Source organism: Lutra lutra, chromosome 1, assembly GCF_902655055.1.
Source record: "Lutra lutra chromosome 1, mLutLut1.2, whole genome shotgun sequence".
Taxonomy (NCBI): domain Eukaryota; kingdom Metazoa; phylum Chordata; class Mammalia; order Carnivora; family Mustelidae; genus Lutra; species Lutra lutra.
Window position 1 is genome coordinate 206,929,725 of NC_062278.1, and position 120,119 is coordinate 207,049,843.

Consider the following 120,119-nt stretch of genomic DNA (forward strand, 5'->3'; position numbering starts at 1 on the left):
GAGTAGATAGGGTTTTTTTTCTCTGGACTTTTTCCTCCCTTCCCCTCCCTTTCCCTCCCCCCTTTTCTCTCTCCCTCTTTCTCACTGTTTCCTCCTAGAGGAAATGCGCTTGTAGGGAGAATCATTTCCTTGGTTTTCTGCCATGGATCTCTAGACATAGTTTGTTTTGCCTGTTTTTGAATTTCACACAGTATGTACCTTTCCGTGTCCGGCTTCTTTCACTCCGTGGCACGTTATGACATTGGCCACGTCGCTGCGTGGAGCAGGCCACTCCCCCCTGCCTTGGTTAGCTTTCAGTTAGGGCTCTAACCAGCAGTACTGGTGTGAACCGTCCTTAGAATCTTCCTGTGCATCTGTGCATGACCGTGTCCAGGGCACGCAAGTGGGAGGGTGCGTACAGGTTGTGGGGCAGGCACACACTCTGCCTTACTAAATGATCCCATAGTTCCCCACCATGCTGGCTCGGTCCGTACCCCAGCAGCGTGCCAGCAACCTGGTTACCCTGCATCCTCGGCAACCTTGGCGAGGAGGGGCAGGAGGGAGCTGTCCTAATGGATAGTGTGAAGAACATGGGGTCCCTGGGGGGAACGTGACTTTCGGAGAGGAAGAAGCTTACAGGCCTGGGTCTTCATGAGCCAGCAGAAGAAATGCCTTCTTGGGGACCTCAGTGAGGTGCTGGGGAGGGCTCCCCAAGAAGGCATTTCTTCTGCTGGCTCATGAAGACCCAGGCCTGCAAGCTTCCTTTCAAAAGTCATGTTCCCAGGCCCAGAACACCTGGCCTTCCTCTACCCAGGAGCCAAGGTTGTGGGGAAAAAGGGAACCTCCAGTTCCGGCTCAGGCACCCCCAGTAGGAACTAGCCATCATCCCCTTCCAGTGCCTCAGTTCCCACACCTGCAGGGTGCCCTCAGAAGGATTTCATGGAGACTGGACTGGGCACCGGGGTCTACAGGTGCTGTAGTGGGCTCAGGACTAGGCACACAGGAGCACCATCAAGGTCAAGGCTGAGCCCAGGAGGCACCGTCATGAGCCAGATACCAGCTGCTGTCACAGGCTCAGGGCTAGGCACTAGGCACATCATTCCAGGGAGTGGCCTGGCGGCAGCATCCCATTATCATGCAGGCCAGCCCTCACCATGACCACACTCTCTCCTTCTCAGGATCCTGCTTCTGTCCCAGCTGAGTGAGCCTCCAACCCTGCGGCAGAGGCCCACTCCCCGCTACCGTGAATAAACAAACCATGAGTTCTAGAATTCTCACATAGTGGAGATGCCCTGCCCCACCCCCACCCCCCACGTCCCATTGGGGACCACTGCAGGCTGGGCACCTACTAGCCATGGAGTGTGGGCCAGGACATCTTCAGAACCTCACATCTCCACTTGCCTCTGCCAGAGTTGGGAACACCCTGTATTTTGAAGGTAAGGCTTTAAGGACATGGGAGAGAGGCAGGGGAGGGGGGTGCTGTCCTCATGCCTCAATTTCTCCATATCCTGATGGGCACATCATCACCAGCCTGCATGGTATGCCAGCCCAGGGACCCAGAGGGTGTCGCAGAAGTTCTGGTTCACAGAGTGGCCACGACCAGAGGGAAGTGCCTTGTTAGAACCTGGGGAACAGGGGTGCGTGGGTGGCACCTCAGTTGAGCATCAGCCTACGGCTCAGGTCATGATCTCAGGGTCTTGGGACTGAATCCCGCATCAGGGTCCCTGTTTAGTGGGGAGCCTGCTTCTCCCTCTGCCTGCTGCTCCCCCTGCTTGTGTGCTCACTTGCTTCTCACTCTCTCTCTCTCTCTCACACACAAATAAGTAAATAAATAAAATCTTTTAAAAAAATTGGGGAACAAGCTAACAGCCATGGACCAGATGAGCTTGTTTGAGGGGTGTGATCTCGGAGAACCAGGACAGTGTGAGGTGTGAGTGACGGCTTCATGCTACCGACCCATGGTCTCAACCATGTGAGCTGGGCTTTACAGTGCCTCCATTTCACAAGAGGAAACTGAGGCCCAGGGGACTTACTTGCGGAGTCGGAGTCAACACCAGTTTTCAGGAGACTCTTCTGGGTGAAACATTTGGGGTGCTGTGTGGCCGAAGTCCTCTCAGCTGCCATGTGTGATCTGGCTGTGGCAGCCCTGGCTCAGGTCACCCACCGGCTGACCGTTCAGCCCCTTGTCAGGAAACATGCTGGTGTGGCGTCTATGGGTAGGGACATGTCCCCCAGCTCAGGGACCTTACCTTTTTTTCCCCTCACTGCACGCCTCCCCTTCTCATACCAGTGCCTTATACAGTGAGTGAGTGAGTGAGTGTCCTGCTCGGGGCTGCCCCTGGACATCACGGATGTTTTAGGGCAGTGAGGGTGGGCTCTGCCCCCCCAGAGCTGACTGCGGTGCCTATGATGATGTGGGAGTTGGGGTGGGGCGGTGAGACAGAGGTCAACGAGCCAAGATACGTTTTCCTGTTGCCACAGTTGAGCGTGGGCCGTGACGTCAAGGTGCGGCTTGTAAGTGGGCATGCTGTGACTCCCGGGCTCTAAGAAGGGGTAGAGGTCGTCTGCTGTGGAGTCCGTTTGAGCCCCCGAGGGTCCCCTGTGTGTGGGTTAATGATGCTGGGCCTCTGGGGAGAGTGATCTGCCAATCCATCATGGCTCCCCCCGGATCTGGGGGAGTCTGGCATCTCCAGGCAGAATCCTGCAATTCCTGTGTGAGGTTTTGAGGCAGAAGGTTGGAGTAGGTGTTGTTATGGATGTGAGCCTGGGGAACGCATGCGAAGCCCACGCCTGCCCCTAGGTCAGTCACTTTTTAGGTGCTGAAGGTCATTGTACAGAACCCTGGCTCCGCAGGGCCCACAGCTTTGTGAGGAAGGAAAAGGCAGGCTTCTGGAACTCTTCTTTCCTCCCGGAGTGGGACAGTGTCCGTTGGGCAGGCTGTCCTCTGAAACAAGGTAGCCAGAACCCTACCATAGCACATGAGAGGAGCTGGAAATGTGGCTCCCTGCTGGGGGGAGATGGAACATAGGACAGCAAGCCACTGGACAGAGACACGAGCAAGAACGGAACAGCGAGAGAACAAGGCAAGACAAAAGTCCATGGAGATGTGGGGCCTCGTGAGGGTGCCTGTGGACCCCTGTGGAAGGCCCTATTGTGGGCAAAGGTGTCCAGCCATCGAAGTCTGTGGCAAGGGAAGCAGCCATCTACATGTCATTGTGCCAGGAACCCTGGGACATGGTCGAATGGTTGGGGGGACTTCTATGAGGCAGGGCTCACTAGATGTTTCTGCTAAAGTATATGGACCACCATAGATTATTAGGCTTGTCTGATTATTAATGGACCCCTCCACCAGCATCATGGACCCTCAAGGCAAAGACAAGTCTTGGTTACTGCTTCTGAGTCCCTGATGATCTGCTTGGCATGCACACTGAGGGAAACAGACTTTCTGGAACCACACCAGCTTCTGACGGCTGTAAACACATGTCTAGCTTTGCCTCTGATCCGTGATTGTGTGTTAACAGCTTGTTGGCCAGCCCAAACGTGACAGCAGGCTATATGCATAAAAAACCTTATTTGTCTTTCTTCTTGGTCTCCAACCTTTGCGGTAGCATTTCTCCCTTTCCTGTCCTCAACGATGTTCAGTTATTAAATCCCAGTGCAAGACGGTCCAATTCAAGATCTCAGTCTCCAAACTAGTTCCATGCAGCTCCTTCTCCTCCCACTCCTCCCTGTTGGGGACAGGAAGGGTCAACGGGGGGACTGACAAGCATCACTACTCACTTCCACCTATGGTCACACAGAGCACACCTCCTGGGGCAGGGCTGTGAAGGTGGGCCCTGGAGTTGTACAATGTGGCATCACTGTCCAGTCCTTTCTGGCTGGGCATTTGCTGCCTCTGGGCCTTTGGGTGTCATTTTTAGGGCTGTATGAGATTCCCTTGGCCACCTGTGTGCTGGCTAGAATGTGGTGCTCTCTGCCTCGATGGTCTGCTGTGCACAGCAGTGGGAGGGCCACTTGAGAATCTGCTTTGGGCTGTTATAGTCCCCTTTTACCATTTTCCCTAGATCCCTGGTTCCAGACCTGTGGTCATACCAGCACTGCCTGCAAGATGGTGAAGGGGAAGCTGGTGGAGGTAGGCAAGTGGCCTTGGCACGTGAGCATCCTGTTTCTGGGAGCATACATCTGCAGCGGCTCCCTCATTCACCACCAGTGGGTCCTCACGGCTGCACACTGCCTGCAGAGGTCAGTCAGAGTGGCGAGCGGGTCCCAGGGGCTTTGCTTTCTGGCCCCAGGGGGAGCCCCGTGGTAAATCTGGGGATCTGGGACTAGGGGGCTGGTGATGCTATGCTGTACTCAGTCTGTGTCTCTCCAAACACTTTTGGCCTCACTGCTGGCTACCTGCCTCCTACCCCTGGCCCTGCAGATCCAAGGACCCCAAAATGTACTCTGTGAGTATGGGAGTCCAGCACCTCCCAGGCAACGGCACTCAGCTCCTGCTCACCCGCATTGTGATTCATGAGGATTTCCGCAACCTCATATCCCAGGACATTGCTCTCCTGAAGCTCAGGGACCACATCTCCTGGTCCCCCCTCATCCAGCCCGTCTGCCTTCCCAACAACAGATTCAAGCCATCTGTCGGAACCTTGTGCTGGGTGATCGGGTGGGGACGTAAAGGCACTCGAGGTGAGTGAAGGCAGGCAGAGGGGCCAAGACCCTGGACTCTTCAGAACACAACTCCAGCATGGGCTCATTTTATCAGTCTATCTATCTATCTATCTACTTGAGACAGAGAAACAGAGAGTGAGTGGGGGCTGGGGTTGGGGTGGGTGAGGCAGAGGGAGAGAGAAAATCCCAAGCAAGCTCCATGCCCATCCTGGAGCCTAATCTGGGGCTCGATCCCACAATCCCCGAGATTATGACCTGAGCCAAAATCAGGAGTTGGATGCCCAACTGAATGAGCCACCCAGGCGTCTCTTTTTGTTCATTCCTTTATTCACTTGTTCCCTCCATCAGCAGACATTCCTGAGAACTCACACTCACTGTACATTACCCTGACCTCTGTTGCTAGGAAGATACATACAGGGCTCTTGTGTAAAAGACATACATAACCTTCATGAACCTCTGTTGCCAAAGTGGGGTTAAATCCAGTGCCAAGCCCACAACTTGCAACATGGCAGGGAATTGATCTTTAGCTATTAATGGGGTTCTCTGTCTGCAAGTGGTATATGGACCATGGTCTCAGGAAGCATTAAGGCTTTGGGCAGCATTCATGCATACTCATTACCGCCAGGCACCAATAATTCCTGGAGATCTGGCCTTTGTGGGTGCCACCCTTGAGTCCTAGAATCGAGGAGTGTTTGTGGGATCCTCCCTTCCAGGGGGTGGCGCACTTTGGGCTCTGGGGTCTTGACATCTTACCAGGTAGCCATGGAGCTGTCAGAGTTTAGCCTCCACCCTCATGAAACCTGAATTATTGCAGGAATCTCTCCTCGTCCTCATTCAGTGCCTGGGTGTTGCTCTGAGCCCCTGGGGATAAATTTGCTTCAGTCTTTTTAATGAGTTTAGTGTTTTTTTCCCCCCTAAAAGTCAGGCATGGGGATGGGGCCTTCACAGATTACCATCCCAGGAAACAGCCCTGCCTCCCACCCTAGTGAATCTGGGCAACTTCAACTTGTAGGTGTGCCCGACAGTTGCAGGGATGACAAGGAAGGATCTCTCTCTCTCTCTCTTCAGTAACTCCAAAGAACCCCTACAGTCTTCATGAGATGGCTGTCAAGATCATAAGCAGTGAAACCTGCCATCAGCAGTATCAGTTCCTCTTCTTGAAGGACAAGAAGGATTTCATTGGGAAGGACATGCTGTGTGTCAGCTCAGAATGGGGCATGGACTCTTGTCAGGTGCGGGGTGTGTGGCCCAGGGCAGGGAGAGGGCTTTCAGGGGCCATGTCTTCCTTTTCACAGGGCACTATATGACCTTATAAAAATCTCCTTTCCTTGGTCTTCGTTTTCCAAGTCTGTAAAATAGGGCAGAAAATAATCTTTGCATTTGTCCCCAATAATGGTAATAATTGGCAATGCATCTCAGGTCTTTAAAAAAATTTTTTTAAAGATTGTATTTATTTATTTTTGAGAGAGAGGGAGAAAGCAAGCACGTGCATGCACAGGGAACAGGGGAGGGGCAGAGGGAGAGAATCTCAAGCAGATTCCCTGCTGAGCATGGAGCCCAACACAGGGTTCCGTCGCATGACCCTGAGATCATGACTTGAGCCGGAATTAAGTCAGATGCTCAACCGACCTAGCCACCTAGGCACCCCAGGTTTCAGTTCTTTTCATATCACACACTGCTAGGTAGGCTCACACATCTCCCCATTTACACATTCCAAAATTTCTCAATGGGATGTATCCTGCAGGGAACTTGTGGGTCATACATAGGCTGTGCATACCTTCATCTTCAATAGTTATTGCCGAATTGTTTTCCAAAGTGATTGTATGAATCTATATTCTTAGAGCAGCATTTGAGAATTCTGCTGTTCCTTATTGTTGCCAACATTTTTGGTACTGGCAGACTATAACACGTGTTCCATTCTGTTAAGTGAGAAACAGAGCGATAGTACACCATTGTGGTTGCCGTGGGCATGTCCCCAGTTACTAGTACAGTTATACATCTTTTCCCGTGCTCGTTCTCCATTCGTGATTCTTCTTCTATGAATCACTATTTCAGCTACTTTGCACATTTTCTATTGTTTGCCTTTTTCTTTTTATTATATTTTTAAATTTTGGATACTGGTTCTGTCTTCATTGTATATATTTCAGGTATCTTGTCCCAGTTTTTCATTATGCTTCCACCGTCTGTTGCTGAAGAGCAGTTTAGGTTTTGTTTTGTTTTTTTTTTAAAGATTTTATTTATTCATTTGACAGAGAGAGAGATCACAAGTAGGCAGAGAGGCAGGCAGACAGGGGAGGGGAGGAAGCAGGCTCCCCACTGAGCAGAGAGCCCGATGCAGGGCTCAATTCCAGGACCCTGAGATCATGACCCAAGCCGAAGGCAGAGGCTGAACCCCCTGAGCCACCCAGGTGCCCCAAGTTTAGGTTTTATGGTATCAAATGTAGATCCATGTTTTCCATTCTGGTTTATGCTTTCTGCATCTTATTTAAGAAATCTTTCCTTTTCCTGAGGTCATAAAGACATTTTCCCGTATTATTTTTTTCTTAAAAGTTTGGAAATTTTGGTGTTCACATTGACATCTTAAATCCATAGGCATTCATTTTGTGAATGGTGTAAGATTGAGAGAGAACTATTTTTATTTATTTCCTCATGTGGACTTGCATTTGTCCCAATGGCATCCATTACAAAAAAAAAAAAAAAAAAAAAAAAAAAAAAAAAAAAGGACATCATATACATAAAATGTGGAGGTGATGGGGACATAAAAATGTAGTGTTGAGAATATGTTCAAACTTAAGTGATGTTAACTTAAAATAGATTGCTATATAGATAGGATGTTATGAACCTCAATGGTAAACACAAGTCAAAAACCTATAATAAATACCCCCCCAAACACACAAAGAGAAAGGAATCCAAGCATGACACCAAAGAAAGTCATCAAATCTCAAGAGAAGAGAACAAGAGAGGAAGAAAGGAACAGAGAAGAACTATAAAAACAACCAGATAACAATTAACAAAATGGCAGTAAGAAGTATATAACTATCAGTAATTACTTTAAATGTAAATGGGCTAAATGTGCTCCACTTAACTGAATGGATTAAAAAAAAAAAAGGCAAGACCCATTTATATGCTGCCTATAAGAGACGCACTTCAGAACTAAAGATACATACAACCTGAAAGTGAAGGGATGGAAAAAGATATTCCATGCAAATTGAAGCAAAAAGGAAAAAAACCTGGGGTAGCAATGCTTATATTAGACAAAAGAAATTAAAAAAAAAACCCTAATGTAATAAAGAAGGAGACTACATAATGATAAAGGAATGAACCTAACAAGAGGATATAACAATTGTAAATATCTATGCACCCAATATAAGAACATCTAAATACATAAAGCAAGTATTAACAGATGTAAAAGAAGAAATTAACATTAGTACAACAATTTTGGGGTAATTTAGCAAGGAAACAACCCATTAGGTCAGATGGACTTTAATATAATATATATGCTGCTGAATGTTTTATATATATAATATATATGTGTGTGTATATATATATGTGGTGTATATATAATATATATATCATACACAGATATATATATATAAAACATCCCATCCAAAAACTGCAGAATACACATTCTTTTCAAGTGCACAAGTGCACGTTCTCCAGGATAGATCATTCTCCAGGATAGATCACATGTTAGGCTTCCAAAACAAGTTTCAGTGAATTTAAGAAGATTAAAATCCTATCAAGCATCTTTCTGACCACAACAGTATGAAACTAGAAATCAATTACAAAAAAAAAATAAAATAAAAAACCAAAACCCTGGAAAAAAATGGAAATGTGGAAGCTAAACTACACACTCCCAAATAAGCAATGGGTCAATGAAGAAATCAAAGAGGAAATTAAAAAAATATCTTGAGACAAATGAGAATGGAAATGCAATGGACCAAAATCTTTGAGATGAGGCAAAATCAGTTCCTCTTTAAAAATATTTGTTGTTTTTGGGGCGCTTGGGTGGCTCAGTGGGTTAAGCCGCTGCCTTCGGCTCAGGTCATGATCCCAGGGTCCTGGGGTCGAGCCCCGCATCGGGCTCTCTGCTCAGCAGGGAGCCTGCTTCCCTTCCTCTCTCTCTGCCTGCCTCTCTGTCTACTTGTGATCTCTCTCTGTCAAATAAATAAATAAAATCTTTAAAAAAATATTTGTTGTTTTTAATTTTAATTCCACTATAGTTAACATACAGTGTTACATTAGTTTTAGGTGTACAATATAGTCATTCAGCAAATCTATGCATCATTATGCAGTGCCCATCATGGTAAGTGGACTCTTACTCCCCATCACCTATTTCACCCATCCCCCCACCTCCCCACTGATATGCTTTATTTTTTTTTAAGATTTTATTTTTTTATTTGATAGAGAGAGATCAAAGGTAGGCAGAGAGGCAGGCGGGGGGTGGGGGGTGGGGAAGCAGGCTCCCTGCTGAGCAGAAAGCCCCATGCAGGGCTCAATCCCAGGACCCCAAGATCATGACCTGAGCCCAAAGGCAGAGGTTTAACCCACTGAGCCACCAAGGTGCCCCTGATATGCTTTATTTTAAATGAGTACCCTCAGTTAAAGTTACTATTTTTTTTTCAACAAGAACGTTTTTTACTTGAAGCATATTTCAGAATACATGGTTCTAAGAGATGTATAGAATATATTCCATCCAAGAAAAATACATATTTTCCTCAAGTATACATAAAAGAATACTCTGATCAAAATATAAGAAAGAGACATGATAAATATTACAGATTTAAGACTGAAATCATACCAAAGATATTTTCCAACCACAATGGTACAAAACTAAGTATCAACAATAAAACAAAACTGGAAAGTTTACAATGTAAATATTAAAGATTTAATACATAAATATTATACAACACACTACTGCACAAGCAATGGGTCAAATAAGACATAAAATGGCAAGTCAAAATATGTCTCAAAAGAAAAGATAAAGAAAACACTATTCTAAAACCTATGAGATGCAGCAAAGCAGATGTTAGAGTGAAATTTATGTTATAAGTGCTTATATTAAGAAAAATTTCAAATAAACAACATTCACCACAAGGAGCTAGAAAAAGAAGAGTTGTAGCTGAAATTTAGTAGAGGAAGGAAATAACAAAGAAAAATCATAAATAAATAAAAATAGAGACCAAAATAAACAATAAAGTAACATTGAAAGTAATGACCAGTTTTTTCAAAACAAAACAAAGCAAAGCAAAAAACAAAATTGGCAATGCTTCGACTAAAAAGAAGTTTATAATATATAGACTTACCTTGAGAAACAAAATGTCAGACAATCTAAACTTACATCTGAAGGAACAAGAAAAAGAACAAATCCCGAAGTTAGTAGAAGGAAATAATAAATATTGGAGTGATATAAATAAAATAGAGACTAAAAAAGCAATAGAAAAGATCACTGAAATTAGGAGCTGGTTCTTTGAAAAGATAAAATTGATAAACCTTTAGCAGGCTCATCAAGGAAATGAGAGAGGGCTCAAATAAACAAAATTAGAAATGAAAGAGAAGTTCAACTAACATCACAGAAATACAAAGAATTACAAGAGACGACTGTGAAAAATAATACACTAAAAAATTGGACAACCTAGAAGAAACAGATAAATTCCTAGAAACATATAATTTTCCAAGAATTAATGAGGAAGAAATCAAAATTTGGAATGGGCTGATTGCTAGTAATGAAAAATGAATCAATAACAGTAATAAAAAAAACTCCCCCCCCAAAAAAAAGTCCAGGACCAGATGACTTCACAGGTGAATTCTACCAAACATTTATTTTTTATTTTTTTAAAAAAGAGGTTGGATTCTTTTATTTTATTTATTTGACACAGAGAGATCACAAGTAGGCAGAGAGGCAGGCAGAGAGAGAGGGGGAAGCAGGTTCCCCGCTGAGCAGAGAGCCTGATGTGGGGCTCAATCCCAGGACCCTGAGATCACGACCTGAGCTGAAGGCAGAGGCTTAACCCACTGAGCTACCCAGACGTCCCTCTACCAAACATTTAAAGAAGAGTTAATACCTGTTCTTCTCAAACTATTCCAAAAAATTGAAGAGGAAAGAATGGCTCCAAATTTATTCCATGAGGCCAGCACTTCCCTGATACTAAAACCAGACAAAGATAGTACACAAAAAGAAAATTAAAGACCAATGTCCCTAATGAACATCGAAGCAAAAATCCTCAACAGAATATTAATAAACTGAATTCAACAATACATTAAAAGAATCATTCACCATGATCAAGTGGGATTTTTTCCAGGATGTAAAGATGGTTCAATATTTGCAAATCAATCAACATGATACAACACATTAACCAAAGGATAAAAATCATATGATCATTTCATTAGATGTAGAAAAAGCATTTGGCAAAATTCAACATCGATTCATAGTAAAAACTCTCAGCACAGTGTGTATTGAGGCAAGATACCTCAACATGATAGAGGCCATATATGACAATCCGCCAGCACAAAATACTCATGATGAAAAACTGAAAGCTTTTTCTCTAAGGTCAGGAACTAGAAAAGGATGTTCACTCTTACCACTTTTACTCAACATAGTACTGAAGTTTTAGTCACTGCAATCAGACAAACAAAAGGAATAAAAGGCATCCAAATTAGTAAAGAAGAAGTAAAACTGTTTCTATTTGCAGATGATATACTATATATAGAAAACCCTACAGACTCCATCAAAAAACTAACAGAATAAAGGAATTCAGTAAAGTTGCAGGATACAAAATGAATATATAGAAATCTGTTACATTTCTATACACTAATAATGAAGTAACAGAAAGATATTAAGAAAACAACTCCATTGCATCAAAAAGAATAAAATACAAATACTTAGGAATAGATTTAACCGACGAGGTGAAAGGCTTGTACTCTGAAAATTATAAGACATTGATGAAAGAAATTGGAGACAACCCAAATAAATGGAAAGATATACCATGCTCATGGTTTGGAAGAATTAATCATTAAAATGTCCATACTACCCAACTCAATCTACAGACTCAGTTCAATCCCTATCTTAATACCAACGGAATTTTGACAGAACTAGAAAAAAAATCCTAAAATTTGTATAAAGCCACTAAAGACCCAGAATAGACAAAACAAACTTGAGAAAGAAGAACAAAGCTGGAGGTATCACAGTCCCAGATTGCAAGCTATACTACAAAACTAGAGTAATCAAAACGGTATGGTACTGGCACAAAAATGGGCACAGATCAGTGGAACAGAATAGAGAGCCCCCAAACAAACCCATGCTTACATGGTTAATTAATCTATGGCAAAGGAGGCAAGAATATACAATGAGGAAAAGACTGTCTCATCAATAAGTAGTGTTGGGAAAACCAAACAGCTACACGTAAATGAGTGAAATTTGACCCTTTTCTTACACCATACACAAAAATAAACTCAAGATGGATTAAAGACCTAAATGTAAGAGCCCCAAACCATAAAACTCCTAAAAGAAAACAGGCAATAAACTCTTGCATATCAGTCTTAGCATTATGTTTTTGAATCTGTCTCCTCAGGCAAGGCCAACAAGAGCAAAACAAAAACAATACAATTGGGACTACACCAAACTAAAAACTTTTGCACAGGAAAGGAAAGCATTAACAGAATGAAAAGGCAACCTATGGAATGGGAGAAGGTATTTGCAAATGATATTTCCTATAGTGGGTTAATTATCCAAGATATGTAAAGAAGCCATCAACATAAAAAAATACCCCAAACCAACAAAAAGCCCAAAAATCTGATTAAAATGAGCAGAGGGCTTGAAAAGCCATTTCTTCCAAAGAAGACCTACAGATGGCTAACAGACCCATGAAAAGATGCTCATCGCTCATCATCAGAGTAATACAAATCAAAACCGCAATGAGATATCACCTCATGCCTGTCAGAATGGCTAAAATTAACAACACAAGAAACAGCAAGCATCCGTGAGGATATGGAGAAAGGGGGAACCTGCACTGTTGGTGGGAATGCAAACCGGTGCTGCCACTGTGGAAAACAGTGTGGAATTTCCTCAAAAAGTTAAAAAGTAGAACCACTCTATGATCCAATAATTCCACTGCTGGGTATCTAGCTGAAGAAAATGAAAACACTAATTTGGAAAGATAAATGCATCCCTACACAGATTGCATTATTTACAACAGCCAAAATATGGAAGCAGCCCAAGGGCCCATCAATAAATGAGTGGATAAAGAAGACCTCCAATGTTATTTTTGAGCTTTTTTCTTTTCTAATAAAGGTGTTTAAGGCAGGGCGCCTGGGTGGCTCAGTGGGTTAAAGCCCCTGCCTTCCGCTCAGGTCATAATCCCAGGGTCATGGGATGAGTCTCTCTGCTCAGCACTCCCCACTCCTTCCCCACTCCTCCCGCCTGCTGCTCTGCCTACTTGTGATCTCTGTCAAATAAATACATAAAATCTTTAAAAAAAAGTGTTTAAGGCTACAAATTTCCCTCTAAATACTGCTTTAGCCTAATGCCACATATTTTAATATGTAGCATTTTTACTGTTATCCAGTTTCAAGTATTTTCTATAATTCCCATTCTTATTTTATTTTGACCCATGACTTTAGAAGTGTTTTTTTTCCATCCCCAAATACATGTATGCTTGTTTGTTTCATTAATGATTTCTGACCAAGTCGTCACGTGGTTATACATGTGGTAATGTATACAGCAATACCAATTACATGGAATATGTTGCAACTTGCCTAGTTGCCTGGTATGTAGTTAAGTTTTTAATATTTATCTCATTGTTTTCTATTTCTCTTAATTTTTCTCCTTCTTCCCTTGGGCTAGATTTTTTTTTTTCTGTCTTCTTGAGCAAAAAGATTTAGTTTTGTGTTTGAAGTATTTAAAACCATGAAATCATCTTTTAATTAAATGTGGTTTCATCTCTTAAATTTTGTACTATTGTGATTCCTTTATGGCTACCTTATTTTAAAAATATATATAGTGTGATTTGAAAGGAAATGCATGCATTTCCTTCAAAAGGTAGTACATAAATGAAAAAATTGGGAAATGAAACTCTCCTATGATCAAACTACCTAGAAATTTCCCCTTTAAGTTGTTTAGTTTCTATCCTTAACACTTTCTTTCTATTCATATATGAACCTCTAAAAAAGTTTTAGGGTCTCTTCCTAGTTTTTAATCTTTAATGAAAAACTGTATTATAATTTTATTCTCCAAATTTTTTCTTTTACTTGAAATAGATCTTGAGCTATCTCAGACTGTCTATATAAATACAGTCCTTTCTTCCTAAATACTGAACAACAATTCTCTCATATTGTTATGGCAGAATCTATATAATCATTCTCCTATTGATAGACTTATTAACTCATTTCAGTATTTTTCTACCATGCCAGAGTAAAAATCTTTATTCATAGATCTTTGCACATTTGTTCAAATATTTCTCTAAATAAGTTTTTAAAAGTGTAATTACAAGATCAGTTGTATGCACATTTAAAATTTTTAAAAATATTGACAAATTAGCTTCCTCAAATATTTGATCGATTTATATCAACACCAACAGTATTTTCTCTATGTCATCACCAGAATTAGGCATTATTTTTATTTTAACTTTTGTTCCTCTGGTAGACTAAAACTTTTATTTCTGTTTTAATTTCATGAAATCAGGTAATTTTGTAAATTGCTTGTGCAACAGGCTATTAAGTGGGAAGTTTCAATGAAGTCATCAAAATACACTGTGTATCAGGATCCAAAGGTAGTTGTGTGACTGACGTTCCACAGTGTTTGTGTATCAAAGGATCAAGATGGTAAAGTGGGAGGTGATTTTATGAGGAGAATTTCCCAGGAAAGAGCTGCTCCTGCGCACTCACTCCTCCCCATCTAAGGGATGGGGGTGAGGGTGGGTGCCTGTCCCACAGTCAGATCTCCTGGGAGGGGTTTCAACAAGACCACTCAGAGTATGGTGCTGGCCTACTCAGTGGTAGTCAGGTATCAATTTCCCCAAGATCCAGAGAGCAGGAAGTGCCTGGGGGATGAGCGGGTTCCCTTGCCTCCTCACTCTCCTGCTTTAACCTTGGAAAGTTTAGAAAACTGGTTAGCAAGATGGGTTGGAAGGGTTGCTGAAGGGAAGGAATGGGGAAAGCAGACCTGGCTTCCTCCTTCCCAGGCCTCCTGCTTGCCAAAAGCCCTAGATAGCAGTGGGGAGAAGTTTTACTTTCAGTTAAGTGTGGCATTGTGACTGTTGTGTGGGAATGGATATTCTGATTTCTGAATTGAGGTATGTTTATGTGACTGTGTCATCATAGTGACTATGATTACATTAATCACATGAGCAAAGCCTTCTGGTTCTGCCCAAGCACTTACTCAGGGTCAGGGAAAGAACTCAACTTCTAAATAAATTGTAAAAGAACAGAAGGAGTCCAGACTAAGATGCTTGAGTTGTTCAGTGGACCATTAACACTTTTCTTGGTCCTTTGCTCCTGATTTTCTATTAAACTACTTTTGTTTTTATTGATTTGTAAAAACTCTGAATGTTATATGCTGTACTTATTATTGGTGAAGGAACATCATGTCTTTTTCAACGTAACTTAAAATGTTTTATAAATATGTATACTTTTTATATAAACACACATACATACACGGAGAGAGAGTATATAAAACAAATATGGTAAAATATTAACAATTAGTAAAACTGGATAAAAATATACTTGTAACTTCTTTGTGAGTCTCAAACTACTTCAAAATAAAAAGTTATTTAAAGCTTTGGGAGCTGGAAGTTTTAACCCTTTATAAAATGCTTTACAATATTTTACCCTATTTGTCCATCATTTGCCTTTTTTTGGTGTGGACTTTTTTCCAAAGAGTTATTTAAAAATTTGATTTATCATTATTTCCCTTGATTATAGTGGTTTTTGTGCTGTGCCTAGAAGTACCTTTCCTACTCTAAGATTATAAAATTATTCACTCATACATGTTCTTAATTCTTTTCTTTAAATATTTTAATTTCGATTCATCAGGAAGTTTGAGAGAAGGAATGTATTATTTTCCTCCAAATATAGCCTTTCCTCCAAATATAATCTTTTATTGAATACTTAATTTTTTTTGGCAATGAATTAGAAATGGCCCCTTTAGGGGCTGCCTGGCTGGCTCAGTCAGTGGAGCATGTGCCTCTTGATCTTGGGGTTGTGAGTTCGAGCCCCATGTTGGGCGTAGAGCCTACTTAAAAATAAAATCTTAAAAAAAAAAAAAAAAGAAATGCCCCCTTTATTATAGTCTGCATTCCCATCTTATTTTGGTCTGTCTCTGACTCTTCCAGTCTCACTCCTCTGCCAACTCCACTCTTCTTAAATTATTGTAGGTTTTTAATTCCTTTTTTTTTTTTTTGGTATGTGGTCAGACAAGTCCTCCTTCATCATTTTCCTTTTAAAGAATTTGCCTGGCAGTTCTCCCATGTTCATTCCAACTGAACAACCTCAGTAGAATGTCAAAAAGAAAATAACTTTGGCGATTTTGGTGGAAATTAATAGATTAACTTAAGGAAGATAGACTAGTTTGTTTGATTTCTTTCTGTCTAGAGCAAGGAATTTACGGTTTCCTCCGCATAGTTACTGCATGCTCCTGCTTAAGAATATGCCTACGTGATTTATATCTCTTGTGAGCAGTATGTTTTCTTTCATTGTATTTTCTGCTTGAATTATATATTTGGTTTGTGCGCGTGTGCGTGTGTGTGTGTGTGTGTGTGTGTGTGTGTGTATGTAACAAGCATTCTTTCTGGACCTAGTTGATTCTCTTTAATTTCGCAGGTCCAGAGACAAATCATCTACAGTGATGACTTTAACTCCTTTCCAATGGGTAGACTTCTGATTTTTCTTGTCTACTGCAGTGCAAGAACTATATTCCATGGCTCTGTCTTCCAGGAGATATGGTGCCATTTTGTTTTGAGCGTGTTTCTCTCTTTCTTTTTTTGAAAGATTTTATCTATTTGAGATAGAGCGAGAGCAAGTGAGCAAGAGGGCACAAGGAGAGGCATAGGCAGAGGGAGAAGCAGGCTATCCATCGAGCAGGGAGTCCGACATGGGGCTCGATCCCACAACCCTGGGATCATGACCTGAGCCGAAGGCAGATGCTTAATGACTGAGCGACCCAGGCGCCCCGAGTGTGTCTCTTGTTAAATGGCATAGAGCTGGATGCTGCTTTTGTCAGCGTATCTGGGAGCATATCCTTTAATTCATTTACCAAGAAGAATGTTTCTTTTTGTTCCCCCTCCTTATGTTTTTGGTTGATTTTTTTTTCCACTCTACTTTTCTGCTGTAATAGTTTAGAAGTTGTCACGTCTCAATTTCATGCTGCTACTGGTCACTTTATATTTCCCACACACATATTTAGCCTTGAATTAACAAAATAGAGTCCACCGGCATCTACAGCTTCTTCCTCAGCAGGACAAGACCTTCCTTCATTTTTACTTTCTTTATTTCCTTCCCCCAGACTCATCCTCTTGTTGAAAATACCTTGTTGAAAAGGGTGAGCTGAACTCTTTTGTTATATCCAAGAATTTTTAGTTGACTCTCTTGGGCTGTGCAGGCCTACAATCCCAGGAGCTGTAATTAGTAATGATTTTACCTCTTTGGTTTTCACGATGTTTGTTTTTTTCATTCCCTTGGGCATGTCTCCCCCAAACAACCTGGAATTTGTAGCTGGGTCTTATCTTGTTGCTGGCATTCACGGATGTTCTCCCCACACTTCATCACGAAGCACGATGTTAATGTGGCATATCATCTATCAGGGAAAGAGACGTTCCTTCCTGATCTGCTCTAGCATTTTATTGCAGGACTGAATGCCTTGCTTCATAAGACATATTTTCTGCAGCTCTCAAGATGACTCCTCACTCTGATCAAATTGCCAAGTCAGTCCAGAGAGCAGACTCCTCATGTCCGCCTAGCCTGCTCGCCAGGATGTCTTTCCCTGCTCACCGTGTCCTTCTGCTTCACTCATCTGTCAGATTCAGATTTATAATATCCTTTTTTAAGAACATGTTTAATTTGTTTATTTATCCAACAGCCTGTGCTGGGCCCTGGGCCAGACACAGGGCCATGTGGGTGCAGGGCCCAGGAAAGGTACTGGCCTGGGAAGAAATGTCCTGGGACAGCCATCCATGCATCATGACCCACCTGGCCTTTGCATTTTGTTTTCTTCCTCCAATGAGGCTGGGCTCCTTTTTAAGGCATGCTGAGGAGGTCACCCCCTGTATCAAGATAAAGAATCGAGACTAGGCTTCACTTGAAAAATGTTAGCCCATGTTCTGGAACATTTGAAACAACATAAAAGATTTGCCCCTTGAATGCTGGATAGAAGTTGCCTGTGAAACCACGTGGGCCTGTTTTCCTTTGAGGGGTAGGTTGTGGGCACAATTTTAAGTTGTTTTGCCCGTGGTTATTGGACTTATGTGATTTGCATTTTCTTAGAAATTACTCATTTCGTCCAGAACTTTAATCCACAAAGAGGAGGTTACAAACATTCTTCAGATTCTGAAGAAATGTATTTTCCCAGGATGTGGCTCTTGCCTCTTTTCTACTCACACCATGAAGTATTTGCATTTTCCTTCCCTTTCTGTTTTTCTTGGCAAGATTTACAAGGTGCTTATCTATTCTGTTGTTTTTTTAAGAACAAACTATTGATTTCATTTCTCAAGGTGATGATTTTCTGCTTTCTACTGCACAGATTATCCTTTTTTTGTCTTTATTAATTCCTTTTCAAGTGTCTTGAGCTGAATGTGAGCTAATACATAACTGAGAACAATAATGAATAAATTATTTTCATTCTCTCTTGTTTGAGTAAAACATTTAGACCAAGACTCCTCAATGTGAAATTCAGGCCCATATGCCATGGGCTTGGCCACATGTGGTTTTCTTATCGCGCTACATAATAATCATAGATTTTAATTCTGTTTTTACTTTAACATTTTTGAAAGCTAATTTATTTTCCTTTGTTAGGGTAGTTCACATTTTGTTATGGACTCTGGTTTTATTTCACTGTGGTAAGAAAATGTCCACATTTGAGATCTTTCTCTCTCCACACTATTGTCTCTGAGTTCTCTTTGTCTCTGGGTCCTTGGAGTCCAGTTAATCTTCTCTCTCAGGTAAAGCTCCTCACGTTATCATCATTAGCTGGATTATCACTGTCTTGATTTCCCCCTTCATCATCCATATTCTCTCCTGCAAAGGCACCTACTTAAATCTGTTTATTACATATCTTTAAAGATGCCTGTATCTTTGAAAAATGCATAGTGTTGCTGTATGTGTATTTTCACATGCATAAGTGACATCGTGCTACTCATTCCCTCCTGTATTTGTTTGTGGAGCAGTCTCAGTTTGTTAGAGAATCCACACTAAATGGCTTTATTCTTTCAAATCTCTGTCCACCCCCTCAATCCAACGTGCCTTATGTCAAAGCTTCTTCCCTCCCTCAAACATCACTTTGGGCAGTCACTTTTAGTTATTACATGCACTGTCTGATTAGAAGTCTAGATTTAAATTGATTTGATTTAAATCTTGCCAAGCCCTACCACTTTGCCCTCCTTTGGTCTCCTGGGAACGGGGTCCCCACTTCACCAAACTGTCAGGGATCTGGAGACTGGGGTGGACACTCTGGAGTCTCCCTTAACCCTCTTTCTATCCCAGCTTCCTTTTCAATTCCATTTGCATGATCAGTGCTTCTCCATCCCCTCACTTTCAATCTGCATGTGTCTTTAAATCTGAAAGTAGTCTTCCGTAGGCAGCATATAGATGATTCTTGCTTTTTTTTTTAATTCAAAGATTTTATTTATTTATTTGACAGAGATCACAAGTAGGCAGAGAGGCAAGCAGAGAGAGAGGGGAGGAAGCAGGCTCCCTGCTGAGCAGAGAGCCCAACGCAGGGCTCAATCCCAGGACCCTGGGATCATGACCTGAGCTGAAGGCAGAGGCTTAACCCACTGAGCTACCCAGGTGCCCCTGATTCTTGCTTTTTTGTCTGTTTCTTCACTGTATGTCTTTTGATTGGAGCATTTACTTCATTTACATTCAAAGTCATTATTGAGAGTTATGTACTTATTGCCATTTTGTTACTTGTTTTATGGTTGTTTCTGTAGTTCTTTTCTGTTCCTTTCTTTTCTTGCTGTCTCACAAGTTGCTGGCTTTCTTTAGTGGTACACTTGGATTCCTTTCTCTTTATTTTTTGCATATTTACCATCAGTTTTTTATTTGTGGTTACCTTCAGATTTGTATGTAACATCTTCTGCATATAGCAGTATCTATTAAGTTGGTGGTCACTTAAGTTTGGACCCATTCTTTACTCCTCTCTCCCCTACCTAATGTTTTAGATACATGGTGTCAAACTTTACATCTTTTTATTTTGTGAGTCCTTGGATTAATTTTAAAGATATAGTTATTTTACTGCTTTTGTGCTTCCTACTATTCTTACTCCTGCTTATGGTCTTCCCTTTCCACCAAAATGTCACCTTTAATATTTCTTGTAGAGCAGGTTTAGTGGTCATGAATTCCTTAACTTTTGTTTGTTTGGGAAGCTCTTTATCTTTCCTTTTATTCTGAGTGGTAGACTTACTGGAGAGAATATTATTGGTTATAGATTTTTTTTTTCTTTCAGCACTTTGAATATATCAATATATAGGTCTTCAAGGTTTCTGCTGAAAAGTCAGCTAATAGCTTTATGGGGTTTCCTTTGTGTATAACTGTTTTCTTTTCTGTTGCTGCTTTTAACATTTTCTTTTTTTCACTACTTTTTGCCATTTTAATTACTATGTGTCTTGGTGTGGACCTCCTTGAGTTGATCTTATTAGGAGCTCTTCATGCCTCCTAGATGTGGATCTTTGTTTCCTTCCCCAGATTAGGGAGGTTTTCAGCTATTATTTTTTCAAATATATTTTCTGTCCCTCCTTTTTTCTCTTCTCCTTCTTGGATCCCTATAATGTGAATGTTATTACACTTAATGGTGTCACTGAGTTCCCTTAAACTATTTTATTATTACTATTTTTCTTTCTCCTGTTCAGCTTAGTTGCTTTCCATTTTTCTGTCCTCCAGACCACTGACCCATTTTTCTGCTTCCTCTAATATACTATTAATTCCATCTAGTGTATTTTTCATTTCAGTTATTGACTTCTTTATCTCTGGTTATTTTTTATGTTTTCTATCTCTTCTATCTCTTTGCTGAGGGACTCACTGGGATCCTCCACTCTTTTCTCAAATCCAGTGAGTATCTTTATGACCATTCCTTTATTATTATTTTTTTAAGATTTATTTATTTATTGAGAGAGCGAGAGCGAGCACATGAATGGGTGGGGTGGGGGGCGGGAAGAGTGAGGCAGAGGGAAAGAATCTCCAATGGACTCCCTACTGCCCTGTTGAGCACAGAGACTGACACGGTCTCAAACCCATGACCTTGAGATCATGACTGGAGCTGAAATTGAGAGTTGGTGCTCAACGAACTGAGTCACCCAGGTGCTTTATTATGACCATTACTTTAAATATATTATCTCCATTTTGTTTAGCTCTCTTGCTGTGATTTTTGTCCTGTTCTTTTGCTTGGGACATATTCCTCTGTCTCATTTTGTCTAACTCTCTGTCTGTTTCTATGTGTTAGGAAAGTCAGCTACACCTCCTGCTATTGCAAATAGGAGATTTCTGAAGAAGAGGTTTTGTAGTGCCCTCAGTACAATGTTCCCGGTTCACCAGAACTTGGCATTTCAGGGGTGTCTCCTATGTGTGTTGTGTGCACCCTACTATTGTGGTTGAGCCATGTTTGCCTCCAGTCCAGTCATCTGCAATGGCTCTCTTCACCTGCTATGGGCAAGATTTGGTACCTATATTGTTACTGGGTCAGTCTGGGGCTGCCATGGGCTTGAGTTGAGTCAGAGCAGGTATTTGCAAGAACTGTAGTAGCATTGAACTGTAGGATGCTCTTTTTAGGTATTGTCCCCTGAAAACTTTCACTGGTAGGTGGGGCCTGTAGTCAGTCCTGATGTCTGCCCCCAGGCCACTGCTGGGGGCTACAGCTAGACTGGTATGTGTGGTTATCTTCCCCTCTCCCCAGAGCTAGAGTCACTTTGGAGTGGTGCTGGCCCCTGTTGGGCCTGGTTGCACCCTGCCAAGCTTGTGGCACTGCTTTGGATGGTCTCCTGCCAAGAGTGTGTTGGAAGGGGTGAGTCTGCAGGAGAATGTGGTGCAGGTTGCACAGTGCCACCAAGGTCTGTGCTGGCCCACTGCAGGAAGATGATCTGCAGCTGCCTGGGAAAACTCCACTGAGGCCAGCTTGGATGGAGGAGTGGGATGAGGATGCACTCTTAGCAAACTAGATGGAGAGGGTTCTCAAGGGGCTGATTCCTGCCAGTGTCCATGTATCTAGGCTGGAAGGGTGGGGGTGAGAAATGCACCTACTGGGTCTTTTCTTCTTGGAGAAGTCTCCCCAAAATCCCTACCCCTCCAGCACACACTCTGAGATTAGTAAATGAATCTCCTTCTCATATATGCTAGGTGTTTTTTAAACTGCTGCTTCTATGTTGTATTTCCATGGCTGTTTGTTATGCTATCTCTTTAAGAGCAGGGGCTCAACTTCCTATGACCCTCTGGCTCTCTCAGAGCTGAGCCATTGATTTTTTAAAGTTCCAGGTGTTAAGCTCCATGGATTGTAAGAACTCACAAAGTTAGGTCCCTCTGGTTTTCAAAGCCAAATGATACGGACATTTGTCATCGCAGAGGGGATCCCCTGTGCCTGAGGGACTCCTCTCTCCTCCCTCCACCTGTGGCATCCCACCTTCCCACAAATAGTCTTACAGGTCAGTTTGGCTCCTGACTGGGTCTGACTCTTCCTACCCTATTCAATGTGGCTTCTTCTCTATATTTAGCTGTGATGAGTTTGCTCTGCCAGTCTTTGGGTCATTTTCTGGTTTATTTACTCTGATGTGGGTGATATCTAGGTTTATCCATGGGATGAGGTGAGCCCAGGATTCTCCTACTCTGCCAGCTTCCCCAGTCTCTCAATTCTCTTTCTCTGCTTGTTAACATTCAGGGTGTCCTTACAATATATTAAATATTGACCTCTCCCTGGTTTTAAACAGAGTAAATGCCCTATCTTAAATCATCATCTATCTTCAATGAGATTCAGTGTCCTTCACTGAATAGTCATAATTTTGATGTAATTAAGCCCAACACATCTCCCCTCTGCAACTTGTGGGCTTTGAATCTTATTTTAAAACATGGGCTTTATCTCAAGGTAAAGTCATGGCCTACATGTTTTTAATGAGCCTTTAACTTTTCACGTTGAGAGTTTTAATTCCTCCAGAGTTTTGTTAGGTAGGATCCAACTTCATTTTTCTTCATCAGTTTCCCACCATTACCACAGAGATCTCCTTTCCCAGAGCTTTCTGGAGCACGTGCTACATCTTCTCACGTGCTGGCATTGGGTTGGCTCTCCAATGCATGACTTGTCTGTTTTCCTATTTCTATGCCAGTACCACAGTTTCTGTAATTATAGATTTGAAATACATTTAACTCTGGTGGGTCAAATCTGCCCCCAGCTTGACTCTCCCATTTGCTCTTCTTTCTCAGACCTGTCATAGAATCCATGGACTCATACCCTTCAATATCAATTTTAGAATCAGATCATCAAGGTCTTGAAAAAAAAAATCCATCTGACATTTTATTTGGAATTGTTTGAACTTTAGAGATTGACGTAAGGGGGACTGACACTGTTATCTTTTAAAATAGTTTTTGCTTTCTATTGAAGAGACAAAAGCATATTTATAGAACATATATAGAGAATAGAGGATAACACAGCCAACACCCATAGCCTCCCTCCCAAGCCTATGAAATAGTGCTGCATTTCCAGAAACACTGAACCTTCCCTGGGTGATAATCCCTGAGTCTCAAGCCAAGAAGTCTCTAATTATGTTCTTTTTTTTTTTTTTTTTTTTTCTGCTGCTGGCACTTGCTCATGGTATCTCCACTTCCCCATGTGTGGGATGAGGCTTTAAAGAGTGAGGAAATGTTCCTTAGGGTGTCCTCTGTGAGAATTCTCTGGGCACATGACGAACCCAGGACAACTTTGAACGACATCCTTGGTTGGGTTTTTGGAATCACACACATAGTGTGAATTCGAATTGCAAGTTCACACGAGGGGCAGGTGTTCCTAGTTTCTCTGTCCTCAGAGGGCATGGTCCTTTTTTGGAGGCGTAGCTTTTTGTAGGAGGTTTTGCCTTGGGCTCCCCTCCTTGCACAGGCCTTGGGTTTTGTCTTTTATCTCCGGCACCAGTGAGGAACACTGTGGAAACGGAAGCTCAGTTTCACACGTTTTGGCAAATAGCCTTGGGACCAAAGCCATGTGGGCTTTGCTGACCTCTCTGGGTTTTAGCCCTCCCTTGGGTTTTGGACTCTGAGGAGTCTTTATTTTCTTTCCAGCTCATCTGTGCATTTAAAATGAGAACTTTTTAATGTCACACATATTTAATTATCTACAGCAAGGTCAGATAGGGTATCTGGCCTTGCACACTGCAGAAAGCCAAACATTGAGCATTGGTATTTTTATGTTGTTTTCAGCCATCTCACCTAAGAACCAAAATATATCTTAACCTGGTTGTCAGTCTTCTTTTAATTCTTAGGTATAGTTTTATTTTTTTCCCTTAAGTGTCTCGTGCATTCTTAATTAGATTATGTTCTTTAAATCTTGGTTTGAGTTACATTAAATATATATATGTATATAAATGTATAGAGACAGCTCTTTTTCTGATTTATAAAACTTTTCAACAATACAGAAGAGCATAGAGGAAGTTTAAAAAAAATCATAAACCTGCCCTCAACAGACATAACAGCTATGAGTTTTTGATGCTTGTTGTTATTAACATTATTCTTATACTTGCACTTGCTTTACACAAAAAGAGGGGGCTGGTTTGCATTTCAAATAGTCACTCTGCAAGTAGGAGTGTGGGAAAGAAGGTAAGGTGGTCAAGGGTGGCACCTTGGAGGCCACCAGAATTTAAGGGAGCACAGAGGTGGGGATGGGGGTTGGGTGGAGGTTCTGGTCAAGATTTAGCAGGAGAATGAAGAGGAAGGTGGTCAGTGTGACCCTGAGCTGGGGCCCCAGGGCAGAGCTCCCGTGTCACAGAGCAGGTTCCTAGCCATGTCTCATTAGCAGGGATGACACAAGCCCAAGGCAGCTCGCACTCAGGATCTGGTTCAAGAAGGTGTGAATTTCCACAGCGCCCGCAGTGAGGTCCTCGTGCTGCCTCCCTCATGCCTCCCCTCCTCCGCTCCACAGGATAATTCTGGCAGCTCCCTGGTCTGCCAGGTGAACAACACCTGGATTCAGATGGGCGTGGTGAGCTGGAGTCCGAGCTGCAACCAGCCCCGCCTCCTGAGCATCTACACCAGCACCTCCCACTTCACCTACTGGATCAAGAAGCAGATCACCAACATGATGTTCATCAACAGGGCTGGCCCTGCCTTCCTGAGCCCAGTCGCCCTCATGGGCTACATTCTGCTGGTGTCCTTGGGCTCCCTGTGGCTCCTGTGAGCGATGTTTCTGGGGCAGGCACTCCCAGAGGCCCCTTCTTCCTCCCGCTGTCTGCCCTCAGGAGCCATGCAGACCCAGGGAGCACGTGACAACAGGACAGAGAGCCCGTGGGGGAGGGTCCCAGAGCCACTGGTTTTTAAGTTGTTCAATGAAGATGCTCTTGAGTTTTACGCCATGGAAGTCCTCTTTCTTCTTGACCGGGGCCAGAACCCTTCAGGGCCTCCCCAGCCCCGAGAGGCTTGTCTGTCCTCTCAAGGGGAGCCTTCCCTGAGGGGCTTCCCTGTGCCACCACTTGCCATGTTCCCTGCCCCCCAACTCTGGGAAGCAGTTTCCTCTTCTGCCAAATACCAGGTGGGACTCTGTGGGCCCCACTCCCTATTTAATCATCTCAGTACCCCAGCAACCCCAGTCCCCATGGCCCTCCTCTGGGTCTCTGACCAGCAGTCCCCTCAGGCCTTCCAAAGAGAATCTGTCATCATCCCAAGAAACTCCGTGACCCGACTTAGATTTATGGACTTGGTTCCAGAATCTGTCGGCCTCTCCCAAGCATTCAGATCCCCCTAAGGGTCTCCAGAACCCAACCAGTTCCTCTTCTCTCCCTGACAGAGGTGGATGTTGGGGTGAGGGGGAGAAAAAGGGGCTGAGGCGGAGTGCTTGCTGGGATGAATCGTAGGAGGTGACGGCACCCAGAGCTCCCAAGCTGCCTCAGCGACCTCCATCAGACTCTGGAGGTCAAGGCCAGGCTGGCCCAAGGGAGCCAGAGCCCTGCCTCCAGAGTGGAGATTGCCTGGGGGTAGCTCAGAGCTGGTGGGCCTTGGGTTCAGAGCCCTTGTCCTTCGGGTGCCACAAGTGTTGCGGGTATGATTTGTCTCCGCAGAGACTGGAGTGCTGAATGCCCAACCTGAGTGTCTCCCAAGACAGCAGGTCCCGGCAAAAGGTAGAGTGTCCTAACTTGATTTCACGTTCACCTAGAATTTCCCTACAGCTTTGAACCAAAGTTGCTCATAGGATTTCCCCACACTACTTATTAGATGTGTTATGTCATGGAGCCATCAAAATGTTCCCCCAATTCCAGCATACCTGAAGGCACCCTTCTGCTCCCAGCAGGGTCTGCTGGCTACCGTCACTCTTCCTTTGTGACCAGGAACATCGCCTACACAGTCTTTCCCAAGCAGATGGATCTGTCAGAGAAGAGCATTTGCTGATCGGAGGGAGGGCGGGTGCTGCTTAAAATTATGCCATCTTCAAACATCGTTCTTGAAAGCCTTTCCAGCCGCTCAATTTCAGTGCCCTGGGGCAAAGCCCCACTGCAGTTACCAGGCTGGGGGATGCGGGGAAGGTGGGCCCTTTGGAAATCCCGGAGGACAGCCCCAGAGGTTGGGTCCCATCTCACGGGGGTGGGGGGACAGAAGCACAAACCCAGCCAAGGGCGGTGGGCTGCAGGAGCGAGGCGGTACGAGAACTGGCTGTACTAGCCCGAGGGACTCCAGGAAGTGCCTGGCCAGGTGCAGTGAGCGAGACCGAGGGGCGGAGGAGGCAGAGGGCCGAAGCCCTGAGTCCCTTCCCGGTGCCCCTGGGCTGACGCGGGGAGCGCCACCGCGGGCGGCCACTGGAGGGCGCTCAAGCGGGACGGGGCAGCGGCACCAGCCTTGCCCACACGGCTGACGCCCGCGCGGGCGGCCGATGGGGGGCGCCGTCGCGAGAGGAGCACCGCGGCGCCATCGCTGCCACTCCCGAATGGAGCTCCCGTGCAGGACGCCGGCCCGCACGCAGGGCCCCCAGGGCCCCGGGGCGTCTGCTCTTCCTCTGCTGCTGCTGCTGCTGCTGCTGCTGCTGCCACCGAGGCCCGTGGGTGAGCCCCGTCCTGCCCCCCACCCCCAGGCCCTCGCGGGGCCTCGCCTGGCCTGGCCTGACCCTCACTGCATCCTTCCTCAGGCTGCCTGGCAAGCCAAGCCCCAGGGACACTGCCTGAGCCTGCTTCCGCCGACCCTGGCGTCCCCTGCGCCTCCAGTGCCACCTGTCCCTCAGAGGAGCCTCGCCTCCCCCGCCAGGCCCCCACCGACCTGTCGCAGCCCATGCCCCTCCAGACCCAGACCATGTCTGTTTCTACCGGGTACAACAGCTTCCTCAGTGAGTACCGTGGACTCCCTGGGGGAGGAGCGTGCAGGAGCCATCTGAAGGACCTGTGACCCCTGGGGACCGATGGGGACGGCCGAGGAAGGTGCAGGGAGGAGTGAGAATAGAGCTTCCTTTTACAGGGGTTTACCGAGCATCTACTGGGGGCCAGGCCTCCCGTCCTGGAGAGGTGGGAAGGAAGGAGACTCGGAGGAGCCTGGGGGTGCGCTGCTGTGTCCCCCCGCTGAGAGCTGACCCACGCTCCCAGCCAAGGACTTAGGGGATCTCCGGCACAGCTTTCAGGGAGCCAACCCATGGGTGTCTCGGGAGCACCTCCAGGTGACCTTCTCTCCAGCAGTGGCTTTCCATCGTGTTGAACAGAAACCCCCAGAATGATTTCTTATCTTGGAACTCAGTGCCCACAGCTGAGCTGCCACCAGAAGCCTGTCTCATAGGGCCCAGTGCGTGCAGACACCCCCTCTCCTATGCCAACACGTGCTGGTGCTGGCCCATGCAGCTGATCTCCCCATCCACAGACCCCCCCCCCCCCCCCAGGAAAACCCTGGGGGTGGGTTACTCTGAGGTTGGATATGTACATTTTCAGTTTGAGAAGTTTTCCAAAGTGGCTGCACGGTCCCCGCAACCGGGAGTGAGCCATCTGGGCCGGTAACCCTCACCCATCCTTGGGGCCAGAGCCACTGAATTTCGTCAGGCAGGTGGTGTGGAGGGGAACCTCCCTGTGCTGAGGTCTGCAGGGCTCCCAGAGGATTCCTGGGGCTCAGCAGCTTCCGGGTTGGCTTGCTGCTGGGGTGTCATCCTTGGGATGTGTCTGTTCACGCCCATGGCCCATTTTTCTCTTGGGTCATCTCACTGAATCACAGGAGGGTTCCCAGAAGAGGGAGAGGGGTCTGGCTGGGCCGATGTATGGGGGGTGGGTGCAGACAGAAACACGGATGAGTTTCTGAAGGATCTGGTCAGAGTTCCAGGCCCAGTTCCATACCAGAATGGGGGTTGGGAATGCTCTGGGCCCCCGGTCTTTGGGGAGGAGGGACAGGGGTACCTGGGCAGTGCTGAGGCCCTTTAGAAGCTGCAGACCTCCATTTTCATGTGCAAAAAAGAGAAATTCCTGTGGGAAAAGAGAATCACTGCCTGAATGTGGGCCACAACTGGAGAGGCAGGAGATGGTGCTGAGGGGAGGGAAGGCGCCTCGGGATGGGGTTGCAGGGTCCCATCCTCCAGCAAGCTCTCACCTTCCTCCTCAGGCTGCGGCTCCTCCCAGGAGAAGGACCCCACCCTCAGGGACCCAGAGGCCATGGCTCGGCGGTGGCCATGGATGGTCAGCGTGCAGGCCAACGGCACACACATCTGTGCGGGCACCCTCATTGCCTCCCGCTGGGTGCTGACTGTGGCCCACTGCCTGATCTTGTGAGTTGGGGCCAAGGTGGGCGGGTGGAAAGGTGTCCAGAGCCACAGGGCCTGGTCATGCTGCCAGCTGGGCCTTCAGCAGGAGCTGTGTTCTGGTCCCAGCCCCAGCCTCTCTCTTCAGCTCTCAGCACGTGCAGGCTGAGTCCTGCCGATTCCTGATTCCTTCCCAGAGGGCTGGGCACTTGCTCCCCTCCCCTTGGCTCCCCAGGCCCCAGCAGTCCTGCTGCAGATAGGAGATGGGGGCTTGGAAGCCACTAGCCAGACCTCCTTCCTCCTAGCCACAGAGAGGAGATCCTAAGTCCTCCGTCCCACACACCACTTGCTTCACTTACTCATGCCTGCCTTCCTTCTACCCATAGCCTTTGACCCTCCTTTGAAACCCTGGCCTGGGCCCCAGGGGCAGAGAGGGGACGCATCACTCCTTTTGGCTTGCTGGGGCCGATAGATGAGAAGACAGGTGCTCACTGGGGAGTCCGGGCAGCGTGGGGACAAGAGAGAGAGCATGCCGACGTGCCAGGGCCAGGGGAGGGCCTGAGGGCAGCATCCATGGAAAAGCCTGCTCCAAGCCTAAGGGCTGACCTGGAGACTTGAGAGGCATGCTGGGAAAGGAGGCTGGAGGGCGAGGCTGTGGCTGATTGATTGTGCCCGGCCTCTGCCACTTCCAGGGCCTGCACTGGGTACCAGACAGAGTCCAGAGTTTGGAACTAGAGAAAACCAGGTCCACGTCCCAGCTCTGCCACTTCCTGGCTGTGTAGCCTTGAGCTGTTTGCTGGGCTTCTCTGAGCGTTGGTTTTCCTCTCTGTAAAGTAAAGGTTGTTGTAAAGGGCAGGACCACACAGCGGGTGTGCAGAGGCCCCTGTTCACAGCTGTTGGGAGAGAGGGGCTCGGGGGGCTTGAAGTAGGTGGGTGGCCTGCCTGGACTGACTCGGAGTGCCACAGCGGTGGGGAGGCCCAGGTGGGTTGCCTGGACCTGAAGACAGACTCCCCTTGTGGTCCCCTAGGCAAAATGTTACCTATTCAGTGCGGGTGGGGAGCCCGAGAATAGACCAGAAATCCCCGACGACCTCCGACGTCCCGGTGTACCAGGTCATCTTGAACAAACGGTACCGGCCGCATCGGTACTGGTCCTGGGTGGGTCGGGCCCACGACATTGCCCTCCTCAAGCTCACGTGGCCACTCAAATACAACAAGTACGTCTGGCCCATCTGCCTGCCTGGCTTGGACTTTGAGGTGAAGGACGGCTCCCTCTGCACTGTAACGGGCTGGGGACTCCCCAAGTTTGACGGTGAGTCAGAGCCTCTCTGGACCTGGTGGGGGGCAGGGTGGTGTGTGGGGGAGGACCCGGGGTGGGGGGGAAGGCCGGGGTCTCTGTGGACAGCTGTTTCTGAGACATCTTCCCGTCGGGCTCTGGTCTCCTTCCCCCTGGGGGGTCTTGGCCCCAAATGCGTCATGACCATTCAGGCCTGAAGGTTCCCAGATGGCCCATGAGCCCTCAGCCCCAGGCCAGGGCCTGTAAATGGGACTTCCTTGAAGGCAGAGGGGCACAGAGTGACAGCTTGCCTTGGGCACGCAATCCCAGGATTTGAAGCAGAAATTTGCAGTGGGAGGAGCAGGGTTTGGTGACTGTAGAAAGACGGTAGAAAGACTGTAGAAAGTTCCCCCAACCCCCAGTGGTTGGCTAAGGGCAGTCTGCAGCCAGTGAACCTCAAGGCCTTTATCTTCCTCGGGGATGGAGCAAGGCCCAAAGCATAGGAGTGTCTTCCCAGGCCCACCCAGGGGCTATTTTCTTAGGAGTTTTAGGAAGGCCCAGTCCATTCAGGGAGCCCCTCTTTTCCACAAGGCAGGTGCTCGTCCCTTTGGCTTCACGGAAACCATCTTGCCTAAAAATAGTCTGCAGTAGTTCCAGCCTGGGGCTGGGGGTGGCTGTTTGTCTTTCCTGCCGTGGCCTGTCTGGGGAATGGCTGAGGATGGTTGGAAGTCTGGCCCCCCAGGGGCTCCAGCTAGAGACAGAGTCACACTGGAGAGAGGGAGGAGGGGAGAGGAAGAGGGAGGTCCTAGGGCCCACAGAGCAGGGGGGTCTGGGCTAGCTAGGGTGAAAGAGGCCTTTGGGGGAGACTTAGCAAAGGAGGGATTTGGACCTGAGAGGGGCTAGGCAGGCCTTCGAGCTGGAAGGGCAGAAGCTGAGCTGCTGAGACGGGAATAGACCCCGTGGACTGGAGTCTGGTAGGGGTGAGACCAGGCCCGGAGAGGCCAGGCTGAGGGCAGCCTGCTCCAAAATCTCCAGGAGGGCCTCCTTAGAGGCTGGGGGAGCAGGCCAGCCACAGAAAGAACAGCCCCCAGGCTGGCAGTGGTGAGAGCACCAAGCCTGAACGATGGGGGGACCTGTCCCCGCAGGCGTGTGGCCCCAGTTCCTGAGCATTCAGGAGAAGGGAGTCACCATCCTGAGCAACAAGGATTGTGACAAGTTATACCACAAGGTCTCCAAAGTGCCCTCTCTGGTTCGGGTCGTGGACTCCCAGATGGTCTGTGCGGAGGACTTGGACAGGGAACACTTCTGCTACGTGAGCACCTTCCTCCTTGCTCCCTCACCTCCAGGGGCGCCTGCAGAGATGGGGGGCGCTCAGAGGGGAGGGGAGGACGGTGGGAGAGATGGGAGAGGAAGATCGGAGAGGAGAGAGAAGGGGTGGTGAGAAGAAGGGGGGTGGGGAGCCTGGCATGAGAGGGGGGAGGTGAACTTCTCTGAGGGAGGTCTCCTGGGTCTGGACCTCGAGGGTACCTCTCAGCTAGTTGACCCCCTGGGTTGTAGGGGGGGAGCTGCTGTGGAAGAGAAGTGGTGTGAGGGTACCTTGCCTTGTCCTTGAGCCAGAGCACATCTACCTCTGGCCACACCCAGGCCCCCTGACCCTTTTCGTTATACACCCCTCCTGCAGGAGATAAGTGGTGAGCCCTTGGCCTGTTCTGTGGACGATACATGGTACCTGGTGGGACTGGTGACCTGGGGCCCAGGCTGCGGGAGGAGCGAGGCCCCGCCCATCTACCTGCAGGTCACCGCCTACCAGCACTGGATTTGGGAACAGGTCAGCGGGCAGGCCCTGCCAGCCCCATCCAGGGCCCTGCTCCTGGTGCTCCTGCTGTACCTCAGCCTCCTTGCTGCCCTCTGACACCCTCGTGCTGTCCCCTGGGGGTGCCATCCTCACCCTCTGGGCCCAGCATGCTACAGGTGTAGCTCTCTCTGCCCCGCAGGGCAGGGCAGAGCAGAGATGAGGTGCTCAATTAAACACTTCTCTTCCCCAAGCTGCTTCCTTCCTGGGTCTGCTTGAGTGGGAGGTGAGCGAGCCGGGGGGTGGGGTGGGGGGCAGCGGGGAGAGGGGACTCCAGACTGTCTCTCCTGAAAGGCGCAGAGCCCCCTAGGTCTGTCTCCATCTATAGGTTTGGGGTGGCTCCCACAGAAAGTGGAGGGAGAGTATAGGAATGATACTGGGGTTCAGAATGTACTCTGTGGGCTGAAATGGGGCTGCTGGGACACAGGGTGAGGCTGGGGTGAAGGGGCGGCTATATCTGGGCCGGGGCAGGGAGCGTGTTTTCTGGGCTACTTTAGTGGGAGTCAGGCTCTCCTTGACTTTGGCTGGAGCCACACCCCCTCCCACTCTGTCTCTGCCCTGAAGCACTGTAGTGAACTTGGACCTTCCAGCCCTGTGCCCTGCCTAGAGCCTGAGGCAGGTGCCCACGGGGCTCAGACGTTAAGGGTGGCAGCCCTGCCTGTCCAAGAGAGACCAATAGAGGCCCTAGGTCAGAGACCAGGGAGCAGGGCAGATGCAGCCCTGGCCTGGACATCACCCAGTCTTTACCAGCAGCTTCTCGGACTTCCGGTGGCCCCTGCCCCTCTGGGCCTCTATTGACTGGGCCACACAGGAAGACTCTGGCCTGTATGTGTCGTAGGACCTTAGCCACAACCTTAACTTCCTGCATGAGAAGCCCGTAGGCTAGACCGTGAGGACAGAGTCAGGGTTCTGACTCCAGGCCCACAGCGGGGCCTCTGGGGTTTCTCTGTCCCTTCATGGCTCTGTGACCCGTGTCTGCCCGGGTCCCTCTCCTTGCATCACAATCATCCAGCTCCAGGTCAGGATCCACATTGGACCCCTCTTGTGTCCCCAGCATGGGACTCAGGCCACAAAGTGGAGGGGAGAGGAGGAGAGAGGGGGCAGTTTCCTCCTGGTCTTGATGCCCAGCTGGCCGCCGGTGCCTCTCCCTCCAGCTCGTCCCAGTTCAGACTGGGGGCATACATAGTTAGGGGAGGAAGCTCCTGCTTGGCCAGTGCTGCCTGCCAGCCTGTCACAGTGCATCACCCTCTGCGTATATGCTCCAGGGACAGGGCACCCTGAGGGATCATCTCAGGCCACTCAGGTACAAGAAGGCACTCAGCTTTATTTACACATCCGTCGCAGGCCACCAAGGCTGCTCGCCCCAGCTCAGGAACCATGGTGTCTCCTCAGTTTCCAGGCCCAGACGTGTGCACCTCCGTGGAGGTTAGCCACCATCGGGAAATCCCTCTGTATGTCCCCTCCCCGAGAAGTCAGCCTTGGGGTGAGGGCTGTGGGCCTCCCCGACTCTGGTCAGCAGTGACTCCCTGAGGTGCCACTGTTGAGGTGGTAGAAGAGGGAGCTGGATGCTATTCTGCACAACGGGCAGAAGGCTACCTGCTGCCTTGGCGCCCCTGACTGTCCCCTGCGGTGACCCCGGCAGGGGGGGACCCTGACGACCCCCACAATGCTCCCCTCGGCTTCTCCGGGACTCCCTGGATTCTCCCAGATGGGGCCCTGCTACCAGCTTTCTTCCGTTCTCCCTTTAGCCCGCAGGTCTCAGCCTTCTGCACCCCGACCCACCCCCGAACCCCCATCTTGCCCCGAGTCCCCAGGCCTCACACTCGGCCTCCCAGCAGCCTCAGGTCCAGTGCAGCTGCCTGGCATGTGGGGCTGGAGTACCCCTGCCTCCAGATGGGCATTCTAGTCACCTCCCCGGCCAGGACCCCGGCTGGGCCTGGGCAAGCTCCCTGGCTACCAGGGCTGCTGTCTGGAGAAGGCTGAGAGCCTTGGCTCAGCTTCCCCTAGTGACTCTCTTCTCCCCCGCGGCCAGCCTGGCTGTGGCGTCACACTCCAGCCCCTCCAGTTCTGCCGTCTCCTTCTAAGAGGCAAGCCACGTCCCGTCAGCCCCGTAGAGCCACTGTTGTTCCTGGCAGTAGGGACAGAGGCATGTCTGGGTGGGTGCAAGGCCACCCCACTCCGGATCTGCAGGGGGACAGTGGCCCAAGACCACCTTTGCTGAGCGGCCACGTGGGTGGGGTGAAAGGAGTGGAGTCCAGGCTGGGAGGCAGGATGCCAGGTGCAGTCCGGCCCCTGCCCCCCAGTGGGCTGTCAGGATGGGGCCTCAGCGGGCCCCTCGGAGCCAAGAAGAGGGTGTTCTGCAATCTCTCTAGTCCATGGATGTGCTGGGAGTCCAAGATGCCCGGACCCTGGCCAGAACTTGAGCCCCAGGGCTAGCCAGCCTGGGCTGCCACCTCCAGGAAGCCCTCCTCATTTCTCCCCTTTCTTCTTCTTGGCTTCATTCTTCTCATCCTCCTCTACCTTGATGGCCACGGTGTCCACACTGTCCTTCTTCTTCTTCTTCTTCTTATCCTCTGTGGGGTAGAAGAGGGGCAGGGGCAGGGGTGAGGCGGGGGGGGGGGTCATAGGACCCACACCACAGCCCCCCACAGCCAGCCCTTCACTTCTTCCTTCCAAACCTCTCCCACCTGCACAAGAGCTCCTTGTGTTACCTGCCTCCCTCGGGCCCATTTGTGCACTCTGGTCTCCAGGGACCAGAACCTCATGCTGGGGGAGGGGAGGAGCAGGGCCACTCTCAGTGGCAGGACTGAGAAAGGGGCTGGTTCAGGCAGGACAGGTGGTGGGGGGGTGGGGTTGGGGGACCCCTGCCTGCTCACCTCCGGGGATCTCCGTGAGCTCGTTGAGGGGGGGCACCGTCTCCAGTTTGTCCGTGTACATCTTGGCGGCCTTCCGCTGCAAGTAGCGGGCTTCAATCTCCTTCCGGGTCCGGGGCACGCGGCAGTTGAAGATGCAGCACAGAGTGATGACTGTAGCAGGGGTGGGGGGCGGGGGTGGACAGAGCAGGCTTGGCCAAGGCTGGAGCTCAGACATCCCAGGAACGGTCCCTACATTTCAGACCTGCCCTCACCTGCCTACGTGCATCTCACCCAGCAATCGCTGGCAGAAGGCTCTGCGTTTGCACGAGATCCCTGTAGGCTCTGGGATTCTTCCTGAGATCTCTTCTCCTGAGCGGGGCTGACTTCAGAGAGTCACGCAGGGACCCGCTCTCCGAAGGGCCTGGCGCTGGGCTTAATGGGCTGCTGTCGCTGTTCTTAACAATTTCTGAACAAGGGGGTCTTGTACTTTTTGCACTGGCCTCTAAGTCCTGTTGCTGATCTCACTTTCTGACTAGATCGGGGCCCCTGGAGGACAGGGCAGAGGCCTGCACAGTGACTCAAACAACAGTCACCCAGATGCTGGCCTGTGTTCCCACCCAGGCCTCTCAACTCCTGGTGCTTCCTCTCCAGGCTCCTGAGAGGACCTCAGACACTGAAGGACGGGGCCATGTCTTCCTCAACCTCCCTGAGGACAAGCCTGGGCTTCTCCTGGCCACGAGGGTCCCCCAGAGGCCACAGACCCTGCCCTGGGGCGTTTACGCAGATAGTTATTCCAGGAGCGGTTTTCCGGCTGAAGGCAGCTGTGCCCACGTGAGCTGGGCCAAGGAATGGAGCTGGCCTGTCTAGTGATGGGCAGGGCTGGGCACGGCTGCCAGGACCTGGCTGGACTGAGTTTGTTTTTCTAAGGCCCCACAGTCTGACCACCCTGGCCCCGGCCTCAGGGGAGGGGACCGGGCTGCTGCTTATTATAAATCGGATGACAGGACATAACTTCCTGGCAGACTCCTGGGGGTAGGATGGCCAAGCAGGACAAGCCAGGCCTATTTTAAGGAAGATGGATTAGACCGATGTAGCCGGGGCTGGAGCACCCTTTGGGGTCAACTTACGCAACCCCTTCAGCCAAATCTTGTGGCCCCACTAAGTCTCCCCCAGATTCACAGAATGAGAAAAAAAATGAATGAATGAATGAATGAATGAATGCATGAGATGCTCTGGTTGCTCCTGAGGACAACCAGATTCCCGAATGGATGGACAGGGGAGCTGACAATAATCGGGAACTCTGGGGGACTGCACGGGACCCTAGCAGTAGGTCTGACTGCACAGGGCTGTCCAGGGGCATGTGCTTCTCCTGGCACCTTGGATAAGCCTTTCTTATCCCTTCGAAGCTGGGTTCTAGTCTTCTCCAGGCCCCAGTGTGTATGCCCACAGCCCTGATCCTGCTGGCTTGGGCCACCCCTTCCAGCCACCCGCTGGGCACGTCCTCTCACGTGCTTGCTCAGGCTCTCCCCAGAGGCTGGTCCCAGGCCCCGCAAAGCCTGGGCTCCAAAGGGAGCTCAACTGTTGGCACCTGGCTCAGGGCTCAGACACCGCCCCTCGTTCCAGGCCTGCCCCACCCAGCCTGGCCTGGTCATTTCTCATCAAAGAAGGAAAAAACAATGTGCCTTGGATGGAGTTCCAGGGCCCCAACAGGGGCTTGCAATGTGAGTCCCCAGGCTGGAGAGACCTCCCAGGGCACCCCCATCCAAACCCAGCCCCTCTGCTCAAGGTTCTGGGGTGACACGCCACCAACAGCGGTGCCACTAGGCCCAAGCTGACTGGGAGTCAGGAAAGATGCTTCATCCCCAGGAAATGGGGCTAGGCCATTTCTGCTCCCTAGAGCCTGGCACAGAAGGTGACAACGAGTAGAGACCAGCTGCTCAGAGGCCTTTGGGACTCTCCTTTACCCTTTTCTAGGAAATAGGGTGGGGTGTAGAGCTGGTCTACATGCTTCACGTCCAAGCTCCTCTTTGGGTCTGACATTGCAACCTCCTTGTGTGGCCCTAGGCACCTCCTCTGTCTGGGGCCGAGCAGGGCCCGGAGAGGATAGCCTGTGGTGTCCTCACTCCTACTCCCTGGAGTACCCCAGAACAGCTCCCTTGACCTGCACCCTACACTGCTCCAGCAGGCAGATGCCTCCCCGAATCCTGCCTCTTGGTGCTGGGGTGCAGGTGTGGGGTGGCGGACAGGGCCATGATTTCCCCTCTGGATGCCTGGGCTGGGGCCGCAGCCACAGCTGGCTGTCCGCAGGGCCCCCACGGAGAGGACTCAGTAGTTCTTGCCTTGGCCAGGAATGAAATGTAGCCTCTTGCTCGGCTCCCACTCCCACCCCAGCAGTGAAGAAATGGTGATGGTGGGGTGTGGATTATTTTCCCACAAGGATGGCCTTCCTGGTGCCAGGAGAAGCACATGCAAATCAGATGTCTTTGTCTCCCTTGGAGTCCTTACATCTGGGTGGACCCTCTGCCGGGACGCTGCCCTCCAGGGGACTTTATCCTGGGACAGCTCCAGCTAGAACTTAAATGACATTTTCGCTGGCCAGACCCAGGGTGCAGTCAGCAAAAATCCTATAGCGGAGATCTGAGACTTTGTGTTGGGGGCATTTCCTCCCACCTCTGCTTACACCGTCCTCTCTGCCTGGAATGCTTTTCCACTTGCCCACCCAGCAAAACTATGCATTCTCTCACTGATGTGCAGCTAAGAGACCCTTCTCCATGAAGCTTGTGTAGGGGGAGTGGGTTTTCTTTCTCTTCCTTGCCTGCGTCTCCTCTGATCCATGGTGTATGGAAAGTGTTGTCAGACTCTATGTTGTACCCTGGCGGCCTCCCCCTTCCATTGGCCTTTCTCTGCCCCTCCTTCCCCAGCGGCAGACCCCCTACTCTGGAAGGACCGAAGGGAGCATGCCAAACCCATTTCTGTTGTGAGTTCGCATCCAACAACTCCCAGTCCCGGGAGAGGAAGGGGTCTCCTGCTTTTAATTGAGGGGGGTGGTGTGAGTCATTCCAGGGGAGTGGGAGTTGACAAGGCACGGTTTCCAGCCCGAGAGCCACATCTGCCGGGCGTCTGGGGAGCCTCTAGGCTGAGCTGCAGCCAAGGATGGCCTTGCTGGGGCCTCTGGGTGTGGGCCCTTTAAGCGGGCCAAACTGCAGGAAAAGCATCGGGAGGCCAGCGATAGGGAAAAATGACACGTCCTCATCCTGGTTCAGTGGAGTCCCCTGTAATTACCGTAATTGCCGTGTGGCTGTGTCCCAGCCGGGCAGAATACTTCAGGTCACCACCAGCCTGTCAGCCCTCCACAGGAACTCTGTGTAGACCAGGAGATGCCAGAAACCACAGTGGGCCTCCTGCGGGCGACTGGCCTGCTTGCACTGCCCGGAATTGCTGCTCTGAGCCCCTGGGGGGTGGTGCTGGTAGGGATGGGGGTGGGGACAGGGGGTGCTGGGCTTCTGCAGTGGCGTGGGAGGGGGCGGGGAGCAGCTACTCACTGATGGACAACACGAAGAGCGAGAAGATGCCCACCACGTGCCAGAGGCGCATGTCCCAGAACACCACCGTCTCCTTGGTCAGCGGGGGCGGCTTGGGCTTGGGCGGGGCCGTGCTGGGCTGCAGGTCGGGAGAGAGGGAAGTGAAGCCAGGCAGAGACCAGGGGCTGGGGCTGGGGCTGGGCCTGGGCGGAGAGAGGCCCAGGTTTCAGTAAGGACTCAGCCCGAGTATTCCAGAATCATCTAGAATCAGGTGTCTTAGACAGTCACAGCCAACGCTCTGGACCTTGGGAGGTTCCAGGTTTAGAGTGAGAGAAGAAAGCAGAGCCCCAGAACCATGGAGCCAGTGACCTGGAGTACCAGGGTGCCTGAGGACACCAAGGCCTAAAGGGGCAAAGGTGGATGGCTTGTCCCAATCAGGTTCAAGTCCCCTTCAGGCAGACTGCTAGTCTTGCCTCCTGCTCCAGTCCGGGGCCCCATAGGCAAATGGGGTCTCAGGACCAAGGCCAGAGACAAGGCGAGGACAGTACTGTCCTGGGGGATTTTGCTTCCAAGCATCCTCAGTGTGGGGTGGGGTGTGGAGCTGGACCCAGGTCCCGTGGCTCTGCTTCCTGGCCAGGACCCCCACTGGGTGACCTCAACATCTGCCTCTCCTGCCAGAGTCCTCTTCTGACTAAGGGCTAGGCCGGAGCCCTCCCAGGACAGGACGAGATAAATAGTCTGCAAGGCGGCAGCGACACCTAGAGGCCAAGCATTGTAAGCATGGCTGGAACATCCCACCTTCCCAGTGGGATGCCACCTTGCTCTGGGAGTCTAGGAGACACAGCCCTGCCCTGGGGGACTGAGGGAACAAGACCCTGCCCAGTGGGTCTGGGCAGGACCTGTCCCTAACCTGAGGGGCTGAGAAGGCTATGACCCTATCTCTGTCACCAAATTAGGCTGAGGGATGTGGGCCATGGAGAGGTGGGGAGATTGGGGGCGGGTGGGATTGGTTAAGGCTCAGAGGGAGAGAGGACGCTGGGGCATCTGTGGACTTCACTGTCTCCTGACTAACTGAATCAGGACCTGCAGTCTCCTCTGGCTCTCTAGGAAGGAAAGGCAGCTCGAAGCTCAACCATCCATCTGGTCTTTCCCCTGGTCCATGAGCATGGGCTGTGCACCTACCACAAGCCAGGAGCTTCCTCATCTCAACAACACCGCCCTTCAGCACGTCCCAGGTAACCTGTGAGCTTGGGATTGGTATGTGATTCCCCAGCACTTTTCCCTGGGTCAGGGTAAACTTGTTACCTCTAAGCCTCAATTTCTCCATCTGCAACTTGAGTCAGGTGGTTCCTGGGCTCTCTGGGAAGCTCTCTCTACCCAATCAGAGTGGTAATGATGAGGAGAAGATACCCTTCCTCAGCATCATCCTGGGGGTCTGGATCCATTTGTAGGGTGAGACACATGTATGTGGGGTCAGGCACCTCTGTGGGTTCAGGGCACATGTGTGTAGGTACAAGGCATGTGTGCTGTGGGGGTATGCATCTGTGGTCAGTCATAGGTCTATAGAGTCAGGGCCAGGTTCTGGGCAGTGGCTGGCTTCCCGATTCTAAGGCTCAGTGTGTTTGGTGCAGATGGGCTGTATGGCTGGGAGGTTCTGAGGTCCAGAGACGAGATCTCAGATTCTGAGCCCGGGTAGCTGAGAGCCCACCTTCTCATTCTAGCTTTGTTCCGGGCAGAATTGAGCTTCTAATCTCATCCTGATAGGGATTTTGGGTAGAAGATAATAGGCAAGAGTCGGCCATCTCTGTGGTGGGCACTGCAGAAGGTCTAAACCTAAAGCTTGGGAGCCCCAGGCTCCAGCAGCTGGAGAATGATGCCTGGAGGGGCTGTTGTGGGTGGTGTTGTGGACTCCGGCCCTACCCATCTTTCTGGTGCTTGCCTGGATCCCCTGGGCTCAGCCAGGCCCTTGTTCAGGCTGTAGGCAAATGGCAGGCAGATGGACTGCAAATGCAATTTCCCTTGATGAGCAGGGAGAAGATGAGCTCCCTGGGGGCTGAGGGGAAGAGTCCTTGGCTCAGAACTGACACCACCGCCACCCTCCGCCTTCTCCCGCACCCAGGCCATCTCAGTTTCTGCACCCAAGGCCTTGGGACAGCCAAGAAGGGGTCCAGGTACACTCTGTGTGACTCAGGCCAGCCTGGCTCCCCTTACAGGGACACTGGAGCTGACACCTGACTCCAGCCCAGTCTTTTGATCACACCCCCTGGTCAGGAGCATGGACAGGCTTAGTATTGGGGAACGCGGCTCTGTCTTCTTGTCCCTCGGACCCTCAGGTTCAGGGCTGTGTCCTCTTAGGTCCTCAGGATAAGACTCTGTTCTCCCTCTCCCATCCTTTCCCCTGGCACCTGCTCCCAAGGGCTCTCTTGGACACCTCACTGTTTCTTGTCCTTCTTTCTCTCTGCTCTCTCCTCTCTGCCCCTTGCACAGGCTCCGAATCCTGCTCCTTCTTGGCCCTGCCTCTTGGGCCTTTCCATCTGGCCTCATGTTTCAGAATTCTGGTTCTGGTCTGCCTATTTGGCTCCCCTTCACGGCTCAGCAGGAATTGGGGACAGAGGGGACAGGGAGGCTGCATTGGTCCCCACTCTTCCCCTCCCAGCCCTTTTTGGCCCCAGCCATGCTCCTGGCCATCCACCCCACCCATCCTCCTGGCCTTACTGGGCTATCTCATCAATGCCCCCAGCTCCCCCAACTACATGCTCTCTTCCGGTTTATCCTCCTCCTTCCACACTAAAACTCATCCACGACTCTTCCCTGCTCAGAGACCTTTGCTGGCTCTCCATGATCACCATGACCAAGTAAGACCCCCTGAGCCCTGGGTCCCGCCCTGCCTGTACCTCCCCTCTGGGGCCAAGTGCTCCACATGGGAGCTGAACTCAACACAGGGCTCCTCTGTAAACGGTCTCTGTCTCGTTGTCTCCCTGACCCCACCCTCCAGCTTGGAAAGCCCTCACCTTCCTAAGGCTATGTCACCCCCATCAGCAGAAGCTTTTTCTTCCAGCAGACCCTAAGATCAGGGACTAGATCTAAGCAGACCCTAAGATCAGGAACTAAGATCAGGGACTAGATATAAGCAGACCCTAAGCTCAGGGACTAAAATCAGGGACTAGATCTCCCCTATCAGATTAGAGGTCACTGACACCAAGGACTCTGTCTCCCCCACCCCTCCCTGGCCCTCATTAGGCCAAAGGCAAGAGGGTAAGGGCTGACTGAGCATAGCTGTATCCCCGGACTGGGAATCCATATGATCAGAGTGAGTCTCCCCCACCAGACTGAAATCTGGGGCTGTACCCTCCCATCAGGGACCCTAAGTTTGGGACCCTGAGTCTCCTGGACAGCCTGGAAGCGCAGGGGACAGGGCAGTGTCACCCCATGATCCAGGTCTGCGAGGGCAGTTGGAAGGGAAAAAGCCAGCACCCAGGCAGAAGGGCTTTCCCTAAGCCTCTGCTGGCGGGCCACAGCCTCCCTGGCCCTTCCGCGTCGCCACGCCTCACCTCCACCAGCTGCCCGGCGACCCTCGCGAGGCAGAGCCCCAGAGCCCAGAGGGGCCCCGCGCCCCGTCGCCGCCTCGCCATCTTCGCGCCCGCAGCTCCGCGCCCGCGGCCGCAGGTGGGGGGAGCCGGTCGCGCGGGGCCGGGCGCGGTTGGCCCGGTGACCGCCCCGCCAGCCGGCGCTCGCGGCGGCGATCTGGTCGCAGGCCGCGAGTGGGCATCATTTATTCATCGTTGGTGTCTGGTTCCCGTGCTGCCCGCCCAGGGCCCGCCCCCCATCCCCTGGGGGATAAGAGTCTGGATCCCCCTCCCCTAACCTCACCCAGCCCGCCCGAGGGGTGGGAGTGGGTGAGAGGAGGATGGGCTGGGGGCGGGTCCTTGAACTACAGGTCCCACCCACACCCCACCCCACCCCACCCCCGCTCCAGTCGGGCCTCAGTTTCTCCATCTGGGGCAAGGGGAGGGGCTAACATCTGCTGATCTAGGAGGCCCTTCCCAGTCTGACGTTCTGAATTTGAAAAACCCTACTGGACCCAGGCTGGTGATGGTAGTTTGGGTGGGGGGGAGGGTGTTGGAGGGGTGGTAAGTGGGGGGGAGGTGGGGGGGGGTTGGCAGGCAGGTTGCCATAGGGACGGGCGCTCAAGGATGTCCTGGGCTTTCTGGGCTGGCTTCCTGCCCAGAAACGGGTCTGGTCACTCTGGACACCAGAGCTAGAGAGGGGGATGGGGACCTGGGGATGGTATGGTCAGCACTCTAGTTGTGGGTACTATGGAAGGTTCCTGAAGAGCCAGCATCTGCTGCCCCACGAGACAGTGGAGGCTCCACCTGGAAGGGCTGGAGGACCATTTCCTAACTCTGGCTGACCCTGAGCCTCTGCCACAGTCTGAGCCCCCATTGTCACTCCAGTCTGAGGCATGATCCTGACCTCACACTCAACCTGGCCCACATGTTCTCTGGTCGTCAACCCACGATGAGCCTTGACAACCCAGGGATGGAGGGAGGGTGGGTCTGAGGAGCTGTAGAGACCACAGGGGCTCTGAAGGAGGAGGAGGGAGGTCTGGGGTGGGGAGACTTCTCTGGTCCATCCTTCCTCTTCTCCCCTTTCCTACTTCCCTCCCTCCCTCCCTCCTCCCTCCTTCCCTTCTTCCCTTCCTTTCTTCCTTCCTCCCTTCCTCCCAACCTCCTCTCTCCTTTTTTCTATTGTTATTTATCTTGTGCTTTCAGAGTGCTGGAGAACCAGCCAGCTGTTGGACCCTACATTCTTCATCACCATAGACAGGGGAGAAGGCTGAGGGGCTTTGAGCATTGGGTCCGCCCTCAGAACTAGAGACCATGTAGCTACAGAGCATAGAGATGCAGCAGATGGGCGAGGACCAAGCCGAGTGACAGCAGAGAGCAGAGGGCCAGCTGTGGACACCCACAGGGGACAGGTCTGGGAGATCACAAGGCAGGCAGAAACAGAAGAGCCACTGGCAAAGGACAGCTGGCTCAAGGGATCCTTGCCAGTGGGGTGGCCAAGGCTGAGGGCTGGGTGGACTGGGCCACCCCATCCTCCCCATGCTCGCCCAAGACAGGCAAACAGGAATTCTACTAAGGCTCAAGTCACTTGCTAAAGTTCCCACTTCCTCACACCATCTGTCATAGGCCAGGCTAGGGAAAGCCACACCGACCAGCCAGGGAGGTCAGCCTTGGGACATAGGGTCAGAGAGGCCTTGGCTGGAGTGGGCTGAGGTTAGCGGGCCTGACAGTGGCATTGGGGAAGCCATTACTCCTCTCTGCTTTGAATTCCTCGTCTGTGGAATGGAAAGGATAAGACTGTATCAAGGGGCTGTTGGGACCATGATATTGAACTAAGGATTATGGGAGTGCTGAGCATAGGATGGCTCAGCCCAGGAGAGGTATTTCCCGCAAAGTTCAGTCTTTCCATCCAAGAAGTAGGGCAAGCTCAGTGAAGAAATCTGAAAGGGAATATAATCATGTGTGTTCCTACTGTCCCCTGAGATAGCCATTGTTCCACATGGGTTCCATTTCTTTGCAGGCTTTTTTTTTTTTTTTTTTTCACCCAGAGCTTTTACCCAGCCCGAAATCCTAGACCCACATGTCCCCCAAAGGCACTGTCAAATACTGTCGCATAGGCTTTAAAGTCAAACTGACTTTTAAAAAACAGGGAGTCCTGAAACAGGACAGTTTTAAGCTTTTATAACCTGAGAAGTATGAAGCTGCAAATTTACAAGAAACACAGTTCAGAAGTTTATTCAAATTTCCTCTTTTTGCCCTGTAGAGATGGCAAAAGGTGACTGAAAACACTGAAGTTATTATCCAAAGTTCACAAAACTAAAGTAGCATAAGGAAACTTTTAAATTATGTTTCTTATAGGTTTGTAGCTTTATACTTTATAACATCTAAAGTTAGTAAAGCTTAAAACTAAGACTCCAGGGGCATGGTCATCTTGATGGCTGTGAGAACTCAGTGGGCAACTAACCTCTCTGAGCTTCAATCCCTCATCTGTAAAATGGGTTACAGCAGTATCATGACCCCTGCATGTCGCAAGCCTTTGGGCCATGCTAGTCATTCTGTTGTGGTTATTGTGGGAAAAGGCAGTGTGATATCACACGGTAGTAAAACCCAGCAGCATTGGGGGTCCTGGGTGGCTCAGTCGTTAAGCGTCTGCCTTCGGCTCAGGTCATGATCTCAGGGTCCTGGGATTGAGCCCCGAATTGGGCTCCCTGCTCAGTGGGGAGTCTACTTCTCCCTCTCTCTCCTCCCCTGCTTGTGTTTCCTCTCTCACTGTTTCTGTTAGATAAACAAAATCTTTAAAGAAAAAGAAAAAACCCAGCAGCACCTCATTCAATGCCTGTCAAATATTTGCATTTTCCCCAGTTCTCCAAAATGTGAAACACCATGGTGAAAGAAACACCCGAAAAGCTAAAAAGGCTTTTCTATCTTGGAAGGCTCTTCTTCCTCTCCTCCGTGTACTTATGAGGAATTGAAGGCCGGAGAGGGGTTGTGCCCTCCGTCAGGTCACACAGGAACGGAGGACTCAGACTCAGTCTCTGCCCCTGCCCAGTACTATTTCTAGTCCTTCCCAGGATCCTCCTGCACCCTACTGCCAACAGGGCCCATCAAGTCTGGGTTGGCAGAAGTCTAGACCCTCAGGCTCCCCAGCCAGGCTCCCCTGGAAGACAAGTGTCCCTACTCCATGCATGGTGGCATGAAGCCTGGCCCACAGAATCCTGTTTGTCCTTTGTGTGCTTTTTTTTAGCTCCTGTGGATTTCCGGTGGGGACCCAGTCCCGTCTCCTGGGCCTCTGGGTTGGAGGCCATGGGCAGAGTCAATTGATGGTGGCCAGGGGAAACTCTGACAGCTCCTTTTTGGGGCCAGAAATGCCAGGGCTCGAGGCTCAGCTCTGGTGAAGCAGAGGCTTGGGACTGGGTATCTTCCTGGCCACAGAGCCAGGCTGGGATCTGAGATATCTTGGACTTAGCCTGGGCTGGGGGTGGTGGGGGTGAGGTCAGGTGGGGGTGGGGAACAGGGCCAGCTAGGCACACTCTGCACTTGCCTTTCTGCGGGTCTGAGTGTGAGTCTTCGTGTGTATTACATGATGCAGTGTGTAAGTCTGTGTCCATGGGGATGGGCACGTGGTCCACATGGACCCACACACAGGGCTGCCTCCTGAAATGTGCTACATGGGAGTCCTGCCAGTGAGTTCAGTAGTGGATGGGTCCGTGTGGCGCGCTTAAGTGTGCACACCACACATCCCTATGACTGTGGAATCATACATGTGTGCAGGGGGACATGGGAGTGGTGTGCACGGGTGTGTGCCGCTCTTGTGGTGGGACTGGGCATGGGCCCTTGGCCATCTTGCAGGGACCAAGGGCAGGCAGACCCGTGGAGGTCGTCCTTCGTACACTACTGGGGGCATTACAGATGACTTGGCCCCATCCGAGAGAGAGACAGAGAGGCTTCGCAGGTTTTGCCCCATTTGGCAGACAATAATACCGCGCTTTGCAATGCTGCTGAGGTCACCCAGCCTGGGGGTGGGCAGTGGTGAAGGGAAGACCAGCCCCAGCCTTCCAATTCCCCTAGATGTGGCTGAACAGGAAGTCTGGGCTGCGGGGAGGAAGCGTAGGGGGCCTGTCCCTTCCTGCTCCAGCCCAGCTCCCCGCTCAGCTACAGGTACAGATGAGGACACTGAGACCCAAAGAGGGGAAGTGCTGGCCCAGAAACGCCAAACACAAAATCAGCTTCCTCCTGCTCGGGACTCTGTCCTGCCTGCCTTGCTTGTCACGCATGGTGAGAACATGCACTCTTGGACAGCCTTTCACTCTCTGCATGTGGCTGTGGCCACTCTCCAGCCCTTGACCCTTCCTCCCAAGCCCCATAAACCCCTTGCCTGACCACCCCCATGTGCCAGGGGACGTGCAGACCTACCGGGACCTGCTCTTTTGGGAAGGAACCCCTTGAACCATCATGAGCCCCCTTCACTGGGGGATCTCTCTTCAGCTTGATAGGATGAGGCATGACCCCCCACCCCTCAGACTTGAGTAGGAGGTTGGCGGGCTACCCTTTCTGCTCTTCCACTGTCCGCAACCGGTCCTGTTGGCCTCAGTGTTGTCAGCCATGAAAGAGGCAATGACTCCTGTCATCCCCTGGAAGCTGAGTCCCACGGGAATTGATGGGGGTTGGGGGGACTGGCATGGCCCCTGGAGGGGGACCAGACAGCAGACAGCGAGGTCCTTTGTTACAGGCTGAACCTGTCCCCCCCCTCTTGGGATTAGGCTTCTACCACCCTTTCCAAGGTCACAGGCTCTGGAGCACACAAGCGCTGGCTTCCGGCTCTACTGGACCATGTAGAGACCCAGCAGTTCGGGCAGAGGGATTTCCCTAAGGTCACACAGAAAGGAGTGGAGGCTGGCCGTACACACCTGGCCCAAGGGGCCGCAGGGCAGCCTCGTTTTCCCCCACTCTCGGCTTCAAATTTCTTGTGATTCTTGTGATTCGGTATCGGCAGAGGGGGTCAGGGGCTGCACCCAGGCCCCAGAGCGTCAGAACAGGGGCAAGTGCACCGAGAAGGCTCTGGCAGGACCAGGAAAGCCACGCTGCTTCCCTGACACTGCTTGCTACGCTGGGAGACCTTTCCCCAGGAAAACAGGCTGGCCTGGGCCTGAGTAAGTGAGTGAGTGGATGTATGTGTGTGTTTCAGGGGGCGGAGGAGTCAGGACCCCTTCTCTCACTCCCATCGGGACCCAGGAAACTTCGGACCCTGGAGAACTCCAGGTAAAGGCCGTAAGAGTAGACCCCTGGCGGGGGCGGACCAACGCCGCGTCCCACCTCCTGCCAGGCGGGCCGGTCGGCGCCAGCTCCAACTTCCACTGGCAACTCCCGGAGGCGGGGCGTGGCGAGGGGCGTGGCGGGCGCCGGGGGCGTGGCGGGGGCGTGGCGGGCGCCGGAACCGGGCTGGGGGGGCGGTGGGCGGCGTGCGGGCGGCGGGCGGCGAGCGGCCGCGGCAACACTCCCCGCTCGGGGTACCGGCACCGCACAGGTAAGGGCGCGGCGGAGGTCGCGCGTCTGTGGCCTGGCTCCTGTGCTCCGCGTTCCCTCACTCCAGGTGGGACCTTCGCCTAGCGCCCCCTTGGCCAGCGCGTCGCCGTCCCTCCACGACTCCTCGGTCCCAGGCGGCACTCACACCGGGGCGGTCCGAGGTTGTCCCAAGGCCCCCTCCGTGCCAGCGGACTTAAGCCTCGTCCTCCCCGCCCCGTGGTCACCCGGCTCGGGTTTAGGGGCAGCGCAGGGGCAGCCCCCGCACCCCCGTATGGGGTGCGAGGGCCGCTCCCTGGACCTCACCCAAGCTGGGGGACTGCCAGGAGGAGGTGACGCCTGCAGTGAGACCGGCATGGGCAAATGCCTGGTGGCTGGAACAGGATCCCATGTTTGGGAAATTCTGGGGACTGCGTGTGCCGGGACAGGGAGGGGCAGGAGAACTGTGAGAGCCTGGGGAGGGGGGGGGCCTGTGGGCTGTCTAGGAGGAGAAACTGGGAGCCATGGAGGGCCAGAGAAGGGGTGCGGGGGTGGGGGGGAGGCCCAAGTGGTGACTGAGGGGTCAGCTGTGGCAGTTGAGTGCTGCCTCCCTGGGGCAGCCCCCTTCTGCTCTACTACTGTGCTTGGTGGTTGTTTTAGGGGGCCTGGGCAGCCCAGAAAAAAGTCACCAAGCAAAACTTCCTTGCCTGTCCAGACCAGGAAATACCAGAGTGGGTGCCATGACAGGGTGTGGCCCAGGGGCCTAAGGGGCCTTGAAGAGGGTAGGGGATGTCCCAGTGACCCTGCCTGAGAGCAACCTGGCTTGGACAGAGACCATGAATGCAGGGGAGAGAGCAGGTCTGGCTGCTGGTTAGATCGACACGGGGACGGGCAGCTGACTCACCTGGGCACGCTGAGACTAGCCAGTTCTCTCCTCACCCGCCCCACAGAGAGCACCAAGGCTGCCTGAAGAGGTAGGAGGCTGGGCCCTGCTGGGAATTTGCTGTGTGCCCTGAGGCAAGTTGCCCAGCCTTTCTGAACTGCCTAGCTCAGGTGAGCCTGGTGGGACAGGGAGCCAGAGGCCTGGGTCAGACCGAGCCTTGTACGTGCTCTATAGATAGTGTCTTGGTCCTCCAGTTCCTTTCTAGGCCTCAGTTTCTCCATATGTACCTCCTGTGCAGCCTGCCACTAAGGAACCTTAAACCTGGGTAGAGGGCAAGGGTAAGGAGGCCATGCCCTTGATCACAGCCGGGTGGGTTGGGGGTATGATGGGATTTGATCAGGGATTACTCCTGCTGGGTGCTGGGTCTCTCTCATGTTATGGCTTAACACCTCCCCTCCACCCCCAAACACACTCATACCTGATACCTGGTCTGCTCCCTGCTCTCGCACCCTTGGTTGCCTCCAGGATGAATCCCAAGCACCCTAGCCAAGGAGTAGGGTCCCGTGGTCAACACCAGGCCAGACTCCCAACCTCATCTACAGCTTTCCCCCCACCCACTACCTCACCAGTCATGCTTAACTTCTGGCCTTTCCTCTGGGCGATGTGCCTCAGTTCCCTAGGGGTAGACATCCCTTTGGGGCCACAGATCTGGAAGGGTCCTAGAGTTGTGTCTGTCAGTCTGGGTCTGTAAGACTCATCCTGAGGGGCCCAGGCAACTTTGAGCGGGGAGGGAAGCAGAGGACCAGGTCTCCACACCCAGAGCAGCTCCCCGCACCTGTTTGTCCCTTCTAAGGAGGGCTTACATAATTTGAAAGCTCTGATCTAATCAGATCCCCATTTCACAGAGGAGGTGACTGAGGCCTAGAGAGGAGCAGGGCTCTGGATAAGCTGGACCATGACCAGCACTGAGCAGTGGTGGGTGGGGGGTCAGCAGGGAGTCCCTTGGGGGCGGCTGAGGTGTGGGCCAAGGGTGCAGGCAGATAAGTAGGGAGGGGTAGCTGCCAGCCCTGCAGCGGGGAGAGGGGGGTAGTCTGAGGTGGAGAGGGATAGAGAGCTCCATGTCCTAGGTCTGGCGTGGCTGGGGTGAGTCCCAGATCAGTGTGAGTGTGGGGCTGCTTGCTACTCAGGACCTCCCAGCCTCTGGCTGTTGACAGCAGGTCCACACTTGCCCTCATCCGGTTCCTATCCGCTGGCTTCGGAGGATGCTGGTTGCACCCTTTTCCTCTGCCTTTAGCCCGTGTCCTCACCTCTCAGTTCAGACCCCGACTGACTGGCTGCCCACTGGGGATGGAAAAGTCAGCCCCCAAAGGGTCTTTCCATTCCATCCGTTTCTGGAGATAATGGGAGAGGGTCAGGCGGCCCCCACTTGCTGTACCCTGGCCCCAGGTTGGGGGGGGTGCATGGGGGTTTACAGGGCTGTCGCAGGGGCCTGGAGGGGCCCAGGGAGAAAGCAGGCCACAGCTGGGTGTCTAGCTGCTTCCCCTTCCTGCCTGTCCCTCCCGAGACCTCGCCCTCCTGAAGCTGCAGCCCTCCTGAAGCTGCAGCGGCAGGAAAGGTGGGGCAGGAATGCTGGGGCCTGGGCCCTTGGCCAGAGCTCTGAGGCGCCGCCCCCCCTTCCCCAGAGCCTGTGCCGTGGGAGTTGCAGGTTTTGCCAGGGGCCTGAGTGCCCTCTGGTGCCGCAGGGCTTGGGTTGGGAGGGATGAGACCCCTTCTTCTTTGCCCTTTTGGGGCTGTCTGTGTTGCCTGCCCATTCCAGAAGCTTCCATTGTATCTCCCACCCCACCCCGCTTAGCTAACTGTGGAGCCTCAGAGTGTCAGAGCCAGGGAGAGACAGTGCGAGGGTCTGGGGCTAAGAAACCCTCCAGCTCTCACCCCTGAGATGTCTGGTCAGGCCATTTGGGCAGATGAACTTTGCTTGGTGAGGGCATCCAGCGCTGGTGGGAGAGGGCTGTGTCTCTGGGAGGCTGCAGCCTGGCTGGGGGTGGGGTGGGTGGTGTCTTGGAGCCCAGGCCCCCTGCTCCCCCTGCCTCTCATCAGAAAGCTGCATTCCCAGGGGATCCCCTGCCTGCATGGTGGGCCCCTCACTCTGGGGTGGGAAGTCCATAGGCTCAAGCCCACCTGCCCACCCCTGCAGCCCCTCCCTCTTTCTTCCAGGCACAGCAGGGTCAGCCGGGTTGAGGGGCACAGGGGTCTAGCTGTTACCCATGCTGACCTCACCCTCCCACTGCTCAGCACTGTCGTCATGCCCATCTCTGCAAGTCTGACTCTGGGTCCTACCGCTTCCTTGCCCTGAGGTCCTCCATGGCTCCTCTGATGACCACTTAGGCCACTCTTACCCGCGGAGCCTGGATCCTCAGGCCCATGATCCTTTGCTCTCATGGTGTCCCACCTGCATTCTTTGTCCATCTCTCTGCCTCTTTATTTCTTGCCCATCTGTGATGGCTCCAGCAGGAGAGCACCTCCCTACTCCCCTAGACCTTTCCTTGCTTACACAACCCTTTGGGTGACAGGGGGTCCTCAGTCATGGTCTTGAGAAAAAGGCTGGGTTCTTCTGACAGTGTGTCCTCATTTCAAGAGACTCGGTGGAGAGGGAGTGAGGTCGGAGCGCCATTAGGTATGACTGTGAGCCCTTGGGAGCCATGGTGGATGTTTGAGCAGGGGAATGACTAGGCCAGAACTGGGCTTGAGGAGCACCTGCTTGGTCAGGTCCCTCAGCTGGGCCCAGGGGCAGAGCAGGGCAGGGGTCAGTGGCCTGTCCAGAAATTCCCCTTTGAGGGGTGCCTGGGTGGCTCAGTGGGTTAGGCCGCTGCCTTCGGCTCAGGTCATGATCTCAGGGTCCTGGGATCGAGTCCCACATCGGGCTCTCTGCTCAGCAGGAAGTCTGCTTCCCTCTCTCTCTCTCTCTGCCTGCCTCTCCGTCTGCTTGTGATCTCTCTCTGTCAAATAAATAAATAAAATCTTAAAAAAAAAAAAAAAAAAGAAATTCCCCTTTGAGGCCACCTGGGCTGATTGCTCACACCTGCATGGGTGGTCCTGGGCACATGGATGGAAGGCATGGCACTGACCCTGCTCTCGCTGGGGCCCTCACTCTTGCTTGTGTCCCTTTCACAGGCCCTGAGGGCAGTGCCCTGGCCATGTGCAGCCCAGAGGAGGAGGCCCTGCGGCGGCTGGAGGAGGTCTTCTCAGCTACCCTCGCCCGCATCAACAGCCTTGTCCTCCAGCCCCTGCTCGGAACCAGTGAGTCTCGGCTCTGCAGTGGTGAGGGTGGGGGACACCGGAACCATCCTGGGAATCTGAGCCCTACCCTGTGAGACCTTCCGAGGCACAGCTTTCTCAGCCTCAAACGGGAGTGAGAACACTTGGTATCGGCATCCTCTGACGGGACTGGGGCTCTGCCTCCGGTTGCTGGCTGTTCCCTTCTCCGAGGCATCCCCCGGGGCCAGACTCTGAACCCCTAGCCTAGACCCAGCTATACACAGAGTCAAAATCCCACCTCTTCCAGGGCACGGGCTTCATTCTCTGCTTGAATTCTCATCCCGCTCTCACCTGGGCCATGACCCACTTGGGGGCTCACCTGTGAAGTGACCTTGGTCAGGTGCCTTCCACCTGGGGGTTCTGTCTGTGCTTCTGTGGGTACCAGAGGACCACGGGATCTTATGGACCCTATATCCCAGACCTGAGAAAGCCCAGAGTCTCGGGGGATTTAGTGTACTTGGTGCCCCTAGGTCATGAGTGCTGACCCTGTTTCGTGAGGGGGTGGTTGGTCCCCCCGCCCCCGATTCCTCAAGGGCACTGCCCCGCACTCTAGCCTGCCCATCCCTGCTGAGCTCAGGGTGCCACGCCGGCTTCCTTTCCTGTCCTAAGGACCCCAGCTGCAGCTCCTGGGCTCTAGGGCGTTGCCCCCCTCACATTGCATTTGTGCTGCCCCTCCTTGCGCCAGCCCCAGAACCCTCGGACCCCCAGATCAGGGAGTGCCTGCGGCTCGTGCAGCAGCTGCACCAGAGCTCCCAGCGGCTCTGGGAGGTGACGGAGGAGAGCCTGCACTCGCTGCGGGAGCGGCTGGGCCACCAGGACGCCGTGGGTCTGGAGTCCCTGCTGTTACTGCGTGATGCTGACCGTGTCCTGCAGGTCCACGTGGAGTAAGACATCGAGGAAGGCTGGGGCATGAGGGCTCACCTGGCTTATCTCAGGCTTAGGCCAAGGTCTGGGTTCAGTCTGGGGTCGGGCTCCGCTGGGGTCAGCCTCAGGGCCTTGGGCTTCATCCCCGCCCCTGGGCACTGGCTCAGAGACCCCAGACCTGAGCCTTGGGGCCCCCCCCCCAGGGAAGAAAGACTAGGTGGAATTATCTGGTCAGGGGCAGGGCTGCAGCCAATCAGTGAGTGGGATCCGGGGATCCTGGCAGGGCAGGGGTTGGGGTGCGAAGCTGCGGGCTGGGCCTGTAGGCTGTCTCCTGTGCTGCTGGCAGGTACATCGAGTCCTACGCTAGCTGCGTGGCGGTACAGGCCTTTCCGAAGGCAGCAAAGAAGAGGAGGTGAGCCCGGGACACTGCAGGGTCCCTCTGTGTGGACTGGGGTGTCCGGGACAGAAGGTCAGGGAAGTCCCATCCCCAGAGCAGCGGGTGTCAGAGCCCGTGATTCATCCTGGTTCTGACAGTTCCACACTGCTCCACACTGGAAGAGAGGGAGGGAAGTCTATGGGGGCTGTGAGCACAGTCCAGACATCCAGTAGCCAGACTTGACCCTGGAAAGGGGAAGGAGTTGCCGTCCTGTTCAGGGTGGGTGCCTGGACTCAACAGTCTCTTCACACGGAGAAACTGCCATTGACTCTCCAATAGGGCGGCTGTATTAACCTGATGGGAGAGCCTTCTGGGGTCTGGGACTGCCCCTGGGATCTGGGGGCTCAGCTGGGGGGTAGGGATGGCTGTGGGTTCAGGAATGGACGAGGGGAGTGAAGGTGGTGTGTGTGGCCGTTCATCCACCCAGGGAGTTCTGGCGGGGCCAGCGCAAGGCCCTGGGGCAGCTCCTGTCAGGCGTGAGCTCCGAGGCCTCGGTGGGCACCGCACTGACCCAGGCCCTCCGCCAGCCGCTGGCCCATCACGTGCAGCAGTATGTGCTCCTCCTGCTGAGCCTCGGGGACAGCGTCATGGAGGTAAGTAGCAGGGGTGTCGGGGGGGCCATGTACCACTCACCAGGCCTGTTGCTTGTAGGGGAGCCAAAGGAGGAGGTAAGTAGGGCCTTGGCTCTGGGGACTCACCTTACTCGGTTTGAATAAGACCCAGCCACATGTTGGGGATCATGCAGTGTCCTGGGCCCAGTGAGGGGTGGGGGGGTTGATGGGGCCTGAGGTCCATGGCTGTGCCCTAGGGGGGCTGACAGAGACCCAGGAGCAGATGGAGAGCCGTGTTACCGGATGTGAGGACCCCTGGCCCAGGCCCAGCGGAGCTCTGGAGCCCCTTCGCTCTGGCCTTGCCCTGAAGGAAGGGCTAGTAGGCAGAAAGGGACACACTTCGGCTTCGATCCAGACCTTCAGAGCAGCTGGGGCCAAGCCAGGGCTGGGGCAAGCATCACAGGGTGGGGGAGGCTCCGACGAGTCCCTCGTCTCCCTGACTCACCGGCCACTCTGTGTCCCCGCAGCCTCACCCCGCTCGGGAGCTGGTGGTGCACGCGGCCACCCTCTTTGGAAACCTGCAGTCCTTCATGAGGCAGGCACTGGACCAGGCCCTGGCCACGCAGGCTCTCTGGCACTCCCTGAGCAGCCGGCTGAGAGTGAGTTTAGGGCCCGATGCGTGGTCAGGGAAGGGGCCTGCTGGACTCGCTGTGCCTCCATTTCCCCATCTGGGAGTGGGAGCGGGGTCCGAACCAGGTGGCTGGAACATCTGTCCATCCAGCAGTCCTCAGGTGTTTGCGGAGCACCTCCCTGGTCAGGGGTCAGGCACCTGGTGAGCTGGCTCTGGGGAAGGGGAGTCAGAATTAATGCCACCAAATGATCCCATGGTGACGTCACTGCCCGCTGTGGCATGGAGTGCCCCCGCTGGGGGGGAAAGCCCCCCGTGCCCTGGGAGGGTGTGACAGGCCTGGGGCACAGGGTAGACAATTAGGTGAGCAGGAGAGGGGACATGACTTGCCAGCGAGAGGCAGAGACTGCAGAGCCCCAGTGAGTGTTGTTGGGGGCTTGGCGGGGGCAGTGGGTCGAGGGGTGGTGGGCGTCAAAGTGAAGCTTCAAGACAGGCTGTGCTGCCCCTCCAGACCTTGGAGCCCCGGTGTCTGCCACTGAGCTGGGGGTCTCCAGGAGATGCTCAGACTGTGGGGGGCTGGCGCGCCTGGCAGAGGCAGGTGGAGGAGTGGGTACAGCCACCGGGATGGGGGGTGCCTGAGCCCTGTGCCCCCTGCTCTGCTCCCCAGGATGTGCTCTGCACCCCTGCGCGCCGACTCCTGCAGGACAGCCAGGACGTAGCCGTGACGGTCACGCCACTGAGGGCAGAGCGTGTGTTGCTCTTCAACGATGCCCTTGTCTTGCTGCAGGTTTGGGGGAGCTGACCAGAGGTCCTGGGGCCGCAGCAGGGGCCTGGGGTCTGGCCGAGAAGCAGGAGGGAGGTAGCTGGCAGTGAGCGAGAACTCAGGCTCCCGGGGGCGGGGGGGTGGTGATGGGGAGCCGAGAGGCTGGCAGGCCGGGGTGGAGGCGGAGGGTAGAGTCATTCCTGCAGGAGGGGGACGCAGTGAGGCAAGGCCGCTCCAGGTGTGTCCCAGCCTCAGCCCTTGCAGACTGGCATCCCTGCTAAACATCCCCTCGGTTTCCCCTGCAAAATGGGACGCTTGGGAGTGAGTTTGTCCTTCTGCGGATGCCGGACAACTCTTAGTTCTCTTCCTGGTTGGCTCTTGGTGGCTGGGAGGGCTGGATAAAACCTCAGGGCACACAAGAGGCTTCTAGAGAAGAGTGCCATGTGGGAGCAGTGCCTAGGATTCTGGATATCACAGGCCGGGGTTTTGGGATTGCTCCCTGGCCAGTAACCTTGACTGTGTCTAGCTCCCCCTGAACTCAGACTGCCCTTGTGTTAGCCAGAGCACTGTCTTCTCTGTCCCCTCTGAATGTCAGTCTGGGACTCCCCTGCACACAGGGAGGCTGAGACCTGGCAGGGAGGCTACCTGCCCAGACCCGTGCCTCCTAAAACCTGGTTCTGGGGTTCTGATTCACTTTGAACTCCCTTCCACTCCTGACTTCACTGTCTGTGCTCCAGATACACTGATGGCATGTCACTTACATGCTCTGTGCCCTTTCCTACCTCTGGACCTTTGCATTTCCTGTGCCGGGCCCGCCCTTGTCCCTGCCTGTGTCTGGCCCCCTCCTCCTGCCCTTTGGGCCTGGGCCTGGACCCCCTTTTCCTCCTGGGGCAGTAAGGCAGTGATCAGCCTGCCTAGGCCAGGCAGTAGGTCGCTGCATGAAATCTTTTAGAGGAAGGGATGTTCATCAGCTCTCAGAGCAGGGACGGCTTTCCAGGTAGAGGAAGCAGCATGAGCCAAGGGTCAGATTGAAGGGGACTAGGGGAGGCTTGAGATGGTGTGAGTGTGGCAGGGCCATGGTGCCTTGGTGTGGAGGGGACAAGGAGTGGGGACCTGGGAGCCAGGAGTGGTTTGTGTGGTCTCAGGGGTCTGGCTCAGCATTGAGGTCCCCATCCCCCAGACGGTAGGAGCCTGAGAGGTTTCTAACAGGGGCCGATGGTATCCGAGCTGTGGACATGATGGAGCAGGATGTGTGGGGTGGGGGAGGCTGCTCCCGAGGTCCCAGCCAGCCCTCAGACAGGAAGGGAGATGGAGGAACTGCCCTGGAGATGGGGACCAGGCTCAGTGCTGGGCATGCTGGACACTCAGGGGACACTCAGTGGTGTGGCTGCAGGTCAGTGCCTGGAGCAAGTCTGGGCCAGATCAGTAGAGGAGTGTCTGGGCTGGGCCCTGGGTGACCCCGGTGCCCCATCTTCTTCTAGGGTCACAGTGTCCACACCTTTGATTTGAAGCTGGTGTGGGTGGATCCTGGGCAGGACGGGTGAGCAGCCCCCTCCAATGATACCCCGGGCCTTCTCTCCTTCCACCCTCATGAAACTGCCCACACCCCAGGGCTGGGGCCTCCCGGAACACCCTCCCGGACAGAGCTGGGGCCTACTCGTCACCTCCATCTGTCTAGGTACACCTTTCACCTCCTCACACCTGAGGACAAGCTCTCCTTTTGCTCCAAGAACCCTCGGGACCTGGTGAGTGTGGGTGGGCTGTGGGGCGGTGGGGGGAGAGGAGTGAGGGGAGACAGCAGGAGGGGCGGGGGAGGGCACAGGCCTGGAGGCCCTCTGGGAGTGGCCAGGCCTCTGGGGTCATGGTCAGAGGGCGGCGGTGGTCAGCCTGGGGTCAAGCATCAGAATGCCACAGAGCTCAGGGCATTTTCCCCCATGAAGCCAGGATTGGGGCCTGTGTGGGTCCCAGTGGGTCTGTGTGGCCCCTCTGGTCAGGCCCTAAAACCGCACAAGAGGAGCTCAGGTCTGGATGCGGGGCCCTCTGGCGCAGCGTGGGGCGGTGGGAGTTCCCCCAAGTGCCTGAATAGGTCGGGGGTGGTGGAGGCGGTACTCTCTGGTGCTACCCCACAAGGCTGCCTAGAGGGGCCACCGGCACAGCAGGGACTTCTCCTGTGTCTCCCCTGTCCCCACCAGATGGTCTGGCAGTGGAAAGTGACTCAGGCTGTGTGCCAGGCCCTACGTGGGAAGAAGGACTTCCCTGTGCTGGGGGCGGGCCTGGAGCCCTCCGAGCCCCCCGCCTGCCGCTGTGTGGCATACACCTTCCGTGCTGAGGGCCGGCTCTGTCAGGCCACCTACGAGGGCGAGTGGTGTTGGGGCAGGCCCCATGGCAGGTGAGCGACCGGGGCTCCTCCTGGGAGTTGGAGGGGTGGACAGGACCTAATCACCTCTGGCCACCAACCGAAGGCTCTTCCTTCCTACATCCATCGGTCAGCTCTGTTTGTCTCCCATTCTGTCTTAAGCGCCGTCGGACAGGACCTGGCCCATACCAGGTCTGTGCCGCGTGGAGTGTTTGTTGATGATGGTGATGAGCCCAGGGCACATGGGACAGACTGTAGGTCTGCAGTTGCTGTTCTCAAGAGGGCGGAGGGGTAATTTTCATGTCCCCATGACACTAGCTGGTGATGGAAATGGTTTGCAGACCTCCTGTCTTCACCAGTCTTTACAAGAACGCGCCGGGGGAGAGTTACTGCCCGTTCTGTAGGTGCAGGAACGGAGACCAGAGACCGGCATGACTTGCCCAAGGCCTTAGGGCAGGTTGTAGGGTGAGTCCGGCTTCAGCCACAGGTCTGTGTGACCCCACAAGCAGGACGGCTTTGGGAGCACATGTGCTCTGCTCCCCGACCCCCATGCCACAGCTGGGAAAGCCGAGGCCCAGAAAGCAGAAGGGACTTGCCCAGGTGATGCTCATAAGCGTGTTAGTCTCTGAAACCTTGCCTACTTCCAGAAGGGGCTCGAGGAGACAAAAAAAACGCAGCAAACAAACAAGCAAACAAACAAAACCCAGAAAACACAAGGCCATATCAGAAGAGGAGAGGAGGATGCTAGAAACCACTGACTAGCGTTTGACTTGAGCTTGAAGTTTAGCTTGGACCTTCCTGTTGGTCAAGGGGAAAAGGGAACCTGGATGTTTCCAGAGACCTCCCTCTGGGGTGTGGTGTGTGCTGGTGGCTGCTGGGGCCGCTGTGTCAGGAGCCAAGAAGGGCTGAGAGCCCCTGTGGGTCAGGGAAGAAGGCTGGGTGGGGGCAGAGAGTCCGCTCCGGGGGAAACGTAGACCTCTGAGGGAGCCCGCGTTGGAGGTCAGCCAGGGGCCTGTGTTTGTTGAAGGGTGGGCCTGGCAGGACTGATATGCATGGACCTCAACTGTCTTGCAGGGGCACCCTGAGGTGGCCAGATGGCCGGAATCACGTGGGGAGCTTTTGCCAAGGCCTGGAGCATGGGTAAGGCGGGGGGTGGGCAGACGGGTGGCTTTCGTCCTCGCCACCATCCCCAGCCTGGCCCCATCCTCGATTCCCAGACCTCAGGCCGGAACTTAAGGCTATTTGGTCCAGCTCCCCTTAGTGCACAGAAGGGAAAGCCCAGAGAGGGGGCAGGCCATGGAGGGCGTGGTTGGGGCTGGAAGGTGCTCCCGGGATGTGTGAGGGGTAGGGACAGGGGTGTCCCGAGAATGGCCCTTGGGAAGTAAAGATTCCTGAGCACCTAGGAGATTCTCCCCGTCGTCTGAGAAGGCCCCTCGGAGGCAGGGACACTCCGGGGCAGCATGGAGGGGTGCCGTGGTGTGTCCTGGGTCAAGGTGACAGCCAGGTGCTGACGGCCCTCCCCACGCACCCACACTGGCAGCTTCGGCATCCGCCTGGTGCCTCAGGCCTCCGAGGACAAGTTTGACTGTTACAAGTGCCATTGGCGGGAAGGCAGCATGTGCGGCTACGGCATCTGTGAGTAAGTGCCCCTCGGCTGGGTGGCAGGGCAGGCGCGAGGGGCTGAGCTCGGGGAGGCCAGGCCAGCTTTGGTGACCCTCTGCAGGTATGGCACCGACGAGGTGTACAAAGGCTACTTCTGGGCAGGCCTGCGGCATGGATTTGGGGTCCTCGAGAGCACCCCGCAGGCCCCACAGCCCTGCAGGTATACGGGCCACTGGGAGAAGGGCCAGCGGAGCGGGTATGGCATCGAGGAGGACAGCGACAGGTGAGCACTCTGCTGCCGCCCCTGTGGGGTGAGGGCAGGGTTAGAGCTAGACCCCCACACAGACCGGGGTGCCTCAGGGTGCAGCACTGTTGTCAGAGGGTCTGGTCCATTTGTCCCCCCAGAGGCCCCCTGAAACCCCTCACTTCCTGTCCACAACCTTGGTTGATGCTGAATCTCAGAATGAGGGGGCCCTGAGCTTGCTGACCAAGGAGCGTCCCCAGTCTGGCCCCTCCTCGCACTGTCCGGGAGGAGTTTCTGAGCCCTGGTCTAGTCCATGTAAGGACCGCAGCCCTTGCCGGCTCTCTGGGCTGTGAGACAGAGCCCAAGGCCCTCAGCCTGGCGTTCAGGGCTTGCCTGTTTCTTGGACCTCACGCCGCCCGTGCACCCCGCCAGCCTTCTAGACCACCAAACGCCCCCTCGTACATCGTTTCAGTTGTAGGCTCCTACCTCCATGACTTTGTTTTCCATCTGCCCTTCCTGCCACCGCTCCCAAGAAGCCTGCCAGGATACCCTCCCCCAGGCAGGCTCCCTCCTCCTCCACCCTCTTTTCCTCTTGGAGGTCCTGACCTCTCTTGCCCCGTGCGTGAGTTGAGTGGGTTCAGGCGATATCATTGCTCCTTACCTGCTCTCCACCCCCATCCCAATCCCAACCATGCCCACAGAGCACACAGAAGTGCCCGGGAATGATTCTGACCCCACTCTGGCTCCTCTCCAGGGGGGAGCGCTATATCGGCATGTGGCAGGCTGACCAGCGCCATGGCCCGGGGGTCATGGTCACACAGGCTGGTGTCTGCTATCAGGGGACCTTCCAGGCGGACAAGATAGTGGTGAGTGGGGTGACCCATGTGTGCCCTGAGCTACCCTCTCCCTGCACTGGTGCTGCTTTCTGGAGCCCCCCTGCTCTCAGGGCCCCGATGTTGAGCAGAGGCTGGGCAGGGGTGGGTGGGGTAGGAAGCTGGGTTCCTAGGTGCTGGAGGAAGCCCGAGCCTCAGCAGGAATGTAGTTCTGCCAGCCCCTGACGCTGGCCTTGGCCCTCCCAGACTCAGTTTCCCCATCAGCAACTCAGGTTCGCTACTTACTGTAAACACTCAGGGAAATTAGCAAGGATGAAGTGCACGGGGATGGTGATGCCAGCCGCCTCTGCAACGGGCATGTAGACACCCCTGCCTGGAGGCCTAGCTCTGGGCTCAGCTCCCGGTACAACCTCACAGGACCCTCCCAGTAACCCTGTGGATCGTTTCATGTCCCCAGTGAATGAATGACACATGTGAGGCTCAGAGAGGTCAGAGAACCTACCTGGTGTCACATTCTATTGAGTGGCAGGGCTGAGCCTCTCTCCTAGGTCTCCTGAGCCCTGGCACACCAGCAGCCGCCTCCTGCCTCACCCACACCTGGCCATGTGCTTCCTGGCCATAGGAAGGCTCTGGTGGGGATTTTTATTGTTGTTATGGCTTGTGCTTTGGCTTGGGCTCCACTTTGTTCTGGAAAGGATTGGAGGAGGAAGAAACTGTAAGAATAGACACATTAAAGATTCAAGTAGGACACAAATTATACCCCACTGGGCCCTGAGCTTCCTGGCAGCCAGTGCAACAAGGGAGCCTGTTCAGCATCACTGTTGCTGAGGGTCAGGGACAGGGGAGTGGGGTTGGCTGAGGAGAAGCCCAGCACTTCCTGAACCATTGGTGGGGAAGGAAGGGCCCCCAGGAGAGAGCAGGAGCCAAGTCCCAGGCAGTCATTCAGAGGAACCCAGGAATGAGGTCTGTGGGGCTGGTGCTCAGTGCTCAGCGGGCCAAGGGCTGGCATCCCACCTCAGTACAGTGCTGGGAGGTGTGACAGGGCTCAGGACTGTTCTGCCCCCCCCGGGGTTGATGCATATTTCCTGTCTTCCTGCCGTTCCCTCCCCACTCCCAGTCTCCTGGCCCTTCCCTTGCTCCTACTCCTGCTTCCGTCCCTAGGGCCCCGGGATCCTCCTCTCTGAAGATGACTCCTTGTATGAAGGCACCTTCACCAGGGACCTGACCCTTGTGGGGAAGGTGAGGACCACTGAGACCCATTCCACCCCCACCAAGGTCTTGGGTGGACCCTATAATCTCCCTACTCGGACCCAGGGCTGAGGGTGTAGGCAGTGGGCGGGGAAGGTAGGGGAGGGCCTCTCTCGTCTCCATGGCGTCTGGTGGGCACCGTGATGCACTTCTGCTATGGAGTTGTGGTTCAATCCTGATGGGAGGCAAGAGGGGACAGGTGTACAAGGTGCTGGTAGCTGGGCTCTGTCTCCCGAGTGAGAATCCACCCCTTCCACTGGCATCGGTGCCTTAGGCAGGGGCCCCTGGAGTAACTGTTCTTCCGCATAGTCCTGACCTAGCTGACCCAGCAGAAGGCAGTTGGGCCCTCCTTGGGCCTTTGGAAATGTGGGGGGCTGTTTTAGTCTCCTAATGACTGGGGGGCACTGTGGCATCAAAGTGGGGAGGCCAGGAGTGCTTGGAATGGGACAGCCCAGGCAGCAGGACCTACCCTTCCCAGGGCCAGTATAGCTCATGCCTTCCCCAGGCCTCTTCCTACTTCTGGACTTACCCCGTGTCCCGCCCCTCCCCAAGTCCCACAGTAGTGGTTCTCCTGACCTGAGAGTCCCTCCCCCTCTCCCTCCCAGTCTCCCACCTTTGAGGTGAGCTCCTGGGCCATTGGCACAACTCCTGATCGGGGGCTCCTGCAGGTGTGGATGATTATGAGCCCCCAAGGTGGGGCCAATGGAATGGATGGTGGGAAGGCTACCTGCCAGTCCCTAGCTTCTATGACCCAGGATGGACAGGCATGAGGCCTGTCATGATTGGAGGGAAGGGCAGTTGGACAGACAGACAGGTGTCCCTGCCTCCTTTCCCTGGTTTGCAGGGCAAGGTCACCTTCCCCAATGGCTTCACCCTGGAGGGCACTTTTGGCAGTGGGGCAGGGAAAGGACTGCATACCCAGGGTGTGCTGGACACGGCTGCCTTCCCGCCAGATCCAAGCAGCACCCGAAAGAGGTGAGAGCCTGGCCGGGCCCCTGGCCTGTGCATTCTGGAGTGTGTGTGTGTGTGTGTGCACTGGCGCGCGTGTGCGTGCGCACCGTGCATGTGCATGTGTCTGTGTCTGTGTCTATGTCTCCACCCCCGGGACTCAGGCCTTATCAGAGGAGCTTTTCTGTACTTCCTCTTAGCTCTTTGGAGAGTTCAGCGGACTCAGGTCACACAGCCCTCAAGTCAGAGACTCCTGGGATCAAGGGCTATGGCATAACTTCACACACCACAAAACCAGAGAAAAATATTATGCAGAGACTGCTTAGACCCTGCTTTTTTTTTTTTCTGGGAAGGGTACATGGCCGTTTGTAAACACAGCACAAATAAGCAAGAATAAAATGGAAATAAAAGTATGAGTTGAACTTAAAGGAAGGGAAGGGACAGGTAAGTCCTGTGATAGTGATGACTGAGTGTGAGCCTGGCTCTGAGTTCCCTGGCAGCCAAGGTAAAGAAGGAAACTTGCTAAGTGGTTTTATTGTCGCTATCATGGGGTCTTTGAGAAGGGGATTGACTTCTTCCCCATGGGGACAGAGTTCTTCCTTGGAAAACTAGTTCAGATGGTGACTTGGACCATGTCTGTTGAGGCGTGGGTGGTATTTCTGATGGTCCCAGGTAGCACTGCAGGTGTGGGGAGGCAGTAGAGTTGATTACTAGACCCACTGTCCTTACATGCTTCTCCCAGGAGCTGGGAGTAGACGGCAAACCTCAGAAGCGTGGCCAAGCCTGGGTGGGGTGCAGATGTAGGAAAATCTGTGAACCTGACATGGGAAGGTGGGGTTCTATTAGGCACACACATGGCCAGACCCCCAGGCCTGCTGGTCAAGACAGGATCAAGCTCAGGAAGGAACCAGGTGTGGTGACAGGAAGCGTGGGCTCTCCAGGCAGGAGGATCCTGGACTTCGGGCCGTGTTCTCTCTTAGGCCAAGAACCTGCTGTCTGGACTTGGCCTCCAGCTCTCCAGATCTCTCTGTCTCCTTTCCAGGGCTCTGATTGTCCCTTTCTTCTCCACTGTGGAGTAGATTCTCTCTCCCTTTCTCTGCCTCTCCTTTCTTCTCCTGGAGCCTTTGAGGTCAGCGCCCCCCAGTCCACCCACCATTCCTGGGCCCCGGCTCCGGGCCAGGCGGGATGTCCCCACCTCTCCAAGCCCCATCCCTACTTCCTCCACCCCCCCACTGCCTCTGTCGCAGGCAGCTAGGTGTGGGTGCCTTCCCCGTGGAGAGTCGCTGGCAGGGAGTCTATGGCCCCTTCCGGGACTTCGTTAGTGCTGGCTGCCCTGGGGACGAGCAGGAGGCCCTGCTGGGCTTCCATGTGCAGAACTCGAGGGAGCTGCGCAAATCCCAGGAGTACCTGTGCTGTGAGAGGTAGGTGCATTTGCGCGTGCATGTGTGTGTGCATGGGGGTACCTGCTTGTATGTGTGTGTGTGTGTGCATGGGGGCACCTGCGCATGCATGTGTGTGTGCATATGCATGCTCACGGGGGCACCTGCGGGGACATCCAGAGGACCAGGGCGGGCGTCCGTGGGGCTCTAGGTGGCCTGGAAGGAAGGCCTCCTGGAGGGGGCAGGCCGGGGCCCACCGGTAGGTGAGAGATGTGTGTGCCTGGTGCCCCAGGACCCAGCCCGAGGCCTGTGCAGGCAGAATGGAGGACGTCCTGGACGAGCTCTTGCTGCACCGGGAGCCCAGGGCCCTGCGGGAGTGCCTTGGGAAGGTGAGGGCCCTGGGGGAGGGGGTCTGAGGGGAGGCAGGTCATCTCACTGCCCCTTGTGCTGTCTGGATGGCCCAGGCCCTCGAACCCCTTCTCCTCTGAGGGTCTCAGTGCTCCCATCTAGGAAATGGGAGCAGCCTTGGGAGCCTTGCTGGGGGGCATGCTTTGCTCCAGCTCCTGGCGGCGAACACCTCTCTATTGCCTTTGCACCTGCCAGGCTCTGAGCAGCTCACTGCACCCCTTGGGCAAGCTGCTGCGGATGCTGATGCTGACCTTCCAGGCCACATATGCGGGCATCGGGGCCAACAAGCACCTGCAGACGCTGGCCCAGGAGGAGGTGAAGCAGCACGCGCGGGAGCTCTGGGCCGTCTACAGGTGAGCTGCGTGGTCCCTGGGGACGACCGCCGCCTGGTCTGTGAGCACAGGCAGGTACAGCTCCGCCCTTCCCCCAGGTCGGGTGCTCAGCCTAGCTCCCTGGGCAGGAATGGCGTGTCTGGATCGAGAAAGAACCAGAGAGTGCGTTGGTCAGTGTTCTGCTGGCGAGCAAAGGGATTAGAAGGTGGGAGATTATAGCAAGGACTGCCTGTAGCCAGAGTCCAAGCCTAGACCAGGCGCTGGGCTGACCCCTGACCCCAGGGGAGCTCTCAGCCTCCGCGGGCTGAGCTTCCCTCTGGACTCACACCAGTCTGGGCTGAGCCGAGATCCCGTCTGTTAGTACAAATGGGGGCCCCAGATGCTGCAATTCCAGCATTCTGGGGCTGAGGTCCTGTGTTCCCAGCCTCCTAACTACAGAGGTCTGGGAGGCTGGGCTCCCCATGCTCCATGGTTCTGGGGGGCGGAGCTTGCCGCCCTGGGCTTTGGTGACTCGGGCTCTGTGGGAAGTGGCAGCTCTGCCATCCATGTCATCCGTTTGCAGGGGTCTGCTGCAGGTGGCCTTACGGCGCAAGGGCCAGGCTCCAGAGGAGGACGAGGATCTGGAGGCAAGGTGACCGCTCCCGTGGGGTCTGTCGGGTCCCTGCCCTGGGGGTAGCCAGGCTCAGGACCAGGGAGGCTGCCCACGTTCACTCCTGGAGCCTCCCTTGGGGCTTTGGGGGTGCTTCCGGAGAAGTGTTGGGGGCTCATGCTACTGACCGTTGTTTTTTGAGCATCTGAGGATCAGAATGCCCCATGACCACGTCATTGGGTCACGTGGGCAGGGCCCCCACTGCGAGGTATCAGGTGCATCTTTGTTGGAAAGTTCCTGTCCCAGCCTCCTCTCTATGGTGCCCAGAGGGGGAGCTACCGCCCCAGGCGCCCTCTCCCCCCAACATGCAGATGGGGAAGCTGAGGCCTGGCAGGGACCAAGCCCGAGGCCACACGGAGCGGGAGTGAAGTGCATAGTTAAATCTGTCTCCTTCTGTCCCCTAAGACCAGACCTTATAGTTTGCCTTCTGACTTCAGGCCCAGAGATCCCGATCAGGGAGGCCTATGGCTGGATTGCCAGAAACATGGGAGATGGGGTTAGACGTTAGGTAGAACTTCCCCCACAGAGTGCTAGGAAGCCCAGAAAATGAGGAGGCAATCCTGGACCAGCGTGGTGTGGCTGCCGAGTGCTTCGCTACAAGCTGGGGCCTGGGTTTTGCTTTCGATCACACGGGGATCAAATCCTGACCCAGCCACCATAGTGGTTCTCAGCATCCAACGAGAGGATCCAGGGCCACAGATTTCAACCGAGGGAGTGAATCACTGAGAACGGACTTTGGGAGCATTTTCTAGGGAATGGAGGAGGCAGGGATGCTGTTTGCTGTGGGACAAGGAGCTCTGTGGGCTTTTTGAGGGGCAGGCCAAATAGGGATCCCTCCCCCCCAGGGCCCACCCTGCCGGCCCCAACCTTTTCTGCTGCTGTCACTCAGGGACCTGCAGGTGCATGGCCTCATGCTGCCCCTTATGCTGCCCAGCTTCTACTCAGAGCTCTTCACTCTCTACCTGCTTCTCCACGAGTCGGAGGACAGTCTCTACAGCCAGGGTATTGCCAACCTGAGCCTCTTCCCTGACACAAAGCTGCTTGAGTTCCTGGATGTGCAGAAGTAAGCCTTCCCTCCTTGCCATGTTTGCCGGGGCCCATGTGGACAGAGGGTACACACAGAGTTCAACGGTCTTTAGCAGAAAAGGGGGTGGTGTTCATTGGCTCACATACCCATGAACTTCTAGCTTTATGCTAGTGTGGCTAGCTTCAGGTGTGGCTGGATCTAGCTGCTGAACTACCTAGTGAAGGGAAGGAACTTCTCTTTTCTCTTGATGTATCTTTGGCTCCCATTTATGGTGCCAGACATGGTACCAGCCATTCAAGGTTTATACTCCACCAGCTCTGTCCCCCACTGTGCCCCAAGGAGCCTGTGTCCCCTTCCTCACAGCTCTAGCAGGGCCCCTGAAGTCCCTTACTGGCTTGTCTCGGTATGTGAGACTGCCCCTAAATGCTGTCTGTGGCCCACGTAGGCCAATCTACTTCCATATCTACTACGGGGGCTGGAGTGAGGTGTCCTGTTCCCAGCAACTGGACTGAGAGTGGGGGAGGGGAGCTCCTCAAGGGGAAACTGAGGACTGTTCTGGGAGCAAGGCCCTTTTACCCTCAGTTGCTAAAACATCCTTTCTCCTCAGTGCCCCTTCTGATCTCCTGATGCTACAAGTGACCACCTGCCCGACAGGGCATGGGTGCTCTCTCTTCCCCCACACCCAGTTTCCCTTGTCACACAGCTGTGATGTTTCCCACTCACCTGAAACCCCGTTTCCCCTTCCATCGTGAATGTCTCCTGCAACTGAATAGCCACCAGCCCAGAGGGCTGGGTGCCAGCAGCTTCCCTAGTGTCCCTTCCTCCCCACCTCCTCCTGCCTCCTCTCTGCTGCTTCCTCCACGCTTGCCTCTCCGCTCCATTGTCTCCCCAAGTCCCTGCCCTGTGCTGTGTCGCGTGGTACCCATGTCCCTCCCCATTCACCAGCCTGTCTCGGCTCACAAAGCCTCCAGAACAGTCTCTTCCACTGTCATTCTCCAGCCCAAGCCCTGGGACTTTGCTCACAGGTCCCTTGGCCTGCAGCGCTGCCCCTCATCCCTCTCTTAAGTTTTGGGGTGGTGTCTTCTCCAGGAATCTCTCCCATCCTCCCCTTGCCCTGGCCTCCATGCAAGCGCTCGGAGAGGCCATCGTGGACACCCCTGTCCTGTGCTCAGCCCTGCTGGGGGACACGGTGTACAGGGAATGTGCCCCCTGACCTCAGACCCTGCCCCCTCCTCCTCGTAAAGGCACTTTGTCACTCTTGTTTCATTTCAGGCACCTGTGGCCCCTCAAGGACCTCACGCTGACAACCAATCAGGTGAGAAGGTGGGTCCATTACCTGCCCCAGGTAGGGGGAGGCCTGAGTGTTGAGCAGGGCCCGCAGATTCTGCTCACCCTCCGCCTTCCTGCTGCAGAGGGGCCCAGGCAGTGCTGGCCAACAGGTGTGGGGGACACCCACCTTTCTACGCTGTTCTGATCTCCTGTGTGGGTGAGGGGGTGGGTGCAGACCCAGGCTCTGCCCCTCTTCCTGGGTGTATGGTTGTGGGCAGAGTACTTGTCTCTGAGCCTCAGTTCCCCCACGGGTGAGAGTACTCCCTGCTGCGGGGTTGGTGCTCCCTCATGAGAGTGTTGGGAGGGGGTGGTGGGCCACTACACACCAGGCTGTGGCCCTCCAGGTGTGCGTGCTGGGCCAGCAGCAGCTGGGAAGCTGTTAGAACAGCAGATTCTTGGACTACCCCCACCCCTGACCCAGATGTACTGAGTCAAACTCAGCGGACCTGAACTCTGTGTTTCAACAAGTCCTTGGGTTGAGAGCCGCTGACTTAGGGACCCACCCCCAGTGGCTCCCAGTGGCCATTGGGATCATTATCTTCCTTCCCAACCCCCTGGAGACCATTATCCCACTTTACATTTGAGTAAACTGAGGCTCATGGTGGAGCTGTGACTTGCCCTAGGCCACTCAACCCTCGGGGTGGGGCTGTCCTGGAGCCAGTGATGGGAACCGTGGGTGGTGAGAGCTCTGACTCTGGGAGGGAGGGGGTGACAGGGCTGGGGGGACCCTGACCTCATCGTCTGTTCCCCCTGCCCCCCACCACTGTAGAGACTTTCCCTGGTCAGGGACAAGTGCTTCCTGTCAGCCACTGAGTGTCTGCAGAAGATCATGTGAGTTCACGCCCTGGGCAGGGTGGGGAGGGGACAGGAGTGTGGGGGCCCCTGGTTGAGGCTGAACATGAAGGCCCCTGCCACAGCACTACGGTGGATCCCCGGGAGAAGCTGGAGGTGCTGGAGAAGACATATGGGGAGATTGAGGCCACCGTGTCACGTGTGCTGGGCCAGGAGTACAAGCTGCCCATGGACGACCTGTTGCCGCTGCTTATCTATGTGGTGTCACGTGCCCGGTGAGCCCCAGCCAGGGGGAGGGGTGCTGAGGGGTAGGCTGCGGGAGGACCCCATCCCATCCTGCAGAGAAACCCCACCTAGGGTCCCGTGGGGGCCAGGAGCAGAGCGGGGACCGCAGCCTAGGTGGCCAGCCATCCGGGCCAGAGCTCCGTCCCTGGCTGCTTGGCGCCTGTCGCTGATGGGCCCCTTTCTCCCTCTCACTGTGGGGCTGGGTGTTCTCCAGAATCCAGCACCTGGGAGCCGAGATCCACCTGATTCGTGACATGATGGACCCCATCCACACAGGAGGCTTGTATGACTTCTTGCTCACAGCCCTGGAGGTGAGGGACAGAGCTCTTGGACAGAGGCAAAAATACTCTGGCCTGTGGGGCAGACACCTTCCCTGCCCTGGACACCGTTGTGGGGATGACCCCAGGTTCACTGCTTGTATGTGCTTCTGTGGGGAGGACCCCACAGGGTCCCTGATCCTACCCTTGTTAAAGGGGCTGGGGAAGGGCTCCCTACTTCATCCCAGCCCTTGGGTCCCTGGGACCTCGGGCATATTCCAGGCTGCCTCCCTGAGCATAACAGGAAGGGGAGGCCCCCTTCCTTGCAGACCACGGCAGAGGCTGAATTGGAGTCGGGGTGGTCCAGGCGGGGGAGATGGGTGTATCCCAGTATGGGGCCATCTTTGCACGGGGCCAGGGGCGGGCAGGCCAGCTCTCCCTCAGCCTGGCCTCTTTCCCACCAGTCCTGTTACGAGCATATCCAGAAGGAAGACATGAGGCTGCACCGCTTTCCTGGCCGCTGGGACTCCAAGGAGCTCTGGTAGCTGGGCTGGCCTGGGCCCACTGCAGAGCTGAGAAGGGCCACTGCGGACATCCCTGGGGAGCAAGCGTGGCCCGGCCAGGGCCTCATCACCGGCAGAACAGACGGCAGACTGGAATTGGCTCTCAGAGGAGACGAGCAGTTAGTGTCTCCCGAGGAGATATGGCTGCTACCGCCCCTGAGCACTGATGGCAATGACACTGGAGCCGGGGGCTTCCCCTCCCCCTTGCCCTGCCACTAGGTCAGTCTCGGATGACCTCCTTGACCTGCCTCAGCTCACAGTTTTTTTCCACCCGAGCCTCCCCAGCCTCAGTGTTGTTGTCTGTGTCCCAGTGGCCCAGATGGTCTGTGACAGACCTTCTACCCATCTTGCTGGATTCTGGAGTCCTTCTGGAAGTTTGCCATTAGTCTGCTGGGCTGATATCCTCCCATCATTGTCGGTGTTGTTTTCTGTTTCTCCACTCTTGGTCCGAGGCTCCAGGTGGCTAGTGACCGCTCTGTGTATTAGAATTCTTGTCCACGAGCGGCCTCCTGGGGACCTGCCTCTTTCCTGACTCTGTCCCAGGGCAGAGCTGGCCTCTCGGGGAGGCAAGGCCGAACAGACTTCCGGGCCCCCTGGCCTGCTGGGTGGCCTCTGGCCAGGCCCTTCCCCTTGGTGGCATGCAACCAAGCAGCAGCTCAGGGGTGTCCGCCGCGGCCGTGCCTCTGTGGGGTACATGGAAACGCCGGAGCAAGCCGCGGGGCAGGGTGGGGGCACTCGCCTTATTCGCTTAGCCTCCTGCGGGCCCCATGTGCCAGCAAACTGCACACCCATGGCCCATGGGCCTTCGGGCAGGAGGACAGCAGGGGTGTGGGGCCCTGTGAGGGTGGGGGGAGCCCAGGGGGAGTTCAGGTGCCTTTGGGAGCTTTGCTTCCCTGCTGGTTCTCATGTGGGACTAAGAAACACAGGAGCAAGGGCTTGGGGCAGCTTCATCCCTGCCCAGCCTCGTTCCTCGTCCCCACAGCGAGGGGCTTGGATTGGGTGACCTAGACAGGCTCCCCCTGTGCTAATAGGAGATATGCAACGGTAGGCAGGGTGACTGTGTTCTGAAGGGGTCTAGGGGCAAAGTGTGGGGAGAGGGTAGATTTATGCAGGGACGTGGCCCCAGAAGGCAAGCTGGGCCCCAAGGTGGCCACCATGGCCACCTTGCCTCCGTGCCCTGGGTTGTGAGTGATCAGGTCACCATTCTTGGCTGTGCTTTCTGTAACCAGAGCACTGACCTCAAGGCCTGTGAGGGGGGGCTGAGGGAGGCTCTGAGAAAGCTCAGTCAGCCATGAGCCCAAGGCTGAGTCCCTTCCTGGAGGCTCAGGGGTGGGGGACTGCTGGTGGTGGGAGGGGGTCACCCACAGATCCTGCTGTCAGATGACATAGGGCCTTGGGGCGGGGGTGAAGCTTTCTCCGGCTGGTTCCCCTGAGCATGGCAGTGTGAACGAAGTCTTGGGCTCTGGTTTTGCCAGAAACCCCTATAACCATGCATGGGGTACTGTCTGGACCATGGAACAGGTGAGGAGGGCTGGCTCTCCTCCCAGAAAGGCACCCATGGCAGAGAGAAGAGAAAACCAGCGAAGCCGAGTCCATGGCTACTCCAGAGTGGGAGCTGAGGAACAACTAGAGGGTCCCAACTCCTGACCAGTCCTCTTATTCAGATCACCCCCGAGGGTGCTGGAAGCCAGGGCACGGCCCAGACAAATCCCTTACCCACTGCAGCCTTGGAGAAGGCTGGAGGGAGTGGGGGCAGCGGGTGGGCGGGCAGAGGATTGCTGGAGAAGTCTCAGCAATGCTGTTGAGTAAACGCTCCCTTAGTGGGGACCCTGAGTGGGAGTCACCTGGGCCTCCGCTGTCTGCTCTCCCAGAGGGATGGCTGGACACTGGAGAAGGGATAAGTTCAGGATTTGGGTCAAGGTCAATGTTAAGGATTAAGGTTAAGGTCAGAAGCAGGGTCAGTGTCAGGTTAGGGTTAGGGGTTAGGATAGGAGTGAGGTTGAGAGTTTAGAAGGAATGATGGTCAAGGTCAGAGTGAGGGTAAAATCAGGTACTGGGTCCAGATCAGGACTTTCCTGGTTGGCCTTGTCCAGGGTTGTGCAGAAGGGAGCTCTGGCTTTTATTACTCTTGCTATGGGCAGGAATCAGGGGTGGGGGCCGGGCAGCCAAGGCCTTGGTCTCTCTGTGACTGTGGCCCAGTCGTTCCCCTTCTGCGTCCTGTTTGGCGTCTACAAGAACAGTTGCTGTGCAAGACCACTGTTCTGCCGTCCAGGGAAGGAGAGGAAAAGCAGGCAGGAGGTGGAGCCGGGACCCAGGTGCTGGGGAGGTCCCCGTGTCATGACCCCTTCCAGGTGTGGTGCTCCGTGCCCGTAGGGGGAAGGGTTCGGTTTGATTGTAGAACGGTGCTCAAGCAACTACGCACATTGTTCGCGACGCACCTGAGGCCAGGGGCTACATCCCGCCCCCCTTCACATCCTACTGCGATTTTAAACAGAAACGTTCATTCCGCGAGGTAGGCTAGGGGGAAGAGTGTGGCAGGGACTCAAAACTGTGGGGGTTAGACCTGCTGGCCTCTGTGTTTGGGAAGTTCTGGCGGTGTCTGGGGACATCTTGGGTGAAAGCTTCTGGTGGCTGGGGCCAGGGGAGTCCTGCCCTGGCTTTTCCCTGAACCCATGACACCTTCCCTCGTTCTGCTGGCTGGTAAGGATGTGCAGGGGCTGGTCAGCCCAGAGCAGCATCAAGGCCCTTCCTCTGTCCTGTGGGGCAGGGCGCACTGCACCCCCAGCTGCTGATCCCTCAGAGGGGGCAGCCTGGAGCTGGGACAGCTGTGCCCAGTGCAGGGGGAACTCGGTCTATGTGTGGGCAAGTGGGGAGGACATTCAAGAAGGGGCTAGCAGTTCTGCTACCCCTGTGCAGTCCTTGGACTGTCACTCCCAGGCCTGCCTTCAGAAGCCAGTGTTTCCCCCCAAACTGCTGTAGTCCTCACGAGAAGTGTGGGGTTGGGGGGACCCTCCTGAAAGGAGTGGCAGCGGAAGAGAAAGCAAGGGACTACCAATGCACATGGGACCTCGGTCTCAGGAGGCCACTGCTTCATACAGAGGGATGCTGTTCATACGGCCACACCAGGCTCAGTGTCAGAAACCAGGTACAGACCATCAGCTGGTACACCTTGCCTAAACGGTGCAGACCAGCTATCACAGGTTGCCTCTGAGCTGTCCCAGACACCAGCGCAGGACCTTATTCATCACTAGTTCATGAATTTCATTTCGTTTGGCCAAGGGTCTGTACCAGGCTGCAGTTGATGAATTTCATTTCATTTGGCCAAGGGTCCATACCAGGCTGCAGGCATTCCCAGGGGCAAGCAGAGGTGACAGATGAGCGGAGAGGAGCCGTGTACTTACACAGGGAGCGTTGCCAATGCTTCCGAGGAAAGGTGACCTCGGGGACTGGGGGCTGTCTGCGTCCCATGGGTCCTGTCCTGAGTGGGGTCCTGCTCACTGCTGGAGAAAGAGCCCAGAAGACACTTGCCCTCTGTGTGGTCAGGACAGGACAGGAGGTCTGTGTCCTGGCTCATGGCACCGTGGAACTGGACCTTGAGGAAGTTGCCAGAGGGAGGGATGGCATGCCTAGCAAGATGGAAAGGCAGGGACAAGGGCTTGGCTTTCCTAGAATGCAGAGGGTTGGGAATGAATCAAGGAAAGGTCAGGTAAACCCGAAGTGAGAAAGGCTTGCAAAACCGATGGGGGCCTTTTCCATTTCCTGATTTTCAGCCTCCCATGATGTTGTTCTCTGTCCTGGTTGGTGGTTGGTGGTTGTCAAATACCCACCAGTTCTTTCTCCCTCTTCCCAGCAAGACATGGAGGCAGGGGCCCCTCCCCTTCAACCTTCGCCTTCTGAGGCTGGGCTCCAGTAGCTCCCATGCCCTCTGCCGTTCTCCAGGACATGTGGGCTGGGAGCACATCACCACTGAGTGAGAAGTTGCCACCCCGAGCAGCCAGGTGGGGAGACCATGTGGGGACACCGAAGAGAGAGATGGATGCCCAACAGACCCAGCTCCTCTGGGATCCAGTTGCTTGGGTCTCCCAGCCCAGACCCTGAGCATGTGAACAAAAACAGTTTTGGGTGACTGCTGCCTTGGCTGCCATCTGGCTGGAACCTTAGGAGATGTTCCCTACCCCAAGCTGAGCTGCCTAGCCGAGCCCGTCAACCCCAAATTCAGGAGCAAACTGCACAACTGCTGGTGTTTCAAGCCACTGTCTGGGGGTGTCTTTTTGATGGGACAGCAAGTACATAGAACTGTCCTTTCTCCATTATTCATTATCCTTTCATCAAAAACACTTCTATATGCCTCCTTTTAAAAACTGGAATGTATTAGCATGGGAAGCTTCATATCACCATGGTACGTGGAAGTCTGCCATCAATGGCCATAAATGGAAGACAATTGTATAAAGCAACACAGGAAATGGAACTACATGATCAGTTTCTACATAGGGACAGTGGCCGCCTCCCCACCACCACCTCCTCTGGGTGGGGCTGTGTCCCACTGGCAGCTTCCCAGCACTCGTAGAACCTGTTCTCAAGTCCATTTCTAAGCCCCGCCACCAGCTGAGCTGCACCCCTTTCTCAGAGGTCCGGGTTCCTGCCCCATTCTGCCCATTGTCCGAACTTCTAAGTTTCACTATTTCCAGCCTCTTTCCCTTCTTCCTCTATCCCTAGGGAGAGGGGCTGCTTTCTGTAATTCTTTGAGAATTCTTGCATTGCCATTTCAGTTCTTCAGCTGCTGGGTGTAGAAGGCAACATCACTGTCACCCTAAGATATCCACGCTCTAATCCTTAGAGCCTGTGAACTAGTCACCTTAATGGCCAAAGGGACTCTGTAGATGTGAATAAGGATCCTGCAATAGGGAAATTATCCTGGATTACCTGCATGAGCCCAATCTAATCAGGAGGGTCCTTAAAAGTGGAAGGCAGAAGAAAATCAGAGGGAGATGTGGCTAGGAGGAATGGCCTGAGAGAAAGGGAACAGGACAGAAAGCCTCTAGAAGCTGCAAGAGGAAAAGAAATGGACTCTGCCGCAGAGAGCTTCCAGAAAGGAGCACCGCCCAAATGAGAACTAGGTTAGATTTCTAACCTCCAGAACTGAAAGATAATGAATTTGTGTTGTTTCTAGCCACTCCATTTGTGGTAATTTGCGATAACAGCCGTAGAAAACACACACGGGTTAACACTTATGTATGAAATTCTCTCAACATAACACGTGGTCATCCTCCCCGGCCCTGGAAACACAGGTTCCCTCCCACTCCCTCAAGTCAGGGCTGCTCCCTGTCACTCCAGATGGTGGGCAGACCCCACTTCTCCTGCCACTGCCTCTGGGGGCTGGAGGGCTATGGCTCTCAGCAAGCTCTTCCCTCTGCTGTCTCTGACTTTACACTTCCCCGATGACACAGAGTCCCCAGGATTCAAGGATCCCAGGAAGCCAAGACTGTCCCTTCCTCGCTTGTGACATCTTCAGCTCATATTCCTCTGTCATTGTGTAGGACCTTCTCAAAGCCAGGATTTTTGTCTCTAAACCCCCTCCAGGCCCTTCTGACCATGTGGATCCCACTCACTCAGGGCAGGTGACAAACCTGCCTCCAGTTCTCTCTCTTACAAAAGGAGTGGTGTTGCTTCCTCCAAGAACCTTCGCAAAAATGAATACCAGATAAATTGAATAGTTAGAAGGTAAAAATAAGACTCTAAGAAAATTAGAAGATCGGAGAGTAAGTATGCAAATTAGGATGTGAAAGACTGTTACCTGTGGACAAGCATCAACTTCTGTTGCTGCTGCCTAAAGGTTCTTTGGGCAAAGTTAAAACAGTGGACAACCTGACCGGCCGTACCACCTGTTAGAGCATAGGCTACAAAACCGATTCAGAAGTGGAGGGTCAAATGAAGTCCCCGTGTATGTAAATAAATAATGGGTTTGGTGTTGGTGAGCAGAATATCCAAGATAGCCAGAAAGTTTCAGGAATTATTGACTGGGGTGGCCATGCTCCTGATATGCCAGACAATATAGAAAAAAACCTGTGTGGATTGAGAAAGGAATTAAAAATTTAGCTTTGAGGGGTGCCTGGGTGGCTCAGTGGGTTAAAGCCTCTGCCTTCAGCTCAGGTCGTGGTCCCAGGGTCCTGGGATCGAGCCCCACATCGGGCTCTCTGCTCAGTGGGGAGCCTGCTTCCTCCTCTCTCTGTCTCTGCCTGCCTCTCTGCATACTTGTCTGTCAAACAAGTAAATAAAATCTTAAAAAAAAATTAGCTTTGAACCACTGTCTCTATTTTTAAAAAGAAAAAAAAAAGGTGATTTATTTTCATGTGTGTGTTAGTCATCTATTTAAAAGACAGGAGGTGAATCTTTGCAGTGTTTATTGATTCCAGGAATTGTTTCCTTCCTTCTCTCTTACAGGGTGTTCTTATCAGGCCTGGGAAGAGTAATAATGTAGCACCTGGGGGCAAAGAGGCAGCCTAGTAGCTTGGCACTGGGGGCCATGATAGAAAGGATTTCCATGGCAATGTTGACCTTCCCCTTGGTGCTGTGATGGATGGGGAGGAAAGTGTCCCAGGCACTGCAGGAGACCAGCATGCCTGAACTTGGCTTCATTGAAGGTGTCAGACAGACTTCTGGACAGGAAAGCCACAGCGATGCTCCCCAAAGCCAAGGATCCCAGGTATCCCTGGACATAGCAGAAGTCAGTGAGAGCCCTCACTGCATCCAGTGATGATGTGTGTAGATGCAGAGTGTGTGTGCATTTCAGTGAAAGGAGGAAGAGATCCCAACCAGATTCCACAAACAGTGACTTGGATCAAAGCACAGATGGGAATGACAGGTGCTCCTAATAACAACAGTGCTTTGTCCTCTTCCTTGGCACAGTTGTCTTGAAAGCCAAAAATCACAGTGATGATTTTAGTCAAAACAGTGAAAGTAGCCACAGCGAACACAAATGCAAACATTCTTTGTTGAAGTACGCAGGTGCCTTTGTTGGGAGGGGCAATGAAGAAGAAGAAACAGGGGGAGCCCAGGAAAATGTTGGTGAGCAGGATGTAGCTGAGAGTTGGCTGTTGGCCTTGACAAAGGGACGTCTTGGTGCTTCACAGAGACCCCAAGGACCACAGCCATGGGGACAGAGAAGCATAGATCTGTGCAGGCTGGATTCATCCCAGTGGGACTTGATAAGTCAGGAAGGTTGGTTTCTTTGGGAGACAGTGATCTTGATCTGGGCTTGAGTACAGATGATACCGTATGAAATTTGTCCCTGATTTTCATTCAAGTGATTAGTGGTCCTACCTCGGCTCTGGAAGATACCCAGGGCAGCCTCTGCTCACAAACCAGGCTGGTCTGGATGATGGAGTCTCCCTAACTTTCTCCTTGCATGCTAAGGGGGAGGCTGCAGTTGCTGATACATTCTACTAAACCCAGATTCATCCCTTGGGCCAAGGGGAGCTGTCAATATAGAAACTTAAGGAGAAAACCACTTGGCTTTCTAAGGTAGAAAGATGGTTTGATGGGATTTGATCCACTGGTTGGATCCAGGAGCCTAGAGGACTTGGCTCTGGTCAGTACTGCAGACTGGCTTCTTGCTGTGGCTTAAAGCCCTGCTCATAGTTGGCGTAGTGGTTGTATTCATCAAACTAAATGAATCTGGCTAGCATGTCAGGCAGATGGATCGGGTCAAGAATGAATTCTTCTAAATCCTGTGCAAGTGTCTTTCCAGAAAACGACACCATCTTTCTCCTCTGTTTTACTTTCCTTAGTTTTGTCCTCTGCCTTCTTCATATCCTTCCCTCTTCTTGTCTCAAGTTCTATGTAGACTCAGGAGCTGTCCTGACAGACAGCCTTCTAGGGCTGGTAGGATCTGAATGGGGCCGGTGTGGTGACCGTGGGGCACAGACCACCCATCACTAAAGCCTCTCAGGGTGTAAGTGTACAGTTATGTTTATTATTAACTACGGGCCAAGGAGCTTCAGACCACCGATGGAGAGGTTGTGAGAAGTTTCCAGAAGCATCGCACCCTTGTAATGCCCTTCACTTTATAGGCCAAAGGGAAATATTGGGACAGTTATGAAATCCTGAAAAGTTCCTGTTCAGGAAGTGGTCTTAGAAAAGAGAGAAGCATATGAAACTTAGCAACTGACCTCAGCCTGTTCTATATCGACGGACTTAATACCAGCTGAGCTAGCTGTCTGCTAAAAGGGGGAGGAAGTAAGCCTCGAGTGACATCCGCCCTGCTTTGAATGGAGTGTTATTTAGAGGACTTTGTCCTCAAGCAGCATGCTTGTGCTATAGGCAAATGCTCCATTCATTCGTCCAAAAGAGAAGTTTTGGGTCTCATAACAGATTGTGAGCATTGTTCCAGACCCTAGGGCTATACTGGATACCAAGGCAGCCAAAGTTTCTGCCTTCGCATTCAGCCTCTGAAACCAACCCCACTCCTGGAGATGGGTCCTAGCCCTCCCTGGCCCTGGGCTAACTTATCTACCCTTTCCCCACAGCCAGACCATGTTGCTAGAATCATCCTTACAGTCTTCTCCCATCTCAGTTCTCAAGTTCTCCCAAAGTTGGCCTACAGCCCAGTGGGTGCTTTATCCTGTTGATCCTTTCATACATCAGAGAGGAGGGAGGCCGTGTCGGCTCATCTCCAGGGAGTCAAGTTTTCCAAAGTGCAGCAATAGGACTATTCAGATCTCTGAGAGTCCCCATGCCAATGGGGCAGAATGAAGCCAATGGGCTTCAAGACCTGAGTCATCCTCTAAAGCTCTTTTTGACCTTGAACAAATGAATCCTATGGGTTACATCAATTATTTTCCAGGAACAAACCTGGGTTCCATAGAAACATGTTGTTTTCTAGAAGAGAATTCCAGTAGAACTTTAAAAACGACAAGTTACATTCACACAGGTGGATATGAAAATTTGACTTTATTTATCAGTCCGATGAGAGTAATTTCATACTGCTTGTATTTATGTGCATTACAAAAAAAGCATCTAAAACACTTGTAGGGGTGTCTGGGTGGCTCAATCGTTAGGCATCTGCCTTCAGCTCAGATCATGATCCCAGGGTCCTGGGATTGAGCCCTGCATTGGGCTCCTTGCTCAGGAGGAATCCTGCTTCTCCCTCTCCCACTCCCAGTCCCCCTGCTTGTGTTCCCTCTCTCACTGTCTCTCTCTCTGTGTCAATTAAATAAATAAATAAAATATTTTTAAAAATAACTAAAGCACTTGTAACCAAGCAATAAAAATCTTTTCAGGACAGATTCAGCCTGGGAGTAAGATAGAGCCCAACAAGTTAGCAGTGCTTGGGTCTTTCAAAAAGATAGACATCTTGGGGTGTCTGGGTGGCTCAGTCAGTTAAGCAGCCAACTCCTGATTTCAGCTCAGGTCTTGGTCTCAGGGTAATGGGATCAAGCCCTGTGTTCAGCTCCATGTTCAGCAGGGAGTCTGCTGAAGGATTCTCTCTCCTCTCCCTCCACCCCTCCCCAATTACTGCATGCACTTATGTGTGCACACTCTCTCAAATAAATCTTAAAAAGAAAAGAAACAAAGACATCTCTCTCTTTTTTTTTTTAAAGATTATTTATTTATTTATTTGACAGAGATCACAAGCAGGCAGAGAGAGAGGAGGAAGCAGGCTCCCTGCTGAGCAGAGAGCCTGATGCGGGGCTTGATCCCAGAACCCTGGGATCATGACCTGAGCCGAAGGCAGAGGCTTTAACCCACTGAGCCACCCAGGTGCCCCAAGACATCTCTTTCTGATACTCAGAGACAGGACGTTTACAAATGGTTTCACCTGTCAGCACATCCATAGTAAAACCCTCCCCACGGAAGTGGGGTCTCCAAATCCAAAACTCTTCTTCCTACTCATCATACCCTTGGCCGAGAGTTCATTATTGTCTCCTATGGATCAGATGCATTGCGCTGGAGACCAGCATGGAACCAAACAAGATTCCTGCCAAGTCTCTATCCCCCATTTAGAAGACTAAACAGACATCAAAACAGGCCCTGAGATGTCTATTTTTACTATTTTACTATTTTACTATCTAAACAGTGTCCTGACTTGGGAATAGAATACCTTCTCCATACTACACTCCATTTTAAAAGTACTACATCCACCAAGTTTCTTTTTTTTTTTTTAAACATTTTATTTATTTATTTGAGAGAGAGAGAGACAGTGAGAGAGCGCATGAGTGAGGAGAAGGTCAGAGGGAGAAGCAGACTCCCCACGGAGCTGGGAGCCTGATGAGGGACTCGATCCCGGGACTCCAGGATCATGACCTGAGCTGAAGGCAGTCGCTTAACCAACTGAGCCACCCAGGTGCCCTCCACCAAGTTTCTTGAGTGACCTTCTACAACCCGCCAAGCCAGCTCTCTTGCACCTCTCCTGAGTAAGCCATCACTCATGGAAATGAGGTGACAACTGTCCAGAGGAAGGGAGGATGGGGGACTCTGAGCTTCTCTTATAAAATGAAGCAGTCTAAAGATGATACATTTTATTGCTTTAAAATTACCATCACCCTTAAACGAGGGTGTAGTGACCTGATGCTAAACCTTGTAAACTTCAGGAGGTGGAACTGACATTTTGAAGATGCACCTGGCGGATTTGTAAGTGGCCTAGAGGGCAGGTTTTAAGGGAAGGGAGGGAGTTGGGGTGACTGGGTTTTAGTGTGAGTATCTGGGCAGGTGGGGCACTGGTTACAGTGAGAATGAGGTTGGGGGTATGTGAAAGTTGGGGGTGGGTATGGAGAAACCTTCTGGGAAAATCTCCTTAGAAGAAAAATTTCTTTGCTCTTTAAAGTCTCAAGGTAGAGGTAGGCTTTAAGTGAACTCATTGGATGGCCTTTGATGACTCTGAAAATTTTCACTCATAGAAGCTTAGTGATCTATTCAGTTGTTTACCATTGACTGTCACCATCTGTTTGCATCCCTTAACCTACCAAGGGTCAGGTACCATACTTTGCTTATGAGGAACTGTGTTTGAAGATGATGCAGCTAAATCTGAGACCTAACACAACTTGACTGAGGCCAACCAGCTACAAACATGCACAGTAAGTTCTCTTCCTGTGTATTTATATTGTATGAAAAGTCAGCCCAATCCAGTAGGTGCTTTGTAGCTTCCAAACAAACAGCACCAACTCCCTGGTCCTTGTGAAATGCCTGCTACCCAGAACCTTCTCCTGACCACCAGGGCCTTCCTCCAGTGAGGGCACAGTCCTGTGGGCCAGCTAAGAGAAGCGAGTTTGAGAGCGATGTCTTTGAAAAACCCTTGGAACCCTCTTGGAATATATTTATGGTGACCCTATTTCTTCACCAAACATTTTGACACAGGATCAGATATTGGTAGCCCATTTGCAATAGGGATTGCTCTAGAAAGTCCAGCTTATTCAGTTTCTCTGGAGACAGAACTGGGAGGATCTGTTTGTAGGATTTAGTACCTGGAGTGAGTGAACTCTGGGTGGTTTCCTCCCAGGGAATAACCCCTCATACCAGATGTCTCAGACTGACACTTTCCCCTGGAGCTATAGCTTGGTGTTCTAGAACATTGTCCAAAACCCGGGGCCTCAGTTCCTGGCCAAAGTTACAGGGAATGTGGGAGGCCTTGCTCTTAAAGAACAGCTTCACTTCCTGATCAAGACCCTGAAATCCCCTTTAGTCTGTATGATTTGTGAACTTTGGGAGTAAGAGAAATCAACTCCAGGCAGCTTAAAAGAAAGGAATTCATTCTATGAACACAGCAGTCCCTCATGGATCCCAAGGCCAGAAAGCAGCCAGACTCCTGGAAGGGACCAGCACCAGACTGGAACGTGGCCCAGAACCTTGGAAGGCACTTTTTTCACTTCCTATGCTTATTCTCCAGGCGTCTGCTTCCCTCCTATTTCCAAGTGGTTAGACTTCTCTGCTTTCCAGTCAGAGTAGGCTCCAAACCCCCCACTCCCAGAGTGCTCAGGTTTTCATGGTGTTCCTTCAGATGCAGGGAAGAGAAAGGATTCTTTCTCGGTCCCACCCCACCCTCTGGGGAAATGTCTGCTGGGTCAATACTGTGCTTTCTCCTGAACCCAAGTCAGGTCAAGGCTTGGTGGTTCAAACATGGCTGTCTTGGGGGGTGCAGATTTGGAGAGGAAGAGCCTGAAAGAACTTCTTTTCTGAGTTTGGTCCTGAGCAAACAGTGAGGGTAGGAGCATGACTGGGTCCCATCAAGGAGGTCTGTGGATCTGGGTCCTGTGGATGCTTGCCATTTGGTCATAGTCCTCTTGGGTCTATGGAGACTGTCATTAGTTTATGCTCAGTACACTTTCCACTATTTACTTCAGAAGCTGCTTCTTCTCCATTCCGTGTAGGCCTGAGAGAAATCATACAGTATTTGTCCCTTTGTGATTGGCTTGTTATTATTATTTTAAGCAGGCTCCACGCCCAGCATGGAACCCAATGTGGAGCCTGAACTCACCACCCTGAGATCAAGACCTGAGTTGAGATCAAGAGTTGCACGCTCAACCGACTGAGCCACCCAAGTGCCCTTATGATTGGCTTATCTTACTCAGCATAATGTCCTATAGGTTTATTCATGTTGTAGCTTGCATCTGATATTCCTTCCTTTTTTAAGGCTGGATAATATTCCATGGTATGGATGCATCACAGTTTGTTTAATCATTCATCCATTGATGGGACACTTGAGTTGCCTCCATATTTTAGCTCTTGTGAATAATACTGCTAGGAACATGGGTGTACAAATATGTCTTCAAGATCTTGTTTTTTATTCTTTTGGGCGTATATGCAGAAATGGGATTGCAGGACGCCTGGGTGGCTCAGTCGGTTAAAAGTCTGCCTTCAACTGAGATTATAATCCTGGAGTCTTGGGACTATTAGTCCTATTAGTAGTTCTAACGTTTCTTTTGTGTGTGTTTGTGGGATCTTTTGGGTTTTCTGTCTGTGAGGTCATGTCATCTGTGAATAGGGATAAGACTTTTGTTTCTTTTTCTTTCCTGGTTGCTCTAGCTAGACTCAGCACTATGTTGACTAGAAGTGGTGAAAGTGGACATCCCCTCCTTTCAGGACCCCACTGACACAAAGTTTAGATCTTTTGTTATTGTCCCACACCTCCTGAGATTCTGTTCCTTTCTGAAAGAAGAAAATTACTGGGGCATCTGGCGGCTCAGTCTATAGAGCATGTGACTCTTGATCTTGGAGTCATGACTTTGAGCCCCATGCTGGGTTTAGAGATTGCTTAAAAAGAAAAAGAGAAAATTACTTTCTTCTTGATGTCCAAATTAGGTAATTTTATTAAATATCTACAAGCTTGCTAATCCTTTCCTCTGTATTTTCCACTCACTGTGGAGCTCATCCCATGTTATTTTTGTTGTTTGTTGATTTTAGTTAATGCATCTTTAATTTATAAAATTTCCATTTAGTTCTTTTTTTATATATATATTTTTCATGTCTTTGCTGAGATTTTTTTTTTTTTAACTTCTCCCATTTGCTTAAAGAGTGCTTGTAATTGCTTGTTGGAGCATTTATATAACTGCTTCAAAATCTTTGTCAGATAATTCCAACATCTGCGTTGTCTCAGTACTGCTATCTGATTATCCTTTCTTGTCTGAGTTGAGATTTTCTGGGCTCTTGTTATGAGTAATTTTGGATTATATCCTGGGCATTTTGAGTACAGGGTTATGAGACTCTCCCCTTTCTACATATCTATTTTAGCAGACAGTCAAGCTGTTTATATTAAGAACGCATGTCCTGGCCCACTTCTGCGGGCTATATTTTAAATGTCAATTACTTTTCAAAGCCCTTGGCTGTTCATTTGTGGTCTGTTGCTCACGAGCTACCCGGAGGCCAGCCTGAAACCTGGGCAGGATTCCACACCATCATTGAGCTCCCGAAGCTTTTACTGTGTTTATCCTGGTCAGTTTTATAAATGGATGTGTCCAGGACTACATACTTTTTTTTTTTAAGATTTTATTTATTTATTTGACAGACAGAGACCACAAGTAGGCAGAGAGGCAGAGAGAGGAAGGGAAGCAGGCTCCCTGCTGAGCAGAGAGCCCTATGCGGGGCTCGATCCCAGGACCCTGAGATCATGACCTGAGCCGAAGGCAGAGGCTTTAACCCACTGAGCCACCCAGACGCCCCCAGGAGTAGATACCTAAAGCAGCCCATTCTGCTATGAATTTGTGTCCTCTCCCCCTCCCTAACTCACCAAATTCATATGTTGAAGCCCTAACCCCTCCTGTGATGGGTTTTGGAAAGGAGCCCTTGGGAGTTCATTAGATTTGGATAAGATCAAGAGGGTGAGGCCCTCATGATGGGATCACTGTCCTAAGAAGAGGCCCCAGAGAGCATTCCCCTCCCACCCCATGCCCTGTGAGGACACTGAGAAGGTAGCAGTCTGCAAGGCAGGAAAGAGCCCTCACCAGAACTGACATGTTGGAGCTTTGATCTTGGACTTCCAGCCCCCAGTACTATGAGAAAATGGCCCTCATGCTTCTTTCCCCCTTTCTTCAGCAGTCCCTGCTGCCAGGGCACCAAGGCCTTAGTGTGTAGACCGTCTTGCCTCTTGGGAGGCATCTGCAGAGGTTCCTGGCTGGCCTTCTCACCTCTCTCCTCCTACCTTTCGGTGTAGGGTAACCCTTCAGAACCCAGGCCATTGTGACTCTCCCTGCCCACACCCTTCAGTGGCTTTCCATGCCCTTGGGAGAAGCTCCAAGTCTCCCCGCCAATGAGGCCCTGGGGGGTATTTTTGCAGACTCACACCTTATCCTCACTCCCACTCTTGTGTTGCTAAATGTATTCCCCCAAAGCCACCAGGACCCACCAGCCCTGAACCTTACCTTCACCTGGGTCACGTTTCCTTTACTAGCCTGCTCTTAAGAAGCCCTCCCTAGACTAGAATCGTGGGGCAGCTTTGCCTGCCACGGTTCCCAGTGGGAAAGTCCCTTACAGTCAATGGCCTTGAACTTCCTGCTATCTTTGTCAGACTGTGGCCTCCAGAGCCAATGCTCTGGGTTTCTCTGCTGTCCTCTGGCTGTCCAGTACCGTGACTGGTGTGCGGCAAATGGGCCAATGAACGAATCTCCATCTGTGCTTGGATCCCATCGTAGTTCATGATGGCAGGCCCATGCCTCCAAGAGTCCCCTGCCTGCAAGCCTTGACCTCACTTCTCCCTCTGTTTAATTCCTGTCTTCCTCCTACTCAGCAGGAATTCCTCTTCCATCACAATGCTCTTGCCTGAGCCCAGCTGGCCTTCATAGTTTATTATTTGACTTGAATCCCACATTGAATGAGACACCGTGGGTGGGAGGAAGGGCTCTGAGCCCTGTTTGCTGGGCCAGGGGAGCATGGGACCTGGGAAATGCTCTCCCAACCCTTTTCGTCTTCTGGGGACCTCCCATTGCCTTGATGAAGCCTTCTGGGCTCCCTGGGGATGTGGATGGAAGGATTGCCCTGCACACTGGGGCCCTTAGAGCACGAGATGGCCACACTTGCCTCTATCCAGAATTGCCCCTGCTTTGCTGTCTGTGCTTGTACAGCCTACAGCTTCCAGATACTTTACAACATGGTCCTCAGATCCCTTATCTTGGCTGGAAACTGTTGCCAAGGCCCAGTTTCAGTTCGTGCTTTGGGAAAGAGCAGTCCTCTACTGGGGATCCGGGAGAAGGCTGGGGAGTGACCATGACATTTCAAAGTCTAGACGTAGATGGCAAACACTTTGCTGGGATGGCCAGATATATGTGAGCTGAGCTGACAGAGAGCTGGCCAGTGCCAGCGTGTGGGGATTTAAAATAAGCCATGAAACACAGAGCGCGCACATCCGTGGTTCCCAGACAACCAAGCTTTATTGAAATTATCCCGATCCAATCGAACAGTTCCAGCAACCGTGCTTTGAGGGAACCAATTAAACTCCCATGAAGGAGCAATAACATTAGATCAGTTTCTTGGCAAAACCTTATTTTTACAGCTACTTCTGCAGACGGGTGCGTTTCCCTTCTCATAAAAGGAAAATAAGAGAAAGGATCATGGGAAACTGTTTCTAGGAGAGATGTGGAAAGATACTGGTGGGCAATGTTTAAAGTGCGACCATGAAGATCAGCTCCCAAACCGTCCCCCCTCACTGTCACCCCTGGCATGTGCTTAGAATTTAAAATATGTAGATTTTAAAATTAGGAGGTAATTAATTATGTGGAAATAAAGAATGCTGCATGGAGCTCTGGTATGAAATAATCTCGTCTTTAGGGATACTTGGGCTAATATCCCGGGCCCATGTGGAACGGGCTGACTTGGCTGATCATTCCCACCTGGGGCCTGGGGCGGGGTGGGGGGCGTGAGTCGGTAGATCCGTCACAGGTCGGGGGGAGTGTGACATCCATCTGGCATAGCTCAGGGACTCAGGCACTTGCACTGACTTTTCCTGGTAGAACCACCTCAGTGCTTTGAATCCTCTTGTGTCCGCGAAGCAAGAAGCTCCCGGCCCATGTTTGCCCGCTTTTCGGTCTCATCTAGATTGTTCCGCAACCTCAGCTTTGCTTCCAGTCTCTGCCTCCATTCCTCTCTGAGCCTGAAAATAGAAACCAAACAGCAAGCAGAGCAACCATGCATGTCCGTGGTGCTTGGTCTGGGGATGCCTTCCCCGTCCTGAGGGTGTGTGTCTGTGTGTGTGTGTGTGTGTGCGCGCGCACGCGCGTGTGCATGCGTATTCAGGTTTTAAAAGGTATGCGGAGGACTTGAAATTTAAATATATGCATATTTTATATTTTACAGGTATATCATTAGCTCTCACTTCTGCCCAGCCTCGTCTAGTCTTAATCCTTCAAACTTTTCCTTTGAGAGTGCAATGTCTTTCAAGTACAGGGAGAGGGGCGCCTGGCTGGTTCAGGGGGTAGAACACGCAACTTACTCTTGATCTGGGGGTTGGGGTTTGAGCCTCATGCTAGGTGTAGAGATTCCTTAAAAGTGAAGGGAAAAACACACACACACACACCACAAAGTACAGGGCGGGGGGGAAACCTCTGTGCATCTAGAATTGTTTACTCAGCCAAGCTATCTTTCAAAAAAAAAAAAAAGAGGTGAAATAAGATGTCCTCAGCCATACAAAAACTGAAACCAGCAGCCTGTCCCTACAGGACAAGTTAAAGGAAATCCATCAAGCAGAGGGGAGAATGACTCCAGGTAGAAATCGGAATCTGAAGGATGGAGGGAAGGGCCCCTGAGAAGGTGACTGTGTGGGTATATATAGTCATTTTCCCTCACAACTTGACTCTCCCTAAAAGGTAATCGGTGTCTGAGAGCAAACCTGTTAATGATGCTGTGTGGGATTTATGACAAATGTGGAAGCAGAGCCCTCCTTTGCACAAAGGCCAGGGGGTGAGCAGTGGGGGGTTGTGTGGCTAGAAGCCTCTCGCGCCCTACAGGGGACCATGTGGCACTAGAAGGCACACTGTGACAGAAACCCTAAAGCAACCCCTAAAATAACACCAGGAGATACTGTGGCAAAGCCGACAGAGGAGATGACATGAAATCATGACAAATACTTAATTAACCCCAAAGAAGGCAGAAAAGGAAAGGACTGAAGAACAGATGAGAGAACAGGAAACAAACAACAAGATGGCAGATTTAAACCCAATGGCACCAGTTAGCGTTAATGATGTGAGCCACTCGATTAAAATGCAGGAGCATCAGGAGTGCCGGGTGGCTCAGTCATTAAGCATCTGCCTTTGGCTCAGGTCACGATCCCAGGGTCCTGGGATCAAGCCCCACATTGGGCTCCCAACTCTGCAGGAAACCGGCTTCTCCCTCTCCCACTCCTCCTGCTTGTGTTCCCTCTTTCGCTGTGTCTCTCTTTGTCAAATAATCAATTAAATAAATACTTCTTTAAAAAAAAAAAAGCAGGATCGTTAATCGAATAAAACCATGTTGAATAGATGTCACCTGCAGGAAATCACTTTTGATATGAAGATAGCAATAGGTTAAAATTAAAAGTGTTAGGAGTTAACTGGACACTTAGGGAGTTGGGTCCAGGGTCCCCAGCAAGAAAGCAAAGAAGCTGGGACAGCTCAGACAAGACCACGCTAGCATCCTGTCCAGCAGCCTCTGTGGGAGTCACTTGCTAAACATCCTGAAATAAAACAACATTGGTCACTATCGCAAGGTGAGGCAGTTCGTCTCCAGATGTCAGCCCCAAAGACTTGCAACACAGAACAATGACCCCATAGGTAGGCAGGTACATGAGCAAAGCCCTGACTGGCACAGCTTAGTGGCCAGTCCACAGGGGACCCACACTCAGGATGCTCAAGATAGCTCCTCCAAGAGTTTTTTAATCCCGTAGATTTGGGGACGCCTGGGTGGCTCAGTTGGTTAAGCAGCTGCTTTCGGCTCAGGTCATGATCCCAGCGTCCTGGGATCGAGTCCCACATCGGGCTCCTTGCTTGGCAGGGAGCCTGCTTCTCCCTCTGCCTCTGCTGCCATTCTGTCTGCCTGTGCTCACTCTCGCTTCTCTCTCTCCCTGGCAAATAAATAAATAAAATCTAAAAAAAAAAAAACAAAAAAAACCCCGTAATTTGAATGCCCAAACGGCAACCCCCCCTGGGTCCCCTCCTTCTCCGGGAGCTTTATACTATGGCTCAATAAACTTTGCTTTGCTGCCACCACTCTTTGTCTGATCTACTACTTAATTCTTCCAGGGGGTATGACTAAGAACCGTGGGCACTAAGGGAACAGAAATCCTGTAGCAAAGGATGGAAATAGATTCCATCTTAATCCCAATCAAAGAAAGCCAAGTAGTGGGACGCCTGGGTGGCTCAGTTGGTTAAGCAGCTGCCTTCGGCTCAGGTCCTGATCCCAGCGTCCTGGGATCGAGTCCCACATTGGGCTCCTTGCTCGTCAGGGAACCTGCTTCTCCCTCTGCCTCTGCCTGCCATTCTGTCTGCCTGTGCTCGCTCTCTCTCCCTCTCTCTCTCTGACAAATAAATAAATAAAATCTTAAAAAAAAAAAAAAAAAGCCAAGTAGTTATAGTCAAGCCAGACAAGGTAGATTTCAAAGGCAAGGACATTACCAGAGAGGAAGGTTTTTTTTTTTTTTGCAATAAGGGGGTCAATTTTTCAAGAGAATATAACAATCCTAAGTGTTTGTAATAAACAGAGCTTCAAAATACACGGAGTGAAATGAGACAGAGCTGTAAGGAGAAACAGACAAATCTGCAACTAAGGCTGAAGATTTCCATAACCATTTTCCAGTTGTCTAGAGAACAAGCAAGACATCAGTCAGGCCATGGAGCACTTGAACAACAATATTGACCGCCCGCTCCCGTCTGATGGAGGGCAAGGACTCTCCAATAGCCCTTTCCTCTTAGTGTCTGTGGTAAAAGTTAACAAGGAGAACCAAGGCACAGGAAAATCTGTCACCCTGGCATTCTGCCTCTGCTGCCTTTAATCCTGGACTAAGTGGCCGAACTGAGGATGCAGAGGAACAGACCTCAGGCGTGTGTTCCTGTCCCTGCCTGGCAACCACCTATGAGCTGGGGCAGTCTTTTCCATTTTGTGGAGGGACAAGGCGGATTAGTGGGTGAGAGCAGAGACCCTCCGGAGGGGGGTGCATGGTTCACATGGGAAGGGGAAAAGCAGAAATCTTATTTCCTGCAGTCTTGTGTTAAGTGCATGGACGGAACACTGTGCACATATATTTTCATATTTTTAACGAACTGAGGTTTGTTTTGGAGCTGATTTGCTCTCCCCTCGGCATGCACCTCAATTTCTGCATCTTCTTCAAACAGCTCTCCTGCACCTGAGACCTTCTTCGTGTTCCCCGGGGCGGGGGGCGGGGGGGGGGGACGCAAGGCTATGCACGGTGGGGATGCACCCCTATGAGCAGCGTAGGCGGCATGCTCAGTGGCCTGGCCTGGGGAAGGGAGATATCAGGGACCACAGAAATGACTAACTGTCCATCCACCTCAGTTTCTTAGAGAATCCCTGGAGGATACTCCCTAACACGACCCTCCGGCAGCTAGGACAGCCTGCTTCTCCTCCTCGCCTGGGGTCAGGAATATGGCCAAGCAGGTCTCCACGTGTGGAAGAGGCCGGTTCCTGTCTAGGGCTCAGGAGGGAGTTTGGAAGGCAACTGTGAGTTTCAGTGGTGCGAACTGGTGCATATCATCAGCCCAACAAGCATGCTCGGGTGGAGTCATGGCCCCGCTGTCAGGCCAGCACATAGCTGTCCCACCACCCCTGGTTGTGCCCTTTGCAAACAGACAGCAGCTGAGCCGTTCCATGAGGGCACAGAGGACCCAGAAGAGCTGGTCCCTCACTGGCTCCCTGAAGTGGAGGCAGTGTGTGAGGGTGGTGGGCTGCCCCTGTTCCCACAGCCACGGCAACCCCGGTTTGCCCAAGTTCGTTACTGCTCTACAGGGGGCAGACTGGCATGTGGCCAGCGCAGGGATGGGCATTAGAGGGGTGACAGCTCATGGGCCTCCCTCAGAGAACCCTGCGGGGCCTCCTGTGTCTTCACCCAAACGAGGACTAAGCATCGATCACTCTCTCCTTTGCTTGGCTGCTTTTCATGGACACATCTGCTAACCTGTTCCCCAAATTTAGTGCAACCCTTGTGCCCTAGAAACGGGGACAGAGAAGAGAGATTTTTCCATTTACAAAGATATGCATGAAGTGTCCATTTGTTAACGTACAAGAATGGTTAAAATTACTGCCCACAACCAGAGGTGGTGGCAGGAACATATGCAAGGAAAATAGAAATAATTATGTCCTCTAAGACGCCAGTCTGGCATTCTTCCAGGGAAATCTGTTTTGTTCTTAAAAAAGAAAATAAACAAAGGTGGTGATGCCTTTGTGGTGGGGACATTGATGGTGGGGAGGTTGTGTGCCGGGTGTGGGATCTATGTGAATTCTACTTTCTACTTAATTTTGCTGTGTACCTAAAACTGCCCTAAAAAGTAAGGTCTATTTTTATTTTTTAAAAGATTTTATTTATTTATTTTAGAGAGAGAGCACCCACGTGCATGAATGGGGGGTAGGGGCAGAGGGAGAGGGAGAATCTTAAGCAGACTCCCACCAGGGGCTCCATTCCACGACCCTGAGATCATGACCTCAGCTGACATCAAGAGGCCGATGCTTAATGGACCGAGCCACCCAGACGCCCCCAAAATAAAGTCTATTTTTAAAAACTAATTTGAAAAAAAAAGTAGACAAAGGAGCCACATACTTTCTCAGGGCACTTCTTCCCAGGCGATACTCCTCGTATTCCCGGTAGTAGGTCTGCTTGCCAATCTCCCGCTCCCAGAAGCGCTTGAGCTCGTGACAGGTGTTCCCGCAGAAGACCTCCCGGCGGACGTACTGATTGTTCATCCCCTGGAAAAGGAGATGTCAGTGGAACCCCCGTGGAACACGCTCCCGCAGACTCGGGAGGGCAGAGAGTCTGTGGACCCAGCCCTAGCCACGTATTGGAAGGGGAACCCTGGCCAGCCGCCGAGCCTCACCTGGGGGATGACGTCACGGTTTCACCGCCTGTTGCCAAGATACAGTGATGAGAATGCCCACGCTCCCGGGAAATACCTCTGACCTTCCTTCCTCCTCCCTTTCTCCCATTTGAGAAGCATAGGCCTTCTCAGCGTCCTACCAGCAGGTGATGCGCGCCAGGCATAGGGTGCGTGATCTGTTTCATTATCTCAGCATCCCCGCGAGTAGGCGTTCCTGTCCTCATGTTAGTGGTGAGACGTGAGAGGAGTTACAGGACCTGTCTGTGGTTCCGCGATGCAGAAGACAGGCCACACACTTATGTTTGAATGTTTTCTTGAGCCCTTTGCGGAAGGGGTTTGTTACACAAAGTGATCCCCGTGTCTGACGCCCTGGGAGCAGGCAGATTTGGGGTGCATGCGCTCTCGTATGGGGCTCTACCTGTTAGATACTCCAGAATGCTCGCCGTTCTACACGAAGAAACCCTGCCCAGCTCCCAGACCTCAGTGAGGCCAGCGGACAGGCCAGAAGCAGGGACTGGAAGGGCGAAGGGGGAAGGGGGAGGAGCAGCGGGCTATTGGAAATGTCCAGGGAGAAGCAGTGACCAGGCAGTGGAAGCCAGGTTAATGGAAAGTGGGCGGGTTCAGGAGGCATCTTGGGCGTGGCCAAGTCCACCCACCAGATGCAGGTGAAGGGGTGCCTGAGACTTGAATGCCTGTGCACAGATGGGAAACAAGGGAGGGGTCTTGAGCAGTGCTGGGCAGTTTGAACTGCCTGGGTGCTAACATTGTGTGTGTGGTGGTGGGGGGGATACTGAGGGGACATCTGGACCCAGAGTCTGGCACTCAGCCTATGGGTCTAGACCATAGCTCCAGGTAGAGATCAATGGGGATGCTGGGACAGGGTGGATGGAGAGGGTTTCAAGTCAGATATTGACTCTGGACCTGTTTGTCCATTCACTTGACACCTTCTGCTGGTCGATAAACTCTCCAGGCCTCAGTTTCTCAGCTTTAACATTTCTCTGAAGGGATGCATGGGCAGCTCAGTCTGTTAAACATCTGCCTTGGGCTCAGGTCTTGATCCTGGGGTCCTGGGATCGAGCCCCGCATTGGGCTCCCTGCTCAGCGGAGTCTGCTTCTCCCTCTCCCTCTGCCTATTCCATGGGCTGGTGCTCTTTCTCTCTCACTCACTCTCAAATAAATCAATAAAATCTTTAGAAAAATTTCTCTGAAGATGAAATTTGATCATAAATTTGAAACTATTTAGCAATGTATAAATTTATGAATAAATATAACATGTCATTTGTAAACCTCAAATTGTACAGGGCATAATATTATAATTAACAGTGAGTAATAATAACCTCGCCCAACTTTCTGTAGAGTTGAAATAATTCCACTTCTCTTTCCTGCTGGATCAGTGGCTGTTGACCTTGGCTGCCCACTGGAATCTCTCAGGGAGCTTTTGTGAAAACCTGACACCCGGGCTTCATAGCAGCCCTGCCATGTGGCCTGGGCATCCAGGTTTTGAAAGTTCCCCGTGTAGCCAAGGTGAGAACTGCCATCTTGGATTGTGTTCTCTTGTGCAGTAGTTATGTCTGTGTCCAGTGTTGGTTCCAAGGTAGCTGAGGTGGTGAGGGCTGGGCATAGAGGCAGAGAGATGAGGTGGTGAGGAACTGGGCATAGAGGCATAGAGGTTGTCACAGCCATCTTGCAAAATAGGCGCTGTTTTCCATTTTGCAGGTAAGAAAACTGAGGCTCGGAGGTAGTTAGTTTGACTTTTTCAAGTCATTCAGACAGTAAGTGGGGCAGCTGTCACACTCAGAGCCCAGGCTCCATCCCCTGCCCCCAACTGTTCCACATGAAGGGGTGAGTGATTTCTTACCTCCTGGAAGGGCTCAGTGATCTCATATGTTCCTGGCAAAACTGGAGAGAGCTCATTGATGGCAGCCAGCCCCCCAGCGCAGAGCAGAATTTTTTTGGAAATGAGGATTTTTCCTGTTTTATTTCAATGTCTTGGGCGTGTCGCGGGGTTCAATAATTATCTGTTGAATTGAATAAATCCCCCCTTCTGCTGGGGGTATTTATTATCTCTCTCCGGAAGGGCTGGCCTGGGAGTGGTGGGGTCCCTTTGCAATGCTGCAGACATTGAGGGAAAATTGTGTAGGGAAAGTGGGAGGGGCTGTCCCCTGTCACCTTGCCCACCCACTGGGCCTGGAGGACCTGGCAGGATGCTGTAGGGCAGTTTCTCTGGGGGTTGGGAGGTAGAGGGGTGGGGGAGGGCAAAGGAAAGAATTCTCTGATCCTGATCATTTTGACTTTACCTGAAGCTTCTGGCATTCAGGAGGGAGTCACTTTGGGGAGGTAAATACTCTTTAGATTTTTTTGTCCCCCCCCAAATTTGGAAGGCTCATTTTACTCTGAAGATTTTTTTCATTTATTTAGGAAAATAGAACCCCGAGCCTGAACATGGACTGTGTCCAATGTCGGGCACTTTACAACCCCTCGCCTGGATTCCCTAGCTGTGTTTGGGTCTGGGGGGGTGCCAGAGCTCCGGATGTAGGAGGCAGGTGAAGAGAATTGTTGAAAACGAGGGAGGCCTCCCACCAAGCGCATGAACACATGGAGGCCGGTTGGTGGTATGTGGGCAACAAGCCTTGGAAACCACTCACACTCCATCTGCTCCAGGCCCCTTTTGGGCTGAGCTTCTGGGGCCCCAGGCCAGGAGAGTCACTAAGAGCAGAATCACAGACCCAGCGCCCAGGGCCAGGCGCGCATCACAGGGGAGTGAGCCGCCTGTGCCCAGCAGGGAGCCTGTTCCCCCTCCACCGTTGAGCATCAGAACACTTTCTCTTGGGCCCTGCTGGCCAGAGGAAAGAAGAGTTTGGGAAAAATTGGGCCCATGGGCAGCCATGAATGTAATGTACTCTACAGCCCTCTTACAGATGCGGACCCACCCTGTGCCCCAGGGAAGGGCTGGCCTCCCAAACCGGCTGCAAAAGCCCATTGGGCTTCCCAGCCCTCCTCAGAGCCCCCTCCCCTCTCCAGCTCTCTCTCTGTCTCTCTCTCTTTGCTACAGAGACTCAGGGTCTGTCTGGGCGTCTCCCTTCCCCAAGCCACACCCTGTGCCTGGTTTGCTGCTCTTCTGTCATCCTGTCCTGGCAGCTCCTGGAATGGGATGTTTCAAGAAATCTCATCTTGCCTGTAGCAGCTGTGCAGACACACCTGCCAGCCAGCTTAAGGTGGCGAGCTCCTGACTCACTCTGGGGACCCAGAGTCACGTCACGACAAGCAGGAGGGTAAGAGAGAGGAGCTTGGGCACCCTGCTGGGGTCGCCCAGAGCTCTGGGATTCTCTTTAGTGTGTTCTGCACCTCAGTTTTGTCATCTGTGAAATGGGATTGTTATGAAGATTAAATCAGATCACGTTCATGAAAATACTTAACGCAAACGTGTGTCAAGCATCACGCTCTGTTGCTGGATGCTGGTGAACCCAGTCCCGGCCCCTTCGATCTTCTCAGACTGTGGTCTGGCGCAGGGACATCACTAGCCACAGCTAATAGACTGTAATTGCCAACCCTAAATTAAGTGTCACTTTTCCTTATTTGTACATATTATTGAATGTTTGGCTTCTTGAGTCTGTGGCTGAGGTTCATTAAGCTTTGTCTCTGGTCTGCTGGGCACTATTTAGGAACACTTAGATGACAAGGCCAAGGATTTTCAGATTTTAGGATTGGACAGTGTCCTATACAGCATCATACTCAGTGGAGAATTTGATAAAAGCTGCTTCTTCTTCTCCTTCTTCTTCTCCTTTTTGATAAAACCTTCTGATTGGTGTCATTCTTTGTTTTTTTTTTTTAAGATTTATTTATTTCAGAGAGAGAGAGAGAGAGCACAAGTGGGAGGAGCAGAGGGAGGGGGAGAGAAAATCTCAAGCAGATGTTGCACTGAGCAGGGAGCCTGACTTGGCTCTTGATCCCATGACCCATGAGATCAGGACCTGAGCTGAGACTGAGAATCGGACGCCCAACAGACTGAGCCACCCAAAGCGCCCCTGAGTGGTGTCTTTCTTCTGTCCGTTCGCCTCTGACACCTCAGAAATGAGCCTCACCACTCCCATTCATTGGGAGGTGCCCACATGTGGAAGAAGGAAGATGTGTGTTTTCCCACGGAGATGCAGAGTTCCCAGTGGGGTGAAGACTGGAGCCTGTCTCCACTCCCATCTCCCCCGTGTTTGTTTACAACCTAACCAACTGTTTTGCTGGAAAATGCAGGTGGCACCATGGTAAAACAAGCAAGATCTACTCTAAGAAAAAGTGCATTTTACTGTTCGACAAATTACCTCATCTTCTTACCAACCTCTTCCAGTCATTGTTCCCAGTATGACCAGAACCGGTAGCAGCTGCTGTCCCCAGTGGGGTAGCATCAAGGAAACAAAATTAATGACAACTTTTAGGAAAACACAGAAGTACCAGAGGAAAGAGGGAGTGTTAAAGATATCTGGGATTCCTAGGAGCGCCTGGATGGTTCAGTAGGTTAAGGGGCCAACTCTTGGTTTTGGCACAGGTCATGATATCAGGGTTGTGAAATCGAGCCCTATAACAAGCTCTGCGCTCAGTGAGGAGTCTGCCTGAGATTCTCTCTCTCCTTCTGCCCCTCCCCCCACATTCTCTCTCTCTAAAATAAATAAAATATTTAAAGATTTTATTTATTTATTTGACAGAAAGAGAGACAGACAGTATGAGAGACAGCATGAGCAGGGGGAGAGGCAGAGGGAGAGGAAGAGCCAGACTCCTCCTTGAGCTGGGAGACCGATGCAGGACTTGATCCTAGGATGCTGAGATTATGACCTGAGCCGAAGGCAGGCACTTAACCATCTGAGACTTCCAGAAGCCCCTAAAATAAATAAAATTTAAAAAAAAGATATATGGGACTTCTAAGCCCCCAATCCCCAAGGGCTGATATTAGGCTAATACAGACTTCCTTTCAGGTGACTTCAGGTGTAACAGGGAGTGAGCGGAGGGGACTCATCAGACAGCACTACCTGTGACAGGAGCTGGGATGGGGGGTGGGGCACAGGAGGAGTCACCTGACCTGTCTCAGGGGAAGGGACCTGCAGGATGAGTGGGTGGGTGCCCCCAGGGGTAAGGAAGCAGAGACACTGCAGGGGACTCTGATTTGAGGCCTGCAGAAGCAGAGGGGGTGACCTGGGGTGGGGGCGGAGGAGGGGACTGACTGCAAAGGGGTGCAGGGACTTTCTAAGGTCATGGAAACGTTTTATATCCTGTTTCGAGAGACGGTTTGCCAAACGAATTAAACTATACATGGAAATTTGGTGAATTTTATTCACATAAGTGATATCTCCATAAAAGCAGAGAATTGTCTTCTGTCTTTGGGCTAGAGAGAGAGTCATCCAAGTCCCCTCGTTCTAAGCCCTCAGGAGGCTCTGCCAGTCCCTCGGTGTGGGTTAGCCCATTCCTCCACAGGTAACAGGTGTGAACACTGCTGTTTCAGGTCCCTGGCTTCTAAAATGAAGACAATTACTCTACTTTGCAGAATCGTGACGAAGAAGATGTCAATAGTTGGAAACCCTTTGGAAACAAGGAGATTGTCCTTGATAAACAAATGGTTCTGTTCTCTCCATCTCTCTGACCAAGAACACCAGCCACTAAGTGTCCTCCCATCGAGAGAATCAATAGCACAGCTTCCGGCCCATGGCCACCAACTGGGAAAAGCCATAACCTCCGTGACAATGAGGAACTCAACTTCACAAAAGCTATTAGTGCTTAAAGAGCATGGCAGCACAGACCATGTTCACAGCAGGTCACTTAGACAGACAGGGCTGAATTTTGACCATCTGTGAGGTTTCTGTGCTGCACAGAGGGCTAACTAACATTATTAAGTCCACAAACCAGAGGCACACTTGTCCCCTGTGAGCCCTGATGTCATGGAAACCATCTAATTTTCCAGCTCTTAGGCTACTCAGAGGATTAAACCCAAGTTGAGGAATGTGAGGGGTTTTTTTTGTTTGTTTTAAGGAATTTTGGCTTAGACTGATCATTCCTTGACTCTCAGCTGGAGTGGCTCATTATACACCAGCTGACCCCATGTGCCACCATGTGCCACCCCATGTGCCACCAGTCTTGCACATCCAACACCTCGTAAGAGTGGCCATTTTGTGATGATTTTTCACAACATTCCAAAAAGCTTCATGGAGATCATGGCTTGAAATAGAACAGAGGGTTCCAGTTCCAGATAAATGGAGGAAGCATATGGCACACTCCACCCCCTGTCTCTCCAAAGAAGGCAACTGCAAAGACTGGACCCAGGCACACAGCGGCTGATTGAGGACTCCAAAAAAGGAAACAGTCATGGGTGGGTTGGAGAAGATCAGAATTCCCATCACCACTGTGTGGTGTGCTGAGTTTCCCATTTTTACTCTGGCTCCCCAGTTCAGACCCAAAGCAGTAGGGGACCCAGAAGCGGCACCCAGTCAGAGAGAGCTCCATGTCCCCTGACTCAAGAGAGAAAGGAGAGTCATAATGTTCAGGGAACAAGGGAAATCACGTGCTTTTCCTTTTTCTACGGTCTCTGGTCTCTAGGAAGTTCGGACTTTAGGGAGGCTCGGCAATGGAATTGACCCCATGGCCGCAGCAGCCCAGTTGCACAGACACAAAATCCCCAGGGCTGCACAACTTGCTCCACAAGGAGGGGCTGTGGTCTTCCTCCCTCCACTGCTTTCCTTCTCTCAGTACCCCTGCGCTTGACCCCAGATGTGAATGCAGCACCAGAAGCACTCAGCAGACCAGGAAACCAAAGCCCTGGTTTCTGGCCAAAGGACTGCAAAGGGGAGTCCAGGGAACTGGAAATAACAGGGATAGATACCACGGAAGGGGCGGACCTTGGGAATGAGACAGCTATAAGTTGCTAATGCCTAAGCTGGCCTCTGGGATGCACATGCATGGACTTGACCCAGACAGGGAACTAGCAGAGAGAAAATTGTCACAGATCCAGAAAAAATTGAATAGCATCACCAGCCAACTAGATCTAAGTGTAATTTATAAATCTCTCCACCCAATGATGGCAGAAGACAGATTCCTTTCTAGAGCACCTGAAGCACATCACGAAAAAAATTCCTAGAACTAATTCCTAGCAAGGGTGAAGGATGTGAGAGCAATACATAAAAATCAGTGGAAGTTAGCAATGAACAACTGGAAACTGAGATTAAAAACACAACACCGTTTACGATAACTCCCCCAAGTGAAATACTGAGGTACCTACGTAGCACAACATACAAAATATGTTTGCCAAAAACTGCAAAATGCTGGGGTGCCTGGGTGGCTCAGTGGGTTAAAGCCTCTGCCTTGGCTCAGGTCACAATCCCAGGGTCCTGGAATCCAGGGATGGAGCCCACCCGCCCCCCAGCATCAGGCTCTCTGCTCAGCAGGGAGCCTGCTTCCCTTCCTCTCTCTCTGCCCGCCTATCTGCTTACTTGTGATCTCTGTCTGTCAAATAAATAAATAAATAAAATCTTTTTTAAAAACCCTGCAAAATGCTGAGGAATGAAATAAAAGAAAAACACAGTAAAGGGAGAGATGTACTATGTTGATGGATTGGGAGACAACATGGCAGGGACACAAGTTCTCTCAAAAGTAAGGTGTAGATTTGTCACAACTCTAAAACCCGAATGTTTCATAGTTAAAGACAAACTGATTCTAAAACGTATGTGAACACACAATGGGTCTAGAGTACCTGTACAGTTTTGAAAAAGAAGTTGAAGTGGAAGTTGAATCAGTTACCTGATTGTTTAAGACTTACTACAAAGCTATCATGTGGGGCTGGCAAAAGTCCTTGGAAAAACAGGACGCCAAAATGTCAAAACCCAAAGAAACCACCTCTACCTGAACCCCAAAACTTACTAACTCGAAGTAGATCACATATCTAACACAAAAATCTAAACTGGTAAAACTTTTAGCAGAAAACAGACTTTTTTTGTGGCTTGGGAGCAGGCAGAGTTTTCAGTTATGACATCAAAAGCACAATCCGTAGAAGAAAAATGGACAAATTGGGTTTCATCAAAGTAAAAAATAAAAAAATAAAAATAAATTGTTCTGCAAAAGACACTGTGAAGGGAATGAAACAGAAGATACGAACTGAAAAAAACATTTTTACAAACCACAGAGATGACAAAGGGTTTGTATCCAGAATATGTAAAGAACTCTAGAAATTCAACAACATGAAAGCAAACAACCAATTGAAAGATGGGCAACGCCCTTTAACAGACACTGCATCAAAGAGGATGCGCAGATATCAGCTAAGGACATTGAAAGACGTTGAACATCTGAACATCGTTAACCCCTAGGGAAATGCAAATTCAAACCAGGTAGTGATACCACCACACCCCTGTAAGAATGGCCCAGATAAAAATCACTGGCCTTGGGGCGCCTGGGTGCTCAGCGGCTTAAGCCTCTGCCTTCGTCTCAGGTCATGATCCTGGGGTCCTAGGATCGAGCCCCACATCGGGCTCTCTGCTCAGCAGGGAGCCTGCTTCCTCCTCTCTCTCTCTCTCTCTCTCTCTGCCTACTTGTGATCTCTGTCTGTCAAATAAATAAATAAAAATCTTAAAAAAAAAATCACTGGCCTTATTAAGTGCTGGAGAGGATAGGTGTGGAGCAACTGGAAGGCTCATACTCTGCTGCTGGAGATGCAGAATACAGGTATTAACCCAGAAACCAGTTTGACACTTTCTTACGAAGTTAAACATACATAGCAATCCCACTCCCAGATATTTTGCCTGGAAAAAGGCAACTCGTGTTCCAGCAGAAACCTGCGCACCTGTACACAGTTCTATTTGTAACTGTGAAAAAGCGGAAACAGCGTAATAGCCCTTCAGGGAATGGATAGGTAAGAACTGGCAGACATCCACACAATGGAATTCTGTGGGGCAATAAAAAGGAACAAGCTATCGATACATTCAGTAACTTGGATGAATCTCAAAGGCATCGTGCTGAGTGGAAAAGAGCCAATCTCAGCAGACTATACATTCTCTATGATTCCATTTATAGGACATTCTTGGAGAGTCAAAACTATAGTTGCCTGGGGTTAGTGGGAGAAAGTGAGGACAACCACAGAGGCTCAGCACGAGGGAACCGATGGAATTGTTCTGTGTCCTGGTTGTGATAGTAGCTACACAGAACTGTACTTTTGATAAATTTCATAGAACCCAGCATGCGTGTGAGAGTCCCTTTTTTTGCTGTATGTTCAGGTAAAAATACAAATTTTAAAATAGGACAGAATTGTCTTTAGTGAAACATACCTTGACTTTTTGCTGATTGGATAAGATTCAGTCATTGATTATTTAAAGATTATTTGGGGCACCTGGGTGGCTCAGTTGTTAAGCGTCTGCCTTCAGCTCAGGTCACAATCCCAAGGTCCTTGGCTCAAGAGCCCTGCACGGGGCTTCCTGCTCAGCGGGGAGCCTGCTTCTCCCTCTCACGCTCCCCCTGCTTGTGTTCCCTTTCTCCCTCCCTCCCTTTCTCTCTCTGCCAAATAAATAAATAAAATCTTAATAAAAAGTAAAGATTATTTACTGTCCCCAAAACAACCCTGAGCCCTGATACTCAGTTGTCCCATGAGCCAGCATGGGCATCACCTAGAGATTATTGCAAGCATAGAATTTATCAAGACAGAATCTGAATCAAAAACTGCATTTTAGGGGCGCCTGGGTGGCTCAGCGGGTTAAAGCCTCTGCCTTCGGCTCAGGTCATGATCTCAGGGTCCTGGGATCAAGCCCCACATCGGGCTTTCTGCTCAGCAGGGAGCCTGCTTCCCCCTCTCTCTGCCTGCCTCTCTGCCTACTTGTGACCTCTCTCTCTATCAAATAAATAAAATCTTTAAAACAAACAAACAAACAAACAAACAAACAAAAAACAACTGCATTTTAACCTAATCCCTAGATGATTCACATGCGTATTAAAGTTTAAGAAGCTCTGCTCTAGGGGTGCCTGGGTGGCTCAGTGGGTTAAAGCCTCTGCCTTCAGCTCAGGTCATGATCTCAGAGTCCTGGGATCGAGCCCCACAGCGGGCTCTCTGCTCAGCAGGGAGCCTGCTTCCTCCTCTCTCTCTGCCTGCCTCTCTGCCTACTTGTAATCTCTGTCTGTCAAATAAATAAATAAAATCTTAAAAAAAAAAAAATTAAAAAAAAAAAAAAAAAGAAGCTCTGCTCTAGAATCCCAAAGCCCCGGATGGAGTCCTGGCTCTTGAACATCAGCCCTCTGAGAAGCCTTCAAGGTGGTTAAGCAGCTCTGTTTAAACATTACCGGAAGGTATCAATTCTGGGGGTTGTGCATCTTTTCCTCAACAGGCACTGTTTTTCTTTCTAGTATTTCATCATATCAGAGTCATGTTAAGTGAACCCTGGCACCGATTTCTGGCTTTCTTACGGAGGTTAGCTCATTTTGAAGACATCGTTTAAATATACATATATCAGATATGGAGAAGCCTCACTAAGATTTCTAAGTCATTCCCAAGCAGATGCGAAGTAGGGGGGCTCGGAGGGAAAGATGCATCCCAGGGACTGAAAAAGACAGGCTCTTACAAAGACTATGTCCATTTCACTCGGCCCAGCCAGGGCAAGATAAAACATCCATCCCAGGCACACTCAAGTTCAACACCCTGTACCTTGGAGATGAATCTGCTGTGGTCCCGAGCAGGTAGAAGGAGGGCGAGTATTGCAGCTCTGGGGGTTACAGAGGCTACGGCCTAATCCCAAACCTCTGGATCCCAACCCTTTATATGCAGAGAGGAGAAGTTACAGAAAGGACTCAACCTTTCAAGGTTACATACTCCAGATTAGCAGCAGAGTCACGGAGGTCTCATTCCAGGGACACGGTGGCCTTCTTCCTGGTGGAAAATAGCCCTACTCCCCTGCTCCCCCTACCCACCCCAGGGCAGGCGAGCTTCTGTTCTGGCAGGCCCTGCAGGGACCATGACTTGGCTGGAAGCAGAGTGAGGGTTCAGAACATGTTCTGGATTATCCAGGAGCTCAGAGCTGCCGGGCATCAGGCAAAGTCGCCCCCCACCCTGCAGAGGGTCAAAGAACCTGGGATGGTGTGACAAGTCACATTCAGAGGTGGCTTTACAGGATGACTTTAGAGAGGCATGTTGTCCTTCAGAGCTGCTAATCTGCTGATGGAGCTTGGTGACGACCTATTACGGTCTGTTTGGTTCCCACCCAGGGAGAGCAGGAGCTGGCCACTGGTGACTGCCTCCGGGTAAAAGGGCACCACACCGGACCGGCTTCTCAGTTGAAAAGGACCTTCACGCCATCTCAAGTGGTGTCCTTGCGTGAAACATCTGTAATGGTCCCTGCCTGAGAACAGGGTCAGGTCATTATCCAACTCCGATAGGTCACTAAGAAGCACGCTTATAACTCAGTAACCCGAGTCACGGTATCAAAACTCAGCCCTTTGCTGTGGATCTTCACAAAGTGAAGGCAGGTGGGCTCGCTGACGTTGAATCTGAGAGCTATTTCAGGAAGACTTTCTCTCCACCCGTGGATGCCTGGTTGGGGAGAGAGAAGGAGGGAGACCAGGAAGCTACCCTTCAAAGCACCATGTCATCACAATGTCACCAAGAGCAACATTTAAAAGATAAAAGGCCCCATTTTACTTTTTGTGTGTTTCTGCTGGTAAGAGTAATATGCAGGCGGAGAGGATAGGATAACAAAGCTAGTGAAATATTTGTACTGCACGTTTTTAAATGTCCTCTTGCCCCTCCGCCAAAAAAAAAAAAAAAAAAAAAAATCCACAGTGGAAAGATTATCTTGAAGGATTTTTTCAAAGAAGATTTTATTTATTTATTTGACAGAAAGATCGAGAGAGCACAAGTAGGCAGAGCAGTAGAGGGAGAGGGAGAAGCAGGCTCCCCACTGAGCAGGAAGATATGGGGCTGGATCCCAGGACCCTGGGATCATGACCTGAGCCAAAGGCAGGCGCTTAACAACTGAGCCACCCAGGTGCCCTTTGAAGGATTTTGTTTTGTTTTGTTTTGTTTTTCACTGATGAATGCTGGCAAAGCCTTTCTGGTTATCTGGGTTCCCTCAAACTTTATTGAAGCCATTAGCATGTCCTTTCAGAAGAAAACTTAGTAAGGGTCTGAGTGTTGCTGTCACTACCGCTGGGCTCACAGCAATCTGAAAACTGATTTAATCCCCTAGCGTGGAATGTGGAAGTGTCCATACTTTGCTTACTTCAAAGAACAGACATTTGTGATTTTCCCAATTCAACCGAACTATGAATTGACAACCTTCTGAATTTCCAAGCTTTCGTTCTGTGTTTGTAACTTATTTAATGGGAAGAACTCCTCCTAGCGGGGATCCTTCCCAATCAGATTCCTCATTCAAGTGAAAGCAGGCATCTTATGACAATAAGGGTGTGCCCAGGATCCATGCCACATACAGACTTTCTCTGGGAAGTGTGAGATGACTTCAGAGACAGAAAGAAACTTGTCTTTGGCGAGCAAGGGGGAAGGCTGATTCTGGCCACGTGTGCATTTGGAACCAATGTCACTCACTTGGACCTGCTGACCTGTTGTTGACGTTTTTTTCTTATGTTTTAGGGTGTATGATCATGTGGGAAAGAAAGAGCGCTATTTAAGGCCAGGTCCTTTCTGCTCTAATACCAGTATTATTCATATTATAGGCTAAGAAATATTTGAAGTTGTTTTTAAGAAAGCTCACAGCATAGAAGGGGACTGGCGACAACAGGGTACAATTATTTTCCCAATTCAGCATGCTTCTATTTTTTTAAAATTTTGCCCAAAGAATTCAATAAATTTTAAAATTTAAATTTGCGGGGCGCCTGGGTGGCTCAGTGGGTTGGGCCGCTGCCTTCGGCTCAGGTCATGATCTCGGAGTCCTGGGATCGAGCCCCACATCGGGCTCTCTGCTCAGCGGGGAGCCTGCTTCCTCCTCTCTCTCTGCCTGCCTCTCTGCCTGCTTGTGATCTCTCTGTCAAATAAATAAATAAAATCTTTAAAAAAAATTTAAATTTGCATATATTTTACTTACTTATATTTTACTTAGTATCTTCTTTTTCACGTGTCATGTCTTGCTTTCTTTCTAAAACTTTTTTGTTTTGCAATAATCTCAGGCTTAATAGAATAGCACAGAGGTCTCCCCTATGCTTCACCAAGATTGACCAAATGTTAATTTCGCTACATTTGCTATAGCATATCACACATCTCTCTATCATCTATCTATCATCTCTCTATCTTTCATCATCATCTCTCTACCTTACTATCATCTCCTTTCTGAACTATCAGAAAGTAAGTTGCAAGCATGATGCCCTTTTACTTCTAATTACTTCGTATTTTCATGAGTCCTTCCCAAGAACAAAGGCACTTACATAATCACCAGCGAGTGGCCAAAATTAGGAAATTTAAAAATTATTATCTAATATACAAATGGTTTTCAAATTTTCTCAATGCAATTTGTAGCAGCTTCCCCCCGCCCCCCACCCCCACCATGGGATCCAGTCTCAAATCACCCACTGTATTCCCTTGTCATGTCTCTTGAGTCTCTGTCAATCTAGGACATTTCCTCAACCTTTTGTTTCTTTGTTTTTGTTTTTGGTCTCTCATGACCCTGACATTTTTTTAAGATGATAGTCCTGTGTTTTGTAGAATGCCTCACTTGCTATTTGGTTTTGTGTGATTGTCTTTCTTCCTTGGGTTCCCCAGGGACCACCATTCCCTCCAAGAGCTCATGGTGATTTACCCATGACATGCTAGTCACCCCAGCACTTCATAGCCAGGGGAGTGTCAAATAGGTAAAAAGATAGGATGTTTCAAGGTGCACATAGGAGACTGATTTTGTACGAGGGAGGAAGAGGAAGATGAAACTAATATTATGAGTGTTATACTGCAGAGCGTTTTGCCTTCTGTTGTGGTTCTTCACAGACGGCCTCACATGAGGCTGCCATGCTGTCTTATAGACATGGAAACAGAGGCCGAGAGGCTGGGTGGTAAACGCAGGGCCCCACATCTATGATGGGAGAGTTATGTCCGTGTGACCTCACAGCAGGCTAGTGCTCTTGAAGCTGGTACATTTGTATCTGGTTGAAATTGTCCCATATATTAGGCACATAAAATCCCAAGTTGTAAATATCCACATAATACGTGATTAACATTGCATGATTTGAGCCGCATTTGACTAAGACATGTCAACATCCCTGGTTTTCATTTTATTTTATTTTATTTATTTATTTTTTAAAGATGTTATTTATTTATTTGACAGAGACAATGATCGCAAGTAGGCAGAGAGGCAGAGGGAGAGGGGGAAGCAGGCTCCCTGCTGAGCAGAGAGCCTGAGGCGGGGCTCAATCCCAGGACCCTGAGATCATGACCTGAGCTGAAGGCAGAGGCTTAACCCACTGAGCCACCCACGTGCCCCCCGGTTTTCATTTTAGTAGGGCGGAAGAGTATGGCCAATGTGGTCTTCTTTTCTTCTTCCTCTTCTTTTCTCCCATGTGGTCAGTTAAAAAACAGATGACTTGGAGCTCCTGTGTGGCTCAGTAGTTAAGCGTCTGCCTTCAGTTGAGGTCATGATCCCAGCATCCTGGGATCAAGTCCTGCACTGGGCTCCCTGCTCAGCGGGAAGCCTGCTTCTCCCTCTCCCACTCCCCCTGCTTGTGTTCCCTCTCTCTCTGCCAAATAAATAAATAAAATCTTAAAAAACAACAACAGATGACCAAATACATGATCAAGCAGGATGGGGCTGTTGGGGCTGGAGCGATAGGCAGTGAGGGCTTGGAGTCTCAGACGGTGGGTTCTGGAGTCCCGCTTATTCCATAGGATTCCTGGAGCTCAGCTCCATTCGCTGTGCAACGTGAAGCAGGTCCCATGTGGTTACGATGTGGCCAGGGACTGAACGGGAAACAAGAAACCCTGATGAGTGCGCAGACCAAAGGCCATACCACTAAGCAGAGATGGTTAGGAGGTGGGCAACAGAGGTATAAGGACCTTCCCACGTGACATTGTGAAGACAGGCCTGACAGCAAATATTGTAGCCTGTTATCCCTGGAGGATGCCGCTGCTTGAAGACTGACCTTCCTTCCTTCTTCCTTCCTTCCTTTTGTTCATTGGTAAAATGTGGTCACCACCTGCAAAGAGGTCTGTGCGTGGCCAGGCCAAACCCAGGGAAGTCTGGAGGCTGTATTAGTCGTGAACACAGGCTGTGTTGTCCCTTACTCTGCCCTCTCTGATCTCTTCACCAGGACCGTGGGGGATGACTAGGAAGGTGTAGAGTATCCTTCATCTTCCCCATCTTCTTTCTGCAATTCCCTCCCCTGACTCCTTTCTTCCAGGTTCTTCTGGGACTGATGGAGAAGTCACCAGTCCCGAGGCCCGAGTCCTGATTGTGATCGTGGGGAGCTCAAAATTGAATTCTGATTTCGTAGGACCCTATTTAGTTTACAAAGTGCTTTCACCTACATGATCTGCTCTAATGAGTTATCAACGAGAGTAAGGAAAAGTGATAAGAAATGCAATAAATACGATAAGAGACAGAAGTTGAGCATGGGAGGTCCCCAGATGCAGATGATCCCACTGAATGAGGTGGATAAGTGAAGGAGGAGGTGTGTAGGTGAGCAGGTCCCCCAGGGCAGCGCAGCCGGGGTGAAGGCAGGACAGCGCTTGCCAGACAGAGTTGCTGACCCACAGGCTCTGGTTCCTAAGACCCCTGCCCACCTTGGATCCCACCGATATGGAGCTGGGAACTGGAGCTTCTCTGAGACAGGTCCTCTGCAAACCAACAGAAGCCTCCCTCTGAGAACCTTCCTATGCCCAGGAGCACTAGACATTTTGTGATGCACGAGTCTCTAGGGAATTGGAATCCTGTCCCCCAGAGTGGGGGGGGGGGTTTACCTTCAAGGATCTCATTTATTTTTTGATTTTAAGATTTTATTTATTTATTTGACACACAGAGAGAGATCTCAAGTAGGCAGAGAGGCAGGCAGAGAGATAGAGGGAAGAGGGCTCCCAGCTGAGCAAAGAGCCCGATGCGGGGCTTGATCCCAGAACCCTGAGACCATGACCTGAGCTGAAGGCAGAGGCTTAGCCCACTGAGCCACCCAGGCGCCCCTCATGGACCTCATTTAAAATAGTGTTTTGCAACAGATAAGAGTTGCGAAAGTGACAGGGCCCTAGCTTGCGTCTCCCTGGCCTGACCTTTTCTACTCCTTATGAATCTGATCCATGTTCCATTACCTTCGGATAAGCTGTTCCTGCTTGATGGGGAGGGGCTGCCAGTTAGCGATCGGCCCTGGATTATATCTGCATTTTCACCGGCCTTCCCGGTTGTTCTCCGAAGAAAAATGAGAACGGGGAAGATTCTCCGGCAGAGCCGTGGGGAAGGTTATTTTAAGCAAGGACTTTTTGGGGTCTTTACAGACACTAAGAACAAGGCTGCTGAGCCCAGTCACGGCTGGCCAGGCACGTCCTTACTGTTTCAAGGATACAGCTCGGGAAGGGCAGCTCTCTGGCCCAGTCCTGAGGCTGGCTTTGTGGAAGAGGGGAGGGCTGAAGTGACAGCAGGAGGGGACTCCTTCCAACTCGTCCTCTGTCCTCTGGGAGACAGGGGAGTGAGTGAGAACTCAGGTGCAGGGCCCGGTGCCCTGACGCCCTGGGTCTGCAGGACGGCTGGTGGTCTGCGGGGACTATGGCACCCAACATGCTGTTCAGCATAGGACGGAAGGGCCCCCACTGTTGGGTCGGGACCCCGGCCAATAGCCTATGGGCTGTGCATTACGGTGCCTGACCCTCTCCTGTCAGTTGAGGCTTCCCATGGGGTTAGGGGATGATCCAGTTCTGTGTCGCGGCCTGGTGGGGGTGAGGACTGGACAGACAGGTGGGAGAGTCCAGAGTTAAAGCCTGCCTGTGCCTCTATCAGATCTCGTGGCCTTGGAAACTCCTGTTCTCCCGTGAAGCCAAGCGTTTCAAGGTCATGTCCAGCTTGAATACACAGTGGTTTTTCCAGGGAGAGTTCTCAACCCAGGGTTAAGGACAGGCTTCAGGGGATCTGTGAAGGCCTTGTGTGGACATTTGTATGTGCATTTCTTTCCGAAGAGAGGGCACAGCTTCCTTAAATCTGCAAAGGGCACAGTGACAATGACACAGAGCATGCATTCGAGGCCAAGTACCATTTTCCTTCTATGTGCATAACTCACATCCAGGCTTCCCATCAGTGCTCCGGCACACAGAGAGGGTAAGTGATTTGCATGAGGTCACGCAGTGGGCACGGGGGGCCTAAAGGCCAAGCTCTCGACCATTATGCTATGTTGTGGGTAGGAAATGACCCTCCCCAAGGGGATCTGACAAAACGCCTCTCCCGAGAGAGGGGTGTCTCCTTGTCATCTTTCTTGGTGAATGTAAAACTTATATGTAGATGTAAGATGTGTGGCTTTTTATATATAAATGAAATGTTATATGTGTGTGCTTTACCTTTAAGATCTTTGCACGTTTGTATACACAGCTTTTTGCTCTCCTTGTAACAGGTGCAGAACATGCCCATAGGGGGCGACTGGGTGGCTCGGTGGGTTAAAGCCTCTGCCTTTAGCTCAGGTCATGATCCCAGGATCCTGGGATCGAGCCCCCGCATCGGGCTCTCTGCTCAGCAGGGAGCCTGCTTCCTCCTCTCCCTCTGTCTGCCTCTCTGCCTGCTTGTGATAAAATCTTAAAAAAAAAAAAAAGAACATGCCCATAGGGTATACTATACTTTAATTGTTCCCTTCTTTGTAAGCATGTAGATTGTTTCCAGACTTTTGCTCTTATGAATTATGTCACCTTACCTGCATATCTTTATGCACACATGGAGTTCTTTTTTTTTTTTTTTTTTTAAGATTTTATTCATTTATTTGACAGAGAGAGAGATCACAAGTAGGCAGAGAGGCAGGCAGAGAGAGAAGGGGAAGCAGGCTCCCCGCTGAGCAGAGAGCCCGATGCGGGGCCCGATCCCAGGCTCCCGAGACCATGACCCGAGCTGAAGGCAGAGGCTTAACCCACTGAGCCACCCAGGCGCCCCCACATGGAGTTCTTTCAATGGGATAAGATCAAAGGGCAGCCCACTTAAATTGGAGGCAAGCCAGCCCAGTTGTCCTGACAAAGGCTCTAAGAACTTACCTTCTCACTGCAAACCTCTGAGAGGGCCTGCTTTTATAACTCAAAAAATTCATGTTTAAGGTACTTTGGTACTTTGTATCAAAATTTTACAATCCTACCAAAACAATCAAACAAGTGTACCCATATGCAGGCATGAAGGTAAAATTTCCAGAGATGGTAAAGAGCTAGCAAGTGACGGGACGCCCAGCGAAAGGTAACCGGTTAAAAATTCCTGGCTGCTTCATCCCGTGTGCAAGGTGAGGGTGGTTAGATGTGCTGGGAGAGTCCCAGTGTAGGGAGGATGTGTTTAAAGCTCATAGAGTTCACCCTGGAGGGAGTGCTCAGCTTCACAGAACCCCAGAACCCGGGTCTCTCTCTGCACTTGTCCAGGGCCCCCCATGGTAAGATGGGGCGAAAAGGCATTTCCATCTGGATCTTACACCAGCCATCTGGAGCCCCTGGCTGGGCTGGGGCTCAGGGAGATGCAGCCTCATGGGGGTCAATCAGAATTGCAGACTCCCCGCAATGAAGGAACAAGCTGAGCATCAACTCAGGGGAACCACTGGTCCTATTTTGACGCCCATCCTTGGGCTTTGCTGCAGCAACATGGCTGGGGAATGGGTGAAAAGAGCCCACAAACCCCAGTTCTCCAGGAGAAAGGCTGTGCAACTTCTGGAAGCCTCTCAACACCATGGCTCATGTCTGCCTCAAACATTACTATAAACTGCAAATGGTTTGGGGCAGGTGCAAATTAATTTTATAAGTAAAAAAAAATGAAGGAAGTAGGAAAAAAATGTAGTAGGCATGGAAAGAAAGCCCTCACCCTGAGAACAAATAAATGAAAAAAAAAAAAGAAAAAAAAGAAAAAAAAAAAGCCCCAAACACTTCACATAGTCTGTGAGGTTCTAACTTAAAATATTTGGGGAGGAGAGAGGGTGTTAGGAATGTATATAATTGGTGTTTATTTCCTGTTCACGGCAAGGACTGGGGTGGGGAGGATGGGAGCAGACCATGTATGAACAGATACCTGGGCTTCCCCTGTCCCAAAGAATAATGAGAAGGCCAGTTCCGCCTTGTAGTCTGGGAAAGGCAGCTGGGTGGTGAAGAGGGGAGGTTAGTTGGTTTGTCCTGAAGAATCCAAAGCACTGGATCCTGGGAAGATGGTGATATGAATGTGTTCTCCTGCCTTCCTGTCCTCTCGATGCCTTTTCGAACTAACACTCCTACCCCAAAGGCCATCTGAAACATCGAGTTCTCCTGAGACCCACAAGGGAGGGTGTGGATGTGGGGCTTCCTTCCCCAAGCTTCCAGGTGGAGGCAGGGGACCAGAAGCCAAGGGGAAGGCTTGCTTCTCCTCTGGGCATAAAGCAAAGTCCAGGCTGGCCACCTTTCCTTCCCTGCAGAAGGCAGACTATCTGCTGCCAGCAGTGGGGGGTCGTGGAGGGGCAACCCCATCTCGCTGACTGTTGGGGAGTTAGAGGGGTCTGCAAGGGTGGACTGACTTGTTCCAGAACCTCACAGCTAGGACAGGGGTCCCTGGTCCTCATGCTCCGAGTGCTCTTTCCATCCCCTCAGCCGATGGCCAGTTGAGAACAGTTTCAGGAAGTTTAGCAGAAGTCATGCCCACAGAGGCTGCTGGACAGGATGTTAGCATGGTTTCATTTATGCTGTAAAACAGAATTCTAGCGTGGTTTTTGTCTGAGCTGTCCTGGCTTTTTTTTTTTTTTTAAAGATTTTATTTATTTATTTGACAGAGAGAGATCACAAGTAGACAGAGAGGCAGGCAGAGAGAGAGAAGGAAGCAGGCTCTCCACGGAGCAGAGAGCCCAATGTGGGGCTCGATCCCAGGACCCTGGGATCATGACCTGAGCCAAAGGCATAGGCTTTAACCCGCTGAGCCACCCAGGTGCCCCTGTCCTGGCTTTTCTGCTTTCTTGTTGGGGACCTTGGTCCTGACTCCCTAACTGTCCAGTTAACTCTTAACAAAAGCAGCAACACAGGCAGGCCCCTGAGTTGCTCAGTTCAGAAGCAGGGACAGAACTAAGTCCCTGAGGCCAGGCTCACCCTCCTCTCCAGACAGAGGACTTCCTGACTCCTTACCTTGTACCTTGGTCTGGGCCTCTCCTGGGTCCGGCGGGACTTGGCGGATGCTCTGTCCTTGCTGTGTTGGTGTAATGACAGCAGCTGCCAGAAATGTAATGTGGGGACTGTGTGTGTGACCTTGGGCCACCTGCCTCCCCACTTCCGCATGCTTAGGGCTCCGGGAGCGGAGGGTAGGCAGTCTAATACTGTTTTATCATGTAGTGGAATAAACAATTGGAAGCCTGATTGAGGAAGTAAAGCTCTATAAACACGGAACCTTGAAATAACAACAATCTAAGGCAGGGTTCATCCACTTACTCTTTTAACAAAGATTTGCCCATCCCCTACTAGGTGCTAGGCATATTTCTAGACACAGCACACAAGATATAAGACCTCAGCTCTCATGAAAAGCTGGTGGAGGGACATAGACAACCAGAATGTGATGATTTCCTATAGTTGACCCACACTAGAGTGAAGGTGAGACCCTGGGCTGGAAGGTGTCTCAGGGGAGGGGCCTTAGTGCAGTCAGGGGTTTCTGAGAAGAAAACAGCTCATTGGGGCTCCAAATGGTGAGGAAGGGTCCTTGCTGAGGGGGATCACCCCCCGCCCCACGTCTGAGTGGGAAGCCCACAGCCAGGGTGCTGAGTTCAGGGGAGGAACGTCTGGAATCAGGGAGTGCAATCCCAGACAGCGGCAGCTCCCCCTGCCTCCAGCTGCAAGGAGAGGCCCACTGCGTGTCCCTGGGACCAGCCTGGTTGACAGGAGCCAGGAGTCAAGCTCGGTGTCCACCCTCATCTCGGGGAAGAACAAACCCCCATCCCTGCCCGGGCTGCGGGCTTGGGCAGGTGCAAACATTGTTTTTCAGCAAGAGCCACAAAAAGTGAGATATCCCCCAAACCGGGAAATCATCTATCCTTTTTTAGTCCACATATCTACTGAGGTGGAAGCCGGATACAGAAAAGCTCACCGGGTCTGCCGCAGCCTGGGTCAGACGGGCCACCTCCGGCCATGCCAGGTGTGGGGCTGAAGGGCACAGGACACTGGATGAGCTGCCGGGAGAGGTTGAACTCAAGTTCCTTAACGCTACTGTGTGTGTGTCCAACTCTGAAAGACTTTGACAAAACAACTGCAATAGAATAATAAAGGTGAGAAAAAAAAGAAAAGATAAGCTCTCTTAATAACTTAATCTTTATGAGACCTCAATCTCTTTCCCAAAGCCGTTGCTTTAGAACCAGGGCACGCGGTCAACACTGCCCAGTGACTGGGCTACAGGCATTCGGCGCAGGCGCGGTGGCAAGGCAGGGGGAACGTGGTTGGAAGAGGCTTACCGGAAGAGGCTTGGCGGAAGAGGCTTACCGGAAGAGGCTTACCGGAAGAGGCTGGGGGTTGCTGGGAAGTACAGTGGTTGGACCTTCTTTTCACTCCCTTTCCAAGCATTGACTGAGCACGGCTTTCATATCCACCCATGCCCTTGTTCCCCGTTTGAGCAACAAGCACAGGCCATTAACCGGCTTTGCTAGTACAGGGCGGGGCTGAGATTTGTTTTTAGGCAGGGAGTCCAAACCCATGGTGCTGGGAAAAAGACCAACATTTGGGCGGGCCAGCTCTTGGCAGCCTGAGAAGGTGTGCCTGCGGTTCCCTGCTCTTCCCATCTCTTTAAAGACTCTTCTTTCTTCTACTCCTCTTCCCAGAAGAGGCTGGACCCAAGGAGGGTTGTCTCCCAGTGTGCCAGGGAAGAGCTCCCTTGCTTTCCTTCAGGTCCACAGGGGAAACGAGCCCTTCAGCAAAAATTGCGCGAGCTGATACGGGATCTCCAAGACCACGTATGAATGAGCATATGTGTGTCTATGCACGTGTGTATATACTGACCTATTTATGGCCATTTCTAAGTGGGTGGTTAGGACAACTAGTAAGAAGAGTACCCACCCCAGTGATTGGCAGAAGTCAGGGGAAAAGCACATCCAGTTCAAAGAACATCAATCAACTCTGCTCACCAGGCAGTTTCAAGGAAGGAGGCTGGGGACTGGGAACGTGGCCATCTGTGGGAGGAGGGTCACATGGGTCCAAATCTGCCCGCTAGGTGTGGTTGAGGGCTCTGGACACCTCGAGCAGGAGACAGCTGTAACTCCCCTCCCCAGATGCCATATAATGCACAGCTGAATTCAGAACTGGCTCCTAAGAGATGCTTTGAGTGACTTTGGCCCAGAAGAGGATGAGCTTCCATATCTCCCAGGCTGGAGGGAAAGACAGGGGTCAGACAGGAAGGTATCACCCCGTTGCTATCACCCAGCGCTTCCTATGTGGGGCTTTTAGGAGCTCATGGAGTTGCAAAGCTATTGGTCATTATTCCCCTTTGTGGCCTTCCCTCCTCCTTCCCCAGCCCAGAGATGGAGGTGCCTTAGACTTGGGGCATTAGGGGATCTTAGGGAGGCTGTGCCTGAGCAGATGGAGTTGGCTTCTGGTCTGGTGCTAGGTACTGTTAGCTGTCAGCAATGGTGAGTGGGAAGAGAAGGAAAGGGTCTCAGGCAAAGGACCTAACTCAGGCTGTCTTGTGTCCTGTGAGGCTGTTTCCATTTCTAACTGATGAATTTGTACAACTTGTGGTCCCTGGACACCCTTTGGAGGGGGAAACAGCTTTTACTCAGATACCTCCAACTACTACAGAGAAATCAACATCTTTCTTTCTGCAATACCAAAGGAGATTTGGGTTTTCTTTTCATAGCATTGGTTTTGTTTTGCTGGGCTTGGCTGGTAAATCCAGAAAGTCGGTCTGAGTTTTTTGAAGACAAAATTCTACAATTATGATTGTCAGGTTTTCTGGTTGGTGTTGATTACATGTTGATTTTTGTAGTCCGTAGTCCTTGCCTTTTTTTTTTTTTTTCCAATTAAAAAAGAAACGTGAATGATTTGGGATTAGGTAATTTCTCACTTTCAATTGCTAGTGTTGGTCTCTGCTATGGAGGTCTCCCTGCATGCAACAGGGGATAATTTGTACAGAGAATTTACATCATACACTCAGTGCAAGAAATAACTGTGTCACTTAGAAGGGCTATATCATTTAAGAGAAGAATGTAAGCTCCCTCTTCTGCTCTCATTTCTCTCTCTCTTTCCTTTTTTTTCCCCTTCTGTCTTCAGATAGGGGTTGACCTAGCAGGCAAAGCTGGCCAAGTCTGCAAGGAAGTTCACAGACTCCCGGAGGCAGCCAGAATTGGAAAGGGTTCTCTCCTCTGACAAAGTGCCAGGTCATACTGAGGATGCCTTTGGCCAAATGTCATTCTGCCCCTGTTCTTTTCTTTATCATCTTCCCTCCAAGAGGGGATGTAGGAGATGGTCTTAAGAAGTGCTAATTGTCTTACAAAGTGTAGCTGTTAATGAGAAAGGAAAAGATAAGGAAGGGCTCCCTGCTTTCCTTCCTCCCCCCTTCTTCCTCCCTCCCTTTCTTCTGTCTTTTCTTCCTCCATGTAGAGTTCTAGGGTGCAGCTCTGGGTCCCCAGCCATTGGCACACAGGTGCTGAGGAGGCTTGTGGACCAGTGATGGGTCAGACATGAAAACAAATCAGCATAGTAGAATGTTATGGGATCTCTGAGAGAGGCCTGTTGGGGTGAGGGTTCAGCTCATAGAGTAGTCCATCCCATGGACCCCATGGTGGGGTGGGGGTGGGAGAGATAGGGAAATGGGGGAGGGGTGGAGGAACCCCAGATCATATTTCACCTCCCAGAGGTAAGATGCTTGAATTATACAGAGCCAGCCCTTCTGCCAAGGTTGGGGGAGGGGTTGTTACATTTTTAAAGTTCAGGACCACTTCTTAAGGCCTATCAAAATCTATGCCAGCTTTTAGAATGTGGAATTTGCCCTTACCATGCACCTTGACCGGTCCGTGAAGTTGTCAGTCCTGGGGTGGTCAGTGGGATCCGGGATGCTTTGCTATTGTGTGTCCTGGGCTGCCTCTACTGATTAAGTCAGGGTTCATAGCAGTTCCCTCCTGACTTCTCTGTCATGCTTAGTATGCCTGGTGTCCTTCTGGAAGCTTCCTCCACCTTTAAGTCTTCTCAGGGGTTGTTCCTTTTCTTCCAACTGGTCCTTGGATACTCATCAGGGCTGCCCTTGGCCCTTTCCTCAGCAAAGAGTTGGTGGTATGCCTCACCTTGTCCTTGACCTGCCCTGCTCTGACATGGGTCTATTGGTGCTCTCCCCAGGGTCTTCCCTTTCTCTTCTGTTGGCTTATTTAACCTTCTTTAAGGGTTAGGCTTTCATGCCTTTATTAAAAAAAAAGATTCACTTATTTATTTGAGAGAGAAAGAGAGAAGAGAGAGAGCGTGTGTTTGGGTGGGGGCAAAGGGAGAGGGCAGGAGAAACTTAAGCAGATTCTGCATTGAGCTCAGAGCCCAACAAGGGGCTCAATCTCATGACACTGACATCACAACCTGAGCTGAAACCAAGAGTCTGACACTTAACCAACTGTACCACCCAGGTGCCTCTCTCCCCTTTTTAATCAAAGGAATATGCGTCTAGTTTAAGAAATTAGTGCAGCCAAATACTCTTCCGATGGTGGCACAGGCAATGTAGCACCAGATGACTTTGTTAGTTTTGGAAATTTTTTCAAATGAAGCTTTAAAAAAAAAAAGTAGCTCCAAGCCCACACAGTGAGGTCTCCTGTACCTGTGTTCTTCCTGCCTGAAGGCACCTGGAGAGCCCCTGCTGGCCCGGAGTGGCTCTTTTCCTGCTGCTCCTTTTACCTCCCAGCGAGAAAGGGGATGAGGACTGGCACCCTTGCTGTGGGGGACCCTCAGGATGGGAGGTCTTCTTGCAGAAAAAGTGTGGGTAGTCAGATTTCCCTTCCCATTTTTTCTTGTTTTTGGTTGTTTAAGGAACTTGTTAGAGGGATCCAACTTGTTAGGGATCCCTGGAGGAGAATGTTGGCTAATAACTGGGACTAGTTCTTGGTCCCCAATCAATGTCTAAGCTGTGAAAAGAAGGAAGCAATTAACCATCAATTGTTGCATGATGATTTGCTGAACATTGTCAGCTAAGTTCTGAGGTGAAATGATACCTGCACGGTTCCCGAAAATAATGTAAGGCAGAAGGATAAGGAATTATGGACCACAGGAATTGTAAGTAGGTTAGAACCAATTATTTACTGTTACTGAAGCAGCTGGACCCATGCAGTGTGTGCGTGTGAGCACACAAGTGCACGCATGCGAGAAGGCAGTGGAGAGCAGGGACCCACCTGGGAGGCAGAGCTTCCTAGGGGATAAATCAGAAAGGAATGTTGGCTCATAGCTGCATCTTGCTGGGACTTGCCCTCAAAGGGAACCATCTAGAACAAGAAGATGCTTCCTCTCTAACAATTGGCTGCTGTGGAGGGTCCAAAGCCCAGGCGATTCCCTGAGGGATATCTTGGTTGTCCCTGCCCAAGTTGATGGTCAATGGGCAGATACTGCAGATGCAGCTGAGAAGGTCATGGTGGTCAGGGGCATGGATCTCAAGGGTCTTGTCGCTCCACCAGGTATGAGCCCTGTAAAGCAGCATTGGTGCTAAGCTCAGGGTGAGGGGATATTAGAATGGGCAGAGGAGGAAGAAGACTGTGTTATCAGCTATGCCTTAAGGTCATTTGCAGTGTTGGAGACAGCAGTCTGTTCCATTACTCCTTTTCTTAAAGTTTCCCCCAGGACTGATGAGAATCCTGGAGGAAGTGGAATCCACAGCAGGAAGTGGGGCTGACTGCGATGGACACCTGGATCCCCTCTTCAGGACCCTGACATTTATTCCCCGTTGCTGGGTACATTGGCTGGAATGGTCCTCATCACATGGGCACTTTGCTTTGAGGAGCCCATAAGCCTTTTGAAGGTAGGATCTACATCTCTGGCATCCCCTAGAGCACCATTTCCCAAAATGTACATGTGGTTTGTGATTTTTAGATGGCACCCAGGTGACCATTATCACTATTCATTTTTTTTAAGATTTTATTTATTTATTTGACAGACAGAGATCACAAGTAGGCAGAGAGGCAGGCAGAGAGAGAGGAAGGGAAGCAGGCTCCCTGCTGAGCAGAGAGCCCGACGAGGGACTCAATCCCAGGACCCTGGAATCATGACCTAAGCCAAAGGCAGAGGCTCCAACCCACTGAGCCACCCAGGCGCCCCATCACTATTCATTATTAATAGCTTTTAAATTTCAGGTCTTGTGTCAATTACCCAGGACTTCACAATTTGTTTTGGACAGGTAAAAAAGCATTTTAGAAAATGAGTTGATTGCCGACCAGAACATGAAAAGATGCTCAACATCGCTCATCAGTAGGTTAATGAAAATCAAACTCACAGTGAGACGCTACTTCACACACCCCACGAAAAATGGCTATTCTTAAAAAAGCAAAACAAAATGAAACCCAGGCTGCAACAAGGGTTGGTGAGGAGGTGGAGAAACAAAGCATTGTGCACCATGGGTGGGAATGCAGAATGGTGAAGCTGCTGTGAAAACCAGGTTGGTGGGTCTTCACAGAATCAAAGGAGAGGATTGCCCAATGCTCCTGCAATTCTACCTGTGAGGAGACGCACCAAAGAACTGAAAGCAGGGACTGGACACCATTGTTCACAACACATTATTCACAGTCGCTTAAAGGGGGAAAACAACCCAGATGTCCATAGATGTATGAATGGACAACGTATTACCATGGAATATTGTTCCACCTTAAAATGGAATGAAGTTCTGACCCATGCCCTAATATGGATGAGCCTGGAAGACATGCTAAGCCAAATATGGCAGACCCAAAAGGCTGTCTGTTGTATGGCTCTACTTACAGGAGGTATCTGGAAGAGTCAAATTCAAGTCAAATTTGACTTGTCAAGTCAAATTCAAATTTGACAAGTCAAGTCAAATTCATCTACACAAAAAGTAGATCCAAGCCCCAGAGGCTGGGGCTGGGGAGGGGAATAGGGAGTTACTCTTTAATGGGTAAACTTTCAATTTGGGAAGATGATAAAGCTCTGGAGAGGGATGGTGGGGATGGTTGCCCAGCCATATGGATGTTGTGAAAGCCACAGAACTTTGTAGTTAAAAATGATGGCACGCTAACTTTTATGTGTGTTTTACCACCTTAAAGAGTTGATATAAAATAAAATTAAGGGGCACCTGGGTGGCTCAGTGGGTTAAGCCTCTGCCTTCGGCTCAGGTCATGATCTCAGGGTTCGGAGATCGAGCCCTGCATCGGGCTCTCTGCTCAGCAGGGAGCCTGCTTTCTCCTCTCTGCCTGCCTCTCTGCCTACTTGTGATCTCTATCTGTCAAATAAATAAATAAATAAATTTAAAAAATAAAATTAAATTAAGATGTGGCCAAATTGAGGTGGCATGTGAATGCCCAAGTTTGGAAAACACTGTCCCCACCTCACCTGCAATGTGGTTACAGGTTATTTGCCTGCAAATGAGAAGCCTTTTTCAATATTCTGAAGTTGCTTTTTCCTTTTATTCATTTCCGTTTCTGGGTAAAGACCAATCTGGTAAACAGGTAGAAAGAGGAGAATTGTGACATTCGTGGAGAATTTTTGTACTAGTGATCTATTTTAGTTTATGTTAGTCTAACAACACTGTGGTGTAGGGATTCACCCAAGTTTGTAGCCTGGGAAACTGGGTCCCCCCCCCACTGCCCTGGGGCAAGTAAGTGGCTAGACCAGCCTTCCACACTCTCTGAGCTCCTAGGGTGCACCTTTGGAACTTTGCATCTGCAGGGCATTAATTTGGAGAAACAGGAACTGGGGACCAAGTGGGCCTAAATGATGGAAGCAAATATCATTCACAGCACAGACACACACCAAAGCCAGAAACAATACTAGGTCTGAGCCCTTGGCTCTTCTGGTTACTTCAGTTTCAAGCCTGATGTAGTCGTGGCTTTCCCCATGAAAACAGATGCAACCCACCCTCACCGTGAGAAACACAGAGTACAGAGGGGAAAACCCACCACCATAGCCTGCTTGTCACAACACAGCCCAGAAATAACCACAGTTCACACTTTGGTCACAAGATTTCCCATTTTTACTGGGCATATTCACGTATGCAAGGTAGCATTAAAATACATAGTTTTATCACCTCATTTACAATGAAATATATAGTGAACATTTTCTCTTTTGCAAGTTAAAATACTTGAAACATACGGAGAAAACATAATTTATTAAGCTCTCTTGTTGGAGAAATTTAGATAGATTTTTTTTTTTCCAAGGAAGACTTCATTCCTTTTACAATGCATTGAGAAAAAAGGGGGTGTTCTTGTCTTCTAGAGGATAGAAACTTGCTTCTTGGGAACCCTCCTACACTATTAAAAAAAAAAGATTTTATTTATCTATCTGACAGAGAGAGATCACAAGTAGGGGGAGAGGTTGGCAGAGAGAGGGGGGAAGCAGGCTCCCCATGGATCAGAGAGCCTGATGTGGGACTGGATCCCAGGACCCTGAGACCATGACCTCAGCCAAAGGCAGAGGCTTAACCCACTGAGCCATCCAGGTGCCCCCCTCCTACACTATTGATGGAAATGCAAACGAGTGCAGCCACTCTGGAAAACAGTATAGTTTCCTCAAAAAGTCAAAAATGGAGCTACCCTATGACCCAACAATTGTACTATTGGGTATTTACCCCAAAGATACAAATGTAGTGATCTGAAGGACCACATGCACCCCATTATTTATAGCAATAATGTCCACAATAGCCAAACTATGGAAAGATCCCAGATGTACATCAACAGATGAATAGATAAAGATGTGGAGTGTGTGTGTGTGTGTACATACATACACACATACATATAATGGAATATTATGCAGCCATCAAAAATGAAACCTTGCCATTTGCAACAATGTGGCTGGAACTAGAAGATATTATGCTAAGTGAAATAAATCAATCAGAGAAAGACAATCATCATATGGTCTGAAGAGAGGAAAAAATGAAACAAGATGAAACTAGAGAGGGAGAGGAACCATAAGACTCTTAATCATAGGAAATAAACTGAGGGTTGCTAGAGGGGAAGGGATTGGAGGGTTGGGGTAACTGGGTGATGATGGCCATTGGGGAGGGCATGTGTTGTAATGAGCACTGGATATTGTAGAAGACTGATGAATCATAGACCTGTATTCCTAACACAAATAATACATTATATGTTAATTAATTGAATTTAAATAAAAAAAAAAGAAAATTGCCTTTCAACTTGGGTTTTTAACTTACTTCTTGGGTCCATCTCATCATTAACCAAATAATTCATTTTATTTTTCTCAATCTCCCTCCCATTTGCTTCCTCTTTTCTACCAGTCTCCCTGGTGTGTACACACACACACACACACACACACACACACACACCTAATACTCTGCATCCAGTTCCTCACCTCCAGTATCTGCCCTTTTGTCTGCTCTCTTTACAGATGGTCCCTTTCCTTTTACGGACGAGGTCT

The 120,119-nt window shown here is 51.4% G+C and overlaps 5 protein-coding genes across 11 annotated transcripts; 3 read left to right on the forward strand and 2 right to left on the reverse strand.

The window, feature by feature from the left end:
• Positions 1–1,275: 1,275 nt before the first annotated feature.
• LOC125090658 (putative serine protease 46) lies at positions 1,276–25,382 on the forward strand. The gene is made up of 5 exons (XM_047713575.1): positions 1,276–1,415; positions 4,044–4,221; positions 4,403–4,662; positions 5,713–5,876; positions 24,959–25,382. The coding sequence occupies exons 1-5, from the start codon at positions 1,334–1,336 to the stop codon at positions 25,211–25,213; spliced, it is 939 nt and encodes a 312-aa protein (XP_047569531.1). The 5' UTR covers positions 1,276–1,333; the 3' UTR covers positions 25,214–25,382.
• A 1,491-nt stretch (positions 25,383–26,873) lies between these two features.
• On the forward strand, positions 26,874–32,041 carry LOC125090713 (probable threonine protease PRSS50). Its single transcript, XM_047713678.1, has 6 exons — positions 26,874–27,065; positions 27,149–27,343; positions 28,591–28,753; positions 29,755–30,038; positions 31,148–31,314; positions 31,684–32,041. Exons 1-6 carry the CDS (start codon positions 26,897–26,899, stop codon positions 31,912–31,914), a joined length of 1,209 nt encoding a protein of 402 aa, XP_047569634.1. The 5' UTR covers positions 26,874–26,896; the 3' UTR covers positions 31,915–32,041.
• A 1,140-nt stretch (positions 32,042–33,181) lies between these two features.
• TMIE (transmembrane inner ear) lies at positions 33,182–41,885 on the reverse strand. The gene is made up of 4 exons (XM_047695659.1): positions 41,782–41,885; positions 38,252–38,369; positions 34,731–34,880; positions 33,182–34,427 (listed from the first exon to the last, which is right to left on the reverse strand). The coding sequence occupies exons 1-4, from the start codon at positions 41,860–41,862 to the stop codon at positions 34,324–34,326; spliced, it is 453 nt and encodes a 150-aa protein (XP_047551615.1). The 5' UTR covers positions 41,863–41,885; the 3' UTR covers positions 33,182–34,323.
• A 5,345-nt stretch (positions 41,886–47,230) lies between these two features.
• ALS2CL (ALS2 C-terminal like) lies at positions 47,231–69,490 on the forward strand. Of its 6 annotated transcripts, none has more exons than XM_047695630.1 (27): positions 47,840–48,348; positions 48,433–48,516; positions 51,350–51,475; positions 52,179–52,377; positions 52,704–52,769; positions 53,221–53,386; positions 53,872–54,003; positions 54,640–54,759; positions 56,217–56,275; positions 56,414–56,480; positions 56,928–57,124; positions 58,166–58,231; positions 58,632–58,730; positions 58,815–58,976; positions 59,692–59,803; positions 60,932–61,009; positions 61,863–61,993; positions 63,214–63,387; positions 63,638–63,734; positions 63,949–64,106; positions 64,648–64,716; positions 65,624–65,797; positions 67,034–67,076; positions 67,860–67,921; positions 68,008–68,157; positions 68,382–68,478; positions 68,889–69,490. In XM_047695630.1, exons 3-27 carry the CDS (start codon positions 51,373–51,375, stop codon positions 68,967–68,969), a joined length of 2,862 nt encoding a protein of 953 aa, XP_047551586.1. In that variant the 5' UTR covers positions 47,840–48,348; positions 48,433–48,516; positions 51,350–51,372; the 3' UTR covers positions 68,970–69,490. The 6 variants fall into 6 exon arrangements, with proteins under 6 accessions (XP_047551561.1, XP_047551603.1, XP_047551579.1 ...); XM_047695640.1 differs by having other exon boundaries at positions 58,632–58,726; positions 58,856–58,976; XM_047695605.1 differs by lacking the exons at positions 47,840–48,348; positions 48,433–48,516 and adding an exon at positions 47,231–47,320 and having other exon boundaries at positions 58,632–58,726; positions 58,796–58,976.
• A 15,344-nt stretch (positions 69,491–84,834) lies between these two features.
• On the reverse strand, positions 84,835–110,805 carry FAM240A (family with sequence similarity 240 member A). Of its 2 annotated transcripts, none has more exons than XM_047713898.1 (3): positions 110,712–110,805; positions 90,211–90,356; positions 84,835–85,560 (listed from the first exon to the last, which is right to left on the reverse strand). In XM_047713898.1, the coding sequence occupies exons 2-3, from the start codon at positions 90,351–90,353 to the stop codon at positions 85,428–85,430; spliced, it is 276 nt and encodes a 91-aa protein (XP_047569854.1). In that variant the 5' UTR covers positions 90,354–90,356; positions 110,712–110,805; the 3' UTR covers positions 84,835–85,427. The 2 variants fall into 2 exon arrangements, with proteins under 2 accessions (XP_047569854.1, XP_047569766.1); XM_047713810.1 differs by lacking the exon at positions 110,712–110,805 and adding an exon at positions 101,136–101,225.
• Positions 110,806–120,119: the final 9,314 nt, after the last annotated feature.

Coding starts and splice junctions, on each gene's coding strand:
- LOC125090658 (XM_047713575.1), top strand. CDS start 1,334: ATGGAGTGTGGGCCAGGACATCTTCAGAACCTCACATCTCCACTTGCC. Junction 4,222..4,402: donor GCTGCACACTGCCTGCAGAG/GTCAGTCAGAGT, acceptor CTGGCCCTGCAG/ATCCAAGGACCCCAAAATGT. Junction 4,663..5,712: donor GGGACGTAAAGGCACTCGAG/GTGAGTGAAGGC, acceptor CTCTCTCTTCAG/TAACTCCAAAGAACCCCTAC.
- LOC125090713 (XM_047713678.1), top strand. CDS start 26,897: ATGGGGGGCGCCGTCGCGAGAGGAGCACCGCGGCGCCATCGCTGCCAC. Junction 27,066..27,148: donor GCTGCCACCGAGGCCCGTGG/GTGAGCCCCGTC, acceptor ATCCTTCCTCAG/GCTGCCTGGCAAGCCAAGCC. Junction 27,344..28,590: donor CGGGTACAACAGCTTCCTCA/GTGAGTACCGTG, acceptor CTTCCTCCTCAG/GCTGCGGCTCCTCCCAGGAG.
- TMIE (XM_047695659.1), bottom strand. CDS start 41,862: ATGGCGAGGCGGCGACGGGGCGCGGGGCCCCTCTGGGCTCTGGGGCTC. Junction 38,370..41,781: donor TCGCCGGGCAGCTGGTGGAG/GTGAGGCGTGGC, acceptor CCCGACCTGCAG/CCCAGCACGGCCCCGCCCAA. Junction 34,428..34,730: donor GCTCACGGAGATCCCCGGAG/GTGAGCAGGCAG, acceptor TCTACCCCACAG/AGGATAAGAAGAAGAAGAAG.
- ALS2CL (XM_047695605.1), top strand. CDS start 51,373: ATGTGCAGCCCAGAGGAGGAGGCCCTGCGGCGGCTGGAGGAGGTCTTC. Junction 58,727..58,795: donor CATGTGCGGCTACGGCATCT/GTGAGTAAGTGC, acceptor AGGCCAGGCCAG/CTTTGGTGACCCTCTGCAGG. Junction 68,479..68,888: donor TCTTGCTCACAGCCCTGGAG/GTGAGGGACAGA, acceptor CTTTCCCACCAG/TCCTGTTACGAGCATATCCA.
- FAM240A (XM_047713898.1), bottom strand. CDS start 90,353: ATGAACAATCAGTACGTCCGCCGGGAGGTCTTCTGCGGGAACACCTGT. Junction 85,561..90,210: donor GGAAGAAGTGCCCTGAGAAA/GTATGTGGCTCC, acceptor TTCTATTTTCAG/GCTCAGAGAGGAATGGAGGC.